This window comes from Scyliorhinus canicula, chromosome 4 (assembly GCF_902713615.1).
Source record: "Scyliorhinus canicula chromosome 4, sScyCan1.1, whole genome shotgun sequence".
Taxonomy (NCBI): Eukaryota; Metazoa; Chordata; class Chondrichthyes; order Carcharhiniformes; family Scyliorhinidae; genus Scyliorhinus; species Scyliorhinus canicula.
The window spans coordinates 171247282-171391460 of NC_052149.1; the positions used below are offsets into that span (position 1 = coordinate 171247282).

Consider the following 144179-nt stretch of genomic DNA (forward strand, 5'->3'; position numbering starts at 1 on the left):
AGTTGAAGTAAACTGTGGCTTTAATCGGCTTACAACTGAGCCTGCCTGCGACTATATATACTGAACTGAGGGTGGACTCGTAGGACCGCAGCACTTATACTTCCTGCTGGGAGCGGAGCCAAGGGCGGAGCCCTGTACATGCTCCTCATCTCTCCCTGTGGGCAGAGCCATGCAACGGCTCACAGGTGGAGCCCACAGGGACACAGTAATGTACAGTGTGAATTTATAGTGGTTACACATTCACCACATTCAACCCCTGTTAAAAAATCAAGCCCGGCGGGGGTGACAGATGAATAGGTTCAGTCGGTCCGGCGCTCGAATCGTGCGTTGAGACCAACGGAGCACTGGAGTTGCAGCCGCTTCGGATGGCTGTGGACAGATGTTCGGTGCGAATCCGAGGGTGGACTCAGGGGGTGGTTCTTCCAGAGCTTCATTCCTACGGACCAGTGTGACGGGTGGAAGGGGGCGCGGGAAGCAAGTAGGTGCAGGGGCGCAGGGCGTGGGAGGTCGGGAGGGGTGTAGTGTGGGGGGTACTGTAGTGGTAGTGGTAGTAATAATAGTAGATCCAGCAGGTGCCAGGTCCCGGAGGGAAACGGTGTCCTGTCGGCCATCGGGGTGTTCGACAAACACGTAGTGGGGGTTTGAGTGCAGGAGCAGGACCCTCTCTACCAGGGGGTCAGTTTTATGTGTCCAGACGTGCTTCCGAAGGAGGACATGGCCGGTGTCCTCAACCAGGATGGGAGCGAGGCCCCCGTGGTAGTGCCCCTAGGGAAGACAAATAATTGATCATGAGGAGTCTGGTTTGTGGCCGTACAAAGGAGGGACCTAATTGCATGGAGCACATCGGGGAGGACCTCCTGCCAGTGGGAGGTCGGGAGATTCCTGGACCGTAGGGTCAGTAGGACGGTCTTCCAGACCGTCGTGTTCTCCCTCTCCACCTGCCCATTCCCCCTGGGGTTATAGCTGGTAGTCCTGCTCGAGGCAATGCCCTTGCCGAGCAGGTACTGACGCAGTTCATCGTTCATGAAGGACGAACCCCTGTCACTGTGGACGTAGCTGGGGAAACCGAACAGAGTGAAGACACTGTGCAGGGCTCTGGTGACTGTATGGGAGGTCATATCGGGGCATGGGATGGCAAACGGGAGAATTCATCTATAATATTGAGAAGGTAGATGTTACGGTTGGTCGAGGGAAGGGGCCCTTTGAAATCAATACTCAGTCGTTCAAAGAGCCAGGATGCCTTTACTAGGTGGGCCTTGTCTGGTCTATAGAAGTGCGATTTACACTCCGCGCAGATCGGGCAATTCCTGGTGACAGCTTTAACCTCCTCGGTGGAGAAAGGCAGATTGCGGGCCTTGATGTAGTGGGCGAGACGGGTGACCCCCAGGTGGCAGAGGTCATTGTGGATAGCCTGTAGTCAGTCGTCTTGCATGCTGATGCGTGTGCCATGGGACAGGGCATCTGGGGACTCGTTGAGCTTCCCAGGACGGTATACAATATCATAATTATAGGTGGAGAGTTCGATCCTCCACCGCAAGATTTTGTCATTCTTGATTTTGCCCCGCTGCGAATTATCAAACATAAAGGCAACCGATCTCTGGTCGGTGATGAGGGTAAACCTCCTACCAGCGAGGTAGTGCCTCCAGTGCCGTACGGCTTCCACAATGGCTTGGGCTTCCTTTTCGACTGAGTGTCGAAGTTACGAAGCGGAGAGGGTTCGGGAAAAGAACGTTACTGGCCTACCTGCCTGGTTTAGAGTGGCAGCGAGAGCAACCTCTGAGGTGTCGCTCTCCACCTGAAATGGGACGGATTCATCTACAGCCCGCATGGCGGCTTTGGCGATGTCCGCCTTGATGCAGTTGAAGGCCTGGCGAGTCTCGGCTGACAGTGTTGCCTTAAATAATGGGCGGGCTTTGTCCGCACACTGGGGGACCCACTGGCGTAGTATGAGAGAAATCAAGGCACCTCTTGAGGGCCCTGGAACAGTGAGGGAGAGTAAGTTATAAGAGGGGGCACATATGGTCAGGGTCGGGTCCTATGACCCCGTTTTCCATGATGTAGCCGAGGATGGCTAGTCTGGTTGTGCGGAAAACGCATTTCTCCTTATAATATGTGAGGTTGAGTTTTTGGGCGGTTTGGAGAAATCGGTGGAGGTTGGCGTCGTGGTCCTGCTGATCATGGCCGCAGATGGTGACGTTATCCAAGTACGGAAACGTGGCCCGCAGCCCGTACTGGTCCACCATTCGGTCCATTGCTCGTTGGAACACCGAAATCCCGTTTGTGACGCCAAAGGGAACCCAGAGGAAATGGAAAAGGCGGCCATCTGCCTCGAACGCCATGTAGTGGCGGTCCTCCGGGCGGATTGGGAGCTGGTGGTATGCAGACTTCAGATCCACCGTGGAGAATATGCGGTACTGGGCGATCTGATTTACCATGACTGCAATCCGGGGGAGGGGGTACGCATCAAGGTGTGTGAACCGGTTAATGGTCTGGCTGTAATCAACCACCATCCGTAACTTTTCCCCGGTCTTGACGACCACCACCTGAGCTCTCCAGGGGCTATTACTGGCCTCAATGACTCCCTCACGTAAGAGACGCCGGACTTCTGATCTAATAAACACCCTGTCCTGCAGGCTATACCTCCTGCCGCGAGTGGCCACTGATTTGCAGTTGGCGGTGAGATTAGCGAAGAGTGGAGGGGGGTCAATTTTCAGAGTTGCTAAACTGCATATAGTGAGTGGGGGAAGGGGTCCGCCGAAGCTGAGTGTTAGGCTCCTGAGGTTGCACTAGAAATCCATGTCCTAGGAGGAGGGGGGCGCAGAGGTCTGGGAGTACATACAGTTGGAAGTTGGTGTAGTTGGCGCCCTGTATGGTTAACGTCACAATAGTGCGCCCCTGTATCTGAACGGAGTGTGACCCCGAGGTGAGAGAGATTGTTTGCTGTGTCTCAAATAGCGGAAGCGAGCAGTGCCTTATCAGATCTGGGTGAACGAAGCTCTCGGTGCTCCCGGAGTCGAAGAGGCATGGTGTCTCGTATCCGTTGATCTGGACGGACATCATGGAGCTCTTGAGGTGCTTTGGCCGCGACTGGTCCAAAATGACTGCACGGAGCTGCGGGTAGTCGGTGGTGTGGTCGGCGGTGCTGGTGCGGCCCCGTGATGACTGTCCGCGGAGGTCGTAATTGTCGAGTGGCATAGCGGGTGATGGCCAAGAAGGCGGCCCCGTTGATCGCACGTGGTGAGCGGCGAGGAAGATGGCGTCCAAGAGGGCCCCCCCCCATGGATCGCACGTGGCGGGCGGCGAGGAAGATGGCACCCAAGATGGCGGCCCCCATGAATCGCACATGGCCAGCCGCGTGGGGGAGGATTGCCAAGATGGCGGCCCCATGAGTCGCACATGTTGTGCGGAGGCGGAGTCGGCAGACACGCTGCCACATTGTGGGGTCTGCGGGCCTGTGAGTTGGAGGAGCGAGTGTTCGGGTTAGGGTTCGAGTTAGAGTTTTTAGCTTTGGCCAGGTAGACCTTAGCAAAGTGCCCTTTCCGCCCGCAGCTGCTGCAGGTTACGTTGCGGGCCGGGCAGTGCTGCCAGGAATGTTGGGGCCGGCCGCAAAAGTGGCACGATAGTCCTCCGTGGTGGCGGGTGGCTGCGCGGCGCAGGCCTGGGGCAGTCTCCGGTCGGGGGTCCACGATGGGGTCGAGTGATCGGCTGGGAACGCATTTAAACTTTGGAAACTAGTTTTACCGTGTCCTCCAGGTCCTGGGCCCCTTTTTCGAGAAGACGCTGTCGCACATAATTGGATCGGACCCCAGCAACATAAACATCTCAGACGGCGAGTTCCATGTGCTGGGAGGCTGTCACGGCCTGGAAGTTACATTCTCGTGCTCGAGCTTTAAGGTCGCACAGATAATCTTCTAGCAACTCTGCAGGGCGCTGGTGGCGAGTTGTGAAGATGTGCCGCGCGTAGACTTTATTCACGGGCCGCACGTACAGGCGGTCGAGTATCGCGAGGGCCTCGGTATAAGAGTCAGTTACATCAAGTTGAGTTGAAATACGATGGCTCACCCGTGCGTGGAGAAGACTGAGTTTCTGTTCATCTGTAACAGAGGAGGTAGTCGACGCAGCCAGGTAGGCCTTGAAGCACCGAAGCCAATGCAAAAAAAATTATTTTGCTTCTGCGGCCTGTGGATCGAGTTCCAGTCGGTCAGGTTTGAGGGCTGATTCCATAGTAGTTTTTAAGTCGATTAAATTGATGCGACCATCAATTCATTCAGAAACACGAGTTGAAGTAAACTGTGGCTTTAATCGGCTTACAACTGAGTCTGCCTGCGACTATACTGAACTGAGGGCGGGCTCGTAGGACCGCAGCACTTATACTTCCTGCTGGGGGCAGAGCCAAGGGCGGAGCCCTGTACATGCTCCTCATCTCCCCCTGTGGGCAGAGCCGCGCAACGGCTCACAGATGGAGCCCACAGGGACACAGTAATGTACAGTCTGAATTTATAGTGGTTACACATTAACCACACATAATAACCTTAATAATGAAGCAGGAGGGATCACAAAGACACCCTCCAACTGCCCTGATGGAAATGTCCAGCTCCAAGAACATTGTTGGGAAACCAACTTATCAACCAATGGATGCTGGTATTTTTGATCCCCACTCATTGCCACTCCTCGCCGCAAGAACCCAAAAATTCAGTCCTTCATCTCTTCATTTTTTCATCTTTTATTCTCTTCAGTGTTTCTCCTTTCATTGCTTAAAGTATGAAAATGAGGCTGCATTGATTTACTTTTTGTGCATGCTTTATGTCTTCACCAAAAGCTTTTTTCTGGTTTTCTTTGATTTTTTTGAATACTAATGCAGAGCTGTCGACGTCTGCAAATGTTAAGAGTGACATTTTTTATCAAAAAGAGTGAGAGATCACAAAATTGTTTGAACAGATGGAGCTCAGTCTATTTTAAAGATTGAGATGCACAAAAATGAGTTGCATTTTTATGAAGAAAATGAATGCATCTCACACCAAATGGGTAAAACCTGACAGGCCTGTCAATCAGTTTGAGACTTTATATTTGCCGAGTGTGTGAAAATGGCCATTTAGAACAAATTATCTTCTTCATTTTTTAAATTCGCAACATGTCCTTCTAATAGTGAGGAATTATCACAGATGCTTTTAGAAAAATCCAAAAGGTTTACTGTGAAAATGTCTAAATGCCATACTGTGATCCAGATTTGGACTAAGAAATTCCTACATCCAGCCTTCAGCATGTGGTAGATGCCGCTGGCCACTTTAGTACTGACACCAAGCTGCTTTCACTGTTTCCACCTGCAGGATTCTTGTATGATCCAGCGAACATTGTATAGTCTCATTAGGCTTCCATCAGGTTTATAAAAAAGCTGAATCACAGAATAGTTGCAGCACAGAAGGCCATTTAGTCTATTGTGCCGGTACAACATTAGACATTTGCCTAGTTTCATTCCCCCGTCTTCTCCCCATAACCCTGCACATTCTTCCTTTTCATACATTTTTTTACTTGCTGATCAATTTTCTGTTAATTATTATTTTTTAATACTTTAATCCATCTGCAATTAATTGAAATAAAGCAGGGAAATCCTTGATTAATAAACACTGTTAAATAGGACCAGAAAGTGTAAAAGCAGAAGTTGACCATCCGGCCCATAATGTCTGCTCCACCATTCAAAGAGATCATGGCTGAACTGATATAATCCTCAACTCCACTTTCCCACCTTATACCCTGCACCTTTGACTCCTTTACTGATTAAAAATCTGTCTATCTCAGCCTTGAACATACTTATCAACCCAGTCTCTACAGCTCGCTGCAGTAAACAATTCCACAGATTCACTACCTTCTGAGAGAAGAAATTCCTCCAGCTCCACTAGTTACAGGTTGCCATCTGGAAAATGCCCCTCTTATCCCAACGCTCTGTCTTTTGTCAATTAGTCAATCCTCTGTCCATGCTAATATACCACCCCCAATAACATGAGCTCTTATCTTATTAAGTAACCTTTTGTGTGGTACCTTGACAAACTCTTTTTGGAAATCCAAGTATATTACATCTTCTCATTCCCCTTCATCTATCCTTCTTGTTACCACCTCAAAAAATCCTTAATTACTAAATGCTGTTATTTACATCCTTTATAATGGACTCTTATATTTTCTCAATGACAGAAGTTAAGCTAATGACCTATAGTTACTTGCTTTTTGTCTCCTTCCGTTTTTAATAAAACAATGAGGGTAGAGTTGGCTGGAGTGGACTGGGAAAGTAGTTCAGCAGGAGTTTAGATAAGGGTGTTGCATTGGCAGATTTCCAATCCTCTGGGACTTTTCCAGAATTTAAGGTTTCTTGGAAGATTACATGTGTCTACTATCTCTGTGGCTACTTTCTTTAATATCCTGGGATGCAAACATCAGGTCCAGGGGATTTATCGGCCTTTACCCCTATTAGTTTCCTGAGTACTTTTTCCCAAGTGAATGTTATTGTATTTAGTTCCTTCTCTTTTGCCCTTTCATTATTTAATATTTTTGTAATGCAATGAGTATCTTCCACCATGATGACAAGTATTTGTTTAAGACCTGTACTATTTCCTGGTTCCCCACTATTGTTTGCCAGTCTCATTCTCTAAGAGACCTATGTTCACTTTGGCTTCTGTCTTCCTTTTTATATATTTAAAAAAGCTCTTGCTGCCCATTTTATATTACCTGTTAGTTTATCCTCATAGTTTATCTTCCTCTTTTTTTTGCTCATCTTTTGTTGGTTTTTAAAATTTTTCCAATCCTCTGGCTTACCACTAACCTTTGCTACATTATGGGAGGGATACTTCGACACCCTGCCGGTCAGAGAATCCGGGGGGGGCGGCGCGAATCCCGCCCCGCCGCTCCGACGCCGGCTGCTGTATTCTCCTGCGCCAGTTTTCGGGCGCGGGCGGGGATCACGCCACGCCAGTTGGGGCCGTTGGCAGTGGCCCCCCCCCCCCCCCCCCCCCAGCAATTCTCCAGGCCCTAAAGGGCCGAGCAACCGTCGGTTTCTGGCCAGTCCCGCCGGCGTGGATTGGAATGATCCCACACGGCGGGACCTAGCTGGTAGGCCAGCTGGTGCAGTCCTCGGGGGGGGGGGGGGGGGGGGTGCGGGGCATCCGGTCCCGGGGAGGCCCGCACGGTGGCCTGGCCCGCGATCAGGACCCACTGATCTGCGGGCGGGCCTGTGCCGTTGGGGCACTCCTTCTTTTCGTGCCGGCCCCTGTAGGGCTCCGCCATGGCCGGTGCAGAGAAGACCCCTCCCCTGCGCATGCGCCAGAATACGGCAGCCGGTCTGCGCATGCACTAACCGCGCAGTCCCTTTGGCGCCGGCTGGCGCGGCGCTGGCCTAGCTCCCGGAAGTGCGGAGAATTCCACAACTTCCGGTTGGCCCGACGCCGGAGTGGTTCGCGACGTTCTTGTCGGCAGCATCGGGCCAATTCGCCAATTGCGGTGAATCCCGCCCATATATTTTTTTCTTTTAGTTTAATACTATCCTTCACTTCCTTGATTAACCAGAGTTGATACATCCCATCCCTAGAATCCTTCTTCCTCACTGGGATATATCTTTGTTGGGAGTCATGGACTATTTTCAGAAATATCTACAATTGCTGATTAACTGCCTTTCCTGCTAAACTCCTTTCCCTGTCCACTCCAAGCCAACTCTGCCCTCATTGCTTTATAATTACCCTATTTTAAGTGTAGCACAGATGATTCTGACCCAAGTTTCTCACACTCAAATTGAATGCTAAATTTTACCATGTTATGGTCACTGCTTCCTGAGCGATATTTTACTCTGAGATTGTTTACTAAACCTGCTTCATTACACATTAGCAAATCTAAAGTAGCCTGATCATTGGTTGGATCCACAACATATTGCTCTGATTCCCATTAACTCCAGTTTTGCTAGGGCTCTTGGATGCCACATTCGGTCAAATGCTGCCTTGATGTCAAGGACAGTCACTCTCATCTTACCTCTGGCATTCAGCTCTTTTGTCCATGCTTGATCCAGATTGAAAAGGGAAACGGAAAAGGGAAAAGTGAGAAACAAAACTGACCCTTACAGTTTCTAAGGAACTAAGACAGAAACTGAGATTGGATACCAAAACTTTTGGGGTGTGTGGAGTTGGTTGAAGCCATATAAATGGAGACAAAGCCATCAGATAATTCAGTGGTGCTGCACAGGCAGACTGAAGATATACTGGATTCAGAATCTGAGATTAGACAAATATGCAATTTCTACAGTTGCTTCTGTTACTGAAGACAATAGTGGTAAATCTATGCCACCCAGGCTATCAAAAGCAGTGTTGAGGAGGTACTGCAGAAATGCACCATTTTCATTGAAGATCCAGCCCGTGGAACTCAGATTGGTGCAATGTTGCTGGCTGGAGATCAGGTTAAATCCTGGACAAAATGGAGCTGAAATCTTTCCTGAGGAAGACAGAACTTGAGGACTTTGTGACTGAGAATCATGACTTATATGTTGAGTAAACTTGCCGAGCCCATTCGCAAGATCAGTCTTAGTTTTTTTTGTGATTGATTTACAGGATGCGGGATGCGGGATTCAGTGGCTGGGCTAGCATTTGTTCTCCATCCCAAATTGCCTTGAAAAAGTGGCGATGGGCTGCCTTCGTCAATCACTGCAGTCAGCGTGGCCAACTGTCCTGGATTTCTTAGTTTATCCTGTCCCACATCCCGTGTGGGGCTTACCAGTACACTGTCATCCCGATTCCTCTGAACAGTGCAAGGAGACTGCTCAACCTTCTGTTTCTGCTGCAAAAGCATCTTTAGTGTTTGCACATTCAACAAGATGAGGCAAGAAAAGAAATGAAACAAAAGATGTGCAGAGTCTGACAGTATTTAACTTAATACAATGTCTCAAGGTGCACACAGAAGCATTGGTAAGCAAAATTTGTCATCGAATCACTTAAGGGGAAAGGAGGACAGGATTCAAACAGCATCTCAAGCAGGCCAGAGATGTTTAATATAGGAAGCTAGAGTGCAGGATCAAACTAAAGGCATGTCCACAAATAGTGGATCAAATAAAATTGGGACTGTACAAGAGGCCAGAAATGGAGAAGTACCCAGATCACAGAGACTTGTTACATTGCAGGAGATTGCAGCGATAGTGTGGGATGAATCCTCGCAAGGATTTGAACAGGAAAATAGAATTTTAAAATAGAGGCACTGCCACATTGGGAGATGTAGCTCAGTGAACACAGGACATGTGAATGGGACATGATGAGAGTTAAGACTAAGGTGCCAACGTGATTGACCCTGGAGGTTTCAACACATGACTTACCCCATTAATCAGTCAACATATCCATCCTTATAACATACTGCCTTCCAATTGGAAACCAAACTCATTACCCAATTGAATGGTGCTTGACTGCCAGCCAAATATCCTTTACCACCATTTTCAACAAATGCCCGTTAAAAGAGAAATGTTCGAAAACATTTTTTTAAATGTTATTTAAAGTTCTTATGATTCTTCTCCAGGGTTGCAGAATCCTTAGAGACTTCAGGTTAATCCTCGAGGGTTAGCAACCCGATTAGGACATGCGCACTGGAGATAGAAGTGGACAAGGTGGGGATAAAAACTCCTTTAAAGATCACAGATACATAAAAAACGTGATCCCAAAACACAACAGTAAAATAATTGCCAAATAATGCCGGAAACAAACCCAGCACAAACAGCTCTTCAGGGCGAGCGCCGAATGGAGCTGCACGTGACGTCGCGCTCATAGAGAGCGGGGAGGGGGGCGTGTCCAGTCCGGGGGCGGGGCTTGCGAATGCAGGAGCCGGGATCGCGCGCGAGCGGGCGGACGGCGGGAAAGGGGCGTGGCCGCACACAAGAAGGAGGCGGGTCTAAGTGGGAGGGCCGGGCCGGGCCTTGGTGGGCTGTGACGCTCAGGGGCGGGCGGGAGCGCGCGGAACAGCTGGGCCATTGAGTGAGTGCCGGCCGGATGCGCGCCTCCTCGGGCAGGGCACGCGCGATTGCGCGAGTCAGTGGCGCGCGGCCCGCTAGCGGGGACGCGCGGCTGAGCCAGTCAGGCAGTGCGTGCCGGCCCTCCGGGGGGGGGGCGGAGAGGGAGCTGCGAGGCGCGCGCCCGGTGGCGGGGACGCGCCGCTCAGCCAGCCAGCCAGTCTGAGTGAGTGCCGGCCGGGGCTGCGGGCCGGGTCAGTTGGGTTTGTTGTAAAAGTGACAGGAGCTCACCCATGGGAGGGTGTGTGGGCACTCAGCATGATTCTTCAGGCAGTTTAAACGAGAATTCCGACGGCACAGGGGGTAAGAGAAGCCGCTGTCGTTTACTCAAGATCTCTATCTTTCTCGCTCCTTTTATTCCTGACGGTTTTCAAGTTTTTTTGGTCAAATTTCTGTCATTGGAGTTGGCTCGGTGTTTTTGGGTGTCTGGCGGCGAGTGATAAAGTCTGAGTGTGGGCCTCACATACACTCCCTCCTTCCCTTCCTCGCCCCGGGGTCGGGTGGCCGCTGAGCCCGGGGAGAATGCTGCCTCGCACCGTGGTGGCATTGTTGGGGGATGTCTCCCTCCCCCCCCCCCCCCCCCGCCTTGCCATGTCTCCCTCCCCCCCCCCCCCCCCCCGCCTTGCCATGTCTCCAGCTCGGTGCAGGAGCTGCAGCTGATGCTGGCAGTCAAGAGGAATGCTTCCCCCGTCGAGGAAGGGGATGGGATCGGGTTCTGTCTCTCCAAGTCCAGGAACCGCTCTCTTTGTCTCTCACCGGCCCACATCTTAGCACCACTTTTCCTTACCTCAATTGACCCAAAATCGACACGCTCTAATAGCCGATCGAGACGTTGTCGCAGTCTTTTAGACATTGAGTTGAAGGTTTCATGATTTCTTGCACAGTTAGCATTTTTTAAAAATACCGTATTTCCCTTTGTTCTCCTTTGTTCGTTTCTTTTTTTTGCGTCTTTGCAATGTTAACAGTTTGGTTCAATGTTTTATTGGGGGGGGGGGGCAACTCTTTTATATTTTCAAGTATGCGTCTTTTTTTATTAAATGCAATGTAAGCCGTAAAGTTGGGTCGCAGGACCCCTGAACAATATAAACATTGCTGCTCTTACAGCCCAAGCCTGACTTGATGATTTGGGCATCTTGTGCACTGTATAATTCAACAATTACTGCACGTGTCCTGAAGTTTGGAAATAAAAATAGGACTACTCCTAAATGGAGTAACGTTTAAAAATCATTAAATAATGTAGAGGTGCCTGTATTGCAAATGATTTAACTACCTTTTCATTCCATTGATGGTCTGACTTCGTCAAGTTGTCAGTTACCTAAAAAATGAGTAAAACTCCAGTTTATGTTGGGGAGGGGAGTTGAAATGTCATTAGGGCGACATGACATGTTATCTAAAAAAGAAAGAATGGCAAACTTTTTCATGGCTGGCAAAACTACTCCGTAAATATATCCAGAGAAGGGCTATCTTGGTATGCTGCATATCTAACTGGAGTTTTCAAATTGCAGACTTTGCATTCAAGAAAGGCAAAATTTGCTGAACCATTTTATTGTTTTCTAGAAATTAATATGTACATTGTAACATTTTTCTATCACCTTTCACCACCAAACTGTCCTCCCCCCCCCCCCCCCCCCCCCCCACACACACACACACACAAAAAGCAGTCCAGCAGAGTGTGTGACGGCCTATATTCTGAGGCTTGTTGATGCTCTTCAGTGATGCACAAAATTGATCCTTACCTTCATGATTAAAAGTTCCACAGCTATACAAGGCATTATCTTGCAGCCTTGGTAAAAACTGGTAACATTTATCTCTCAAAAGTAGCAGATCTTATATGAACAACATTGGGATGTGAACCCAACAGGGCCTTGAATGAAAGGTCAGGCTGATGTATTTGAATTTAATACAGAACCGTTCATAATGCACATTTTTCATTAGTGGTAACTATGTAGTGCTGTCATGTCAGTTGAAAATGTTATTTCTGAAAAAGATATTTCTGCGCTCCCAACTCTGGTGAGGATTCTTGTTTAGGTGGATGAGAACTTTGAGAACTGCATAATTTCATAATTTATGCTGTAGGCAGGTCTTACTTCAGTGCAACATTGTCACATATTCTGTAACATGCCAAGTTCACGATGGAGCAGATGATGAAGAAAATTAATTGTTCTAACTGCTTGTGTGAAGGGCCATAATTTCCAAAAAACTACCTTCATATTGGGTAATGGACAAAAATATACATTCACCTTTCTTTGGTGGTTAATTATTTGTTTTCTTGCTTATTCTTCCTCTTGGCCATTGATTTCTTAAATAGATAGCAATAAAGTATTCCCATTGTGTACATCCAAAAATATATAAAATATCCTTGGGGCGAGGAGGGGAAGGAGGGAGTGTATGTGAGGCCCACACGCAGACTTTATCACTCGCTGCCAGACACCCAAAAACACCGAGCCAACTCCAATATAATATGTACAATAGATGCTTTTGATGAAATTCAAATGTCTTTTTTTTCAAAAAAAGGATGTTATGGTAAGTGCTGTTAACATAGCTGGAGAAATTATTGCTATTGTGTTTGAACATAGTTGTAGAGCAGTATGAGAATGCAAAATAGGAGAGAAAGGACTTTATGATTGACTGGAAGACTGACATAAAATCGAATGCTGATGGCTCGATGAGATGTGGTAGTCCCTTTTTGTCATATTCAAACCATTTCCATGTATAATTATTATCTGGTTTTGTTTTTGGAGACTTGGACATGTTTATTTTCAACAGAAATGTCTTAGTTCATGTAATTGCAATTTGAGGAAACATTTCGCTCATCTAAGGTATAATAAATTGAGGGGGGTTGCTGTCTTTCCCCTTCAATGCAACAATTTATGGAGCAAGCAATTTACGTCAACATTATTGCTCATAATCCCGAGAGATTTTGTTTTAGCTCATTGATTGTGAATTACTTTAGGGTGTTATGACTTATAACATATGTTATGGACTAGCTGTATAAATGGCGTTTTCTTCTCTTGTCACTTTTGGTTTCATCATGTTTATTGTTTGGTTATGTTGCCTGTAGTCCTACAGACTTAAACATTGATGTATTCCATGCAGGATTCTAGTGACTTATTGGAGGTGGCTGTGCCCATGGATATTTTATTAAAGATTCAAGAAGAATTTGGATTAGCACAGCCTAGCATATGGAATGTAGGTGTAGTGGTAGACAAGTCACTATCAATGTTGCAGACAATATAATAAAGTGATTGTAAAACAAAAAATAATAAAGTACAGTAATGTAGTGCTGAAATAGTAAATATAAGCATACATTAATTATGCTAACACTTCACAGCACATTTGTGGCAAGTACAGCACAAAAAAATGAGCTAATCTTTCTAATGCTCCATGGATAGGAAGCTGGCCCCAAAACTGAAAATGTTGAAGATAGTTGCTCTGATAGGTCAAAGGTGGGGAATGGTGTTCCACAGGAATCGGTGTTGGTTCCACTGCTGTTTGCCATTCATATAAACAACTTGAACTTGGAAGTATAATTTCAAAATTTGTGGATGACACCAAATTCGGGGTTATACCTTAATAATGTGGAGGACTGACACTTCATCCACCTCATTCCCACCCCATCTCATTTCCCAGAACTGGTTTTCCAGTAATGCCTCATTTCTCAGTGTACTGGAAACAAAAATGTAGAAAATTCTCCTGTACGCAGGTCATAAACTTTTCCTCCTCCCTGTCTTTTTACCCTATTATCTTAATCTATGTTAGGATAATTGAAGTCCTCAATTATAACTGCTTTTGCACTTCTATATAGTTTCCGTGTAAATGTGCTCCTCTCTATCTTTCCCACTGGTTGGCCGATAGAATATCCCAATTGTAATGATGCCTATTGCTTCCTACCTCTAATCAAATATATTCTGTCCTTGACCCCCTCTAAGACATCCTCTCCAATATTTAATAGTCTCCTTAACCAATACTTCAATTCTTCTTCCTTTCTTTCCTTCCCTATGTTTCCTGAACACCCTGTATCCAGGAATATTTAGTACCCAGGCCTTCTCTTTTATGAGCTAGGTTTACATTATCACCACCACAATATCATATATCCACTTAGCTATCTGTATTTGCAGCTCACCAACTTAATGTTCCTCAAACATGCACTGTAACCTAATTTAGACTTTATTGAATTGCTTCTTGCTCTGACCCCAAGACCTTATTATTTCTTACTCTAGTGTTTTCTATTCCTATTCTTTGTCCACCTTGTTTTTCTTTTCTCCTGTTTCATTTAGTTTCTCACTACCCCCCTCTGACCAACTTAGTTAATTGTGTATATCAATATGTATGATTAAATCATGCACTGCGTGTATTTTAATCATATGGATACATGATATTTTGAATGTCTGCCCTGCTTAAATATGGAAGTACATAACAGTAGTTGGAGGACTGACATTTTCAGTACAGAAACATACATTAAGAACAAGATTAGGCCATTTCATCCCTCGAACTGGTTACACACCGTTAAATGAGATTATGATTGACCTGTGACCTACCTCCATATACTCTTCTTTGGCCATCTCCCTTATTACACATGTCTAACAAAAATACATCAATCTCAGTTTTTAAATTAACAATTGATCTAGCACCAAACTTTTAATACCCTTGTGTATGTAGAAGTATTTCCAAATTTATCTCCTGAAAGGTCTAGAATTTTTTGAATATGCTTCGCAGTCCCAGGTTCATCTTGAAGATTTTTAATCTCTCTTCATAATTTAAACTCATAGGATTTATTAACACCTGATATTATACAGTTTCAATTCTGAAACCACAAGACATAGGAGCAAAAGTAGGCCATTTGACCCATCGAGTCTGTTCCCCCATTTGATGAGATCATGACTGATCTTAAATGATAATCCTCAACTCCACTTTCCCGCTTTATCCAGCGCCGGCCCTAGGGTTGCTGGCGCCCCGGGCAAGCTGAGCTTCGGCGCCCTTGGGGGGGGGGCAGGGGTGGGGGGGGGTGGGGGGGGGGGCAGGGGTGGGGGGGGCAGGGGTGGGGGGGGGGGCGGCAGGGGTGGGGGGGGGGCGGCAGGGGGGGGGGGGGCGGGGCCGGGGGGGGGGGGAGCGGGGCCGGGGGGGGGGGAGCGGGGCCGGGGGGGGGGGAGCGGGGGGGGGGGGGGGCGTGGCCGGGGGGGGGCCGAGAGGGCCTCCGACCTTTTCCGCATTCTCAACGTCGAACCCGCTTTCAGTTGTCCAGGACTTGAAGCTCCGGAATGCTCTCCTCAAATCTCCGGAATGCTCACCTCCAATCTCCTTTACGACACTCCGTTAGTCTACTTTTTTGATGAATGACCAAGATTCCTGTCACCTGATCCAACCGCGCCTCATGTGACTTGATGTCAAATTTTGTTTGATAACCATTCTGTGCAGCACCCTCGACTTTAAAGATGCAGTGAAATGAAAGCGGTTGTTGACAACATCATGACTGTTGGTGACTTCCTGTCTATGACATAAAAACATCTGCCAGTTTACAATAATAACCCTTCACTTTCCCATTTAGTAAAAATAGGAAAAGAAAAACCCTACGTCCAAAAATAGTATTTTCCCAGCACCGCGGCGGAGTCTGTTTATTTACTTTTGTTAATAAATCCACAGATGAAGAGCACTTATACAAACATGTAATGGCTTACTTCTATCTTTATTCTCGCACACATGGCGGGGGGGGGGGGGTGTGCGGGTGTGTGGGGAACTGGTGAGCGAATGTCTTCAGTAAATGTGGCAAGACTTTACATCAGGGCGTCAGACGTTTGTGTCTCGGGCTTCTGACGATATTGTTAAACCCATAAGCTTTGCCCAAGGCCTTAACGAACTACCACTGCTCAATGGGCACTCCACTGCTTCATAAAATGGCTGTATTCCAACACAGATCTTAAGGTCTCAGAACAGCAGCCACGCAGTGAGCTCTGTAGCATCTGCCCGCATCACATACTAAACAGGGGAGAGAAAAAATATTACAGATTAAAATCTGTACCCGGGGGGGGAGCGGACCCGAGGAGGGGGGGGGGCGGACCCGAGGGGGGGGCGGGGCGGGCGGACCCGAGGGGGGGGGCGGGGCGGGCGGACCCGAGGGGGGGGGGGGGGGGCGGGCGGACCCGAGGGGGGGGGCGGGGCGGGCGGACCCGAGGCGGGGGGGGCGGGAGCGGACCGAGGGGACGGACCGCGGGGAATGCGGCCACCGCGCATGCGCTGGTTGGCGCCGGCCCAACTGCGCATGCGCGGGACCCGAGTCTGGGGCCCCCGAGCACATGGCGCCCCGGGCAACAGCCCGAGTTGCCGGTGCCTTGAGCCGGCCCTGGCTTTATCCCCATAACCCCATAATCAAGGCCATCATTTCATTTGCTTTCCCTTATATCTGCTGAACTTGCATGCTAGCTTTTTGTGATTTATGCAGGAGGACCCCCCCAATCCCTCTGAGCTGTAGCTTTCTGTAGACTTTCTCCATTCAATTAATATTCAGCTCCTTAATTTTTCCTGCCATTCACATTCACTTTCCATCTGCCAAGTGTTTACCCACTCACTTAACCAGTTTCATAGCATTTTACCTGAATGAGAAATCAAATTTAACATGAATCAACTTGTAAGATTTTGTTGTTTGTTCAATTGTTTGCAGGTAAATGTGCATGGTAGAATTACAAACTGGAAGTCAAACGTTTCTTGTCACCTTGAAATATTTTGGTTACAATATGTTGAGTATATGATGGCGTTCCAGTAATTCCGTTTACAAAGGCTGTTACATTGGTATTGTTGCCTCGTCGTGTTTTTAAATTTCATTCTTAATGAAACTGCAGTCAGGATATATTTCTCTTAGAACTTGTACATGCATTGACTTAATTTGCCATTTGATGCCACATGGCTTTCTATGGGGCTTTCTATACCAAGAAATAATTATGTAATCTCGTTCAAATGTAATGATTTGTTTTCAGTGGGCCTTCTACGATCTGAATTGAACTACTGATATATTTTTTGCAGTGTCAACAATCTAGTTACTAAGCTACACCTGATCAAAATTATGAGCTTTTTGTTTACTGTGCTGTTGGAACTCACAAGATGCAGACATGTGGAGAGCCTTTTGGATACTTTCCTTTTAGTTCGACAAAGGTTAATGGATTTCTACCGTGATATGTTTGGAGATTAGATTCCATGTCATGCGTTGGCTTTATTTTCTTGTACTTGTGGTGCTCTGCCGCTGTTGATACTTTGAAGAGAATGTAGCAATAATGCTCATTGTTTCATTCAGGTTAAACTGCTTTTTACATTGCATTGTTAGCTATGGAGAATACTACAGCTGCCATTTTCTTATTTTACTGAGCAGTCTTATTGCAAATTAATTGCATGTAGGACTTATTATTTTTGGCATTTTAAGATATAAGAAAATTAGCAAGAAAAGGCTAGGAAGTCCATATACACATAGTTCAAGTTATGCACACCGTAACCCTTTCACCCACTCCAACAAACCAACTAGCCACACAATCCCTTAAGCCAAATCCCCTGTAACCCCTCAAGGTTCCTAGAATCTACTGTAACTGAGAGACATATCTACAATACTCTATCTACCTTTTATATCTCGTGGGACAGCCATGGTCAGAAATCCTTCCAGCTCTCTTTTGATGTTTGCATTCACTGTAAGATAACAACTTCTTCTCTAAATCAAGGACTCTCTGTGAAAAGAAACACCTCCTCGCATCTAATCTAGTATTTTGCTTATGTAAATCACACTTGGTCTATCACCCGATGCGTGCTGGCCTCCATTGGCTTCCACTCCACCAAAAACAACAACTACTATAGGGAGAAGGGAGCTAAAGTTTTACAAGTCTGGATGACTCTTTGTCAAGACTCTTTGTCATCCAGACTCGAAACATTAGTTCCCTTCTCTCTCTCTCCACAGATGCTGTCAAACCTGCTGAGATCGTCCAGCAGTTTCTGTTTTTGTTTCAAATTCAAGCATCCGGAGCAAATTGCTTTTAACTACTATATGGCTTTTAAGATAGTAAAACGAACCAAGCCACATCACAGGAGCACTGTCAAACATTTTGACTCTGAATCACAAAGACACGTCAGGGCAAATTAACAATAGCTTTATCAAAAAGCTAGTAAGGAGCATAGTCAAGGAAATAGAGAGAAACCTAGAGGTTTGGGAGGCTGAAGGTACAACCACTAATGATGAGTAACAAAAATCAGGGATGCACAAGAGACCAGAGTTGGTCTCTGGTCACGATGATTTTTTTAATAAATGTTTTTTATTGGATTTTTCGAACATAGTATATTTACAGGTGCACACAAAGAAGAGAGATTGGGGGGGGTGGGGGGAGAAAGAAGGTAATACGAAGAAGATAAAAACAACAACGCTATATAATTAGCAAGATCACATAAATATAAAGTAAAAAACCAGGGTGTGGGGAGGTAAAAACTGGGAAAGTGTATATACATCGAGTTACTGGAAAGACAATTAATTGAGATACTGGAAAGGATCATACTTGTATACATGTCCGGGGCGGGGGGGAACCTCCCGTTTCTTTTCTTCTGTTTTTTTTTTAAAGAGTACATACAACACCAGTAATACAAAATAGATTGAGTGTGGGTAACACCCCCAATGTTGCTTGTTTCTCCCGATCGGTTTTCGCTGTTGTGCGTTTGCCTCTGCTTCGGCCGTTCGTCGTTTCTTCCTCTTGTACTTTCTTGCTCTCTGTCGCTGTGTTCGTCATGGTCTTTGTCCTTTCCTGTGCTCTCCTTCCAGTTTGTGTTCCCTCGTCTTTCCCCCCTCTCTGGTTCCCCTCTGTTGTTCTTTTCCCCGTCTTTCCTTCTTTCTCCATCCTTGCAGCTCTCCTTTCTTTTCTCTCTTGCTCTGTTCTCTCTCTCCCCCCCCCCCCCCCCCCCCCCCGTCTTTCCCTCCTCTTTTCTCATGCTTTGGCTACTTGCTCTTGGCGACTTGATTATTCACCAGTTTGTTCGTTCGTTGGCCACAAACAGATCCCGGAACAGTTGGATGAATGGCTCCAAAGTTCTGAGGAAGCTATCACCCGACCCTCAGATGGCGAATTTGACTTTCTCCATTTGGAGAGATTCTGATCAGTCGGACAGCCAGTCTGCAGCTTTGGGTGGTGCTGCTGACCGCCAGCTGAGCAGGATTCTACGGCGGGCGATCAAGGAGGCAAAAGCAAGGGCAACCACCCTCCTCCCCATGAAGAGGATCTGGCTGGTCTGATACCTCAAAGATGGAACTTTCGGGCGCGGCTCCACCCTCACCCCAACCACTTTGGCCATTGCCTCGAAAAAGGCTGCCCAATAGCCACTAAGTCTTGGGCAAGACCAAAATATTTGGGCGTGGTTGGCTGGGCCTCCTTGGCACCGTTCACATTTGTCCTCCACCTCCGGGAAGAACCTACTCATTCGGGTTCTGGTTAAGTGGGCTCTATGTACCACCTTTAGTTGCATTAGGTTGAGTCTCGTGCACGTGGAGGTGGAATTGACCCTATGTAGTGTTTCACACCCCATCCTGTTTCGAGCCTCAGGTCTTCTTCCCATTTCTTCCTTGTTGCGTTCAGTAGGGTGTCGGCCCTTTCCACCAGTCATTTGTACATGCCATTACAATTTCCTTTACCTGGAATGTTTGCGTCAACTAACACCTCTAGTAGTGTCCGTTGTGGTGGCCGTGGGTACATCCTTGTCTCCTTCTGTTGGAGGTTTTTGAGCTGCAGGAACCTTAGTTCGTTGCCCCTAGCTAGTTGAAATCTCTCCGTCTGTTCGGCCAGTGTCGTGACCCTGGCGTCGGTGTATAGGTCCCTAACTATCTATCAGTCCCCACCCCCACCCCCACCCCCGTCCTGCCTCCACCTTGTGAAGATGGCGTCAGTGAGTGCTGGTGTGAACCTGTGGCTATTGCAGATGGGGGCTTTGTCGGACATTTCGGTCTGGTCGAATTGCTGCCGTAGTTAGTTCCGGGTCTGGAGGGTGGCTACCACCACTGTGCTGCTGTAGTGTGGTTTTTGGGTGGGGATGGGAATGCCGCCATGGCGAGGGCCCAGAGTGACATCCCCCTGCAGGTGGCCTCCTCCGTGCGCACCCACTCGGCTTCTGGCTCCTTAATCCATCCCCTTACTCGTTCGGCTGTCGGCGCCCAGTGGTGGTATTGTAGGTTTGGGAGGGCTAGCTCTCCCCTGGACTTTGTTTTCTGCAGGACCTTCTTTGAGATCCTAGCATTCTTTCATTCTTTCTCTCTCTTCCCCCCCCCCCAACCCCGTTTTATGTCCTCCCCCACAACTGGCATGTCCAGTCCATTGAGGAATTGTTTTATCCCCGATTCCCCTGCTGGGGGTTCCGAGGAGTACAGCTCTCGGTAAAAGGCCTCTAAAGGTTTTGTTGACCTTTTCTGGGTCTGTTTGTAATATGCGTCCGCTGTCTCTGATTTGTGCGATCTCTCTAGTGGCTGCCTGCTTTCTCAGCTGGTATGCCAGCAGGCGGCTGGCTTTGTCTCAATGTTCGTACAGGGTCCTCCGTGCCTGGCGAAGTTGGTGCACTGCCTTCCTTGTGGAGAGCAAGTCAAAGTCCACTTGTAACTTTTTCCAATCCTCCAGGAGCTCTATAGTCGGGGCCTCAGAATATTTATGGTCTACCTCCAGTATGGAGTCGACCAGCTGCTGCCTAGCTGTCCTTTCCTCCCTGTCTCTTCACGCTTTGAAGGCGATAATTTCCACTCTAATTATGGCCTTTAGCGCCTCCCAGAATGTGGAGGACAAGACCTCCCCGTTTTGGTTGTTCTGTATATGCTCCTCTATGGCCTGTGATACCCTTTCGCTAAAAACCTTGTTGGCTAGTAGGGCAGTGTCCAACCTCCATGTGGGGCGTTGGGCCCTGCCCATCTCCAAGCTCACATCCATAATAATGTGGAGCATGGTCAGAGATTACAATTGCGAAGTATTCCATTTTGACCAGCCCTGGAAGCACCCACCACAAAGAACCTCCAATGATCCACCGCCCCCATCTGCTCCATAAAACGACCAAGTTGTCCATAACCGTCTTCGTCACTTTAAACATCGTCCTCTTGTTGATCAGTACTGCCAACCCCTGGCCCTCGTCCCGTAGCAGGAATGGTAGGTCTGTCCCACCCAGCCCTTACCCACGGTCGGTCCTGCTCTCTCAGGTGTGTCTCTTAGCGGGAGACTATGTCGGCTTTCATGTTTCTTAGGTGGGTGAACTCTGGATCTTTTCACTGCCGTTGAGTCCCCTTACGTTGGACTCGAAACGTTTGCTCTTTTCTCTCTCTACAGATGCTGCCAGACCTGCTGAGATTTTCCAGCATTTTCTCTTTGGTTCCAGTTGACTATCCTGGTAGGCAGCTTCTGTGCCCCCTGCTCCTGTGGGATTAACCATACATACTTACCTGGTGGACGTGCCCCTGCACTCTGGGGTTTCCCAATTTTAAGGGGCCGTCCAAGATGGCCGCTATCGCTGCTCTCCCCATGCAGTCGGATGCCTGCGCTCCGGGGTTTCCCTTTGTCCAGAGGGCACCAATATGGCCGCCAACGGGTGTCCGCCATGTGGATCTGCCCCTGCACTCCGGGGTCCCCCTTTGTCCAGGACCACCCAACATGGCCACCCACTGTACGTCCGCCACGTGGGTAGGCCTCAGCACTCCGAGGTCTCCCTTCGTCCAGAGACCGTACTGGGTGGTTGCTTGCAGTGTTTCTTTGCTCTGGGCCCCTGGTTGTGGCTCTTTGTAGCCTCATTGCTGCTCTTGTTCTAGTCCTATTTCCCCCCCCACCCCGTGTTCCCCACTTTTGTCCCCCTTCCCCCAGCTCCGATCCCTGTTTGCTTCCCCCCCCCCCCCCCCCCCCCCCTGCCTGATGCTGCCCCCCCCCCCCCCCCTTTTGGGGGTGCGCCCTGGCCCTGCTTTGCTGCATACCCCTGGCGCTAGCTTTCCTGTTAGTGCGGTGACCCCCCCCCCCCCTTCCGGGAGTTACTGTCTCGCTTTCCTTCGCCCACACTCTGTAGTTACTGCCCATTCTTTCCCCATCTTACCCTGCACTCCTCTCGCTTGCCACTTCGCTCTCCCTTTTCCGCTATGTTCGTTCTTTTGTACCTTCTTTTGTGCAAGATCACGAGTTCCCACGTGAAGTGGTCCCTCGGGTAGTGGTTTGCCTTTTGTCGTTCAGAGTGTGATTTGTGGCGGAGATGGGGGAGAGGTGCTTCTTCACCCACCCCACCGCATCGGCTCATTGGTGTGCTGTTGCTTCTTGCCAGGGGCCTGTTATTGCTTCCCCTGCTGTCGCTGTTCCAGCCCGCATTCCTCAACAAACTTGTTTGCCTCGGCGGGGGCTGTGAAGAAATGTTCTTTGCCCAGAGCTTCTCTGGGTACAGCATACCAAAGCGTACGTCGTTCTTGTACAGGGCTGCTTTTGCCCTATTGAACTTAGCCCATTTCCTGGCCAAATCTGCCCCAATGTCCTGGTATATCCTAATATTGTGTCCTTCCCAGCGGCAGGTCTTGGGACCTGTCTGGCCCAGCGCAGAATTCTCTCTCGGTCGTCGTATGGTGCAGCTTGGCTATTACTGCCCTCAGTTGCTCCCCTGCTTTGGGTTTTGGGCGCAGCGATCGATGTGCCCTGCCCATTTCTGACGGGTTGCGAAAATGTTTCTCTCCCCACTAATTTGCCCAGCATCTCGGTTACGTATACCACGGGGTCCTTGCCTACAATCCCCTCAGGTAGTCCCACAGTCTGCAAGTTTTGCCTTCTCAAGCGGTTCTCTTGATCTTCCACTTTGCCCTTCAGACTCATCACCTCCTTCTCCAGTGCCACGATCCGATCACTCTGGTCGGTTGTGGCCTTTTCCAATGCTTTGATGGTCACCTCTTGGTCTTCCAGTCTCTTCTCTGCTCCACTCAGGGCGAGCTGTATTTGAGCCAGCATCTCGACCACTGTTTCCTTCACCGCGGCCTCAATGTCTGCTTTCACCTCCAATTTTACCTCCCGCTCCCTCAGCGCCTCGGTGAAGGATGCCTTCCAGTTCCCCCCCTGATTCAGGAGGGATTTGTTCTTGTCTGTCCTTTGTCTTGCCTGTTCTTTTTGTTTCGGTAAACTTGCGCTCCGCCTCCTCGTGCGCCAATTGGCTCGTCTAGTGTGGTCGTCCCTTGCCCCTTCTACTCCTGGTGTCTGTTCTGCCTCCAGCTTGGTTTTCTGCGGGGATTTTTGTTTGCAATCCCTCACTTTCTTCCTTCCTGTGTCCTATTAAGGTTGGGGAATGGATTGCTGCGTCTTTTTGGCAAATTATGTTGAAAAGTGGCTGGTTTTCGGGTCCACGGGAGGAGTCCACCTAACGAGCGACTGCTCAGCACATCGTCATCACCAGAAGTCGAGGTGAACACAATGATAGGGAGGGCCATGGTCATTGAAAACAAGGATGATTTTAAAATAAAAGCATTCCTTAACAAGAGTGCCAATTTGTCACTGAACACAGTTGTAATTGGCAAAGAAGGTCTCCGTGTGAGGTAGGCCACTAGTCGAAGAGTTTTGGTTCACCACGTTTATGGAGTCAAGAAGCGAGGTTAGCTGTAGTCAGGTCAAGAGGTAACAAGGGCATTGATGAGATTTTCTGCAGCATATGAGCTGAGTCAAGGATTTTAAAATTCTCATTATCAATCTCCCATATTGATCATCACTAATTGCAGTTACTCCAATGCTACAGCCAGCATCTCTTTTTTGTTGTCTGGAACCTATTAAATTAGTGCACGTGGCCGTTAACTGTTTTATGCGGCCATGCACATGTGGCAACTTGAAGGGGTCACATTGTGCCCTGCCTGCACAGGAATTTCAGGATGACCAGACAGTTTATACAGAACATTGGTGGCAAATCCTCCAAGAACTCTTCATTTCTCTCATTCTCACCTCGTATGTCTCCCCAGCTTCCTTTGGGCCGCCATTGTCTTCAACTACTCTAAGCTCGGGAATCCCCACTTGTTGCAAGCACAGGAAAAAAGACAAATAAACTTAGCTTTAAAAACTGAGATCAGGCCTCGGAGACTGGGAACGACAAGTTCCAGTGGCCTCAGCTGTCTGTGCCTGCGCCAGTTCTGAGTAGGCAGCACATCCTTTTTAGATCTTTGGTGGTTCTGCACATGTGCTGGTCGGCGAATGGCCACATGTGAGCAGTTAGGTTTAAAGTCTTAAGACCGATAAATGGTTCTGCGCATCTGCACAGTTCGTTCTTTTCACCTTTTTGTTTTAAAGAGAACTCTACACCTGCGCAGAAGAAGAAACAAAAATAAAGTGAAATAACACAAAAAAGTGACAAGTGACTCTGAAGAAAGCAATATTACTCAGAGGCACAGAAGAAGCAGGATCAGAGCTGCAGAAGTGAAGATGTCCCAGAAGAAAGGAAGAAAATTTTAGAAACCAAGGATTGGGACGCAAGAAGGTCCCAGGAAGACAATGACGTCGAGGGAAAAGAATAGTAATCTGAACAAGATCCTGTTCAGTGAAGTTAAAAGTGTGGGGCTAACGAGAAGACTCCAAATTGAGGAGACAAAGCTACAGGAAACAGATGTAAAGACAAATAAGACTTGTGAGAAGCCAGAAGATCTGACAAGACAGCCAAAGGTCGATGACTCCTTATTATGGGCTGTAAGGCAGTGGTGTTCTGTGGGTTTGGCTGAGTAAAGTATGAGGAAGGCGAAGCTTGAATGCACGTAGCGATCCGGGGAGAGGAACATTGGAAGGAGAGATTGAAACCTTGGAGGTGGATCCTTGTTGATGATGTCTGAGAGAAAGTGTTTGGGAGAAGATTCCAAAATGAGTGCTTCGGGAATGGAGATTGTAAACCCTCGTGTGAAAGATAAGAATTTCTGAGACCATTTGGCTCACGGTGTGAGCGCCCATTGTTGATGAGAGATCCATAGCATCTGTTTGGGTGGATTCGGTCACTTGGTTTCAAAGTTTGGTGTGTCCGACCACAGGATGCCTATTGCTTTACATGGGATGTAGACGAACTGTGAACATTGAGTAGAAGATAGATTTTGTAACTTCGTGGTAGCCTTACTAATCTGGATTTATCAGTAAAGATATGGGTGGGCTGATGGAATAAATTTTGTTGAATAAATGTTTTATTATTTTAATAAAAGTTCATCAGGCTACTGTGACTCTGCAGTAGCCTCCCTCCATGTTTCTAAAAACAATAAAAGTTAGGATCTATCAAGCCAGCTTCCACCCAGGGATCTGACTTGTCCAGTGGTAATATCAGCTTGGATCATAACACACCATAAATCACTTTGCTTCTCCACCTCCCTTTAAGATGGTTCTTAAAACCTACCTTTTTGACCAAGCTTTTAGTCGCCTCTTCTAATGTTTTACTTGGCTAAATGTCAAATATTTTTAGCTGATTAAACTAAGTGCCTTGGAATGCCTTACTTCATTAAAGATACCAAAGGAAATAGGAACAGGAGTAAGCCATTCAGCCCTTCAAGCCTGGTCCACCATTTAATAAGATCATAGAATTTACAGTGCAGAAGGAGGCCATTCGGCCCATCGAGTCTGTGCCAGCCCATGGAAAGATCACCGTACTACCTAAGTCTGCACCTCCACCCGATCCCAGTAACCCCATCTAACCTTTTTTTAGACACTAAGGGCAATTTAGCATGGTCAATCCACTAACCTGCACATCTTTGGACTGTGGGAGGAAACCGGAGCACTTGGAGGAAACCCACACAGACACAGGGAGAACATGCAGACTCCACACAGACAGTGATCCAAGCCGGGAATCGAACCTGGGACCCTGGAGCTGTGGAGTGACAGTGCTAACCAGTGTGTTACCATGTCGCCCACATGGCTGATCGAACACTCACTAAGTCCACTTTCCTGCCTCATCGCCGTGATCCTTAATTCCCCGACTGATTGATTAAGAAATCTAGCAATCTCAGCTTTGAAATTGTTCAAGCACTCTGCCTCCACAGCTTCCTGGGTTAAAGAATTCCAAAAATTCACCACTCTTTTAAAAATATTTTTAAGATACAGGAAGTGCCATAAATAAATACCCCCCCCCCCCCCCCTTCAAGGTGAACTTTATTTTTTCCAGCTTAAGGAATTCCTTGAGGTCGCTCAGCCACACCCCTGGCTTCGGCGACCCCGAGTCTCCCCCTCCCCACCCACTCCAGCAAAATCCGTCTCCAGGCTACCAGGGAGGTAAAGGCTAAGATATCGGCCTTTTTCACCTCCTGTACCCGGGTCTTCCGACACTCCTGAAATCGGCACTTCTGGACTCGGGGCAACCTTCACGTTCAGTACCTTGGACATAATGTCAGCGAACCCCCGCCAAAATCCCTCCAGCTTCAGACAAGCCCAAAGCATGTCATGGTTCGTGGCTTCCCCCCCCCCCCCCCCCCCCCCCACCCACCCACGCACCACCCACAACTGTCCTCCACAGTCTCTAAGAACCTCATTCTGGCCCCTATCATCTGAACCGTATGAACCACTTTGAATTGAATACGGCTAAGTCTATCACACAAAGATGATGCGTTCATTCTCCTCAGAACTTCCTCCCATCATCCAGCCTCCAACGCCCTCCCAGCTCTTTCTCCCACTTCCCTTTAACTTCTCCTATCGGGGCTCCCTCCCAATCCATTAATTCATTGTAAACCTCCCGATACCATACTCTCGCCTACTCCTGTTTTCGACAACACCTTGTCCTGCAGCCCCGGGGAGATTCACCACTCTTTGAGAGAATAAATTCTTCCTCAAATCCATCTTAAATGAGCACCCCCTTATTCTGCGACAATGCCCTCTGGTCCTACACTCCCATAAGTGGAAATAGTCTCCTAACATTAACATCTTGCTCCTTAAAAATCTTATGTTTCAATCATATCACCTCTTATTCTTCTGAACTCCAAGGAATACAGACTCAACCAATTTAATCTTTTCTCACATGGCAGTCCCTCCGTATTCGGGTTCATCCTAGTAATTCTCTTCCATACTACCTTCAGTGATAATATATCATTAATATAATATCATTCCTTAAATAAGGGGACCAAAATTGTACACTGTATTCTAAATGCGGCCTTATTATTTGTACAGTTGCAGCAACACCCCTTTACTTTTATACTCCAGCCCCCTTGAAATAAAAAACATTTCATTTGCCTTCCCTATTATCTTTTGCATCCATAACAAGGATGTAAACGGCAACTGTTGCTGAAGTCTGTGCTTTTGTATAATAAATGCTTTAGCTCTTGAAGCCTGTTAGGCTCTCTCAACCTATTGCATGTGTCAGCCATGGACCAGTTGGCAGCACTCTTGTCTCTTGAGTTAAAACATTCGGAATTCAAGTCCCACTTCAAGGCTTGAGCACAAAAAACAAGGCTAAAATCCCAATGTAGTAATGAGAAAGTGCTGCCATCATTCTGATGAGACATCAAACCAAGATCCCACCTGACCAAAGTAAGCAAAATACTGCAGATGCTGGAGACTGAAACAAACAATACTGGAAAGACTCAGCAGGTCTGGCAGCATCTGTACGGAGAGAAGCTGTCAAACCTGCTCAGTTTTTCCAACATTCACTTTTGTCCCACCTGACTTCTTGGGTGAATGTAAAAGATCCTGTGGAACTTTTTAAAACAGCAAGGGACTTATTTTAGCCAATATTTACCCCTCAATCAGAATCACAGAAATAGATTATCTGGTCATTGTTACACTGCTATTTGTTGCAGTGTTTGCTGAACAAATTGACGACCTATACTTCAAAAGTAATTAATGGGCTGTAAAACACTTTTGAGGCATCTGGTGGTCATGAAAAGTGTTATATGAATACAAGTCTTTATCCATTTTTTTATTGTTACAACAAAGTTCCTTTAATGTTCCTCCTTTGAAAAATTATCCACAATCACAGGATCAAAACAAGACGCAGTGGCCCAGCATTTTCCATTCTGGGTGCGAATTGTGGTTAAAAAGTATGCTAGTTTTCTGAAGTGAAAGTTCTGGTTCGAGATTCTGCTCAAATCCATTGCATAATCATACACGTAAAAATTTCCATGGACCGGCACACTAGACAACATTTTAGAATGTAATTTGTTTCTCATAATCTGTGATATTTGGTAACTTGTTGCAGTTTTATTAATACAGTCAAATGGGTTTGTCACAAAAAGCACATTTAGTATGCCCAGTCACCATCTGTGGGTGACCTGATATTAGATAACAAAATATACTACTATTTACCACTTCCTTCAGTGTACACTAATCAGGTTTTAAAAAATTTACTGTAATATTTTTTAAAGGTGCCTATTGTCCTTCATTCCCGAAGAAAGCTTTTATTTAAAATGAACATAATTGGTGGAAACTTGCCATGGTAATTAATTTTTTATCTGTGTGGGACCTAGTTCCAGTACAACTTTTTAAACCATTGTTAAAGATTACAGAAACCTGATTGCATTGCACGTCCTAGTCTGCACTTAAAGTTCTTCTACCTTTTGCTGATTTGTCAATTTCCGAAACACTACCCAGGTTATGAATGAGGTCTGCAAAGGCAGGGTCGTATTTGCTCTTTTGTACTTAATTGCCTTGTGATGACTACTAGCATCTGTTTGTTTTAGCAGGAGCCTTGCAGCTGATGCTCAGTCATTTCAAGTTCAATAATAACCTGGGTCCTTCTACCACTCTACGACCATAAGATTTCAACCCTTACTGGTCATGACAATTTGGCCAGTGCAAATGCTCAAACTGCTGAACTCATGACATTGCATCACGATGGCAGCTGTTGAGAACATCCATTTAATAAACAAATGATGGCTTCTTGAGGACAGCACGGTAGCACAAGTGGATAGCACTGTGGCTTCACAGTGCCAGGGTCCCAGGTTCGATTCCCCGCTGGGTCACTGTCTGTGCGGAGTCCGCACGTTCTCCCCGTGTCTGCATGGGTTTCCTCCGTGTGCTCTGGTTTCCTCCCACAGTCCAAAGACGTGTAGGTTGGGTGGATTGACCATGATAAATTGCCCTTAGTGACCAAAAAGGTTAGGAAGGGTTATTGGGTTACGGAGATAGTGAGGGCTTAAGTAGGTAGGTGCAGACTTGATGGGCAGAATGGCCTCCTTCTGCACTGTATGTTCTATAGAACATAGAACAGTACAGCACAGAACAGGCCCTTCGGCCCTCGATGTTGTGCCGAGCCATGATCACCCTACTCAAACCCACATATCCACCCTATACCCGTAACCCAACAATCCCCCCCCCCCCCCCGGATTGCCAGTAAAAACAGAATCTATGTTCTGGATTGCCAGTAAAAACGGGAATTGGGCATATTTGTTGCCACTAGTTACAAGAAATATATACTGCTGACTCAATGACTGCAGAGTAATATAAAAGTTGCTATTATATAGAGATCTTGCAGTTACGTAACAGAATAATGTGCATCTCCAACTTAATGCCTACTTTATATGTCTGTGCCTCTTTTAGGTGTTGCTTTTCTGAGAAGGTTGCTGACTGCCTGTGTATGAGATCAGTTATATACAATTAGAAGTCATGGTATTAAACCAATTGTTCACTTACCAAGACTTCCGTATTTTAAAGCGCGTATAGGAGCTGAAAATCTCTTGAGTGCATATTAATGCAGATAATCTGCATTTATGTGCACAAGGCCGTTCGCTTTATAGCCATAGTTCAGTCCTTTTTTTCCCCCACAAGGATTGCAGTGTTTGTAAACTGGCCAATGTCTTTATTCACCCATGTGTATGGGTTCAGGTTTAATAAATCCTAATTGCAATAAATCTCACATTGAGAATATATAAAAGCAAATTACTGTCGATGCTAGAATCTGAAACCAAAAAGAAAATGCTGGAAAATTTCACCAGGTCTGGCAGCATCTTTCGGGAGAGAAAAGAGAGCAGTACTCCTTCAGGGTAGAAAGGGTCATCTGGACTCAACGTTAGCTCTTTTCTCTCTCTATAGATGTTGCCAGACCTGCTGAGATTTTCCAGCATTTTCTTTTTGGGTTGATAATATATAAAATGTGTGCTACATTGTTTTATTCTGTATGCAATTGGACTGTGTTCATTTACAGGTGATCTACAGAAGCAAAATACACTGCATTGTACTAAAAGGTGCCAAGACTAACATTGTACAGTTTTGATAATCGGGCGAGATTACCACTCTGCTTATTTGTACTTCATATTAAGATGGCAGAGAAGAGTAATATAATTTGAGAAAATCTGTGCACAGTAAGAAGTATTTCAATTTTGAAGTTCAAATGATTTCATATCAGTTAATCAAAAGTATTTTAAACACTTTGGTGGGGAAACTGGTAACTAGGGCTTCTAGGCATAGTAATAACCAGACAGCATTAGAAAACACAACCCTCTATGAAACTGAAATAAATGCTATCAAATTTTGCTTTATACTGCTCCTGTGAAGCGCCTTGGGAGGTTTTATTGCGTTGAGTGCGATACAAATAAAAGTTATTGTAAATACAGCTCTAATATTTTTAAATTTCCTCATTGTAACTGTGTCATCTCACTATTTCTATATTTAATTTTATGTTTCTAACAAGTACAAACTTTCACACTACAGGTTCTGTAAATTTTCAAACCTTAAGCTGGGCTGCATGTGTAGGGAAAGATGTATGCTGTTCTTTTTTTCTTCTCCCAGTCAGCCTGTCTGCCAACTAACCCTGTGTTGCGCTGTTTATCTGGTTCTAAATATGGTTGCTTTAATCCTAATTATGTTTGTTCTAGAGTCGCCAAGTATCTTTCGATACCGCCACAAGGTTCAAACCCGAATACTGACCAAAGAACCAATGCACCAGTTAGTTAGTTCAAAGTCAATACTATTTATTTACACACACAGTAATATCTACTCATGCACAGATACCATAAACTAAACTATTTCTACAGCTAACGCCTATATTTAACTTCGGGTGTCCACTCAGTCAGAGGAACAATAGCCAAGGTGTCTGCCTTAATATCGGTTACTTGAATGTTATTCCTTTGTTCCCGGAGATGGGTCATCAATATGCTAATTGACCTACAGTTTCAGTCTCGTCTGCGAGTTGCCTTCTCAATACGCATCCAGGCTCTGTGCCTGCCTGCTTTCTTAGCACTGTTCATGTTTCCCTATAGTCTTTGCAAACATCCATTTTGTATTCTGGAAGTGGCCATCCCAGATGGCTACACCTGGATGTTTTCCCCTACTATCACCATGCAATATCTTTAGTTGGCACAATAAAAGCTTTCAAACTCTTTCCTAAATATCTGTTGGAAATTGAGTAATTGTATGAATCTCCTGGATTATTTTTCACTTAAGTGGAGATTTTTATCATTACTTCAAGCTGTGGTTGTCTTTTCTTGTTAGAAACCAATTATCTAATTAAGACTGTTGAGCAACTGATGAAGCTGGCAGTTTTTACACAATTCTCTTAATTCCTATTTAGCTGTTGCAGATTTCTTTTAATTCTGATCCCAGAGTTTAGAGCTTGTTACCAGTGTTTTTCCTGTTGGAATCTTTTCTATATTGGTGGGAAACCTGTTTGTCCAGTTATATCTAGTCAACAAGCTGGCACCATGGAAAACTAACTTAACAGCATGAATTTAAGAACAGTATAAAAGCAACTTTAGATATTTGTGGATCTAGTGTAGGATTGTAGGATTCCTGCGCTAGAGCATGTAGGGCCAACCTTAACATTAATATTTATCAAGAACCGTGACATACCATCTGCTTGGCCACTTTCATGATGTCAGTTAACTAGTGACGGGGAACCATACAGGAACTTGTCACTAAATGTGTTATGTGCCAGTCTATGCTCCAGGAACCTTTGTGCCTGAAAATAAATGTAATCATACATATGACCACATAAATTGATAGAAGTGAGTTATAAAGTTTGGCAAATTCAAGCACAAATTTTGGGGAAAATGAACTAGCTCTTCACCAGGTTCATTGCTTACAGCATAAAAAAGGAACAATGACATGGGTTATATCCGATGCTTACAGTAATTCTTGTACAGAAGCTGTTTCATTCATGCAAATCTCCCTCCCTGTCCGAGAGGAAGAGAGAGAGCGAAAGCTGCAAACATCTTGGCCAGCCCTTGTAAACTTTTTCAAGTGTTCACAGATTTATTTATGGTTGGTTTTGTTTACTGGTTGGGACAAGACTATTACTGGCATTGCAATTGATTTTGATTCTCTATGCTGTCTCTTGGATTACCCAAGGGATATGACTTTGATCATATGATCCATATGTGGTTTATAAATGAGTCCTGCTGCACGAACACTAAATAGGTTTGCCAGTACAATCTTAACCGAAGTTCAAATCCATGCAAGAATCAAGTTTTGAGTGATCTTGAACAATTCTTTAATAACCATGCCACTTTTTTGAATACTCTAAGGATTGTGCACAAGGCTACTGATCCACCTTTTGGAGTAACATTTGCCTATCTCTAGCCTCTTGAATATTTCCTCAGAGATCGAACAGTGAAAATGGTGAATATTGAATTTGAGATTTCCTTTTATATTTATTTGCACTCTTCCCCCCAAACTCGCTGTTGGACTAGGATCCCATGTTGCCTGTGCAGCCATAGTGGCTGTTACTTCAACCTCCATGATAATTGTTTTGATAAACTATTTGACCAAGAAGTGACTTCAGAAGCTTGATCCTGATCTTATAAAGGAAAGACATGCACACACTTGCAGCTCTATATGAGCCACCTGATTGCAGTTGACAACAGTGCTGTCTTTCATTTTTCTCCCCAGGCAACACACATGCACAACTAACTCATGCCAAAATCTGGCCATGATCAGCTGACTCACCACTGGGGGTTGGTCATTTTCTTTGGGCACGAAGCTGGCAGACTGTAACCTGCTTAATTACCATTTCCATTGATATCAAGATGAAGGGCAAATTTATCCCATTGAATCTCGGACCTTCTTGGTGCATATTGCTTCACTGAAACTATTTGTTCCTTAATGTTCAGTTGCTTCACACCGTTTTTTATAGGTAACTTCAATAAAGCAATTTTAGTTTGGAACGGTTTGGCTTTATAGTATTGCGTCTCTGATAAATGGATTTGTAAAATTGCCACAGTATTCATCAGGATGAAAAAATCAATACGAGTACAAAATGATCATTTAAAAATGAACATGTTTCTATAATTCAGTCCTTTTTGTTCTCTCGCCCCTTTTGCTCTCTCCTCTCAGACAGGGAGGGAAATTTGCATGAATGGAACAGCCTCCTTCCAAGTCTTACTGACAGCATCTGATATAGCCCATGTAATTGTTCTGTTTTTATGATCTAAGCCACAAACCCTGTCTCTAAAGAGTTAGTTCATTTATCCCAAAATTTGAGCTTGAATTTGCCAACCTCTATAACTAACATCTATCAATTTATGTGATCTTAATATGATTACATTTGTTTTCCTGTCAAATACCTCCGATATATTTTGAAACTTTGTTTCACTCATTCTTTGTTGCTTTTATTAAGAATATCTTGACACTATTCCAGGGTTTTGAGTAGATGTATACTGGTTGTGTCATTGTGATGCAGAGGAACGAAACATATAAACAGGAAGTCATGGTGTTCTCTGAACAGTAAGTCTTGTTATTCAGTCCTTTAGGAAAAAATGTTTTGCTTACCTCAAAAGAAAGTGGGTATTCAAGAAAGCACCAGCAGAAGGTCGTATTTGCAGTAAGACTCATTCTTGGAGCACGCTAAGATTTATTTGTTTATAATTCCCACTACCATGTCAGCTGGAGTAAGTAGAAATTGTTTTTTTTTAAATTTACAATACCCAATTTTTTTTTTTCCCCACTTAAGGGGCAATTTAGCGTGGCCAATCCACCTAACCTGCACATCTTTGGGAGATGGGGCAAACACAGGGAGAAACCCATGCAAACATAGGGAGAATGTGCAAACTCCACACGGACAGTGACCGTGTGGACTGGGATTCGAACCTGGGTCCTCAACCCCTCAGTCCCAGCGCTAACCACTGCGCCACCTTAGAAGAAGTTGTTACCTTGAGATGTATACACAAGTTGTAGTCCACTACCTGGTTGAGCTTGTTCATTCAGGGAGTATTTAAGTACCATAATACACTCTGGGAAGTAAAAGGTTCCATCCTTCATTGAGAGAAACTACCCTGTGCAGGGAATACTTGTGGTTGTTGTACAATGGCTAAGTTGAGTTTTGTGTTTCAAAAGAGAAGTCTTTGTCATTATGTGATGTTAAATTTCCCATGGTGTGCAGTGAAGGGGAAAGATGAAAATAACTAAAATGATTGCTAAAACAAACATATAAAATGTAATGGTTAATTGGTGACTTTGTGGTCACTGCTTGTTCATTTGGCTTCTTTTAACTTTTAAAAGGTCTTTCAAAAGCTTGTTGATACTAGCATTATCTATTCAATCAGTATCAATTCAAAACAATATGGTGGGTCTGTTGAGATTAATTAGAGCAGGGGTGGGCAAACTACGGCCCGCGGGCCGCATGCGGCCCGCCAAAGGTATTTCTGCGGCCCACCAAGTCATTTTTTAATAAAAATTAAAAAAAAAAAATTTTTTTTCATTTTTATTTTTTTTTAAGGTTAATGGGGGGGGGGGGGCTGTTGGGTTACTTACTGGTATAGGGTGGATACGTTGACTTGAGTAAGGTGATCATTGCTCGGCACAATGTCGAGGGCCGAAGGGCCTGTTCTGTGCTGTACTGTTCTATGGATTAAGGGTTATGGTGTTCGGGCCGGAAAGTGGAGCTGAGTCCACAAAAGATAATTGAATGGCGGAGCAGGCTCGAGGGGCCAGATGGCCTACTCCTGCTCCTAGTTCTTATGTTCTTATGTTCTTATGTTCTATATGAGGCGCCCAGAATCATAACCGGGTGAAGTAATTATTTTACTTAATATACTATGCGGCCCTTTGTGAATTGTGAATTTCTGAATGTGGCCCTTGCACGGAAAAGTTTGCCCACCCCTATATATACTGGATATGACCATGACAAGTAACAAGTACTGATCTAGATCGAGGCAGGATGGCTGGCACACACTAAGCTCTTTCTTTTTCCTTTTTTTCCTCTTTATGCCTCGCATATTCATAGCTTCTAAAACTACACGAGCATGTTAGCTGGGGTCTACCCTTGAATTTCTCCACTGTTAACTACACTGAGGTCTCCCAAAGTCTCCTAATTTATACCCCTTCAGTGGTGGACCTGGATGTATTATTGACAAGGGCTTTTTACCTTTTATAAAAATGTATTTTATTTCAAAATACCCTGTAAAACAGGCTTGTCCAACCTGTGGCCCACAGGCCACTTATCTGGCTCGTCAAGCACCTCTATATGGCCTGCAGACTCGTGTTCAAACTACGGGTAAGTTCAATGAACGATTCTGCAAGGAGCTGCTCCTCTGATCACAAGCCGTTTCTCTTCCCTGTTTGCTATTCAGCCTATCGACAGAAAATTCGGGAGAACAGCATTCTCTGATCGGAGGAGCAGATGGTAGTGTTAAGGCGAGTGGCTTCTCTTTTTTTTGTTTTCACCGCACACAATCTTTCTGCCTTTGACCACGCTCTCTCTTTGGCACCCTCCTGCATAGACACCAGCCCCCTTAAGGAGGACAGGGCACATGAGAATCAACCGGGTTGCAGGAATAGCATCCCCTGCCCATCCTGGCTGTTTGAGTCTCTGATAGGATGAAGTAAGGAAGTGCATGCCTTCATAGCATCCTGAATATCTCTTCAGTAAGATGTCCAAACCTCCAGGACCCGGTTGGGGTGAGAACCTTGAGACTGGGAGTGAACCAAACAGAAACAGACTGTGCTCCCCCCCCCCCCAAAAAAAAAAGCCTATCCATAAAGCAGGCCTGAAGAGAATGAAAATCCTGTCTGAAAGGCAATTTGCACAGATCCCTACTTTTGTATGAATCTCATTGAGGCCAGTTGGGACTGTGTGCCACTGGAGGCAAACCAAAGTCAGTGTTAGTTAAATCAAACTCCTTAGCTCGGCCATGGTCCCCATCCCTTCCCTGGTGACCAGGACCTGAGGCCCAGTCAGTCTCCAGCTCTGCTTCTTAAGCAAAGAAAAAAGACAAAAAGTTTTATTTGTTAACTCTGTTGTTTGGCCCTTTTTAATTATTATTTTTATTATTTTCTTTAAATTATCAATTTATTGCTTTGGCATTAGTTTTTTTATGCCAAAAATTAATTTGCTGAAATTTGCCCTTGATGAAAAAATATTGAGCTGTGGCCTCCCAAATGAAAAGGTTGCACAAGCCTGCTGTAAAATATCATGTTCTTTGGCAAAACCTTGATTGAAAAGCCTACCCTTAATCTTATTCTTTAACCTTTGCATGTACCTTTCTGACCTTGATCAATCCAATCTAGGCCTTGTATTATCCTTCCCTTATCCCACTTCTAGATGTTCTATCCGACCAGTTTAATCATTCCAAGAAATATTCTACCTCTGGCATCAAGCAAATTCCCAAAAGTTTCATTATCCATGTCAATTCCACTGTCCGTTTATGTCTAAACCATTTGTACGGCTTGTTGACAGGTTGTTTATAATAGCCATTCAGTGCAGGTGTTCTTATTCTTTATTTAATAATAAAACTATTAAAGCATGGGGTTGTTCACCAAAGTAATGTCTACTTCCTCACTCATGAACTTAAATATTTCAGCAAGAGTCTTCATTTGAAAAGTTAACTAAAATCTTGACACAAATTTGTAGTATGGTTGTTAAAATAAAGTATCTACCAGTTGCTCTCCCACTAGGCCATGTCTGATCCTGGGCCCCTTTTGGAGCTGTGTTCAGTTGCCATTGTCTGAGCATAATCATTCCAGTAGTTTATTTCTAGAGAAACAAAACTTCAGGCAGTGTCCAGAACAGAATTTACAGTACTACCCTATTCAAAGTTTTATTTGTTCATGGGATGTGGGTATTGTTGCTAAAGCCAGCATTTATTGACCATCCCTAATTGCCATTGAGAAGATGTTGGTGTGCTGCCACCTTGAACCACTACAGTCCAGGTAGTGCAACTATACCCACAGTGCAGTTAGGGAGGGAATTCCAGGATTTTGACTCCTTTCTAGCTCATGGTATTGCTGACATACACATATAAAGCTTATTTCTAATTCTGATTAATTGGTTCAAATGTTCCATTCGCTAAATATTTAATGCATAGGCCAAGATTTTACCAAAATGGATTGGACAGGCCCAGGCTGCAGGTTTGATTGTGATGGCTTTCAGGAAGATTTTACCAAAATGGATTGGACAGGCCCATGCTGCAGGTTTGATTGTGATGGCTTTCAGGGTGCGATGAACAGTATCAGATTTTCTGACAGGCATCACTTTTACTTGAACAGGCTAATGGCACATGAAAAGCTTGCCCAAAGATCTCTTGTCTTGTGCGCTCAAGATCTGCTAAGGCTGTGATTATCATTAACAGGTAAGCAATGGAAGTGGGAGAAAAGTGGACAAATTATTCAGTGGTTCAGCTGAGGCACTAAAGAATTGGAGGTGCTGCTGACCATATTTGGAACTTTAGTGGAGCTGAGTCCACAAAAGATCAGCCATGATCTAATTGAATGGCGGAGCCTACTCCTGCTCCTTATGTTACTCCTTACTCTACTCCTTACTCCAGGAGTAAGCCTACTCCTGCTCCTTATGTTCTTATGTTCTAAAGCCTGCCCCTTCCAATCAAGGACGGTGGGAGCTTAACAGAGGTAGGTTGCTACCATGGCATTTTAGCCAGCAGGGTTCATCGCATCTGGCTGTGAAGGAGGCAGAAATTTACTGGTATCAGCAGGGAGACGAAATCCATTACACAGATTTCTTTTGAGATCTCTCAGAGGTGTCATCGATATGATTTGTGAACTCTCAGTTCTGTTAGTTGCAAGTGCTACTACTATACACTATTCATTGTAGACACCTTTTTGCGCGCGCGCACACACTATCAAAGCAGATTGATATACTGGTTTAGCAAACAGATGGTCAGCTATCCAGCGGAGAGTGCTATTTTTGCGGGGGTGACGGAGTTCCTCGATGGTGTAAACAGCCATAGATGCAGAGATTAACCATCCCCCAAAAAATTTACAGGAATAGAAGTTTTGTGGACTGCCACATTGCGGCTGCTTCAGGATAATGCCCGTTGCGGAACGTAATGCTGTTTTTTATGGAAATATCTGTGGACTAATCGAGCTACAGTATTGCTGTTGTAGATTGATAATAAGAAGCATTAATAGTCCCATGCAACGCTCAGGGAGAACTCTGCCGTGTAATAAAAGCTCAGCATCCAGTACAATTCACGTTTTTTTCCGGTAGGAATGAATTTAATTGGGGCTGGATTTGTTGCATGCGGTGGCTCCACGTCCCTTGTGGGCCCGGTGTGTGGTCCAGGAGCATTTTAACCGCGAGTCGGATTAGCGTATTGCAACAAGGACTGTCACCTGTGACTGGAATCTAGCGTCAGGAGGTGGATGCCTCTCAAGACCCGAGCCGGGCGAGCGGTGCTCCAGAGGCAATTATGACGAGGAACGAGGAGGAGGGTTACCTGTGGGTCTCGGAGGAATAGCCCTGTCCCCCTGGCCCAGAAGCAAACCGTGAAATAAAAATTTAATAATTTCTTCTGGCCTGCCCGCCCCAGGTTTCGGTAATAAATCTGACACTGTACGTCATGTTGCAATAGGCAGCAAAATTATGCTGCGGTTTGAATGATGTCATCAAATGCTGACTTTTAAGTATTTGTGAGGCGTCCATTTACGAGGGCGATGCTGCCGGAGAAAATAGCAACTAAACTGTCAGTCGATGGAAATTCGAGTGGAATTAGCACCCGACCACCCTGTTCTCACTGTACAGACCAGGTCAAACCATACCTTTCTAATTTATCTTTGTCAATAAATATGCGCACTGTCATGTGTCCCATGGGTAGCTTGAAAGCTTTGTGCTTGGGTAACTTTCACTTCCACAGGAATAACCATCTTCCAAGACATTCGCTGCTGATTGGTGCAGACAAAAACACTCGGGTGTCATTCGACCTGTATTTGTTGGCACCTCATGAACTGCGGTTCCTCGCATAAATCATGCAGCACATTCAGAAGTCCTAAAGGAATTCCCAGCTTCATCTAGCAGCAGATTTGTTTAAAATTAGTTAAGCGTTTTAAAGTCTGTCATTAAATTAATCTGTTTCATTTAGGTTTGCTTTGTGTTTGTGCTTTACATTGGTTGCTTTCATGACTCTAGTTCCTGACGGGATATTTTCCAATTTAATCTATATTTCAAAAATCTGATTTGATTTTACCAAGGTGCTTTTTTATTTTGCACAATGTGGCTTAATTGTAAAATTAGAACTGTTTTCAAATCCCTCCATGCCCTCATCCCTCCCTAACCCACTGCTCTGCTCCAGTCAGCCCTACATCCTTCTGAGTTTTGTGCAATTATCCAAATCTTCTAGCCTCTTAAGCATCCCCAATTTAATTACATCTCCATAGGCGGCTGTGCCTTCAGCTGCCAAAGCATTCTGGAATTCTGGCCCTTAACCTTTCTATGTCTTTACTTCTCTTTTCTCTCTCATTCTTTACAACCTACCACTTTGACCAAGCTTTTGGTCACCTGCGCTAATATCAGAGCAAGTCAAAGGCTAGAAATCCTACGGCGAGTAACTCACCTCCTGACCCCACCCCAAAGCCTATCCGTCTACTTCTGAAGGGCAACCAGGAATGGGCAATTAATTCTTGCCTAACCAGCAATGCCCACATCCCGTTAATGATTTTTAAAAAAAATCTACCAGTGTCAAATGTTGTTTCACAGCGTTCTTGAGATGCAGCTGAGAAAAAAGTTATTGTTAATATGGAATTGCAGCAATAACTGTTTTAAAACGATAGGCCTGATTTTATGAAGGGGAAGTACATGTTGGTGGTGAACTGTCCGTGTTCATTGTCATTGTCCTTCTAAGTTTCGATGCCATCATTACCTCTCTAAACTGACCACAACTTAAGGACAATTGGCACAGGCATAGAAATGCTCAAGCGCTCTGTTTTAACTTCTGTCTTCTCCCATGGTTACATGTGAGTCTTTAATTTAGCCTATGAAAGAAAATATTTTTTTTGTTTCTAGGGGGTCTGTAAAAGTCCTTTGATATAATTGGCTGTTTGGTCAGCCTGATGACATCACTCCAGCTCCATGTTGTCAATGCCAAGTGAGGAATGATGCACTCAGTTACACTGCCCAGTCCTAGAGCTGAAATTCTGCTGAGAGAGATCACTGCATCTTTCAGCAAGTTACTTAATGGACAGCAGCAAGTGCCGCCCCTTTGACACGAACTGAAAATCTGGCCTGATGTTTGAAATAAAGTATTCCTCACTTTATCACTGGTTTTTATGACAGTTAGTATAGATTGTTCACAAATAGTAAGTGGTTATTCTTCCTGCTCATGGTAATTGTCATCAGAACACTTCCATTGCATTAAAATGTGCTCTGAAGTTACTGCAAGATGCCTACAAAATGCAGTATGACTGATTGACTGCTTTAAAGTCTGATATATAGTGCTAAGTCATATTGTAAGTACGAGGCTGCTTGCAGCAAAATTTGCCCCTTGATGGCTGTATAACTGTCATCTTTTCAAATACCTCAGGTCATGGAAAATTGGGATTAGTTAGCAAGATACAGAAAAGTCCTGTTGTTCCAGGTGACAGAGAGGCACAGAAACAACAGATCAAGGAAACTGCAGTGCGGCTTTATTGAGGAAAAGTAAGCTCCAATTACGACAGAGTTATGTTCTACCAAGGCACCGTGATCTTTGTATCATAAAATAATCTGAAAGACTTGTACAGTCTGTGAATTTAAATTTTAAACAGTTATTGCTCCTGAAACACAGTGCTGTCAAGATTGTCGTCTGCGGAAGCTTCAGCAGTACATCCGGCAAAAGATCAGAGAATCACTGACAGCAACTTTTGAATTTCTGCTTTTAACTGCATTTTGTGGAGCCAGAAGTTGTTGTCAGTTTCACAGAGTAATGCTGCCAATGCTGTAATTACAACTGTAAAATGCAGGCTAATATGTTTTCCACTTTATCTATTCCACTTGTCAGTTAATGAACAAAAGATAGAAAATTGTCACTGCCTTCAAACATTAATATTTTGGATTTAACAAATATCGAAGTGCATCACTTAATTTAGCTAAAATTAACAATTCATACTGAACTCGGTTCCTTTTTTAAGAAAGCAGGGTAGATGCTGAAAGTATTAAGCATGATTAAGATATTTATTCATACAAGTAAAAATGTCATATGATTTATTTACTGATTAACATTTACTGATCAGTGTGAAAAAGGTGCACAAGATTCTTGACTTTGGTGTGAAGCAATATTCTAACAATCAGGAGATTAATATTTTTTAAAGGGTAAGGCTATGTGGCTGTTCGTTATGTAAGTTGGAAAAGGCAGTTACGTAGGTGTTGTTAGAATAAATGATTTATTATTTCCTGGGGACAACTACATTTGATTTCTGCACAAAAATGTGAGATAACACTTCTATAATTTCAAAAGACATTGAGGAAACAACATACGAAGCATTAATTTAAATGTTGCTTTATTGCACCATGGTTAAACTTGTGTAAATTTTGTGGGAAATCCTGAGCTTATTCAGCATGATTTCATTTGATATCTCACAGAGTACAAGCCCAGTACACTGGAGAACTGGATATTAGAAATACTCAGTATTTCTGGGTACTTTTTGAACCTGTCCACAATTAAATGTTTAGACAATGCAAGTGTTGTACATTCTGCCTAAGCATTTAGCATTTAACTGCTTGGAGAGAGACTCGTCTGGCCAGGAGGATTAAAGTTTGTCAACCAGTATGCATAGGTTTTACCTGTCTGAAATCCAAACTCTACCTGTTGATTTTGAGTGGTACCTACTAGCTAAAATGCACCTTGAAGTACTATCAATCCTTGATCTTTTTAGTTGCAAAATAATTATAAATCTATGTCAGATGAGAGATACGTTTTCCGGCACAGCGCATCCCCGCCGGCAGCGGGATCCTCTGAATAATCTGAAAGACTTGTACACCCAATGCTGTCGGGAAACCAGCGGGTGTGGGTGTACTGCCGGCAAAGCGGAGGATCCTGCCGACGGAGAATCCTGCAGAAAATGTCTTATTTTCTGCTTTGTTCACAGAGGTGTTCAAGGTCAGAGATGAAGCTGGTTCTAATATTTTTATGCTGACTGCCGCTCCCAGGCTTGAACAGGTTGAGCTGCCGTAGTTCATATCTATCCTACTTTATGCAGCGGATTCGTTTAGAAACAAAAATGAATTATTTGTTGACATTGTGCTTATTTCCTGCAGCACACTGGCATTGTTTTCATTATGTCATTAAAAAAATCTACACAGCCAAATAGTTTGAATGAAGCAGAAATAAGTTAGCCATTTGAATTAAATGAACTTTTCTGCAAATTTTATTTGGAAGGAAAGAAATCAGATTTCTTATTATGCAAAGAGCTAAGTATGAGTTTGCTTTGTGCGTTTCTGTATGATATGTGATCATTCTGTTAGAATTATTTTTCCTTCCCCAAAGAAGATTTTGGTTCAACTCTTTTTATAGAGCAGTTTTTCATGTTCTGTTAATGCGTTGCTAAAAATGACGGGTTTTTTTGTTCTCAACCCTTTCATGTTATATTTATAGCAAAATGACCCACAATTCGCATCAACTGAAACTAGCAAACATCCTGAGTTGTTAATGAAACAGCATCTTATGGTGAAATCAACCTTTTTGATATTCCACAACAGAGACTGCTCAGATTTGATTTAGGTGAGAGGTTAAAATTTTAGAAAGCTGAAACAGGAATCCATCCTGGAACCTATTCTTTTCTGGTTTTACATTGACAGATTGAGCGACAGGCAATCAATATTTTCAGGAGGCGATTTAGTCATTGAAACTTTAAATTTATGCCGCCACTTTTAAAGTGTTCTATTTTTAACCGCTGTCAGCCAGTTCTCCAGAACCTCGGGAAGTCGAACAGGTAAAAGCAGGCAAAAAGGCATCAGGGTAAATGCTTTAATAGTACTGCTTGTGTACCCACCAACAAACCTATCCAGATTGAAATTTAAAAAACTTCTGCTAGTCTAAGCATCCAGTGCAGTCTATTGAGCCTTTCAGATTGCTTTGGTTTTGAAATGAGCTTGCAGAAATGAAAAGACAAGTATCCCAATGTAGAGCACTGATGATCCTAAACAATAGGAAAACTAATTATTTTTACTTGCTAGTGTTGTGAAAAATTCAAATTTGCATAATAAAAATTGCATTATATAATTTTATCAAAAGAAACTGATCGGAAAAAGCATCTGAACTATGAGGGAGAACCTAGAATTCTTTCCTCTGGAGAAGCGAAAGCTTAGGGGTCAAAGTATTTCCACTTTGCCAAGGAATAGATGAATTAAATCCTAATTATATGTTTGAGGTTGTGTCACACTCTGAAACCAGAGGAACACGACTTCCAGTTATGGAAGAGAGTTGATGCTATGGTATTAGAGTTAATTACTATATCTTTCCTATGGCAGGCGTAAAGCAACTTTACATTCAGGTTGTTGATCCAGATAATTGTGTCATGAATCATGGTATGTATAGATGTAGATTGTGAATTGGGCATTGAATTATGTTTTTCCTGGTCTGTTCTAGGTTATCGCAGTCTCTCACTGGAGGGCTTTTAATTTTCCATTTATTCATCAAGTATTTGCACCTGCCTTGGTTTATGAGAGTCTAGTTTAACATTACCCGTTAGCTTTGCAGAACACCAAAGCAAGGGATCTTCTCCATCAGGTTTTTCATGAGATGTTTGTGACTTGTTGTGAACAGTTTCATCAGCTTTGAAATTGCATTTTCTGCAGCTAAGTGCATGGGTCCAAAAAGGCTTATGCGACTTGAAGTGGCATTGAGGGACATTGTTAAAGTTCTTCAAGATGGAGAGTTTGTTTTCCTTGGCTTGTACTTTCACGGACTGGAAAGGTGAGTGATCTGCAACATGGTAGATGGGGAACAGTATAGTCGGGAGTTAGGCATGGTTCTCTGTGGCTGTGGGATAGTCCAGGAGGCTAAGTTGCCTGTTCGATGCCAAGGTTTGGAACTTGTGCTCTGGGGTGGGAGGATCCTGTGGTCGTGATCCACATAGGTAGCAACGATATAGGTAGGACTCGGAAAAGGTTCAGCTGAGCGAGTGTGAGTAACTAGGAGCTAAATTGAAAAGCTGAAGAACGTGACTACAGGGTAGGGTTTTCAGCCAAGTGTAGTGATGGTGTATTGGAAGAGTAGGCACTATGGCAGTTACTTATGCCTCAGTGAGTCACTAGTTGGCACCAGCACCTTGATTGTATTGGTGTCTAACTGATAACTCTTCCAACATGTATATCTGCCACTTAATTATATTTGACCAGTTCTGTTATATTATCTACAATGGTAGTAGAAATAAGCTCTTTAGAAAATGTATGACTTGAACATCAGATTGAGCTATTTTATTTTTGTTATGTGTGAGCCAGCAGTTATGTGTGAGCCTTAGATTTTATAAATTACATAAGTAGTGGAAAAAGTGAATGATATGCGGATCTAGTTAAATTTTAGCTATGTGAATAGTGAGTTGATAGTATTTTCAAAATATAGGCAGATAGTTCAATGATATGGGTTGGGAGGAGAATGAGGGAGTGCGATAAGATCAAGATGTGGGTACATTATCACAGTACAAAGTAGTTGAGAATTAAAACTACTCATTTGCAATTTGTTCTTGGGATCTAAGGTTTGGGATTATGAATTACATGTCACTTCACTGACTGATTTATTGTATTAATCATTGGAAAAATGTTAAGGCATTGGGATGAGTGCAGAAAAGATTCATGCAAAGGGCCCAGGGATGACGAATTTCAGTTATGAAGATAGATTGGAGAAGTTGAAACTGTTTTCCTTAGAGAAGAGAAGGCTGAGGGGAGATCTGATAGAGGTATTCAAAATCATGAGGAGTCAGGACAAAAGTTGATGGGGAGCAACTATTCCCACTTGTGAAAAGATCTATAACGAAAGGACGCAGATATAATGTAATTAGCAAAAGAAGCAAAAGCGACATGAGGAAAACCTTTTCATGCAGTAAGTGGTTAAGGCCTAGAATTCACTGCCTGAGAATGTGGTTCCATCAGGACATTCAAAGAGGAATTAGATTGTTATCTGTAAATGAAAAATGCAGAGTTGCAAGGAGAAAGTGAGGGAATGACAGTAGGCATTTGGAGGGCTGAATGCTGCCTTCCACACTAACAATTCTGGGAAGAATGACTTAAATTGGGACCTGGATATTCAATGGTACATGACACTTGGGGAGACAGGAAGTTGGGAAAATATGGATGGGTAGCTCCCTTCATTGAGGATGACATTGATGCAGTAGAGAGTTCTGGAGGTCGAATTAGTTTTGGGTAGAGATAAGAAATAGTGATGACAGGAAGTCACTTGCCAGAATGGTTTTTTAGGTCCCCTGATAGAAAGCACACTGTAAGACACGGTATAGAGGGTGTAATAAAGGGGGCTTGTGAGAAAAGTACAGCGATAATCCAGAGTGAGTTTAATCTATTTATAGATTGGATTAATCAGATTGGCAAAGATGACAAGTTCATAGTGTTTTCATGACAGTTTCTTAAAACAGCATGTTCTATACCCAACCAGAGGGCCAGCTTTGTTAGATTTGGTCATGTGTAATAAGATGGGACTAAATAATCACTTTGTAGTGTAGTTGCCCCAAGGTAGTGTGATCAAAATATGATTGAATTTTGCATTCAGTTTGAAGGAGAGAAGCATGGATCTAAGACTAGGGTTTTAAACCTAAATAACATTAATAACAAATAATTATGAGGGCATGGAGACCAATCTGGTTAAAATGAACTGGGAAACTAGGTTACGGGAAAGGTCAGTAGACATGCAGTAGCAGACATTTAAGGACGTATTTCAGAATGCTCAGAAACGATACTTACCAGTGTGAAAAATAGACTCGCAGGGAAGGACACACCATCCATGGCTAACTAAGGAAATTAAAGATGGTATCAAATTGAAAGAAATAACATATAATTCAACAAAGATCAGTGTCAGGCCAGAAGATTGGACAGAATATAAAGAAGAGCAAAGAACAACTAAAATTTTAATAAGTAGAGGAAAATACTGGCTAGAAATGTAGAAATGGGAGTTTCTACAGATATTTGAATAAATGAAGTGAGCTTTGGTCTTCCACAGAGTGCGTCTGGAGAATTTCCAATTAGAAAATAAGGAAATGGCAAATGAATTAAATAGAAATTTTGCATTGGTCTTCACTGAGAGGATACAAACAACATTCCAGAAATATTTATGAATCGGGATGTGGTAGGGAGGGAGGAACTTAATACAATTAAAATCACTAGGGAAAGAGTACTGAGAAAAATCTTAGAACTAAAAGCTGACAGTCCCCAGATCCTGATGGATTTCACCTAAGGGTCTTTTTTTTAAAAAAGAGGCTGCTGAGTTAGTGGGTGCATTGATTTTCATTTTCCAAAATTCCCTCAACTCTGAAAAGTTACATTGGATAAATAGTAAATATGATTCCATTTATTTAAGAAAGGAGGGAGACCGAAAGCAGGAAACTGCAAGCCAAGTTAACTTAGCGTCTGCCACAGGGAAAATGCTCAAATCTATTATTAACAAGATCATAACAGGGCACTTAGAAAACCTCACCGCAGTAAGACAGAGTCATCATGCTTTTGTGAAGGGGAAATCATGTTTCACTAATTTATTGGAACCCTTTGAAGAAGTAACAAGCAACATGGATAAAGGGGAATCTGTGGACATGCAGTAAGGTGGCACTTTTCACTGTGACATATAGGTCACTATAGGTGTCATTCTATGCAAAATAAGAGCTCATGGGCCTGAATTGTGCATTTGAGGCATATCCAAAGTTAGTGAGTGGAGCGGAACCTATTTCTGCCAGAGATGGCGTTAATACGATATTCCACTGGATAGCCAATTCATGGCCATTCAAAGTGAAACGTGCTCTGTGAAATGTTGAGTGCTGCCAGGGAAGGTGGGAGCCAAGAAAAGGAAGGGTGCGGGCTGGCACTTCCAATGTGTTCCCTCAGGCACAACTGTGGAACCTGTCTTGAGAGCTGCAAACATGTTTTTTTTTTAAAAATCAACAGAAAAGCTATGCCACACGTGTCTAGGCAGTACAATCATATGCAGACCTCAAGTCTCCAGATACATTTGTTACTTTAATTTGAGCCCTGCATTTCACCCTGACCAGGATCGAATCGTAAAGGTTGCCTAGCCAATTGACTCGCCCGTAAACTATAAAAGCAAACAGGCAATCTGAAATCCCAGTCAGTTGTTTGATTTAAATTGACATCCTGATTGTCAGCGGGCATGCCTAAACCTTGTATGTAAAATTCTGGCCATGGTGTGGAAGGTAGCACATTAACAGGGATGACAAAGGATTGGTTAGCTAACCGGAAGCAGAGAGTGGGCATAAATGTTTCATTTTTGAATTAGCAAGATATGGAGTGGAATGTCATAGGCGTCGGTTCTGGGGTCTCAACCATTTACAGTTTATGTCAATAACTTCCATGAAGGGACCAAATGCACTGTTGCTAAATTTGCTGGTACAGAGATAGGTAGGAAAGTAAGTTGCGAAGAGGACATAGAGCCTGTAAAGAGATGTTGAGAGGTTAAGTGAGTGGGCAAAAGTTTTGAATGTAATAAAATGTGAACTTTGGCAGGAAGAATAGAAAAGCAACATGTCATCTAAATGGAGAGAAATTGTAGAACTGAGGTGAAAAGGGATCTAGGTACCTTAGGAATTGAATGAGGAAAAGTTAGTATGCAGGCAGGTACAGCAAGTGATTAGGAAGGCAAATGTTGTTTATTGCAAGGGAAATGGATTATGAAAATGGGGATGTTTTGCTAAAGTTGTACAGAGACCACATCTGGAGTATTGTGTACCGTTTTGCTCATTTAAGAAAGGATGTACGTACCTGGGTTGGGGGTGAGTGGTGAGGTGGGTGGATTATCTTGTGAGGAAAGGTTGGACAGGCTGGGCCTGTACCAATTGAAGCTTAGAAGAATGAGACCCCCTTGTTACTCCATCAAATAATTTCATCAAGTTAGATACAATCATCTCTTCGCAATTTCATGCTCACTGTCCTTGAATAATATGTGTCCCCCAATTGATGCATTAGATTTTGTCTCAATATTTTCCAGTAATTTGCCCCTTCGAAGGTTAGATTGATTTGACTTTAGGGCTATCCCTATCCTTTTAAACAACAGTACAATGTTAAATGTCCTCCGCCACCATGCCTGTAACCAAAGAAGATTGGAAAATGATGTCAGAGCTTCATCATTGCTTTAAAAGAATGCACATTTTGACATAAAATAGCTTGTGCTTCAAAAAGACTTGTCCCCCCCCCCTTCCAGACCTTTTTTTTTCTGTGTAATAGTGACCTTTTACCTTGCCTGCCATCCTGAGATTTCATTCAAGTATGGGAGCGCCCAAACTGCCAAACAACACATCTACCCAACTCTTTGAGCACCACCTGCCCCGCATGCGGCAGTCTGCACATCGCGCATTGAACTTCCATCGGCCATTTTGGAACCCATTGAATCAGAGTGGAAGCAAGTCATCTTCCATCCCGAATCACTGCCTACGCAGTTGAAGAACATCTAGTGCTAAATGTTTTGTGTTTTGAATGCCTGCTCACAAAATGACAGGTTTAAATTGTCTTTCAGATTGATTTCAGCCAAGATCTTATGACTGAAATGTGCTCACATCGACTGCATAATTAGTCACTTGTGACAAACCTGATCAGTCATTAGGGCATTTAATATAGAACATTCCAATGTGCATCAGAGACAAAAAATACTGCATAAGAGTTAGAAGAGGTTAAAGAAGAGAGTGTTAGCAAGTTTTTAGGAAGTGTTGTTCAACCAAAGGACAAGGTAGCGAAAGGTTTTGCAATGGACGATGGAGAGATGAAAGCAAAGAAGACTAGAATTGGTAGTGCCAAAAACACCCAGGCATGAAGGGCTTAGGCTTAGTGATGGAAGGAAGGCGAATTGAGAGTGTGTCCAAGACATTTGCTAATGAGAATGAAAGTACTGAATTCAACAGATTGAAGACAGCAAACCAATCAAGGTGCACAAGGGTGCTGTGCAAGATACAATGCTAAGTAATTTGTGATTTTATACAATGGAATCCAGGAGGGTGGCAAGGACAATGTTGGGGAAATCAAGGGTGGTGATGAAGAACCTATGGAGGAGAATTTCTGTCACGAGGAGGATGATGTGGACATGGAAATAATTAAATTTGGTGATGGATAATATGCGGTTTAGAGCTGAGCTCAATGTCACAAATTATACTAATGTGTGTGTCCTTGTGTTAAATTTGAAAGACCATCAAGGCCTGGAGGGATTCCAAATAGGGTGGCCTCAGTCAGACTGACATTGAACTGGAGGACGGTTTCACGAATGTAGAGCTTGCTTTACAGCAAACAGTTGGAAACTCTGCTGGTGGGTAGTGACAATGAAGGAAAGTTGAACATCATCCGCACACGTGAAGATAAAACTTATAGGTACAGATTATGTTGTAAAGAAACAAAACACCAATGACGGAATTTGGGACATTCATAAATTGGCCTCACTAGGGATGGAGTAGGAGGAGAAGCATGAGATGTGCTGACTGGATTGGGACAGGTAGCAGTGGAATTGAGCAACGGTGGCACCACAGGTGCAGTAAATGGAAGATAATTGATTGGTTGCCCATGTTGAAAACAACAGAGAGCTGGAGGACGTAGGGTAAGCAGATCTTGATCACAGTCACAAAGGGCATCATTGATTTTGTCCTGAGTGGTCTAGGTGCTGCTGCAGGCAGGGAAACTAAATAGCGAATTCAAACAAGGTAGTGTAAGAGCATGGAATTAGTAGGAATGGCACACCCAAGGACTCCATCGGCTTGGCACATCCTAGATTATATTGCCATATCTTAACTTGTTCTCTGTCCTGTTCACAATTGCCACTGCATTTGCTGACTTAGACTGGTCCCTAATCTGGCTTCACCTCCATTTTAAAATTCTCACCCTTCTGTTCAAATCTCTCCCACGACATCCATTTCCTATCTCTGTAACATCCTTAAGCCCAAAGCCTCTTCACTTCTGACCTCTTGCATATCTCCAATTTTATTTGTTCCACCATTGACAGCTATGCCTTGAGCTGCCGAGACCCAAAACTTCTTCACCTTTCTACCTCTCCTCCTCTCTTAAGTCAATCCTGTTTGACCATGCTTTTGGTCACCTAGCCTAATATCTCAATGTGACTTTGTATCAAATTTTTGTCTGATAATTGACCCATTAAATGCCTTGGACCATTTAGTACATTAAAGGCTATATATGATTGCAAGTTGTTAAGAAATAAATTTGAGATTGGGATCATAGTTGGGGAAATCAAAGGCCACGAGTAGGTTTAGAAGGAGAATGGTGGTCAGGGTTGAAAGGTTGAGGAGGCAGAGCCTGAAGAAAGTGAAATGTTAACTGCTGTAGCTTGTTTCCACGATGGTACCTTTTTGATATAATTTTGATGCTATAAGCCATGTGTGGAAAACACCATCCGATAATTCTAGTTCCTTTGTAACTCCCCAAAAAGCACCATGTATAGTCCTGAACATCAAGTATTTTTTTTAAATCAACCCCTATGTAGTTTGCTGTGATCTAATGATGCATGTGGTTTCAATATTATACATTACAAATTGCGAAATTATGGATTTTTCTCTTTTTAAAAAAAAAAATGACACTATGGTTTGAAATTCCCAGTTCACTTTCAGTTTTCATTATTGTATCCTGCAAAGTATTAACAGAGCACTGTCTAATTTGTGGGAATCAGAAGACGGCCAGTTTCGCTGGTTTTCTCACCAGCGAGTATGACAGCCAGGCTCCGACAAGCTGGTTTGGACTGCTTTATGAAGATGCTAATCTAAACTGCTTACACTGTCCTTTGCCAACATAATTAAATTAGAACAGGAAAGCAGCCCAATTCCAAAAAACAACATAAATGGAGCTTAAATGTTCCAGCCCACCTGAATTTTCATTTAAATTGGTGTGTCTATTGGGTGGGAATTGCTTTCTTCCTTTTGACACGGGAAATTTAAATCCTTTGTGCAACGGTTGGATATGTAACCTGAAAATTTATAAATTTTGTAATTTTGTCTCTTACCTACCAGATAATTAAGCTGTGTCTTGTTCTCTGGCACTAAGCAGTGCCGATCATGGAGCTCCTAATATGGTACGTGGGCCATAGTTTGCCGTAGGTGTGTTTTAAATGGTGCCTGTTGTTTGATAGGCTTGTTCTTTCAAGTTTAAATTTTTATTTTTTTGGTGTGGTAAGACAGTGAAAGTATGAGCTGATAATGCCGCAACAGGGAAAAATAATGCCTGGGACTGAGAAAGCAAATGCTGCTTTCTTGACCAATAAGGTTGAAACACTGTAAAATTAGCAAGGAAGACTGCCACAGAAGTATAAATTACTATGGGTAATTCAATGTTAAATCAGATTCAGAAAGAGAAAAAATGAGAGGCATTTATTTTTAATTCTACATTTTAAAAATCTCCCAACAGTTAAAACCTGAAGCAACAAGTTCTAAACTTGAAATATTGAATTTCTGGTGCTCGAGACATTCCCTGGTAGTAATTGGTACTTATCACATTGTTACAAGGTACTTAGACTGAAATAGACAAGACAAGCCTGTGGCAAATTTATTTCAGATCTAAGTGCAACAAGCAATGGGGCGGCACGGTGCTTAGCACTGCTGCTTCACAGATCCAGGGACTCAGGTTTCAATTCTAGCCTTGGGTCACTGTCTGTGTGGAGTTTGCACGTTCTCCCCGTGTCACATGGATTTTTCCGGTTTCCTCCCACAGTCCAAAAATGTGCAGGTTCGGTGAATTGGTCATGCTAAATTGCCCCTTACTATACAAAAGGGTCGGTGGGGTTACTGGGATACGGGGATAGGGTGGAGGCGTGGGCTTAAGTAGGGTGCTCTTTCCAAGAACCAGTACAGACTCGATGGGCCGACTGGCCTCCTGCACTGTAGAATCTATGATGATGCATTTTAATGATGAGCCAACTAATGAAATACCAAATTTGTAAAGCTAACACTGGATTCAACACTAATCAGGTAGTAACTGCAGTGTTTCGCAACCCTCTCCTCTGCCCTGAGGTGCTGTGCAAATAATGGCAAGGGCCATTAGCCTCACAATTATTCTGACATTGAGTTATGGACTGTTATCTCTGCTGTTCTTGCAAAGTCTGAGGTAGGTCACTTAAGATATTGTTTGACCTCTGGCTACCTGTGGAACTGTACTGAACCTAAACCCATGCAGGAAAGGAAAAGTTAAGTGGAAACTCGGTTATTTTATCCATTTGCTGACCAACTTGCAGAAATGAAACCAATGATAGGCACAGGCTTGTAATTTTAATGGTAGATATTGGATCATAATGCAAAAATACTAATGATTGTAATATATCTTTGCCATTTAGGTTGTCAGTGTTTTATTTTTATGTCTGACAGCTTTTTTATCAGTAATTCTGATTTTTGTTTATTTTGTTTCAATTAAAACTCAGAATGTTTCAACCACTCACTTTTCTGAGCCTATTGTCCACAGTCCACCTTTGATTCTAGTGATTACAACATTGGAATCAAAAGCAAGTAACCGTTGTCCTGTTATAAATTTAGTCCTCTTGTAATAGAGGATATAAATGGGAGAGAAGAAAAACATTTAATATCCAAGTTTACCAAAACAAATTGGAGAAGAAGCTTGCTTGCAAACCCCTACTTCTAATTAGGAGAAATTTACCTTTGTTTAAAACTTCTAAGTCTTAAGCTGATATAAAATTCTGACATAGAAAACTGATATGCTGTATCAACAGCCTTTCTTTGGTATTGCACATACGTTGTCTCTTCTGGCATAAGGACAGTTAGTGTTCAAACTGTATCCAACTTCCTTATGGAATGGTGCCTGTATGCCATCTGGTTCATATCTCTGCACAGTTCCACATGAATACACAATGTGCAAGAATCCATTCTTTTGCTGTGGTGATTTCATTAGATCATAAAACACCTACTTAGTTTGTGTCTCAAGGAAGAAAGATTTTGGATAAAGAAGTGTAATTTTTTTTGATGAAATGATAAACTAGTTGGAAATAATTGTATTTTGCGTGTTTTGGTTAGTGAACCACACTTTAAATTGCCATTGTTCAATGAACCAAATACTCCAAACCACAATAAATCATCATGCTTGTTGTTATTTCACCGAGTATTTTGATAATGACTGCCATAGTTACATATTCTCACTAAATGCAATATGATACTCAAAAGTAAGTTTACTAAATGCAGAATCGTTTTGATCAATTGGAAAGAGCTATCACCTGTAATTAACTTAGAGTACCTACTAATTCAATCAATCTTGCTTTTCCTGTTTGGTTTTGTGGGTACAATTTTCAACCACCCCCCCCCCCCCCCCCCCCCCCCCCCACCCATTTGATCCTTGGCCGAGCCTAAGATTTAGAACAGAACAGGCCCTTCGGCCCTCGATGTTGTGCCGAGCAATGATCACCCTACTCAAACTCACGTATCCACCCTATACCCGTAACCCAACAACTCCCCCTTAACCTTACTTTTTAGGACACTACGGGCAATTTAGCATAGCCAATCCACCTAACCTGCACATCTTTGGACTGTGGGAGGAAACCGGAGCACCCGGAGGAAACCCACGCACACACGGGGAGGACGTGCAGACTCCGCACAGACAGTGACCCAGCCGGGAACCGAACCTGGGACCCTGGAGCTGTGAAGCATTGATGCTAACCACTATGCTACCGTGCTGCCCCAAGTTCGCCAACTCCATGGTATCGCCCTTTCCCTTGCACTCTGCTGCCCATGAATACTGGCCAGATATTAAGCTTAGGATTCTCGGTGTTGTAAAGGGTTACGCCATCTATATGAATTAGCCCGGTAGTGATTCCTTGCCTCTTCTGTTTTTTTCCCTCCATTACCAAAGCCGCCCTTTCACCATTTTTTGTGTGACCTTCTGATATAGCAAACTAAGTAGGTTAAGTACAGAGCTCGGCAATAACTAAAACATGGGAGAATATCTTAATCCATGGGTGTACGTTGACATTCAGCCTCAAACTCCAAAAGTCTTCCCACCATGTGGTGTCATCAATAGGTTCAGTATGGGTTCAGTATCATTCATCATTGTTATAACCTGTTGTTGTAACATGTAGTATATGCTATGCACTTGTTGCGCCCCTCACGGATAACCATAAGGTGTTCTGGCAGTTGTGGGATCACATAGGAAAACCGGCTTGTTTAGCTGTTTCTTTTTTTGTAAATTTCCAGAAGTTCTACCGTACCTACTCTGGCTGGTGCTTGTGGGAGTAGACAGTGTGATTTGTTATGGGGCAAGATCGATCACTCTCATTATGATGCTCTTGTCGCAACCTGGTTGTACAATAAGACCCTTTACTACAATATCTCCCTTTACCCAGGTATGCAACATTAGTTGACTCCATTGTGACTCATATAACCATAGTGCAGTTGGCTATTGCTTAAACCCTCACCTTGCCTCTTCTACATTATACATCGGGTGTGGAGACACAAGTGCAGATGCTTCTATATTACAACTATCTAAAGTAGTCCCTCCCATTGTCCCCTCTCTTGCTACTGCATATGGTCATATCTTATGCCTCACATGATAGTCCCCCCTAATTACTCCAATATTTTCTACTCTATATAATGCTTTAGCAGGTGTTAATTTTGGAATTGCTGGGATGACGTGAACAATGCCAATTAACATATTATTAACAAGGGGTTGGTTTAGCTCACTTGGCTAAATCGCTGGCTTTTAAAGCAGACCAAGCAGGCCAGCAGCACGGTTCGATTCCCGTACCAGCCTCCCCGGACAGGCGCCGGAATGTGGCGACTAGGGGCTTTTCACAGTAACTTCATTGAAACCTACTCGTGACAATAAGCGATTTTCATTTCATTTCATTTCAGCAACACACTTAGCATCAGTTTTATACACATGCCTCAGACCCCTGAGCTGGCAGCCAGTCAAAGAATGATTCTTGTTTTGTGATAGGTTAAACAAGCGTGTGTTTGTTATCCACAGGCACACCTCTCCCTCATGAATTTATCTCACGTTTTCCCGCAGCTGCTGAAGCATGCAAGATCCATAGGTTCTGCAGCCATCATTCTGGGCTGCCCTCCATGAGACATTATGCCCTTCATTCATTAGTGGTCCATGTGTGACTTTCGAACACTGTTGCCAAAGGTCTGACCTGTCCCCGTCAGGTCTTGGTAAGCACCGAGTTGCCTGCCTGGACTTTCTGATCCTTATGCAGTATTTTTCAAAGTTGGGCGTTTAATTTACGGACTTTGTAGGTCACATAGGCCAAATCAATCAAGTCCTTTTCCAAACTGCGCTGAACAGCAAAGTGGTGAACCTATTCTGGTATAGGTCTCTATGGAGAGAGAAGGGAGCTAATGTTTTGAGTCTGGATGACTCTTTGTCAAAGCTGTAAGACCAAGCAGTAAGACAAATCATGTAAGACTTGGTTTTTCTTACTAACATTAAGTCGGCCACTGGACCTGGTTCTAGTTTGAGGCAGGGTAGCACATTTCGTCTGTCAGGTCCCATAGTGGTATGTCTTTGTTCCTTCCCAAACCATCTGATGTACATGCATACCAATATCGTCAATACTCCAATGCATTAATTATACAGTTAGCTTCCGAAGTTCTCCCTGGTCCTCCTGTGAAGTCAACAAATCGGGGTATTAAACAGTTCTAATTGTGTTCGATTTTGATCATCATCCTATCTCCTGTACTGGATATTTGCCTGTTGTCAATTACCCCAGCTGCTTGATTCCAATCCTCTATGCTCTGTTGCTTTCTCATTTCTTGTTTCAAGGATTCTCAACTGCTGACATCACCCTCGGGTATTTCCTGACCCAGTCTTTAACAGATCCTATATTGTCAGTACCCGTCAGTCGCATTGCTCTTCCGGTCATGCGTTGCACAGAAACATAACAAATAGGAGTATGCCATTCGGCCCTGTGAGCTTTCTCCACCATTCATTGTGACCGAATAGAGCTTTATTGTCCACGCAAAAATGGAAATTTGTCTTTGGCTTCACCTCGAATATAACGTTTAATCAATCATACAGTAAATATTTCATGTATACCTACATTCATACATTTGTGCATATATGACATACATCCATATCATACAAACATAAAATATTCCACTCTTCTAAAAAGCACTTACTGCAGTTAAACTAAATAAAAACAGCAAGTTCACTTTACATTGTTATTTAATAAGCTTATGGCACTGGGAACAAAATACCTAATAGCTGATTTGCTATATCAACACGATACTCCCACACTCTTCCCATACCCCTTGACTCCTTTAGAATTTAGGGATCTATCTATTTCCTTTTTAAATATATAGAATGACTTGGTCTCCACAGGCTTCTGTGGTAGAGAATTCCACAGATTCACCACTCTCTTGACTGAATAAGTTTTTCCTCATCTCAATCCTAAATGGCTTACCCTGTATCCTGAGACTGTGACTCCTTGTTCTTGACAACACCCCCCACCCCTCCTCCGGCAGCTAGCGGAAACAACATCCCTGCATCTAGTCTGTTCAACCATGTCAGAATTTTGTACATTTCAATTAGATCTAATTCTTCTGAATTCCAATGAATACAGGCCCAGTCAACCCATTCTCTCTTAATACAACAATCCTGCCTTCCCAAGAATCAGCCTGGTGAATCTTCGCTGCAGCACCCCTCTGGCAAGTAACTCTGCAGTAAGACATACGTGCTCCTATATTCAAATCCTCTTGCAATGAAGGCCAACATACTATTTGACTTCTTAATTGCTTGCTGCACCTGCATATTTGTTTTCAATAACAGATCCTTTTGTACATCAATATTTTGTACATCATGACATTTAAATAATACTCTGCCATTCTGTTTCTCCGTCCGAGTTGGATAACTTCACACTTGTCCACGTTATACTGCATCTGCTATTTATTTGCCACTCATTCAACTTGTCTTAATAACCTTCAAGTCTATTAACATCCTTCACGTCATTCACATTTCCACCAAGTTTTGCGTCATCAACATTATTATTAATGACTTGGACGAAGGAAGCGAATGTACTGCAGTCAAATTTGCAGATCACATAAAATAGGTGGAAAGGCAAGTTGTGAGAGAGATGCAAACAGTTTTCAAAGAGATATTGATAGGTTCAGTATGTGGGCAAAAAGTTGGCAAATAAAGTATAATGTGGGAAAATGTGAAGTTGTTCATTTTGAAAGGGAAAACAAAAGAACTAAGTATTATTAAAATGGAGAAAAACTGCAGAAGGATACGACACAAAGGGACTCGTGGGTTGTGCATGAAACACGAAGCTAGCACACAGGTGCAGCAGATAATCAGAAAGGCTATTGGAATATTGACCTTTATTTCAAAGGTGTTGGAGTATAAGAGTAGGGTAGTCTTGCTGCAGCTTTACAAGGTATGGTGAGACCACATCTGGAGTACTGAGAAGATTTGGCCCCTTATTTAAGGAAATATATAATTTCATTCGGAGGTTGAGAGGGGACCTGATTGAGGGCTACAAAATTGAGAGGTATGGACAGGTTAGATAGCAACAAGCTTTTTTCCAGGAGTGGGGGTGTCAATTACAAGGGGTCCAAATTTCAAGGTGAGAGGGGGAAAGTTTAAGGGAGATGTGCGTGGAAAGTTTTTTTACGTAGAGGGTGGTAGGTGCCCGGAACGCTTTGCCAGCGGAGGTGGTAGAGGCGAGCACGATAGCATCATTTAAGATGCATCTGGACAGATATATGAACGGGCGGGGAGCAGAGGGAAGTAGATCCTTGGAAAATAAGCAACAGGTTTAGATAAAGGATCTGGATCGGCGCAGGCTGGGAGGGCCGAAGGGCCTGTTCCTGTGCTGTAATTTCTTTGTTCTTTCTTTGTAGTTCAGAGAAGATTCACTAAGAAAATCCCTGGTGTGGATACATTGTTTTATGAGCAAAGGTTAAACAGGTTGGGCCTCATTGGAATTTAGAAGAATGAGAGGCGATCTCATTGAAACATATAGGGTCCTTAAGGGGCTTGACTAGGTAAATGCTGAGAGGATGTTTCCCCTCATGGGAAGAGTCTAGGTCCAGAAGGCATAGTCTCAAAGTAAAGGAAATGAGGAGGAATTTCTTCTCTCGGTAGGTTGTGAGTCTTTGGACCTCTTTGCCAAAGAGCTGTGGGGGCAGAGTCATTGTGTATATTTATAAGATAGATAGATTCTTCATTAGTAAGCGATCAAAGGTTACGACGAAAGGGCAGGAAAGTGAACATGAGAAATGTCAGATCTGCCTTGATCCTACTGAATGGTGGAGAAAATTCTGAACGAGAGAAACTATCTCCACTTGGAGAGGCAAGGTTTGATCAGAGATAATCAGCATGGCTTTGCTTTGTCAGAGGGAGGTCATGCCTAACAAATTTGATTTAATTTTTTGAGCATGTGACCAGGTGTGTAGAAGATAGTGCAGTTGATGTAGCTTACATGAATTTCAGCAAAGCTTTTGAAAAGGTTCCACATGGAAGGCTGATAAAGAAAGTAAATGCACATGGGATACAGGGTAATTTGATAAGATGGATTCAAAATTCACTTAGCTGAAGGAGACAGACGATGATAACAGATGGCTGCTTTAGTGATTGGAAGCCAGTAGCCAGTGGGGTACCACAGGGATCTGTGCTGGGTCCCCTCGTATTCGTAATTTATATAAACGACAGATGACTATGTGGAGGCTATAATCAGTAAGTTTGCGGATGGCACAAAGATTGGTCGTGTGGTTAACTCTTGAGGCTGAGTGCCTTGGTGACAGGAAGATATAGATGGGATGGTCAAATGGGCAAAAAAGTGGCAGATGGAAAGAGTGACGTGATACGCTTTGAAAGGAATAATTTGACACGGAAGTATTCAATGAATGGCCTGACACTGGGAAGTTCCCAGGAACAAAGGGACCTTGGCGTGTTTGTCCAGGATCTCTGAAGGCATGAGGGCAGCTTAATAGGGTAGTGAGAAAGGCACATGGGACACTTGCTTTTGTCAAGCGAGACATAGATTACAAAAGCAGGGAGGCCATGTTGGAGTTGTAAAGAACTTTGGTGAGGCCACAACAGGAGTACTATGTGCAATTATGGTCACCATATAGGAAGGATATATTGCACAGGAGAGGGTGCAATGGCGATTCACCAGAATGTTGCCTGGGATGGTACATTTAAGTTATGAAGAGAGGTTGGATAGACTTGGATTATTTTCTTTGGAGCAGAGAAGACTGAGGGGTTACCTGATCGAGGTGTACAAGATTGAGGGACATGAACAGGGTTTTTACAGACCAGCTGTTCCCTTTACATGAAGGGTCAGTCTCGAGGGGATGCATGTTGAATGTGAGGGGCAGGAGGTTTGGGGGAGATTTGAAGAAAAACCTTTTACCCAGAGGGTGGTGACAGTCTGGAATGCACTGCCTGGGAGGTGGTAGAGGTGAGTTGCCTCACATCCTTTAAAACTTACCTGAATGAGCACTTGGCACAGCATAACATTCAAGGCGATGGGCCAAATGCTGGCAAATGGGAATAAGTAGGTAGGCCAGATGTTTTTCATGTATTGGTGCAGACTCGGGGCCTCTTCTGCACTGTTGAGATTCTGTGAAAATTACCTTTGGTTCCTTCATCCAAATCATTGATGTATACTGTGAATAGCTGGGGCCCAAGCATTCTCTGTTCTCTGCAGGACCCCCACGAGTCACTGCCTGCCACTTTGAAAAAGATCCATTTATTCCTACTTTGATTCTTGTCTGCTAACCAATTCTCAATCCATGCCAATATATTATCTCCAACTACTTATGTGGAACTTTGTCAAAAAAGTTCTGAAAATGCAAATGCACCACATCTACTGGTTCATCCTTATCTATCTATGTTGACTTGTTGAATCCCATTGATGTTTTCTAAGTGTTCTTTTGTTGCATCCTTAGACTTTAGCATTTTCCATACCTCTGATGTTAGGCCAACAAGTCTAATTCACTGTTTCACCCCTCTTTAAAAAAGCGAGGTTACATTTGAAACCCTCCAATCTCTTGGGACCGTTCCAGAATTTACAGAATTTTGGAAGATGACAGCCAACGCCTCTACAATTTCCATGGAAACAGCTTTTAGTACCCTGGAGTTAGATGATCAGACCCTGGGGATTTATTGGCTTTCAGCCCTATTAATTTCTCCAGCATTGTTACTTGCAAGTTTACCCTCACTTCATTTTCTTTCTTAATCAATCTCTTTGTCCTCGTTTGCTGAATTCTGAATTGCTCCCAATCCTCAGGCTTGCTACTTCTTCTAACAACTTTATATGACTCCTATTTGGATCTAATACCATCCTTAATTTCTTTTGTAAGCCTTTCTTTTTCTTGAGTTTTTGCTCCAAAAAGGAACGTATACCTGTCACATTGCATACATTTGTTCCTTAAATATTAGCCATTGCCTATCCACCGCCTTGCCTTTTAATAAAATTCCCCAATCTATTTTAGCCAACTTTTAAAAAATAAATTGAGAGTACCCAATTCTTTATGCCCATTTAAGGAGCAATTTAGCGTGTCAAATTTGCCTAACCTGCACATCCTTTTGGATCGTGGGGGTGAGACACACGCAGACACAGGGAGAATACACAAACTCCATTCAGACAATGACCAGGGGCCGGGATCAAACCTGGTTCCTCGGTGCCGTGAGGCAGAGGTGCTGACCACTGTCGCTGTGCTATCTTAACCAACTCCCGTCTCATACTTTCATGTGGAGTAATACCTGCCATCTTGTCAGATGTTGTTCAGAATTTCATGAACATGGCTGGTAGCACATCCACTCATTCTTTAACACATTCGGCTATTGCTTTACTTAAACATTATTTTCAATGTCCTGTTCATTCTCTCTACCGTTCCGGACCTCTGGGAAGGTAGAATATATGAAGCCTTTATCTAACTCCTACCAGCCTGCATGCCACTTTCATTGCCTTGCCAGCAAAGTGTGTTCCCTGATCACTGTCTATTTGTAAGGATACTCCCCATCTCAGTAGCATTTCTGTGAGGTGGCCATGTGGTCTAAATCCATTATTGAGACCAATGCCCTAATATCTAGTAACATCTGATACTTGTGGCCTCCTGGTGTCAGGGCTGTCATGACCTATTTGAGTCAGCTCCAGGAATAACTTGGAATTAACATTGTCAGTCCTCACTACCTTTATAACCCTGTCATGGGCTTTGGTCCTCCTTACCTCCCCTCTTTAGCCAAAAATCAGCTCTCCAATGCCCCAGTTTTCTACAGTTACTGCATTCCTGCACTCTTTGGAAAATGCCCTTTTTAGTTAAAGTATCCATTGTGGCCGCTGGCCTCTTGCTGATGAGGTGATCATGATTCTTTCAAAAAATTAAAGTTAAGTTTCTCTTGAAAGTCATTTTTATTTAGTTACAATGTCTCAGATAAATTTGGTCCCCTTTAAAAAGTTAATATGGGACTTCCGGTGGTGGCCATGGTGTGAGTGGTCGCACATTTGGCAACTCCCGCTTGTGGTGGTGCTTTTGAATCTTTTTCCTGATTAACGGGTGGATGTTTTGATGGAAAAAGCTTCAGGAGTGGCGAAGGAAGAAACCTTTCCTGCGATACAGGAAAAGATGGAAGAGAGCAAGGGGTCAGCCCTACCTTCTCAGTGATCGATGGACTTCTTGAATGAGAATTTCATCCAGCAGAGAAAGGAATCTCTGGAGGACCTGGTGAGGACTGTGGATCTGCTTAAGGTGGGGATCAACTGCATGGAGCTGAGGTTGGAGACTCAAAGCCAGGCGATCCAGAAGGTGGAGGAGAAGGTGGGGAAACATGGGGGAGCATGAGGATCAGCTTGCTTCATTGGTGGCCAAGATGGGGGTGTTGTGAGATACCCAGAAGCGGCTTCAGGAGAAGGTGAAAGATCTGGAGAACCACTCCCGGAGTCAGAACCTGAGAATCGTGGGATTGCTGGAGAACATTGAGGGAGCCAGCGGAAGCTGGTTCGTATGTAGCCAAAATGCTGGAGACGTTGCTGGGGGAGAGAGTCTTCAAACGGACCCTGGAGGTGGATCGGCTGCAGAGTGCTGATGAGGAAGCCACAGGGTAACGAGCCGCCGAGGACAGTGGTGGGGCGGTTGCACCGGTTGCTTGATAAAGAACGGATCTTAAGGTGGGCCAGGCAGACGTTGCAATGTACCTGGGAGGGCAACAAAGTTCGGGTGTACCAGGACCTGGGTGTGGAGCTAACCAGGAGGAGAGTGGCCTTTAATCGAGTGAAGCCTGATCTCTTCAGGGGGTGAAGTTTGGGATGCTGTACTGGGCCCGCCTCTGGGTGACCTACAATGGTCGGGAATATTATTTTGTGACACCGGAGGAAGCGATGAAGTTTGCGAGAAACAATGGACTGGCCAGAGAGGGAGGATATTTTACTTTGGAAGAAGTGTTTGGGGAGGTTGGTTCTCCTTGTCCCCCTGGTCGGGGAGGTTGGGGTTCGGGGGATCCCCCACTTTTTGTCCCCTTGGGAGGGGTGGTAGGGGTTGTTTGTTTCTTATTATGTGAATGTTACAGATGTAACATTCCTGTTTCGGAGGGGGGTGGGGGGGGGTTTGTTTGTTGACAGCACTCGGGACTGTTTTGAGGGGATGGGGAGGGTCGTGGGTGAGCGCATTGGGTTCTTTTATTTCTCTGGGGGCTATTGTCCTTTGTTCTTCTGGTTTTCTTTTCTCTTCTCTGTCTTTTATTGTTGATGTTGGTGTTTGCACCAAGGTGGTGCTTGAGCTGGGGGGGAAGGTGGAAATCAGTGGAGTGTAGGATGCTAGGCCCCATAGGCGGGGGCTGCCAGGCTGGCTGGGTGGGCTAGTTCATGGAAGCGCAGTGGGGGTGAGTCGGTGGTTAGTGTGTTGATGGGGTTTGGGATTGTTGCTCGGAGGGGGGGGGGTGGAACTGCTGACAGGGGAGGGACTTAAGCGGGATTGATGATGGTGGACATCCGAGGGCGGGCCTTGTGGGGTGCAGGACATGGCCGGAGGCTGACCCAGGAGGGGCTATGGTAATCGGCCGGTAGGGGTGGGTGAAAAAGGGGAAGGAAATTCCCCTGACCAGGCTGATTACATGGAATGTGAGAGGGTTGAATGGGCCGGTCAAGAGGTCCCGCGTATTCACGCATTTGAGAAGCTTACGGGCGGATGTGGCATTTTTGCAGGAAACGCACCTGAAATCAGGGATCCAACCAGGCTAAGGAGCGGGTGGGTAGGTCAGGTCTTCCATTCAGGGTTAGATTTGAAGATGAGGGGGGTGGGTGGTCTTGATTAATAAGCGGGTAGCGTTTGAACTGGGAACGTAGTGGCAGATTCCGGGGGAAGGTCCATTATGGCAAGTGGGAAATTGGAGGGGATGCCAGTGATGTTAGTGAATGTTTATGCTCCAAACTGAGGCTATTTAGAATTTCTGAGGTGGGTTCTGGGGACGATCCCGGATCTGGACTTTCATTGGCTGATAATGGGGGGGATTTTATCACCGTTCTTGACCCGAAATTAAATCTGTTGAGTCCAAGGTCAGGGCGGGTATCTGCAGTGGCAAGGGAATTGAAAGGGTTTATGGAGCGTATGGGAGGAGTGGACCCGTGGAGATTTGGTAGGCCGAAGGTGAAGGAATTTTCGTTTTTCTCACATGTACATCCGGTGTACTCCCAGATCAACTATTTCGTGATGGACAAAACGTTGTTGGTGGGGGTGGTCGGTTCGGAATACTTGCCGATTTTGGTTTCCGACCATGCGCCGCATGAGGTGGATTTGCAGGTGAATTGGGGGGAGGGGGGGGGGGCAGCGCCCTCAGTGGAGGTTGGATGTGGGACTGTTGGCAGATAAGGAGGTTTGTGAACAGGTGAGGACTGCTATTCGGATATGTACAGCTGAATGACAGGGGTGAGGTTTCGGCCGCCACGCTATGGGAGACACTGAAGGCAGTGATGAGGTGGGAGTTTGTTTCAAGACGGAGCAGGCGGAGATAGTGAGGTTCGTGGATGAGATTTTGCAGGTGGATAGAAGGCGTTTGGAGGCCCCGGAGACGGGGTTGTTGAGGGAGCAGCAGAAACCCCAGATGGATGGTGATGGCTAGCATGAGAGGACATGGCTTTAAATTGAGGGGAGATAGATACGGAACAGATGTCAGAGGTAGGTTCTTTACTCAGAGAGTAGTAAGGACATGGAATGCCCTGCCTGCAACAGTAGTGGACTCGCCAACATTAAGGGCATTTAAATGGTCATTGGATAAACATATGGATGATAATGGAATAGTGTAGAAGGGCTTTAGATTGGTTTCACAGGTCGCAGCGGAGAATCGCGCCCATTGAATATGGGGAAGAGTGAGGTTTTCCCGATCCAAGCGAGGGGGCCGGAGAGGAGGTTGGGGGAGTTGTCGTTTAGGATAGTTGGTGTGAGCTTTAGGTTTTTGGGCATTCAGGTGGCACGGGGTAGCGGGGGGGGGGGGGTTCGGGGATCACCTGCACAAGCTGAATCTAGCTCGGTTGGTGGAGCAAATGAAGGGGACTTTAGGAGGTGGGATGTGCTCCCGCTGTTGCTGGTGGGACAGGTGCAATCGGTGAATATGACGGTTCTCCCAAGGTTTTTATTTGTGGTCCAGAATCTCCCAATCTTCATTCATTCCACAGTGGGTAGCACTTCTGCTTCACAGCTCTAGGGTTCCAGGTTGTTTGGGCAGGTAAAGTCCCACGAGTTAAGAAGATGCTGCTGGAATGGGGTCAGGAGGGGGCACTGACCAGGATAGTAGGTTTTTTGAAGGGGTGGAGGGTAGGTGTAGACTGTGTGCAATGGGCCCGCGAATCATGTCCACATGTTTTGGGCCTATCTAAAGCTTGGGGGATTCTGGCGGGGTTCCTGAGCGTGAAGGTTGTCCCAAGTCCAGAAGTGGCGATCTTTGGGATGTCAGTAGACCCGGGAGTCCAGGGGTCGAGAGAGGTCGATGCCTTGGCTTTTGCCTTCCTGGTGTCCTGGAGACGAATCTTATTGGAATGGGTGCTGTGGGGGAGGGGGTGTTAAAAAAGTTTGGGGAGTGGGATGGTGGGGTGTTAGATATTTATTTGTTTTGATTATTTGCATTCCTGTTTGCTTGCTTTTTTTATGGTTATGTTTGATGTGTAATATATATATAAATGCCTCAAAAATAAAAGGTTAAGATCCTGTGTCCTTTTATCCTTACGTTATTTCCTATTTCCTCATACTTTTTCACATCCGCATTAGTTATCATATCTTAATTCAGTTTGTCTGGAGACACTTCACAGACCATAAAGTATTCTTGTAATATTTTTAAAACAGAAATCAAACATTTCTATTTGATGCCAGGCATTAACATTTTGTTCCTTTGTAGTCTTCCCCTTAAATAATGTTTTATTTTTGCAAAAATATCCCACTAAATTGTGCTTGACTTTCCATTTAAGATTATAGTAATTCAGAAGTCTGACATCCCAAATGCCATCAGAAAGAGTTAACTTTTCTGCAGAACCGTAAGGGAGGAGCAAAACATCCTTGGAGCCATGCGGTAGCGTAACTTTCCTCCCCTTACATGAACCTTCCAGCATCCACCCTGCTGCCATCTGCCTTAATCATTAGTCCGCGTGTTTGCCAATGCAATGTCTTCTATACATTTTCATTTCAGTTCATTTGTTGTGATTGCTCTTTTTCTAAATTCTTTTCTGTCTTGGATAGTCGTATTTTTCTTGCTAACTGTTTTACAGCCCCTCATGGAAGCATGATCAACTGCAGGAAAGGAAAACTTCAGACCGAAGCATGAGAAACAGTCCAACCCAAAAGTGTTATTCTTGGTTGCAGGAACTAGAATCTAATTATAGTACCAACTAGAATCCTCCCCCACTCCCAGAAATGCAGGATTGTGTGATGATATAGCTTTTCACAACTAATTTTAACAATTCTGAAGTAGCATTTGAACAGAGCCGTGAAATTGAGAAAACGTCACTTTTGCACAATTAAATCTAGCCGAAGTGTACTATTTGGGTTTCAAGTGGCAAGTTCTAAATTCGGAGGAACTGTCAGAGCTAGTAATAGGTATTTGCACGCAGCTGCTACTGCCAGCTTAAAACTGTACACAAATGCAGTCATCAAGTTGTAGGAGCATATCAAATCTCATTCACGGTAAATAAGCTTGGGGGTGGGGAGGTGGTCTTGAGTGGCTATTGGATTTAAGTCTTTGTTGCAGCCTCCAAATCTGTATTAGAATGCTGACTTGTTTCACAAAATAGGTTGCATAGTTAAACATTTGATCATGTTGGAAATGAGGGACAGCATGGTGAATGAAAAGGAAAACCTGCATGTGATGGGAGACAAACACCCATAAAAAATATTTGCTATTTAAATTTGTTTCACAATCTTGAAATAGCAACTGAAATAGTTGATTTACAGACCACTGAGAAAGGCATCATTTTGGTTCATATTTGTTTCAAGGCATTTGAATTTTATTTGATTAAAGTATTTCTTTAACTAACATATAGCAATAGGTACCCACTGGTAAGAAGTCAAGGTATCAGTCAATCTTATATTGTCAAATCGGCTAGTGCACAACCCTGAGATTGGTACAGTAGTAACATAATTGTTCCAAATGGCCTCTAATTGTCTAAAGGTTTTTTTCCTTTCAGGGATGAGAGAGTCACTGTTAAAGCGAGCATTTGTTCAGGGAGTATTACAAGAAGCTGTCCAGGGCAGCATGGTAACACAGTGGTCAGCACAGTTGCTTCAAAGTTCCAGGGTCCCAGGTTCGATTCCCAGCTTGGGTCACTGTCTGTGCAGAGTCTACAGGTTCTCCCCGAGTCTCCGTGGGTTTCCTCCGGGTGCTCCGGTTTCCTCCCACAGTCCAAAGATGTGCCAGGTTAGGTGGATTGGCCATGTTAAATTGCCCTTAGTGTCCAAAAAGGTCAGGTGGGGTTACTGGGTTACCAGGATAGGGTAGAGGTGTGGGCTTGAGTAGGGTGCTCTTTCCAAGAGCCGGTGCAGACTCGATGGGCCGAAGGGCCTCCTTCTGCACTTTAAATTCTGTGAATAATTCCATGAGCCGGGTGGAGAAGAGGATATGGGACATTCTGGCCGGGTTGGAGTTTCCAAGGTTGGAGGAAGAGAGGAGGCAGGCGTTGGAAAAGCAGCTAGGCTGAGGGAGGTGATTGACAGCACTAGGGGATGATGTTGGAGAAGACACGAGGGTTGGCCGGCTTTCCGACGGAGTTTTATAAGGCGTTTGCGGCAGAGTTGACACCGTATTTGTTGGGGATGTTTAGTGAGGCTTTGGAGAAGGGGGAGCTGCCAGAGACACTGATGCAGGCGTCGATCACACTAATCCTGAAGAAGGGAAAGCATCCGTTGGAGTATGGGTCATATAGGCCCATTTTTTTGTTGAACACAGGCATGAAAGTGCTGGCTAAGTTGATGGTGGGGAGAATGGAGGGATGTGTGCCAGGGTGGTCGCTGAGGAACAAACTAGTTTTGTAAAGGACAGGCAGCTCTCTTGTAACATCAGGAGGCTGCTAAATGTGGTTATGACTCCATCAGTGGGGCGGGTGGCGGACGTTATTGTCTCTCTGGATGCAGAGAAGGCTTTTGATTGGATGGAGTTGAACTATTTATTTGAGATGTTGGTTAGGTTTGGGTTTGGCGTGGGTACATCTGCTGTTTGTAGACCAGGTGGCAAGTGCACATACAAATGAGATAAGTTCAGAGTTTTGGACTGCACAGGGGAATGAGACAGGGGCGTCCACTGTCCCAGTTATTATTCACAAGGGGTCTGTGGAATGGCAGGGGATTGTGAGGGGGAGCAGGGAGCACTGGGTGCCACTGTATTTGGGAACCTGTTGCATGTGTAGGTTCAGGAGAGTATTAAGCTAGGGAAAGCTTCAGGTATTTGGAGCCGAGGGAATGGGCTATGATGCGCAGGTGGAATTTGACAACCTTAATGGAGAAGATCTGGGGGGATTTTACGAGATGGGATACAATATGCCTGACACTGGCAGGGAGGGTGCAGGTGGTAAAGATGAATGTGATGCCACAGTTCAGTTTGTTTCCAGACCCTCCCGATCTCTCTCCCGAAGGCCTTGCGGAAATTGGAGACAGTGATTTTGGAGTTTATATGGGCTGGGAAGGTGCCGAGGGTAAAGAGGGCCCCCGTTACCGAGGCAGAAAGGGTGTTTGCTCTCCCGAACCCCTGCTGGACTATTATTGGGCGGCGAATGTGGAGAAGGTGAGGCGACGGTAGCTTGGGGGGGGGGGGGGGGGGTGGTAGAGGCCGGAGTGGGTCAAGATGGAGGAGTCCTGTAGGGGTTTCAGTCTGAGGGTTATGGTGACAGCTGAGCTCCACGGGGAAGTATACGGGGAGCCAGGTGGTATTGAGGATGGTCATGTTCAATATTTGAGGAACTGTTCGTCAAGGGAGAGGGGGTAAAAGGGGAAGAATTAGGGGCGGAAACACTTTAAGTTGAAGGGGATGTCGGTATTGTCACCACTGTGGGTTAGGTGGGGTGGAGGTGATGGGGTGGAGGTGTGGGGATAGGGTGGAGGTTTGGGTCGGGTGCTCTTTCCAAGGGCCGGTGCAGACTCGATGGGCCGAATGGCCTCCTTCTGCACCGTAAATACTATGATTCTATGTGGGAACCACAGGTTTAAGCCGGGGGAGATGGATGAAATGTTTGGGAAGTAGAGGGAGACAGAGCTGGTGAGGGACTTGTATTTGGAAGGGAAGTTTGCAGATTTGGATGAGTTGTCGGAGAGGTTTGAGTTGCCGAGGGGGAGTGATTTGAGATGTATACAAGTGAGGGATTTTATGCAAAGAAGTGGAGGGTGTTTCCCAGGTTGCCAGACTAAACCTTGTTGGAGCAACTGCTGATCCCAGATGATTTGGAGAGGGTAGGATTGGGGATATATGCGGGTGGTTGGGGGAGCATGGGGGGGGCATTGCCAGTGGTGAGCATCAAGAGCAAATGGGAAGAGGGGATGGAGGGAAATAGGCTGGAGACTGTGGCGAGATGCAACGCGTAGGGTTGTGTGGGATGATGAGCTTGATTCAGTTCAAGGTGGTAGTGCACAGGGTACTTATGGCCCGGGCAAGGATGAATGGCCTCTTCCGAGGGGTGGCCAATGGGTGCGAGAAGTGTGGACTAGGGCCGGCAAATCATGCGCATATGTTTTGCTATTGCGAGACGTTGGAGAGATACTGGGAAGCAGTGTTTGGGATGCTATCTAAAATTGTGGGAGTGCAAGTCAGGGTGGAGCCAATGGTGGCGATCTTTGTGATATCACAAGTGCCGGAGCTGCTGGAAGGGAAGGGGGCCGATGTTGTGGCCTTCGCCTCTTTAATTGGCCACCGAAGAATCTTGTTAAATTAGAAGTCAGATACGCTGCCGGGGGTGGCGGGCTGGCTGGGGGACTTGTACATTTTTCTCCGGTTTGACCAGATTAAATTTGAGTTGAGGGGGTCAGCAGAGGGCTTCGAGACATGGTGGGAATTGTTCATGACAATGTTCGTTGAGGGGAGGGGGTAAAAGAGGAAAAAGTGTAAAAATGTGGCTGTTTGTTTTTTTACACCTATTTGGAATAAAATGCATTTTAACAAAGGCCACCATTTGTTACCCATCTCCCAGTTGCCCTGAACTGATTGTCTTGCAAGGCCATTGCAGGGGCAGTTCAGAGTCCACCACATTGCTGTAGGTCTGGAATCTCATCTCGGCCAGACCAGGTTAAGGGTGGTAAATTTGCTTCCCTAAAGGGCATTAGTGAATCAGATGTTTTTATAGCAATCAATCATTGTCATGGTCACCATTCATTTTGTAAAATATATATTTAATTCCAAACTCAAACAAGGTTAAGTTACGAAACACAACTGCAAACAACATTTATAAGTAGTTTGTAACATTTTTCCTCTATACCTCCCTACCTCTGGCGACACACAAGTCCTTGAATATGGATAGGAACGGTCGCCACTGCACATAAAACTCTTCCTCTGACCCGCTTCGGGCAAACTTGATCTTTTCCAGGTTCAAATTGGTGTAGGTTCCCCACTCATGCCACCACCCCTGGCGGCGTTGCTGAACACCAGTTCAGCAAAATAGTTTGCCGAACAATGAGGGAGGCAAAGGCCACCACGTCGGCCCCTTTCACCTCCTAAAGCCCCACCAGCTCCGAAAGCCAAATATCGCCACCATGGGGCATGGCGTTGCCTTGAACCCCAATATCTCCCAAAGAGCCTTGAACACCTTTTCCCAAAAGCCCTCCAGTTTCACCCCCCCCCCCCCAAAAGATCTTCTCCCTGAGAGGAAACTGCCCCCCCCCCCCCCCCCCCACCCCGTGTCTCATCAGGGCCCCGTGTACTACCTTGAATCGAATCAAATCCTTGCACAGGAAGTCAGATTGATTTGACACAACACCTCACTCCATATCGTCCACCCTAGCCTCTGATTCCTGCACAACACAGCCAGTACTAACTCCTGCCCCAACTTAACGCTTCCGCAGCTGATTCCAGATCTTTATCGCTGACACCACCACCGGGCTAGTAGTGTATTTTCCTGGGGCAAACAGGAGCTGGGCCATTACCATAGCCCTTCAACTCATTGTCACCATTCCTGAGATAATCTTTATATTCCAGACTTAGTAATTGAATTTAAATTTCATCAGCTGCCGTGGCAGGATATGAATCCATGTACCCAGAGCATTAGACTGGGCTTCTGGATTACTAGTCCAATGACATTAACACTACAGCATTGCCTCCCTCAAAGTGTGGCGTGTGGTAGCTTGATGGGGATGGGTTTTTCCCTGCATTATTTTACAAATGTTGGCAAAGCACTATAGTTTGATGCTATGTACTTTGCCCCAAAATAATTAAAAGATAATTAATCACACTTTATACCAGTAACTGTCCTGGAAAAGGCAAAATAAATTTATATAAAATAAAATATCACCAGTTTACAGTTAAACATTGAGTTTTTTCTTGTAAATTTGTATAAGATGGTATTTTATGATTAAGGCTGTGGTTTTCCAAAGTGTGCACTAGATGTTTATTATTGAGATTTCAGTAGCTTTTTATTTGGCAATCAGCAGAAATGATCACTGTCACTTCTTTTTTCATTTTTTAAAGCTAGATAGGTGTATTTAAGAATATTACATTGCGACATCAAAGTCAAAATATTTTTCTCTATACTGAACTTGAACTTGCTCGCTTTCTGCTAAATGTGTATGTCATGCTTCCTATCAAATACTGACCGGATAACTAAAGATGAGCTTTGTGTAGTATTAAGCATCTTGCGATTGATTGAAGCATAATCCTGCAGTGAGGAATGTAGGTAGAATCTGTTGGCTAGAGTTCAAGGTAAGCTCATTGTCTGTTCAAACAAAACATCGGGCTGGATTTATACTTCCCGCCAGCGGGATTAAAGATGGGGAGGCTTATTCAATTTCACTGGGTGGTCTGCCCACCTGTGAGCCAATTTAGGCCTTTAAGTGAGCAATTAATGCCACCTCCTGCTGCCACCAGGATTTAACCAGTGGCAGCAGACGACCATGCAAGACGCCTAGCCCAGAACGTTGCCCTGCGCAAGCCAGTAGTGGGCAAGAAGGTCCCTTCTTAACTAGGCCTCTGGGCCTATTGGAGGTCCCATCCACAAGAATTTATAACCACCTCAACCTTCACCAAGGTTGATCCCCATTGCCTCTCACATCCTAGTCCTCCAACCCCCTTGTTGGGCCAGCCAGCTTGACCTCCATACATACACCAAAATCCTGATCCAATACCACACGTCTCTGTTACGAAGTACTGGAGAGCTGCTTGCCTTAATTAACCTGCAGTTCTCTGAGGCAGGACTAGCTCATCCAGAAGGATGGAATTTTTTTTGTTTAATTTTATTCCTTAATCCATCTCTTTGCTTGCTCCGCAAATCAATTCAAATTCTAATTGGATCACATTCATTGTCTCCACAAAAGGGATATACTAGATCCAAACTGACAACAAAAGACAGTGCACCTGAATCGGGGCTTGAACTGATGCTTGATCTTAGCCAAAAGGCCAAGAAGCAATGGAAATCCCGCCTCAGACCTATTAATGGCCATTTGGCTATTAACTGGCTGCATGGCAGATGGTGTTCCCTTTGGAAGGCTCCCAGCTTTTAGCTGGAGTATGGTGGGGAATCCCTCATCTAATTCAGTTCCTCATGTGCATGTTGTGGCCTTGCCTATGGTTAGCTGGAGGAAATGGTATCTGTTTTAGCTGATTTTGTTGCACCAGGACAATGTTGGGAGAGGTTAGTCAAAAGATGGACTCTGTGGTTTAGATTTAGATTTATTGTTATGTGTACTGAGGTGCAGAAAGTATTGTTCTGTGTACAGTCCAGGCAGATTGCTCCATACATGAAAACGTAGAACATACGAACAAACAAGCTGGTTTAGCTCAGTGGGCCAGATAGCTGGTTTGTGATGCAGAACCAGGCCAGTATCGCGGGTTCAATTCTCGTACCAGCTTACCCAAACAGGCACTGTAATGTGGCAAATAGGGGCTTTTCACAGTAACTTCATACTTGTGACAATAAAAGGTTATTATTAGGGACTGGTTTAGCACAGTGGGCTAAATAGCTGGCTTGTAAAGCAGACCAAGGCCAGCAGTTCAATTCCCATCCCAGCCTCCCCGAACAGGTGCCGGGGCTTTCACAGTAACTTCATTTGAAGCCTACTTGTGACAATAAGTGATTTTCATTTCATTTCAAATCCATGAGGATACATAATCAAAATGCATAAACGTAGCTGGTGAAGTATACGGTATATAGTGCTGCGACTAGAAACGATGTGTAGAAAATCAGTTCAGTGCATAAGAGGGCCATTCGGGAGTCTGGTGACAGCAGAGAAAAAGCTGTTTTTGAATCTATCAGTGTGTGTTCTCAAACTTTTGTGTCTTCTGCCTGATGGAAGAGGGACTAACCTGGGTGGGAAGGAGTCTCTGATTATGCTGTCTGCTTTCCCAAAGCAGCGGGAAGTGCAGACAGAGTTAATTGATGGGAGGTGGGCCCGCGTGATGGACTGGGCTGTGTTCATGATTCTTTGTGGTTTCTTGCAGTCTTGGGTCGAGCAGTTGCCATACCAGGCTGTGATACAGCCAGATAGGATGTTTTCTAGAAATTGGTAAGAGTCGTTGTCGACATGCTGAATTTCCTTCATTTCCTGAGGAACTATAGGTGCTGTTGTGCTTTCTTGGTGCAGAGCCGACATGGATGGACCAGCACAGATTGTTGATGATGTTTACACCTAGGATTTTGAAGCTGTCCACTATCTCCACCTCGGCATCATTCATACAGACGGGTATGGACGACACTCTATTCCTGAAGTCGATGACCAGCTACTTAGTTTTGCTGACATTTAGGGAGATATTGTTGTCATTGCACCATGCCACTAAGATCTCTATCTCCCTTCCTGCACTCTGACATGTCGTTGTTTGAGATCCGACCCGCTACGGTCGTGCCATCAATAAATGTGTAGATGCAGTTGGAGCCAAATTTTCCCATATAGTCATCTGTGTGTAGGGAGTATATTAGGGAGCTAAGTACGCAGCCTTGCAGGGCCCCAGTATTGGGGAGTATCATGGAGGAAATGAAATGAAAAATGAAAAGAAAATTGCTTATTGTCACAAGTAGGCTTCAAATGAAGTTACTGTGAAAAGCCACTAGTCGCCACATTCCGGCGCCTGTTCGGGGAGGCTGTCACGGGAATTGAACCATGCTGCTGGCCTGCCTTGGTCTGCTTTCAAAGCCAGCCCTGTGCTATCCTTACAGATTGGGGTCTGTAGGTCAGGGCTTCAGGACCTCAGCGATCCAGTTGCAGAGGGAGGAACTGAGTCCTAGGTTTTGGAGTTTGGATATGAGCTTGGCTGAGATTATGGTGTTGAAGGCGGAGCTGTAGTCAACGAACAGGAATCTGACGTAGGTGTCCTTGTTATCGAGATGCTCCAGGGATGAATGTAAGGCCAGGGAGACAGCATCTGCTGTGGACCAGTTGTGGCAGTAGATGAATTGCAGTGGATTAAGGCAATCTGGAAGGCTGGAGTGGACGTGTCTCATGACTAACCTCTCGAAGCACTTCATAATGATTGATGTCAAGGCCACTGGACGGTAGTCATTGAGGCACGTTGCCTGGTTCTTTGGCACCGGCGGTGTATGATAGTGGGCTTCGAGGAGGTGGAAACCTCGGAATGGAGTAGAGGGAGTTTAAGATGTCTGCGAACAGACCCACCAGTTGGTCGGCGCAGGTTCAGAGTGCACAACCAGGGACTCCCATCAGGTCCCATTGCTTTCCGTGGGTTCACCTTCGAGAAGGCTGATCTAACTTCTGAGACTGACGGTAGGTAGCAGTGTGTCCGAGGCAATTGGGTGATTTGTAGCTTCGCGCCACCGTCTGCAGGAAGGCTGAATAAATAGCAGACAATAGCAATACCTCTAGGTTTCTGTGTGTTTGTAGCTATCTGTATCATTTACTTAAAAATGTCACCCTTTGTCAGAGAAATAAAATCATTTAAAAATGCACGAGCTGAAGGCCAAAACTCACCAAATTTTAGTCCACAGCGTTTTTGACTTCGAAACAATTTAAACTTTGATCTGGGTTGGTATCTCTTTGGATTTCCAATTACACGTATTATCTCTTCATTATGTGACTCTTTTTGTTCAACAATAACGGTGGAAAAAATCACAATCTTTAAGGAGCAAATTCCGATACTATTTCGCAATTAAGTTGCTTAGATTTCACTTTCAGGCCCACAGGTTTCAGCCAATGTTATTGTCATCCAGTTCAGCACAAACTGCCAGAACTTTCTTCCCAGTGTCAACTCACCTGAACAATAATTTCTCTCTGGGTCTCTCTCACTCTCTTTCACACTCAACCCTCACTCCTCCCTCCCTTTTGTTCCATCCCGTTCAACTGTGTTGTATTTATAACTGACGACGCCATGTCCCTTGCATGGGCTCACAAGACTTTCTATTTGGTTTGCATTGCAAATTCCTGTGAATCAATTCAGCATAGCACCCTCTAAAGGACGTATGAGACCTCTGTGAAACATGGAAGCAACTGTGCATCTTCTAGACCAGTCAAATTGAAGAATTCATAAATATGTGCCCAAAATCTGAACACAGAAATGTATGTTGGCAAATAGTCATTGCAGTACAGATGAAAGCTATTTGGCCCAGCAAGTCTATGGTGGCTTTTTGCAAAAAAATCGAGTCAGTCCCACTTACCCGTTCTATGACCCCTAATCATGCAAGCTTGTTTTCCTCAAGTGCCCAACCAATTTATTTTTGAAATCATTCACCATTCACCATTTCAATGTCCATTAGCCTTGCAGGCATAGAGTTCCAGGTCATTAACAGTCGGTACATATAAAAAGTACCCATCCTTTCCCCAGCTTTCCACCTCCAATACCCCATATCTCTTGCTGAACCTTAAATATGTGTCCCCTATTCCTTGCGCCATCAGCTAATGGGAACAGGTTTCATTGTCTGCCTGACCTTAACCTGTCACAACCTTGCACACCTCTATAAATTCTCCCCACAATCTCCTTTCCTCCAAAGGAGAATATCCCCAACTTCTCCAGCCTAAGTTTCCTCATCCATCGAACCATTCTGCATCTGAAGGGCCTTCAAGTCCTTCCTAAAGTGTGATGACCAGAACTGGGCAAAGTACTCTAATTGAAGGGCAGCACGGTGGCCTAGTGGTTAGCACAACCGCCTCACGGCGCTGAGGTCCCAGGTTCGATCCCGGCTCTGTCCATGTGGAGTTTGCACATTCTCCCCGTGTCTGCGTGGGTTTCGCCCCCACAACCCAAAAATGTGCAGAGTAGGTGTATTGGCCACGCTAAATTGCCCCTTAATTGGAAAAAATAATTGGGTAATCTAAATTTTTTTTTAAAAAGTACTCGAATTGTAGCTTGACCAGACCTTCTTATAAAGATTCAGTATAACATCCTTGCATTTGTACGGAATGCCTCTAATTATGGACTGCAAGATCCCATATGTTCTATTACCTACTTTTTCAATATGTCTTGCCACCTTCTAAGATCTGTGCACATGAGTCACCAAGTCTCTCTATCCCTACACAGTCTTTAATGCCTCTTGTAAATCTAATACTTAATTAACTCCAACCTCTCCAAGTGTCTTAGTTTTTTTCCCTGATTGTTGTTTTTGAAACCTTACCTACACTGTTGTTAAACTGTCTAGCCTGTAGTTACTGGGAATGTCCTTCCACCCTTTCTTTAAAATGGGTGCCAAGTTTGGAACTTTTCAATCTTTGGCTCCTCCCCTGTAATTTAGGATGGTGGAAGTTTATGACAAGCCTTCCTCTATTTCCAACTCAACTTCTCTGAGCAACCTGGAATGCAAGATATCGAAGTTCTACCCAAATGGTCTCATTTGACGAACCTCAATATTGTGACACCACATCCTCTTTTGCAACCTCCCCACACGTCTCTTGCCCGAAGAGGTGGCACAGTGGTTAGTACTGCTGTCTCACAGTGCCAGGGACCTGGGTTCTGGCCTTGGGGAACTGTCTCTGTAGAACTTGCACATTCTCCCTGTATCGGCGAGGGTTTCTTCCAGGTGCTCCAGTTTCCTCTCCCATAGTCCAAAGATTATGTGAATTGACATGCTAAATTGCCCCATGGTATCCGAGGATGTGCAGATTAGGTGGGGTTCTGTGGATAAGGCGGGGAAGTGGGCCTAGCTTGGTGCTCCTTCGGAGGGTCAGTGCAAACTCTATGGAGACTTCTTCACGGTAGGGTTCTATGGATTCTATGCCCTGAAATATTGAGCTACCAGTTCTGCCCCTTCCTCGACCATATCTGTGATATTTACAAATTTAAAATGTACTAATTTTCTTAAAGTATGATCAATTAATGAGAAATTTAATTATACACAAAAGCAACAAAATTGAGAGTTTGAAGACTTGATTGACAAAGTTAGAAATCCCGTAGCATAATGAGTTAATAGAATAGATTTGCTAATGAATGAGGTAGATAATGGTAGAAGAATGACATCAGATAGTCATGTGATTGACTCTGAAGTGTGTGGGGAAGGAACACACTGTACTCAGGAGCATCATACTTACCCGAAGCTGTTTATATACTGTGTTAATAAAACAGTTTAAAGCAAGTAGCCAGGGTAAGACTACAGTAGTAAGCAAGAACTGCGGCAAGAGTACAGAGATTGTGGAAGCTGTACAAAACACGGTAGCAGCTGCGGTAACATCAATCCAGCCAGAGATTTGTCCATTAACATAACTTCAGCAAGAGAGTGAAGAAAAACTTGTGAGCAGCTCGTACTTACAACTCTACAGAAGGAGGAGACACAATGGGAAGATTTAACGATGTGTGTACTCGGTGTGCAGTCTTAGCCCCTCCCTGCCCGTTTATGTCTTGGACGCACGGGTAGACCAGTTATGGGTGGAACGGGCTCCAATATCAAGCAGTATCGGGCCTTCACGCAAAGGAGCAGAAGCACCAAGTTAGTACCATTTATTTATGCTGTGGGTTCAGTCATTCACGTGAGGCAGGGGATGGAGGAGTCCATTGCGGACAATCATTACCAATGTAGATTGTGATTCATTGCCAGCAACACTACTTTTTATTGATTGATTGATTTATTGTCACATGTACTGAAGTACTGTGAAAAGTATTTTTCTGCGGCCAAGGGAACGTATACAGTCCGTGTAGTGATATGCATCACTATATACACAAGGCGTTAAGGTAAATACACTACAACTAAGTAACCACTAGAGGGAGCACCAGAGATGTGTGTATATATGCATAAACAAACAGGAAGTCAGTCTCTCTCTCTTCACAGCAACAGCAGCTGGTGAGCAGGACACAGACAGGCAGCTCAGATGTAACATAGCATAAGCGCTGGAGCGAGAACAAACTCATAGAAATAAAGCATCTACTTTAACTGTAAGACTACGAGCTATATTCAGACACAAGGAAAAATACATGGTTTCTGGACCGGGTGACTTCAGAACACATACTAAGAAAGTTACACAAGATGCAGACAAAGCACGATCGAAAACAGAAGAAAACTTGGGTGTGGGGAGACTTCGCTGAGTCGATGCAACTCTTTTTAACCACCGCAGCTGAAAACAATTTAAGTCATAGATGGAAAACCTTGAAACAAATGTTCGAACTGTATATTGGAGCTAATGAGTTGAGCGCGGCCTCAGAAGAAATGAAAATAGCACTTTTCCTAGCAGGACATGAAGCTAGAGAAATCTATAACTGCTTTAATTACTTGAAAGCTGAAGACAACACCAATACTTAAGTAACAATGCTGCTTTAAGACATTCAATGCTCCGAGACCAAATTACCCACGGGATGAGTGATGCGAAACTCAAACAATCATCAGAACAGAAAGGTTTAATGCTGGAAATCGCGATTGGCAAGTGCAGATTGCAAGAAAAAAATAACTACTTTTTTAACATGAAAAAAACGGCAAAAAAGTTCTTTTCCACGGCTTTTCCAAAGTTCTGAAGAAGGTAAAATGGCGTCTGAACACATTTTAAACTCCATGGGGAACAAAAGTCGCAAATTTGGGTCTGCGCATGCGAAGGAAATGGCAACCGCGCATGCGCAATTGGAAAAAGATGTTTTGGGCATAAGCCGCGCATGCGCAGTTGAACAAAAAGAGCACACAGCTCGAAGAGGCTTGCGCATGCGCAGTTTACGAAAAAGCGCACAGTAAAGGAAAAGCGATTTGCTCATGCGCAATCGATTCCTGCGCTTTACGTCACGAGCGTCATGACGTCAGAGGCCCCGGACCACGCCCACTTAAAGGGGAAATGTCTGAAAATTGAAAAAAAGAGTTTTAAAGCTACAAAACACAATTTTTTTCACCTCAAAAGACAATACAATGCTTGAACTTCTACCGGCAGTTGAAAATAACCTCCGCAGCACCCTGGAACAAGCAGTTTGCACCACCCGAAGTGAAGAGCACAATGACCAATCCGAAACAAAAGAAGATGATTTGTTTGTCGAAGAATACTACTCAGAAGTGGCTGCGTTATTTATATATGGTGATCATAAAAGCATCAGCGCCACGGTTGAAAAGCTCAACACGACTCTACTCATGGTTGTTGAATTCAACATTATGATGCGCTGGCAAATCGTCGATACATTGGATGACAGCAACCTGTCAAATAGCCAAGAAAAAAAGGATGCCACACAGTGAGTACTGAATGACTCTGTTGAGAGAGCACAGATCGACTCCACGCAGAGAGCGATAAAAGACTCCACAGAGAGCTCGTTGACAGACTCCAAAATGGAAGCAACTCAAGACTCCATAGCGAAGTCCATGCATGAACAAGATCATGAAGGTCTATCAACCTTATTTGAGCAACCAGCAGCAGACTATGAAAGTCTACCAAGCTCACGTGAACAACAAAAAGACTATGAAAGTCTACCCAGCTTATTTGAGCCACCAGAAGAAGACTATGAAAGTCTACCCAGCTCATTTAACCAACAAGAAGACACTCAATGTCTACCCACTGTATGTGAGACAAGTGACGAACAAATCGCAATTCCCATACAAGATGTGCAAGATCACAGCGAGACTGACAGATCTCAGCTCGTGTATATACAGAAGCACTCAACAATCAAAGTGAAACTACTCTTCGCGTCCAGTGAGACCACGTCAATTAAAACCTCATCTACTCTAACCTATCCACAAGAAAATGACTCCAGAAGAGGAGCATCAAGAAACCAAAGATGATTCAAGTGAACCTGAAATGACTCCAAAAGAGGAACACCAAGAAATCAATGATGATTCAAGTGAACTAGAAATGACTCCAGTAGAGAAGCACCAAGGAATCAAAGAGGAATCACATCAACCACAAAGGAGTGATGTCACCAAGATCAATGCAACATCAGATCATTCTCAATCTTCAAGAAGAAACGCTCAATGAAACATCAGATACCACAAAGGACACTAGCACAAATAACTTTGAGAATGACTCGAATTATCCATAAGGAACAGTCATTGAAAACAACAAGAACAACAACAAAAACTACAAGCACAACAACAAAGTCTACAAGAACAACAAGAAAAACAACAATGAGAAACATAAAGACAACAACAGCAACAACAAACAACAAGCATGACAAAAACAAGTATGACAACAAAAACAACAAAGACAGAAATGACAAAAACAACAACAATGAAACAACAACTTGTACGACATGGTACAACTCTGCACATGAAAGACAATGTAATAACACAGCTCAAAACAATGGCAAGAGTACAAACATACCATGGCATGACAACGAATCTCACAAATTCACATTTTCTCCACTACAAACTAGCAAACCAGCTTTCAAGACGGATGACATACAGCATCATTACCGCAAACACGGAAATAAGTTCAGGTCAGACAACAAAGATGACATACAGAATCAATACCGCAAACTCACAAAAGTCCAGGTCAGACGACAAAGATGACATACAGAATTGCTAACACAAGCATAGAAAAAAAAGGCCAAATCAGACAACAAACTGGTTCGACCATTCAAACACCTCATGATCACTTCTTGGTTACTTAAACACAAGGACACTGACGACGTTCACAAAGGAATGACAACATCAACATCACCACTTCAAAGTACAGAAAATGTGTAAAAAGAAAAAAGGTGTGTAGTGATATGCATCACTGTATATACACAAGGGGTTAAGGTAAATACACTACAACTAAGTAACCACTAGAGGAGCACTAGGGATGTGTGCATATATACATAGACAAACAGGAAGTCAGTCTCTCTCTCTTCACGGGGATGGCAGCTGGTGAGCAGGACACAGACAGGCAGCTCAGATGTAAGCGCTGGAGAGAGAACAAACTCGTAGAAATATAGCATCTACTTCAACTGTAAGACTACGAGCTTTATTCAGACACAAGGGATAATACAGTCCGTACATAGACAAAAAGAATGCATTGACAAATAGTACATCGACAAATAGTGATTGGTTACAGTGTGGAACAAGGGCCAAAAAAAGCAAATATATGAGCAAGAGCAGCTTATGGTTTCGTGAATTGTGTTCTTACAGGGAACAGATCAGTCTGAGGGAGAGTCGTTGAATCTAGTAGCTGTGAGGAAGAAGCTGTTCCTATGTCTAGCCATTCTTCATTTAAACTGGGTCAGTGAATATTGGCAGACTACTCGACATGGTTTTGGTGGCACTGATGGCCCTGATCTCCAAAAGCCACTGGATAACGATTAAGAGTAGGAGCCCTTGCACTTTTTTCTGGCATTAAACACCATGGAATTACTGAAATAAAATGCAATACCCTGCCAGACACATCAGTTAAAACATCCTAACTCAGCAGTGATCATAAATTGACTTTTCTGATCTGTATGGTTCATATTGTGCCATATTGAACATTTTTTCCAGTGAGAAACAGCCCAACACATTTTTTCCCCTCACTATTCATCCAAATGCATTACTATACAGCTGGAACTTAATACAGAAAACTTGATTTTCACTTGGCACAGAAACCGGTACTGCAGATTACGTTGTCAAGGAAACATGTTTGCATTATCATACTGGGGAAAAGATCTTGGGGTTTAAATGAACAAGTTGGTACAGAGTTTGTAGGCAGAAGGAAATCAAACATAATTGATGTTATCTTCAGCTGAGGGAGTGCAAATTGTACAGCTGAATGTTTAAAACTTTTATTTGACAGAGCTCCTTATGTCAGAAATTCTACTGTTGTAGAGGGGTGCAGGTTATGGAGTCTAAGTACACCTCCACTGAAAGTATTTGGAAAGAATTTGGAGATATCTCCCTATCTAAAATGCATGTAATGTCTTGAGAATATTTCAAATTGGATTGCAGCCAACTAATTATTTAAGAAGTACAGCTAATTTACTCACAGCAAGATTCCACAAAAAATGAGATAAATAATGAGTTGATAATATTTGGAGTACTGTGTACAGTATTGGTCGTCTTAAAGAAGGATGTGAATGCATCAGAAGGGGTTCAGAGAAAGTTTACCAGACTAATACCTGGAATGGGCAGGTTGTTTTATGAGGAAATGTTGGACAGCTAAGCTCGTATACTGCAATTTCGAAGTGTAAGAGACGACTTGATTGAAACATACAAGATCCAGAGGGGATGTGGAGAGGATGTTTCCTCTTGTGAGCGAATCCAGAACTGGAGGCCGCAGTTTAAAAATATGGGGTTGTTCGTTTAAAACTGAGATTAGGTAGTGAGTGTTGTCGATCTTGGGAATGCTCTTCCTGAAAAGATGGTGGAAGAAGAATATTTGAATATTTTTAAGGCCAAGGTGGATAGATTCTTGGTGATCAAGGCGGTGATAGGTTATCAGGGACAGGTGGGTTGCAGATTTGAGGTTACTATCAGATCAGCCATGATCTTATTAAACAGTGGAGCAGGCTCGAGGGGCCAAATGGCCGCCTACTCATTGTCTGTATGTTCGTAAATATGTTAGAAGCCGTTAAAAGTAGGTTTACTACACGAACACTAGGAATGGGCGGGTTGTCTTGTGGCGAAAGGTTTGTAGAGGTTTGAATTTACTGGAGTTTAGAAGAATAAAAAGTGACTTGATTGAAACCTTTAAGATATTGAAATGTCTTGACATGACGGATGTAGGAGAAGATGTTTCCTCTTGTGGGAAAATCCGTCTAGGGATCACAAACGAGTTGCTCATTTAGATCGCGACGAGGAGAAATCTTTTCTGAGTGTCGAGTCTTTGGAACTCTCTTCCTGAAAAGGCAGTGGAAGTAAATATTTTTCAGACAGCGAGAGAACTTCTTAATTACCAAGGGCATGAAAGGTTATCCGTCCTGACAGGAGTGGGGTTGAGGTTACAGTCAGATCAGACATGATCATATTGAATGGCGGAGCAGGTTCAAAAGGGCGGAGTTGCCGACTCTGTCTCCTACTTTGTTTCTCTGTAAGTATATTTGTCACCCTTTGACCAGGGATGAAAAAGCTTGAATTTCTTAGTTTTAAATTTGCAGATATTTTAATTTGGAACAATGCCAGTTATTAACATAGAACATACAGTTCAGAAGGAGGCCATTCGGCCCATCAGGTATTCACCGACCCACTCAAGCCCTCACTTCCATCCTATCCCAGTAACCCCTCCGAACCTTTTTGGTCACTGAGGGCAATTTATCATGACCAATCCACCTAACCTGTGTGACTGTGGGAGGAATCTGGAGCACCCGGAGGAAACCCACGCAGACACGGGGAGAATGTGCAGACTCCGCACAGACAGTGACCCAGTGAAGAATCGAACCTGGGACCCTGGCGCTGTGAAGCCACAGTGCTATCCACCGACCATACGTATGGCTTCTGCCCTGGGACCCTCAAATCCCTCAAGCCTCCCCTGGCGTGTCCCTCCTTCTTTCAGTGCTACCCAATGAGCTGGTTGTGCTGGAGAAGCCCACCCTGCAAAATATTCTTAAATATTTTAGTATGAATCCAATTGGGCGCATTTTTAAGTGCTGCCATGCACCCGGTGCGGATCCATACAAGCCGGTTAGATCGCGGGAGAGGCTGAAATCGGGATCCACATCAAGCGCCGATCGATTTCTGATCTAACTGGCCCGCTCTCATTCGCAGGTTCTGGATCCCACCTGGACGAAGAGAGGTCACCAATTAACACCATTTGAGGGCAATCTCCATCTCATTAACGAGATCATAGAATCATAGAATTTACAGTGCAGAAGGAGGCCATTCGGCCCATCGGGTTTGCACCGGCTCTTGGAAAGAGCACCCTACCCAAGCCCACACCCCCGCCCTATCCCCATAACCCAGTCACCCTACCCAACACTAAGGGCAATTTTGGACACTTAAGGGCAATTTAGCATGGCCAATCCACCTAACCTGCACATCTTTGGACTGTGGGAGGAAACCGGAGCACCCGGAGGAAACCCACGCGCACACTGGGAGAACGTGCAGACTCCGCACAGACAGTGACCCAAGCCGAGAATCGAACCTGGGACCCTGGAGCTGTGAAGCAATTGTGCTATCCACAATGCTACCGTGCTGCCCAAAAAGTCTGATGCTCTATCGACTGAGCTATCCGGGCCCTAAAATTCCAATTTTTTACTGCGATGGCTGGGAATCGAACCCGGGTCAACTGCTTGGAAGGTAGCGATGCTCACCACTATACCACCATCGCTCACTAAAATCACCGAGTCGCCACATTCCGGCGCCTGTTCGGGAAGGCTGGTACGGAAATTGAACTCGCGCTGCTGGCCTTGTTCTGCATTACAAGCCAGCTGTTTAACCAACTGTGCAAAACCAGCCTATCCAACGGCCTCCCAGTGTCTAACTGACTCCCCAGTGGAAGGTCATGTGGATGCCTTTTAGCACACTAATTTAAAAGTGGGAAGCTAGCGCAAAGACTGCTGTGAGCACCAGAGGAGGCGAGTAGTCATTTTCAAAGGGGAAAATGTATCCCAGGGGCACTGGAGGGGGAGTGCTCGGAGGGAGGGGGACTGGGTGCCATCGGTCGGAGGTCGCTCCAGGCCATGGGGTGAGGGGTTCAGCGCCTGCGGGTCCTGCAGGCCATCCCCCAGATTGTGCCCATAAAAGGGGCAACTGTGACCTGAATCACACCAATTATCTTCACGACAGAGCCCTGTTGAAGGTAATATGGTGCAGGTCACTTTAACTCCCTCTCTGTGAGTAGCCTCTGGCTGCACAGCTGAAGGCTATTATTAATTCTGAATTGGCATTGTTAATATCAGACGAGTGTTATTGCCTAGCATCCCAATCAAACTGAGGCCTGGACGCTTTGCCTGAACCGTGGAGGTGTCAGCACCACAGAGGCAGCAGCCAACAAACAAACACTCCTAGAGCTTGGTTTCAGCACTGGGGATATCTCCACGACCGTGTTTGTGGGCCAGGGGAGGTTACCTAATGTTCCCAGAAGGGGTCCAGGATCTAGGGTTCCCTGCATTAGACGGGGGTGCATGTGCAGGGTGGGGTTCTCCAGCACAACCGGCTCATTGGATAGCACTATGATAGAAGGAGAGACAGGTCAGGTGAGGCTTGGGGGATTTGAGGGTCCAGGGCAGAAGCCATAACGGATTGTCGGTGTCACACCTTATCCAATTCCTTACAGCTAAAAAAATTGTCGAACCCGCAAAGGCTGGTCGCAGCAGCGTCAACGCAGGTTCGGGGTGGCACCCCATGTGCAGGGGGCCGTCGTACACCCTGCAGATCCGGCCAGCAAAGGCACAATGTGTACAGGCATCATTGGTCATTTGAGGAGATGTCAGACAGCATATGCCATAGGAGGCTCCATCTCAATGAGGAGAAGGTGTGCCACCTGTGCCACGTCCTCTCGGACTTGGCCCTCGTGGAGGAGGAGGATTCCCGCTCCTGGTGATCATGAAGGTCACCTCTGCCCTGAATGTTTATGCTACCAGTTCATTTCTGGTTTCTAGTCGGGACCTGTATGGCATGTCACAACCTATAGCCCACTAGTGCATCCGTGACGTCATGAATGCCCATTATGCCTGGGCAGCTGGCCATATAAAGCTGGACCAAGCCATCAAGATGCCCGAGCAACAGGATTCTTTGCCATTGCCGGGATGCCCAGGTCCAGAGGGTAAAAGATGGCACGCATGTCACCTTGGGTGCACTGAGGCATCAGGGAGCGTCTTTCATTAACAGAAATGGGTTTACCTCTGAATGTTCAACTCGTCCACCTCCAGATAAAGCCTGGGACACTCCTGAGATCTCTGGTTTCTTCGAGGACCGCCCTAGGATGACAGGTTGGCTCTTGGAGATAATGTGGACCCACTGAGGTCCTGGCTGATGATGCCACTACGGTGGCCGGAGACCAAGGCGGAGACCTTGTAACGAGGTCCATGCAGGTAGGGAATATACAGTGAATGTTAGAACCCTCCAGAGTATTGACAGTCAGAGAGATCTAGGTGTACAGCTCACAGAAAGGGGCAACATAGGTGGAGATGGTAGTTAAGGCATACGGCATTCATTGGCCGTGGCATTGAGTATAAGAATTGGCAAGTGATGTTGCAGCTGTATAGAACCTTATTTAGGCCACACTTGGAGTATAGCATTCAATTCTGGTCGCCACACTACCAGAAGGATGTGGAGGCTTTAGAGAGGGCGCAGAAGAGATTTATCAGGATATTGCCCAGTACGGAGGGCATTAGCTATGAGAAGTGGTTGAATAAACTCGGTTTATTCTCACTGGAACAACGGAGGTTGACGGGCGACCTGATAGAGGTCTACAAAATTATGAGGGGCATGGACAGAGTGAATAGTCAGAGGCTTTTTCCAGGGTAGAGGGGTCAATTACTAGGGGGGCATAGGTTTAAGGTGCGAGGGGCAAGGTTTAGAGGAGATATACGAGGCAAGTTTTTTTTATACAGAAGGTAGTGGGTGCCTGGAACTCGCTGCTGGAGGAGGTGGTGGAAGCAGGGACGATAGTGATATTTAAGGGGTATCTTGACAAATACATGAATAGGATGGGAATAGAGGGATACGGACCCAGGAAGTGTAGAAGATTTTAGTTTAGACGGGTAGCATGGTCGGCACAGGCTTGGAGGGCCGAAGGACCTGTTCCTGTGCTGTACTTTTCTTTGATGTGGAGATGCTGGCATTGGACTGGAATGAGCACAGGTTCCTTCCTCGGGTGAGGAAGGAGCAGTGCTCCGAAAGCTAGTGTTTGAAAAAAACATGTTGGACTTTAACCTGGTGTTTTAAGACTTCTTACTGTACTTTTCTTTGTTCTTACCAGCCATGCTGTCATTGAGTGGTGCATTGGACTGCTCAAAATGCCATTCCAATGCCAGGACCACTCTGGTGCTGCATTGCAGTGCACCCACCAGAGGGCCTTCCCCTTTGTGGTGGTCTGCTGTACCCTCCATAACCTGGCACAACAGTGGGCAACATACTGGAGGATCAAGGACATACGGCCTCGTCTCAGGAGGACGATGAGGAGGGGCCAGGCAAGGTGGGTTTAGAGGATTAGCCCAGGGAGCAGCCGGGGGAAAGAGGACAGGCAGTGGCAGCAGCAAGGGTCCGACATGCCCGGAGGACCAGGGATGAAAACGCACTGAGAGATAAGCTCTGGTGCTCCTCCGTCTGACTCGTCTTTCTGCTGATAGCATGCTCACACGCATCACCTGCACGTGGTTTGCATCAAATCTCCCGATCTAGGACCACTGTGCCCAGGGGGTATAGGGGGTGATGGGAGCAGAGGGCAATGGGGTGGGGGTACAGAATAACATGATAGAGGATTCAAAAGGATCAGCTGTAACACATTTTAATGGTGCACATTCAAAGCCCTAACTGTCCCAAGCTACCGATTGGCCCCTGCCCCGTGCCAAATCAGTGATCCTCAATCAGCTTGCACTTCCATGCTCTGCCTCTACATCTAGGTGTGTCCCTAGGATGCACGTCGGAGGTGGAGGCAGCCTGCTGCTTTTCGTGCCCAGTGGCCTTTGATACACCTGGCGGACATCCTCTGACGGGCCTGTGGCCGGAGGAACCCAGCCACCTTACCAGCGACACAGGTGTCACTTTGCCACTCTGTTTTGCCTGCTGACTGAGAGACGCGCGGAGGTAAGGAGGGGGTCACTCAGAATGACTGGAGACCGCTGTCGTCTCCCTGATGGGAGGCTCCAGCACAGCCTCCAGTGCTCTCTCCTTCTGGACGGTGCCAGTGGGGCACTGGGGTCTCCATGGGAAGGATTGGCAGCTGGAGTGAGTTCAAAAGGCCCCTGCGTCACCCGACCCTGCCAGTACTGGTGTCTCCCCATTGTCTGTACCATGGTGTCAACGTACTCAGCGATGCTCCTCGGTGATGGGGACATGCTCTACAGTGCCTCGACAAAGCCCACCTGCACCCGGAACATGTACCCCACTGGCTTGGACATGCTGTCAGTAATAGCGGTCACTGACTGAGCAACGCCTTGGGTACCACCACTCATGGCGCTGACGTCGTGCTCCAGTCTTTCCACTGCAGTTGCCACCCTAGCTATGATGGCCTCGGTACCACAAATTTCTGCTGGCGCCACCCCCTGTGCCCCTAGCCTTTGGGACTCCTTCAATGGCTGTCATAGCTGTGTCCGAGCATCTGCGTCAGCTTTTTTTAATAACCTTGTCCAGAAGATCAACATCTGACTAGCTGTGTCCTGGGATCCAACAGAGCTCCGATGACTAATTCCCTTAGATGTTCCTCTCTTCAATGGCCGGTGGAGGGATGAACGGCTCGACCCCCCCCCCCCCCCCCCCGATGGCCCGGTCTTATCCGATGGAGATCCTGGGAGAGAGGGAAATGTGATCAGTGAGAAAGCAGGATCATCTTGACTGACATGCACAACTTACTTGAAACAGGTCAAATGGGTGAAGGGGCAGTGGATCCTCACCTCTGTGGGGCAGGCCACCCTCTTTGTCAGTGACTGCTCTATCCTTGGTCAACCCCATAATCTCCATCGCTGATGTTGGGCACCCTGCTATATGACTGGGCTTTTCCGCCTATTATGTTAATTTGTGCTAAAGTCTCTGCGGGGACAAAGAGAGGACAGCGTGAGCAGCACACCTTGTGCATCAGAGGCGGGTCTGAGGCTGGCGACGTGTGGGCACCACTATTTGCAATGGGTGGGTTTTGTTCGTAGGTGCCAGGGTATGCTGGGGCAGAGGTGCGGTATTATGCTGGGAGGGTTGGTGTATGGTGCCAGCTGCCATCCTGTGGTGGTCGGGCGGGGGGGTGGATGGAGGTCGGGGAGGGAGGGTTGTCAACGTACCCGTGCAGCCTCGTGAAGTTTGTTGGTCTTCTCCCTGCACTGGACTGACTGGTCCTCCTAGTCATGCTGTCTAAACCGACAGCCACTGCTGCCCAGGTGGCATTGGCAGCCTGTGTCGAATCCTCCGACCCCCTTGGGGTCTGACCCTCAACGCCATCCAATCGTCTGGCCAAGTCAACATCCCCGAAGTGTGGAGCATGTCTTCGTAGTGGCATGGCCGTGTGCTCGGAGGAAAAGTTGATGTGCTGCTCCCCTTTGTTAGCAGGGAGTTGTCGGGCGTGGTCCAGGGGTATCAGCTGGTGGGACGGCCATTTCCGCCTTGAAACCCGTGGGGGTTATTTCCAGCTCTAATTGCCGTTAGATACCGATTGCGGTCTCGCCGGGTCAGCCGTTGGGAAGTCAAGCTCGCTATGATTCTTAGTGCTTCTCCCATTAGATTGCAGCCATTATCTTAACCCTTAATTATCTTAAGTGCTGCTGTCAAATAACCCCTTAGTGCTTTCAGGTGACACATTTCAGGATAGCTAACCTTTACTCCTGGATCTTGCCTCTTAGTTCTAGAATAAATCTAGTAATCTTTTATTTTCCTTCAGATAACTCTTTTCTCTAAAGCAGAATTAAAAATCCACCCGTGGGTACATTGGTCATGATAGTTAGGGTTAATGCTGGGGGGAGATGGGTTATATTATTGCGGGGTTTTTCTGTTGGACCTCTTTGTTTCAAATGTTACAATTATAAATGCCTTCATAAAATATTTTCTATTTAAAAAAAAACTCCACCCGCGGTGGTCCCATCAAGTACAGATACAATTTTAGCATCCTCCAACTACACATTGTATTCCTGCTGCTGTAAACACTTGTACCAACTTGTCCAGCTAAACCTAAACCCAAGATCATTTCCCCCAAGAATGTTTCCTTGACTACGTAATCTGCACTACATTCTCTGTGCCAAATTGTATTAAATTTCATCTGTCATTTTTCTGATCCAAAGTTCTACCGTGGCTAGATTTTATAGTTTGTTCACATGCTGGTGCTCACATTGTTGCGCCATTTGCAAATTCCACTGTTTTAATCATTGCAAAAATTTGAATTAGTGGTTGTGCAACTGCCGCTGTCTACCAAACAACTAATTTCTAATCCAATCCAGTATATTCCCAAGAACCAAACCCAGCGCATTATTATGCATTACTATTATGTCAAACAGCGTGAAGTTTCTTAATTTCTGGAAACAGTGGGCCTTTCACCACTAAATTTCACAATTTCCAGTCAAATCAGCATTACATTTTTCTGGCAGCTCCCCCAACATTTAAAAAACAGTGGTATGGTATTTCAGCATCTTTTCTGTCCTTGGATTTCATGTTTGCATTATAATTTTGAGTGGCCTGGTGCCTCATTTTATCCCCTTGGTTTGCTTGCAATTTGTTTGAAGAAGTCTTTATTATTTTGCAAGTATATTTTTCTCACATTCACTCTTATGGTCTCTTTGTTTCTCAGTTCGTTGTAATTGATTTTTCTACCTTTCCTTTTACCAAAATTTCAGATTCTGAATGCTTTCTTTTTCTTTCCAAAGTCTTACCTTTGGCTGCCTGTGTTAGTTTCATTATTTTTCCATGATGTATTTCAAGGATAAATTGTTGTCTGCTTCGTAAAATATCCCTTCCAAATTTTAGATTTTCTGGTCTTATTATTCTTGTACATTAGTTTTCTTGCTTATATGATTTCAGGAGCATTAACTTCAGAGTACATCTCAGAATCTATACATCTCACACTATGACCAAGAAAGCACAACAACGCCTATACTTCCTCAGGAAACTAAGAACAGTTGGCATGTGACACATTGACTCATACCAATTTTAACAGATGCACCATAGGAAGCATCCTCTACAGCTGCATCACAGCCTTGTATGGCAACTATTCGGCCCAATACCATAACAAAGTACAAAGAATCATCAACACAGCCCAGTCCATCACGAGAACCCTCCTCCCATCCATTGCCTCTGTCTACACCCCTCACTGCCTTGGGAAAGACTCTTTCCCCCCCCCTCCAAACCTGGGTTCTGTCTTCCAACTTCTTCCATCGGGCAGGAGGTACAAAATTCTGAGAATACCCACTAACAGATTCAAAAACAGCTTGCTGCTGTTACCAGACTCCTGAATAATCCTCTTATGGACTAAACTGATCTCTTCACACACCTTCTCCCACTGAGTAGTACTACATTCTGTATACTTCACCCGATGTCTGTGCCTATGTATTTACATTGTGTATTTATGTATGTCCTATGTTTTTCATGTATGGAACGATCTGTCTGGACTGCACACCGAACAATATTTTTCACTGTATCTCGGTACATATGACAAATCCAATGAGAATATGTGCATCTCAGAATATGTATGTCTCAGGATATGTGCATCTCAGAATATGTACATTACAGTAAAAAGGTAAAGTTGCCATAATCCCAGATGACCATAGACTACTTTCCCCTTTGAAGGGGGAGCTGACTGGTGGTGATTTAACCTGAGGAACGACACAACTCTGAAGGGACAAGGCTGAGAAGGCGGGGCCTTCATGAATAACCTAAATTAAAGTAATGTTAATATTGCTGTATGGGTAAATTATAATTTGCCTCAAAAATGTTTGTGAAGTATTGACTAATTTCCCATCTTTGCATTTTGTTGCAGTGGCTTTGGGTCGCAATCAACCCCTGAAAAAAGAAAAACCAAAATGGAAGAGTGATTACCCAATGACAGATGGACAGTTGCGCAGTAAGAGAGATGAATTCTGGGACACAGCACCTGCTTTTGAAGGTCGGAAGGAGATTTGGGATGCCCTCAAGGCTGCAGCACATGCTTTTGAAAGTAATGATCATGAACTTGCCCAGGCAATCATTGATGGTGCAAGTATTACATTACCACATGGTAGGTTGTCTCATATGGCATATGTTGCATTTATCTTACTTGATTCTGGCTTGTAGTTGGTTCCCATCTGATTTACTGCTCAGGTTAGATTGTGTTATCATTGTACAGTTCGACCGTAAAATTGTATACTATATCTTTAATTATCCTTATGAAAGTATTGTGTGTTATGGCCACATATGGCATTTTCTTTTTTTTTATTCTTTTAGAGTACCCAATTATTTTTTTTTCCAATTAAGGGGCAATTTAGCGTGGCAAATCCACCTAACCTGCTCATCTTTGGGTTGCGGGGGTCAAACCCACACAGACAAAAGAGAATGTGCAAACTCCACACGGATAGTGACCCGGGCTGGGATGGAACCAGGGTCCTCATTGGTAACCGCTGTGCCATCCCGCCACCCCACATATGGCATTTTCTTTGTGGTTTAAAAATATACTACTCTGAATGGTGTAGGCAACAGTTTTTTTATTTTAATGAAAATGTGTATCTATTGAGGATAAATGCACGAACACCATTATTAAAAAAACAGATAAAGTAATTTCACATTTCATTTGTTGCACAGTGAAATCTTAACAAAAGAGAGGCCCCATAAGGTATCTTTGAGTGCTAAAATGTACATTGTGTGTATTCTGTCAGGTTTGAATCTGTTATAATCCTGGCAAGTTTAGTGTTTCACACTTTGTAATGTGAATTCTCTGACAACTTGGGTATGTTCTGAGGGTATACTGTGTTATAACTCTTATTGTTTGCTGTAAGTATAAAATCTATTCTTACATTAACTAAAAAAAATTGGTGTGACTGGTATTCAGGTATAAATGTAATACTTCAAATTATTTTAATCAGAAGACTAAAATCTTAGAATTCTGACTCTTTGCTATTGCCTTTATTGAGATAATTGGAAGCTTAGAGATTTAATAGTTAGAGGAGCTCCCCAGAAAACTAAAACCCACATTACAACTGCAGCATTTAACAATTGTTAAACTTTCCCCATCCTCACCCTACTTCAACCACCCTCTACAATATTGCCAAATCCAAGACCCCTTCCCCCATTGTTGACAGACAGCCCAAATGCTGGTATTGGAGATGGGGGATAATGGGAGGTTCTTCAGGGGAGGGAATATTCTCTACTCACACTGTGCTATTGCCAGATCCCCTGGTTTTGTCTCCTGCTGGCAAACCCTGGAGACGCCTTCCAGTTCTACCAACTTCTCATCTACGTGCTTCCCCTCGGTAACACTTTCATTTTGCACATGCAAGCTGATGACGCATTCTACTTAACTACTCAACTGACCCTAAATTGTCAGACTCTTGTGCAAGCAATGGGGACCTACTCGCACCTCAGACTATTCCCCTACTTCTCTAGTATTTTCTCTGTCAAATACCTAATCTTATTCCACCCCTCTCCTTTAAAAATCCTCATTATCTCCTAACAGCCAAAGCTTATCAAAATATTCTTCTTCAGTCTCTGCATTGAACGACTCCTTATCCTCAATCATCAGCTTCCCACTCCCCTTTTCTGCTTTTCTTTTTCCCCCTGAATTGACTGACCTCTGCACATAATTCCTTCTACCGATATTCACATGCACCCCTCAAACTTGCCATCACTTTTCTACTTGCTTAGTCTCTATCAGACAACACCATATCTTCAACCATGTTCTTGTATCCATCACTAAACACAACCACCCTCCTCACCTCCCACCTTTACTTCCAACTCCCCATTATTTGTGCCATTATTTACGCTGGGGAAAGAAATTCCATTCCTCAAAATCATTTACAAATGCACATTATATATCCTAATTTTCCTGCTAGTGACCCTCCATTCACTAATATTTCCGCAGCTGGGGGCCAAGGCGCATCTATTTTTGCCATTGCTACTATTAAAACCTTAAATTTTCAATCTTGCTGAATGCTCTTGAATGGCCCGCATCTTCATAATCTGGAAAAATTAGTGGAGAGGCCGGCCTGCCGATCGGTGAGCCCCGACCGCGGGCCAGACCCCATCGGAGGCCCCCTCTCGGTGAAGGAGTGTTTTTCCCGCCCCACAAGCCTCGCCTGCCCCGACCCTTGGCGCAGCGTTCCCATCTGGCAGCGGTGAGGGGTGAACAGCGCCAGCGGGAATCTGCCATTTCCACTCGGCCCATCCGGGCCGGAGGATCGGCGACCAGCGCCATGCCAAACGCGCCAGCGCAAATGGCGCCGATTCTCCGCACCTCTGAGAATCCGCGCCGGCATGGCGCAGTTTTGGCGATTCCCCAGCCCGGCGTGGGGCTGGGAGAATCGTGCCCCCTATTTTATGGCAATACAGAGTTATTACACACTTAATTGTATGACTTCACATTGAACCACATTCCTGCAGAATAATGTCTACAAGTCCAAGCAACGTTTGAGATTCTACAGCTTTAAACTCCTGCTCTTTGTTGCACCAGACATTTATTTCTGTTTATCGCACCTACTTACTTGCTCCCTCAGTAGGGGGATGACTGACAAATGGAACTATTTTGTAACAAATTAGAAAATTATTTTGCTTGCTGCAGAGGTAGAAGGAGCTGCTGCTTTTTTTACTCCCAATATTTCTACCAGGAAGGAGGTACAAGGAAGACTGGAAGAGCCATTGTGATGGGTGATTCAATAGTTAGGTGAATTGATGAGAGTTTCTGCGGCCTCAGATGTGATACCAAACAATGTGTTGCCTCCCTAATGCTTGGGTCCAAGATGTCACTGAGCTGTTGCAGAGCACAATAAGGAGGGAGGACGAATAGTCAGCAATGGTACCATGCTGGTACAAACTACATAGGCAGAAAGAGGGATGTGATCCCGTAATCAAAATTTAGAGAGCTAGGCAGGAAAATAGCAAACAAAACTACAAAAGTAGTAATCGCTGGATTGCTTCAAGCACAGCATGCAAGTAAGCTTAGAAATCGGAGGACAAAACTGATTAATGCTGGCTAGAAAAAATGGTGCAGAGTGGGGAGGGCTCTAGATTCTTGGGACCAGCTCAGGGTAGATGATGGGACCTGTACAGGCTGGACTGATTGCACCTAAATAAAACCCGGACTAGGTTCCTTGCAGGGCAAGGGAATTTGGGGAGAGGAGGTAGAGATCTGAGGGTGGAGGGTGCCGATGGATTAGAGAATAGAAATAATAGTTCCAAAAATACAAGGCAAGAGAGAATAACAGTCATAAATTGTTCTTTGGGTATTACTGGTCAAAGGAAAACTTAAAAGATGTAAAGTAATTAAACCAGGAGAGAGAAACAAGGAAAATGTGAATTAAACATTAGAACAGAATGACAGATTGGAATGTGTGACTCCAATTAAGTAGTCTTTACACAAGCACACAAATTATAAGAAGCAAGTTGAATGAATTGTAGTTGCAAATTATTTGGGGGATATGACATGGTAGCTGCTACAGAGACATGGTTATAATATACTCCAAACTGGGGGCTAAATCTACCAAGTAGTATGATCGACAAGAAAGATGGTGCAGGGAAGGAATAACCTGAGTGATTAATGAGGGAAACATTTCAATGACAAAGGATATTACAAGTAGAAATTTTGTTTAGAACTCAGAAATACAAAAGGATTTAAGACTAGCTATGAAACTAAACTTTGCCCCATTGACGAACATGGAGGTCAGGAAGTTGAATTCTGAGCTTTGCTGCAGACAAGGAGTGGCCTGCACTTGTGCAAATTGGCATTTTTACTTTTGTTTTGGCTCTGTGCGCTTGCCGATAAGAAAATAGTGTGAAAACCCAGGTCAGGTGATTGGGTGCAGACCAACATTGCTAGCAGTTGTCCCAGGCAGGGTGAAGGGAGAGATCCAAAAAGTAGAGTCCAAAAGAGCAACCAGAGGAAGATAACAGTTTAGGTAAAAAGAGAGAAACAGATGAAAAGGCACCAAAAGAGGTCTGTAGATAGCAGGCTTTGATTGCAAAGAGCTCAAAAGAAGCCATGAAGATCCAAGAAGGCAGCCGAAGGTTGGTGACTCTGGCCTGTGTGGCATTTGGGGGGAAATGCCCCCTTGAGAGCAGTGTTCTGCTTGGCGGAGCCAAAGATCTGAAGTTATGCTTGAGTTTGTGTTTGAGTGTATACTCTGGGATCCAGGGGAATGGAATCTTGAGAGGAGTTTGAAACCCTGTGAGCTGGACCAATGTTGAAGTCATCAACATTTTGTGGAGTGATTTGTGGAGAGAATGCCAAAGCAAAATCTTCAAAGGTAAAGATTGAAATGCCTGGAGAGAAAGATCGTTTCAGTGATGTTACTGTTGTTGAGAACTCTGTGGACTCCGTCTTGGTCGCATCTTCCATTTATTGTTCACCAGAGGAAGGTATTTTGAATCTCGAACTTCGTCTACTTTCAACAAAATATTATTGGTTCCTGGAAGTCTGGTCAAGGATCGCAAACAGACAGTAGTGAGAGTTGTATAGACTCCCTGGTAGCAACTGTGAAGTTGTAAATTATATAAATGCATAGGTTAGACCAGTCATTATCAAACCCTGGGTCGCGGGCGGGTGTCGGCAGGGTCACGGAGCCACACGCCGGGACTATTTCGATCACAGCATCCCTGATTGTGGAAAGTGGCCAATGGCATGACCGGCTTTTATAAATGCTGGCCGTGACAGGCTTTCAGAAAGCCGGCTGTTCTGCGCTTGCGTGCTCCGTCAATAGTAGACCCACAGCCCAGCGGGGCAAAACGCCGCCTCCTGACGTTAGTACGCTGATCCAGGAGGAGATTTTTTTTCAGTCTCTGGAGTCTTCCTGTCTGGAGCGGTGGTAGAGACCAGGTAACGCTGACGTCATATGTTCTGGACGCAAGTGGTATTCCTCCATATTACAGCTGCCGGCATCACTGGTGTGAACTCCAACCCATGAAGATGGTGAAAACAGGTACAAAGCAGCATAAAGATGATGAGTTGAGGTGTAGGTTTATTAATTGTGCTACTGCAAATCAAGATTCAAATATCATGTGAGTTATATGCAGGGAAGCATTGGCAAATGAAAGATTAAAACTCTCAAAACTTCAAAAGCATTATAAGATTCATAAGCATGGCGAGTTCGAGGAGAAACCTCTTGATTTTTTTTTCAATGGATGCAGTGAGATCTTAACTCATCAGCTGAAGAAGTCCTTAGCAGAAATGTAGCATTGAATGATGAGCATGTGAGATTGTGAGGACCAAGCAGGCTCACCTGTCACATCAAAGGTAAGTGAAAATGGTGGGTTGCGAAGTTCGGGCCACATGGCCGTAAAAGTTGGTCAGTGTGGGTTGCGAAGGTTCGTCGGCATGAGTCGCGAAGGTCGGCCAGCACGGGTCGCAAAGGTCAGCCGGCGTGGGTCCCAAAGGAAGGCCGGTTGGTAAAAATGGGTCCTGGACAAAAAAGTTTGAAAACACTGGATTTGACAAGCATGTAGCAATGACCGATTGATTATAATGGGGGATATTAATTTACGTGTGGCTTGGGATAAACAAACCAACAATGACTTTCTTAAGTATGTTTAGGATAATTTTATGCAAACACCAAGTCCTAGAGCCAACAAGGGGCTCATGCCATATGGATTTAATGAGTAGCAAGCCAGATTTTATTACTAGCCGATCAGTGAATGAACGTTTTATATAATATCATAATATGTTTAATTTCAACATCGGCACAAATGTTTGACCTGTAATCAGATGCGCAGAGTCGGAAAATTTCCCAACTCCCCAAACTGACTCAGGAGAAACTACCCGGACCACTGGATTTTAGTCTGGTGTGGTGGCTATTGGGGTCAGGTTCACTGATGCCGGAAACCGTGTGGAGGCAGCTACATGGGCTGCTGAATGCACAGACGGGCTGATTAAAAGGCCCGCTATAGTACTCTAGAACTTTGCTTTTGTTACAACTGGGACAACAAAACAAAATTAGCCTTCACTTCCCACGCTCCCTCACTTCCCACCCACTTCTCATGCCCGATCCAGGGCAAATCCTGCCACCGCATACCTTCTTTCTACCCATCTACCTCATGCCCTTACCTGCATAGTCTTTATAGCCATTCTGCCAACTTGGTGCTACTCACCACCCTTTGCCCTTGCACACTCCATGCCAACTCATCCAGTATCCACCATGGGCAGACCTCAGGAGCCATGCTGGGATTAAATAAGATAAGGTTCTAAGTACCTTTTTTAAAACCCTGCTGCTTACGTCCATTCAATGCATTTAAATTCCCTCAAGGATTTCATCCCTTATAAAAACCAACATTTGTATTCATAGCCACACATCAAAAACAACTGGTGATTTGGAGTTGTCATTCAAACTGAATTTAAAGGGCCCCCACAGTGATAATGATAGGTTGTTGAAGCAGTCAAGTGGAAAAATATTATAATGATGGCCCTTTGGCATAAGTCAACAAACATCTATTGAGGACATTCGGTGGCGTAATGTAGGGGGAGGACACGCATTGTTGCTCGTTCTGGATGAGTGTGCTAAACACTCGATTTGGCTTTGTTTCGTTACTTCGCTCTGGAGTCGCCAGGTATCGTTAAGATACCGCCACAAGTTTCAAGGTCAAGTTCAAAACAATAAAACCATACACCAATTAGTAAGTTCAAACAAATGAGTTTATTATAATACAATTATAATCTACTCATGCACTACCTAAGATGATTAAACTATTCCTACCACTAAATAAACCAATACTTATCTTAAAGGGAACTGCCGGATCAGGGGACAAGGCCTCTTGCTCTGCTCTGGTTCGCAGACTTCAGGTTGGTACCGGTTAAAAAGGGGTCAGGAGTGTCTATCTCTGGTAGTGATCGTTGTGAGACACTTACTTGCTGGAGGCTGCTGTCCCAAACCTCTCCTCTCTCTCGGTCACGGTCTTCTTCGGTAAAAGCTGGTCGAGAGGGCTGGTCAAGAGAGGAGGGCTGGTCAAGAAGAACAAACTAAGTTTGGGACCTGTCTTTTATAGGTCCTAGGGCTTCGCGCCCTTTTGGGCGGATCCTGCTGGGAATCGATTGGGTCTCTTCCCAATCGATTTGTTTGAATCCCCCCCCAATACTGAGGCTGTCCCTCGGCTACTGGGCGGGCCTTCAGGTGCTTTGTTTTCTAACCCTGCTGGTGCCGGGGTGTCTGGAATCCCATACACTGTTGCAATCACTTCCCTATTTGTGTCCATTGTTCCTGGGATCGTTCCATTACTATGTTAACTATCCTGGAGATTGCCTCATTAGTATGCAGAATGTTTGTTTCGGTGCTGTCTGCTCTCTTAGCAGACAGAATACACATTGGCTTGGTGCAGCCTGCTTGTGCTGCAAACTTTGTCCATTTTAACCTGCAAGCTTTGCGTTCCTCCATTTTGTATTGAGGGAATGGCCAACTTCGGTGGCTACAGCATGACGTGGCTCCCTCAAGAGTACTGCAATCTTTGCCCTTTTCTCAGTATCAGAACATATTTTCTTTTGAAAAACCACATAAGTAATGGAATAAAGATCCTATCTGATTGAAATCAGAGAAGTCAGGGGAAAGAAGGTGTACAGCAGAAGTTCGTCGACGGGATCGGAGGCCTCCCAGAATTCATTGACAGATTTAATGGCAGAGGAAACCCCCCCCCCCCCGCCCCCTCCGCCGGATCGGAGAATCGCCTGGGGCAGGTGTCAATCCCGGCCCTGCCGCGTCCCGAATTCTCCGCCCCCCCCCGAGATTCGGCGGGGGCAGCAATCGCGCCACAGCGGTCAGTGGGCCCCCCGCAGCGATTCTCCGGCCCGTGATGGGCTGAAGTCCCGCCACGACTAGCCTCTCCCGCCAGTGTGGATTAAACCACATACCGGATTGGTGGCGTGCGCTGGGAGGGGGGGGGGGGGCGATCTGACCCCGGGGGGTGCCCTCACGGTGGCCTGGCCTGCAATCGTGTTCCACTGATCAGTGGGCGGGCCTGTGCTGTGGGGGCACTGTTTTTCTTCCACCTTCGCCATGGTCTTCACCATGGCGGAGGCGGAAGAGACCCCTCCCCTGCGCGTACGCTGGTATGACGTCAGCAGCCGCTGATGCTCCGGCGCATGCGCAGGCTAACGCCGGCCGGCGAAGTCCTTTCGGCCCCGGCTGGTGTGGCGCCAAAAGCTGTTCACGCCAGTCGGCGGAGCGGTAACCACTCCGGCGTGGGCCCAGCCCCTCAATGTGAGGGCTTGGCCTCACATGTGATGCCGGATTGGTTCACGCCAGTCCAACACGCCGGGACCCCCCGCCCTGCCGGGTAGGGGAGAATCCCGGCCCTGGTGTCCGGCCACTCCACTAACGGCCGAGATACTTTTGAGTACCTTGGCGGAAGAATTTGATAAGCACTGGCGGATTGATTCGTAAGGATCTCCGGAAATCAATGGAGGAGGCGTTGGCCCCCAGCCAAGCTGCTCTGGAAAAGACCAATGAAACCGTGAAAGCCCATAGAGCTACGATAAAAGATATGGAAGTGACCTTTTCATGAAACAGTGATCAGATTGCCTCATTGGGAGCAGAGATGTCTTTGGTGGCTGAAGCAAATCCGTTGTTGAAGGCTAAGTTGAATGTTCTAGAGAATCAGTCCAGGAGCCAAAAACACCTGAATTGTGGGGCTGCCAGAGGGGTTGTCAGGCCCAACGCCCACTGAGTACTCGCAGGGATATTCACTAAGAATGCGGGAGGGTGGATTCACATCTCCTCCTGAATTGGACCGAGCCCACCGTACACACCGGCCCTCGAACTGAGGATCCAATGTGCATGGTAATAGTGAAGTTTCATAGCTTCAATGAGAGAGTGGGTTTAGGAGATGGTGAAGAAGCATCGAGACTTCAAATGGGAGGGCCATGCCTGCAAGTCCTATCAAGGCCGTGGGAGCAGAGCTGGTGAAGAAGAGGGCTGCATTCAGTAAAGCCAAGGCCGTCCTGTATAAAAGTCTAGTTTTGTGTGGTGTGCTCGGCTTAGATTGACTTTCGGTGGAAAGGACTATGTATCTGATGTGCCATGGCGGTGTTGCATTGTTGGGTTCCATGTTAATTTTTGCATTTTCCTGCTCTTGTTGGGCTGAATTTTTACAGTTTGGGCTTGGGTTTGGGGTTTAGTTACATGTGAGGTTCTGATCTGTTTGTCATGAAAATATATAGCTCCCCTTTGTGCTCAATGGTTCATTGGTTTTTAGTATTTTGTGGCATGTAACCATTTTTCTTAATTCTACTTGGGAGCCTCCCTGCTAAACTAAGAGTTACCTAACGGGAGTAGTTTGAAGGTTTGGCTGCAGCACATTACCATAATTTTTTAGGTAATGAGCTTAGAGTTCTTGTTTTGTATAGGTTTGTTAGAAGTAGATTTTAGTTGTTTGTGTTTGCCTTGCCTATATTTGTAAGTTTATTCGGGTGTGGTAGCATTCAAGGACGATGGCAGTGAGGGGTGGGGGTAGTTTGCTGACGGTTCCTGCAGATCTATCTTTGTTCAGTCTTGTGATTTGGTTTGGTGGCCATCTTGGGTGGGCTGTACCTTTTACATATCATTTGGGTCATCTCTCTTGGTAGAAATGTCTGACTCCGGTTTGAGGGAGGGGGGGATGTGGGAGACCCCCAATTTGTTTGGTCACCTGGAACATTAGGCGGTTGAATGGCCCAGTAAAAAGATTGAGATATTCACTCACCTTAAGAGTTTAACCTTCAATATTCACTCACCTTAAGAGTTTAAACTTCAATGTGGTGTTTTTCCAAGATACTCATTTGAAGGTCAGGGGCCAGACAAGACTGCGGAAGGGGTGGGTCGGATAAGGCCAGGGGTGCGGAAATATTAGTTAATAAAAGGATTACGTTTTCTGCCAATAGGATCTTGGCCAACCCCAACAGCAGGCATGTGACTCTCTGGGGGGCACTCCGGTGGCTCTGGTTAATATCTACGCCCCAAACTAGAATGATAAAAATGTTACTAATAATTTGCTGGCCTCCACGATATAGATTTACATCAGCTTATTTTGGGTGGGTACTAAACTGTGTTCTGAACCCTAGTCTGGATTGGTCCAAGCCCAAATCTCTGACTTCATCAGGAGTGGTCAGAGCTTTGTTGTTTTTCATGGCGCAGATGGGGAGTGGGTGTAGATCCTTGGCACATTTTGCACCCAGATGACAAAGATTTTTTGTTTTTCCTCACATGTTCATCATGTTTACTCGCGGATTGACTTTTTAGTAATAGATAGATCTCTCCTTCCTTCTATGGTGGCACCCGAGTACTCGGCGGTTGGGATTTCGGACCACGCTCTGCATTTTATTAATTTGGCACTAGAGTCAGGTCCCTCCCAGCTTCCGCCATGGAGGTTTGACACATTATTAGTGGAAAGTAAATTTTATGAACGCATGACCACTGTCTTTGGGGATTATATAGAATTCAATAAGAATTCTATATAATCGCCTTCTACGCTGTGGGAAGCCCTTAAAGTGGTTCTCAGGGGGACATTATCTCCTGTAAAGCACACTTGGTGAAGAGAGCGTGGGTGGAGCAGCAGGGGCTAGTGGGCCCCATTCGTGAGGTGAACTCACCTTCCCCCACCCACGAGTTGTTCATGGAATCCCTACGGTGCAGAGGCAAGCCATTTGGCCCATCGAGTCTGCGCCGTTGTGCACAGAGGAAATTATAAAATCCTTTGGATTGATGCAGTATGCCAAACCCACTGGCCCGGATAGCTTTCCCATTGAATTTTATCAGATGTTCGCAGAGCAGTTGATGCCTTTAATTCAGGACATATTTAATGATTCCTTCTCCTGGGGTAAGTTGTCCTCTACCCTCACACAAGCCTCGACCTCCTTGATTCTCAAGAAAGACAAAGACCCAGCAGAGCGTGGTTTGTATCGACCTGTCTCACTCTTGAATACGGATGTTAAGTTACTTGTCAAGATGCTGGTGCTGTAGTTGGAGCCCTGACTTCCAGAGGTGGATCTTAGAGGATCAGACCGGCTTTTTAAGGGTTAGCAATTGTCTGCCAATATACGTCGCCTGCTAAACATTGTCTATTTCCCCCTCCTCAGTGCCCGTACCAGAGGCGATTGGTTCACTGGATGTTGAAAAGGCAGTTGATAGAGTGGAATGGGAGTTTCCTAGTTTATTTTCTAGATTTGACTACTGTACAGGACCCCCACGGCTAGTGTTCGTGCGAGTTGCTTTCAGTTGAATAGGGGCACGGGAGAACAGTGTTCATTGTCTTGTCTCTTCTGTTTGCTTTGGCAGTTGGAACGCTCACCGTGGCACTACGGTCCCCTATTAAATGGAGTGGGATAAATTGGGGAGGGATGGAGCATCGGATTTCCCTTTATGCTTCTCTATATTATGGATCCAGTGCCCTCCATGAACTAGATAGTGAAGCTGCTCAGTATTTTGGCTCCTTCTCTGGTTACAAGTTAAACTTGGACACGAGCGAATGTTTCTCGGTCAAGCCCCCAGGAAAGTGAGCACAACTGGAGGATTTGCATTTGCACCTTGCCAAGACTAGCTTTCGTTATCTGGGGTTCTGGGTGGCCCGCAATTGGGCCTTGCTTCATAAATTAAATTAAACTAATCTTGTTGATGGTGTCAAGTCGGACTTGCAGATGGGATAACCTCCCCCTATCTTTGGCGAGTAGAGTTCAGACTATTAAAATGAATATGCTCCTGAGGGGCAGCACGGTGGCACAGTGTGTATCACTGCTGCCTCACGACACCGAGGCCCCAGGTTCGATCCCGGCTCTGGGTCACTGTGTGGAGTTTGCACATTCTCCCTGTGTTTGCGTGGCTTTTGCCCCCACAACCCAAAAAGATGTGAAGGGTAGGTGGATTGGCCATGCTAAATTGCCCCATAATTGGAAAAAATGATTGGGCACTCAAGTTTTTTTTAAAAAGAACATGCCCCCGAGATCCCTGTTCTTCTTTCAATTACTCCCCACTCCCCCCCAAGTCTTTTTGTCAAAGTCAACAAATTAATGTTCTTCTTTATTTGGGTGTGACTCCAAGGATCGTGGGGCTTCGCTCCAAAGAGACAGAAAATCGGGGGTTTGGCGCTACCCAATTTATTGTTTTACTATTGGGCAGCCAATATTCAGAAGATATTGTTGTGGTTCAGCAATCCTGGTTCCATGTAGGGACAAATGGAAGGGAGCTCCTGCATTGTTTCTAACCTTTGTGCAATAGTTATTGCGTTCTTGCCTTTATCGCCAGTGAGATTTTCTCTGAATCCAGTGGTGGTGTCCACCCTGAGAATTTGGAAGCGGTTCAGGCAGCATTTTAAGCTCTATTCCCTGTCTTCGTTATCTGCAATAACCATCGTTTTCTGTCTGCGGGTTTGGACTTGATGTTTTAAGTCCTGGGCGGGAAAGGCCTGGAGAGGTTTGGAGACCTGTTCATGGAGGGGACGTTTGCTAGTTTTAAGGAGTAGGCAGAGAATTCAAACTGCCTGGGTCCAGCCTTTTCAGGTATTCTTAGATTCACGATTATTCGTACATTGTTTTGCCCTCCTTTTCCCTTGGCACCACCCTCTTCCCTGTTGAAGAGAATTTTTCTTCTGGCTGGGTCTGGTGGAGGAACTATTTTTGGAATATATGGCCATATCTTCTCAATGAAGTTGAGTGAGGTGAGGACGAAATGGGAGCGTGATTTGGGTCCCATTCTGGATGGTGAGATATGGAGTGAGGCAATTCATTGGGTCAACTCCACGTCTTGCATGTACTCTGCTAAGTCTGTTTCAATTCAAGGTAGTGCATAGGACACATCCGACTAAAGCGAGGGTGAGTGGATTTTCTCTGGAGTGGAGGATACGTGGGAGCGCTACTCTCAGGGGCCAGCTTACCGCACACCTGTTTTGGTCTTGTCCCAAGTTGGTAAGCTTCTGGGCCACTTTAACACCATGTCAGAGATGTTCAATGTAGATTTGGATCCATGTCTGCTGGTGGCCATATTTGGGGTGTCAGACTCGGCGGTGGTGAAGGCGGATGTCCTCGCCTCCACCTCGCTGATAGCCCTGGGACGAGTTCGACTTGGGTGGCGGTCTCATACTCCACCTAGTGCCTCGACTTGGTTGGGTGACCTCAGGGCAGCACAGTGGTTAGCACAGTTGCTTCACAGCTCCAGGGTCCGAGGTTCGATTCCCAGCTTGGGTCACTGTGCGGCGTCTGCACGTTCTCTCCGTGTCTGCTTGGGTTTCCACCGGGTGCTCCCACAGTCCAGAGATGTGCAGGTTAGGTGGATTGGCCATGCTAAATTGCCCTTAGTGTCCAAAAAGGATTAGGTGGGGTTATGGGGATAGGGTAGAGTCGTGGGCTTGGGTGGGGTGCTCTTTCCAAGGGCCGGTGCAGACGTGATGGGCTGAATGGCCTCCTTTTGCATTGTAAATTCTATGAATCTATGTATTTTATACATTTGGAGAAGATTAAGTACACCATTAGAGGGTTGTTAGAAGAGTTCTACCTTAGATAGCAGCCATTCATCTTTTTAAGGAGCTAGTCACTGTCATCTGTATGTGTTTTTGCTTGTTTGTCTCTCTTTTTTTCTATTGTCGAATTTTGGGTAATTGTTTTGGATGGCTTTGTTTAATCTGAAATTTTAATGAACATGTTTTTAAAAAAGCAAACACATTGAAATTGCAAGGACTCTTTTTTTTCTCTCAATGTGGTGAGTAGGGGATTTAAATGCCTTGATAGCTCCACAAACCTTGTCCACTTTTTGCACACTTGCATGCCTGCAGTTCACAATCCCAAAGGGGTGCTCCCCCCGTCCTCGCCAAATAACTCTGGTAGGCTTTGAACTTTGAATCAAATTCATAAAACTCATAACTCATGTTTCAGAAACTTGAGTGACCATAGTTTTTTGGCTGGGTGGGACCTGCTCGACAAACAACAGCCAGTCAACAGCTTTCATGGCAACCAGAATCTTACCAGAATTAGACTTGAACTCCAAGGGTTACGTTACGAGGAACGATTACACAAACAAGGATTGTATTCCCTGGAACTTAGAAGGTTAAGGGGTAATTTGATCAAAGTTTTTAAGATATTAAGGAAAACAGATTGAGTAGACAGAGTGAAGCAATTTCTACTGGTTGTCAAGTCTAGAACTAGGGGGCATAGTCTAAGACAATTAGAGCCGATCTTTTAGCAATTACATTATAAAACACTTTTCTAGACGTAAAGGGTGTCAGAATTTTGGAACTCTATTAAGGAATATGAAGGAATAATGTGTACATAGATTTCAGCCACAGATCAGTCATGATCTCATTAAATGGTGGAACAGGTTTGAGGGATTAAATGGCCCACTCCTGTTCCTGTGGAATTGGACACTAACCGTGGGGGCTGAGGCTTCTGACTGTCTCTTGCAACTAGCAGAAGGAGAATTTTTCACCCATTTAGTATGAGCTAGCTAACAACTCTATCCAGCCACAAACTAGCAAATGTTTTTAAAGATGTTCACAACTGCGTTTTCCTTTTGTCGATTCTTAATATTTCCACAAGTTCTCGGGTCCATGAAGTTTACATCCTAGTTTTAACAGATGTGCATTGGCCTCCTGCTTTGATAATACTCCTAACTAATTCATCTAATTTTCAAATATAGGAGAAAACATAGTACAAGTAAGAGCAAGATATATGTACTAGTAGTTAATTTACAGTGTGAGTCAATGCGTAAATTAAATGCTTGAATTTTATTTAGATGTACATCAAATATACAGTTACATATTATGCCTGTATCCATGTTTTGTAACACTCATTTGAAAACTGTCGCTGAGCTTTTGTATACAAATCTTTATTACAATTTGAAACTGCACATTTCAAGTTACAGTAAATATAATTCTGGAGTTATTGTACAAGTACATGAAATTTGAATGCTCTATAAGTTGCTCAAAATATTTTGAGCAGTTCCATGAATTAGATTGTTTAGAGCTGGCTGCATTGAGCAAGTCTGTCAAGCACCAAGGGAAATGTTTTATCATGGGAAATGTCTTAACTATTTCTTTTGAAATCAATCCTGTGAAATTATTAATGATATTGGTAAGTGCTGACCAAAGCCTGGGGACTCAGCCAACAAATTACATTGCTTTCCATGCTTTTTTTTTTGGGATGTTGCCTGATTGTCCTGTTACAGGAGGAGCTGGGATAGTTTGCTCTCTGAATTTTTGATGGTCTTTCTGCCTCCGTTTCCAATTATGTGGTCTTGTAGGCTGACCGTAACTATGGCTGATACCAGCAGCAACAGATAATTGAACATTGAGGAGGATGGGCTCTGGGTTAATACTCTGGTTCTGTAATGTTAACTCAAATTCTTTTGGAATTTTGTATTCCCTTAAATATTTTGTTGAATGTGAAGTGAAAATCTTTGTTTTCCTCTTTCTAACTCTTTTCTCTCCTCTCCCTCCCTCCTTCCTGCAATTGTTTATGATCTTGCCTTTTTCAGAAATGTCATGTCGTAATCTTTTTTTCTTTGCAATGTGAAACTTTCCCTTCTATTTACTTGAGCAAACATTTTTATTTGAATGTTTCTTTGGATTACAGACTAATGTTGTATTGATTATGAATTGAAGAAAATAAATCTATCCCAAGTTATTTTAATGGGGGATCAACGTGTGATTTTTAAATAATTAATTGTCAGATTCTTTAGGATAGCTTGAAATAATTCAACCTTATTTTGATAGTTTAGCACAGTGGGCTGAACAGCTGGCTTGCAATGCAGAACAAGGCCAGCAGCGTGGGTTCAATTCCCGTACCGGCCTTCCCGAACAGGCGCTGGAATGTAGCGACTAGGGGCTTTTCACAGTAACTTCATTGAAGCTTACTTGTGACAATAAGTGATTATTATTATTATTATTATTATTATTATTAAATGGAAGTGTCACATTCATGGTATTTTTAGATGACACATCGTAAACCTACTGACTTCTGAAACATCTTATCATTTGATATTAACAATGATGTGGAGATGCCGGCGTTGGACTGGGGTGAGCACTGATATTAACAATGCACTACCTGCTTAAATCACACTTCAATTTTCAGCCTTATAAATGAGTCTTTTTGAAGATAGGTAGATGATTTGCATTATGCCTGTATTGAAAGTGTGCAGCAACTAATAACAGCAATGCAAGTCACTTGGCTTTTAACCCTCATTATTTTCTAAATTGTGTTTTCTTCTTCCTTATTATTAAAGTTTACTTTTTTTGATGTGCATTTTAGAATGATGTGCCTGTTAGAATTATATTTTTCCTTTTTATTTTATACAGATGTCCACTTAAAAAATCACATTTCCAATCTGTGACGAGAAACAATCATAATGTGCAATTGATTTCTTTAAGAAAACTTATTTTCTTTCTGCTCCCACACACAGGAGTCCTTACAGAATGTTATGATGAGCTGGGAAACAGATATCAACTTCCAGTCTACTGCCTTGCACCTCCAATCAACATGATTGAAGAAAAAAGTGACTTAGAGACACTAGACATCCCCGAACCACCACCTAATTCTGGACAAGAATGTCAGCTCCGGCTGCGTCTCTCCACAGGCAAAGACCTGAAGCTTATTGTCCGCAGCACAGATACAGTGTATCATATGAAACGGCGTTTGCACACAACGGAGGGAGTAGAGCCCTTGAGCCAGAGATGGTTCTTTTCTGGCCGACCACTGACAGATAAAATGAAATTGGAAGAATTGAAAATCCCCAAGGACTATGTGGTGCAGGTCATCATCAGCCAACCTCTGCAGACCCCTACCCCTGTGGAAAACTGACTGGCCTTTTTTGAATCCCTTTATTAGGCTTTTACTCCTTTCTACACAAGAACGTTCATTTAATGTCACCTGTGTGGTCCCATCTGTGATGATGACTTCCAGAATGTGTTCCTATAGATCCATTTAAGTGTAGAACACAGCAGTTTCTACCAAGAAAGCAACTCAGGAGAGGCTCCAGTTCAATCAGATCCTTTAAGGATTTTTTTTTTTACTGGAAGACTTTGTTTCGTGCATATCTGGCCTAAATAGATTTCTTTCAATAAAGGGGCAGTGTTATGTTCTTTTAAAAAATACTCAGCCATGTAAGTGTGGCTACCATGTTATGCATTATTTAGTTGCAGTGCTGCAGTTTTCTGTTTTAAATCATACATGGCTATTTTTAAATGGTACATACTTATTGTCAATGCGCAAGATCATACACTATTGTGGTAATAGAAGGTTTTCCTTCAGGGATAATTTTCAATGAGACTGAATCAGTTGAAGTTATTCAGGTTTTCAATCACAGTTAGCAAATAAATGTTGTACTACGTTTTCAGCATGCATAAACTTAGGGAATCAATGTTTTGGCTCAATGGCGTATTAATTTATTGAAAAAATAGGAATATACTGTAATGCACAAGTTTCTACTCTGTTTCATAAGAAAACAGTCTGGTCTTTGTGCCGACTATCCAATCTTGGGGTGGGAATCACTTTAGGGTGTTAAAATTGGCATTGGTGCCTCCAGATAAAGAGGGGTAAAGCCACAATTCTCACTTTTGATTGTCCGCCATTGGCTCCTCCTAGAAAGTGCACCTATAGATATTGGTGAGACATAATTGGACATGACAGTGATATCCCATATGGTCAAATAGTTTGTCTATCTCATGAAGAATTGGGTATAAGATAGTTGCCTATGTCTGTCAAACTGCAGTCCAACATAAATTGATACGTTCAGCAAAAACTAGAAGAAAATTGGGTTTTAAAAAATCACCAATTAGCTACATGGAAAGTAATTCGTTGTTTCTATTTGATGAACTCATCAATAGCAATGCTTCATGTTAATTGGTCCTTTGTTTTTAAAGCTAGTTATTATTTATGAGCACAACTCTTTTAAGCAGTGCAGAGGCTTCAGTATATAACTATGTATAAAGGTAATGACAGCTGACACCCTAACTATGCATTCATTTGGTTCTACATAACCAGGGTTATCCTCTGAATGTTGCAAATCTTCACAATGACCATATTGTAAGAGGGAAGAATTAATTGAAAACAATGCTTTTTACTTTTTTGAATCTCAAGATAGAAAGGAAAGCTAGTCAAAGACTTCTGATATGTTAAATCGAATTTGCAAACCAGTTAAAAGCGATTTTTGTTCCTTCCTTGATTTAATGCTTTCCCTGCAGAGTATGATTAAGAGCATGAGATGACTAATATTGGCACATTTAAAATTACAGGGCTTATGCTCCACGATCTTTCTGCCATTGTTGAGATAAGTATTCCTGTTAAATTCAATTAATTGGAATGGCACAAATTTGATATTTTAAGAGAGGAACATTTGCTATGAGTGGACATTGTCATTTGCGAAATAGAGTAGATGGGTGCCTTTGCTTCATGGCTGTGCTGGGATATGTGGAAATGGTCCAGGAGCTAGGATAGAAAGAGTCAGTTTTTCCAGAATTGTTCTCCTGTTATCAAGCATCATCCACCGGGTACACATATCAGGAAAACATTTTGAATTTTGCAACCACAGATTTGTTCCTAAGCTGAGACTGCTAAGGAACTGCTTGTCTGTTTACAGCCCTCTTTTTAGGGCACTGAAAAACACTTGCTCTAATGTGTACAAGAGAGCCTAAAAGGAAATGGGTGTTCTATCCCTTTTGTATCCATTTATCACTTCTCTTAAATTCCATATTTTTGGTCATGAATTGTTCAAAGGAACTTTATGCAGTGTGATGTAAATGACTGCTTGAAAGACAAAAAAAGTACCAGAACAATATAAATTCCATGTAGAGTGTGTCGATTAATTCTCTATATGTACCATCTTAAATTATCTTGACCCATATTTAGCAGTTTTTGTGAGGCAGATGGTTGTTATTACTGGGTAAAACTGACAGCAACTTGTTGAATCCGCAGCTGTGTCATTAAATGCAAAAATCTAGAAGTTGCTCTTACTGGTACTCTGCTCCTCCACAGGATGCACTGTTGAAGATCTTTGCTGATGGAATTTGCACATCGATCACTAATGGTGTGAACTGAGGCTAATTACCTCCTCTTCTCAGAGTAAAGACAGTTGAAAAGTTAGGGGTTGTACAATCATGAGTAACTGAGTTTTAACTACATAATAAATGATAAAATATTGCTGCACAATCTTGTGGCCCTGAAAGGTTAATGTTACAAGAGGGGAGGAGTCTCATTCTCTCAGAAAAAAAATGTTGCAGCCTTTTTTAATTTGTTATTCCGTTTTTCTCTTTAATATCGCTCCCTTAATCCCCCTATGTATGTCTGAATATTTATTTTTCTTCTTGTACAATGATTAATGGTAATTTATATTTCGCGTATTTTACTTCCTGCTTTGTAGTCTGTGTGCTTCAGTGAGAAATTCTTCAGTTAGGATTTATCAGTCTGGTGGAAGATCCTTATTGCTGCTTCACCTGCTAATGGACAGCACTGATCTCCCATAGGGTCTCATATTGGATCTGAGGCACAAAAAACTAAATTCCCCTGACAAGTCAGCAAAATGTCTTTTAACAAATGCACGCGAAGTGTATGGTGAAAGCTTTTCCTTCACTGCTCACACCAAAATCTGAGCCCTCCACATTAAACTCAGTTGATAGACTTGATTAATTCTCTGGGTCACTTGACTAGTTATTAGTTTGTAACATTCTGATTAGGTTACTCAGTATGAGCAAATAAACTGTTAGTGGTTTTGACATGTAGTCTGGTTAACCTCAACAAAAATCAGTTGTCACTCAGTCTATTTGGATAAATGATTTTTCAGCATCAAATATTGATTTCTAAAACTCTAAAAATGAAATTTTATTGAAAACCATTAGCATAATTAGGTTAAATATATTTGAATTCGAAGAATACCCTTCATTTTGAATAATTAACATGGTTGATTTGAAAACTAACCTGTACGTGCATTCACCAGACCTGTGTCTGCACACTGAAAACAGAAAGTGGAAACTTTGTTTTTCACCAAAGTTTATTTTATTCTAAAAGTGAAATGACTGAAGTGCTTTAAGAAAATCTCAATAATGGCATCGCGAAAAAGCAATGTTTTACTCCTATTAGAATGTAAATTTCATATTAATTTTACAATTTGATCTATTTCATGTCTATTTCCTAAGTTTGAAAATCAAGCAGCCACTGAATTCCTTACATGGGAGCCTTAAGTACAATATTGTCAGGATGTGAATTCCGTAACTCCACTGAAGCATAAAAAGAATGATCATTTGGAACCAAATTCGAACCATGAACATACATATGTGAATATAGGCCTATATTGTGCCAGTGGCATGAGTTACTGTTTTGTACTGTAATGAGATCTATTAATCTTTTAGCCCTCATGTTAAACTTGGAACTTTTTAAAAAATTACTTTGTACTGGATCTATCCTTTATATCACATTGAAAAGGAATGCTATCAGACAAAAGATTGATCAACATGAGTTGACCTGCATTATCGTTTAGCTATTAGAAGCATTAAATATTCTGGATAAACTATTATCGATATGGAGAGTGCATTGAACAAATGTAAACGGTATAATACTGGAGGATTGACTGGCATGCTATTTTCAACAGGTCAGATTGTTTTTGAAACCAATTATCTAAAAGATTCAGTCTCCCAAAAACAATTCCTAAAAACATTTGTGACATAAGTTTTTTTTTTTGCAGTATTTATTCCGTTAATGTTTCTATTTATCATCAATTATTTGATGAACCAGAGAGAACACAACTATTACCCCTTAATAATAAAGCACAACATTTTGCTGTTGTACATTGTGATGTTTTTAAATATTGAAATGTTTTAAATATGTCATAATGGTACTGGGGCTTTTGAATTGGTTTTTACTGTAAATGCAAATTTGCAAAAGAAAAGTCTTAATAAAATAAGTTTTCAATCATGCTTTTAAACTGCCATACTGCAGGCTAGCACTGTTCCCTCTTTTAAGGAACAGTAGTTTTTTATGTTTTGTAACTGTACATTTAAATTTTCACAGATGAAGTTGGGACAGTGTCCACTGATACTTTATACACTTTCCAATACAGTTTGTGCTCTTAATGTGCAGTGCACTGTTGTAAGATCTATACATTGTAATAAATGATTATTTGTCATAAAAGACCAATGAATGTTTGGTAATGAATGCTTTATAATGAATGAGTAAATAAACCAAATTGTTGTAATTGCACCCCATCAATCAGTTTTCTGAATTGCAGTTAAACTCCTGTCCCTTTTAATTATTTGATTATCCTAAGGAATGCTGTTACTATACATTTTCTCCTTTTGGGGAAAGGTGAAGAGAAAGGTTAACCCATGATAATAAACTATAACTTACCCTTCCACTAGTTTGTGTGTGTGTATGTGTGTTTTCAAGGAACGTCTAAGTTTTCTTCACTTTCTGAACATTAATTTACATTGCTTGCTCACCGTATTTAAATGCAGTTACAACAGGGGGCCCTTCAGCCCATCGAGTCAGCAGCGACACAGGAAAAACACCCGATCTATTTTCCTGATCCCATTTACCAGCACTTGGCCCATAGTAATATTATAATGGGCCAAGTGCTCATCCAGGTACTTTTTAAAGGATACGAGGCAACCCGCCTCTCGCACCCTCCCAGGCAGTCCATTCCAGATAGTCACCACCCTTTGTTCAAAAGTCTTTTCCTCACATCCCCCCTTAAACCTCTTGCCCTTCACTTTGAACTTGCCTCTCAAAACTAACCCATCAACTAAGGGGAACAGTTACTCCCTATCCATCCTGTCCATGCCCTTCCTAATCTTGTACACCTTGATCAGGTCACCCCTCAGTCTTTTCTGCTCCAACGAAAACAATCCAAGCCTATCCAACCTCTTTCCATAACATAATTGTTCCATCCCAGGTAACATCCTGGTGCATCTCCCTGCACCACCTCCAGTACACTCCCTTCCTGTAATATGGCACCAGAATTGCATGCAGTACTCCTGCTGTGGCCTCACCAAAGTTCTATACCACACCCTGCATTTGTATAAAAGCAAATTATTGGGGATGCTGGAATCTGAAACCAAAGAGAAAATGCTGGAAAATCTCAGCAGGTCTGGCAGCATCTGTAGGGAGAGAAAAGAGCTAATGTTGAGTCCAGATGACGCTTTGTCAAAGCTCAGACCTGCTGAGATTTTCCCACATTTTCTCTTTGGTGAGCTTTGACAAAGGGTTATCTGGACTCTAAATGTTAGCTCATTTCTCTCCCTACAGATGCTGCCAGACCTGCTGAGATTTTCCAGCATTCTCTCTTTGGCTCCCTACTTTTGTAATCTATGCCTTGATTGATAAAGTCCAGTGTCCCATATGCCTTTTTCACCATCCGATTAACCTGCCCACCTGCCTTCAGAGATCTATGGAATGATTTATGGATTACTGGAGTGCTGAACTTGGGTGCATTTGAGTGCTACAGTGAGAGTTTGGTGACTGAGGGAGTATAAGGGTTCATTTTTATCTAAAGTCTAGGATTTCTTTTACTTAGTTAATTAACTTAAAAGTTGCTGTTTGGTTTAGAAGAAGGTGAATTTTGAATCAGCTTTAAACAAGGTTCTACTTGTAGGTACTTGCAGCTGGAGCTTGTTAATTAGTTAATTGGATTAGGCCAGTTTTCAGAGGCTAGATTCACAGTATAAAAAGGATCCAGCTACAGTGCAGACTTTGTTTGCACTGGAGTGCTGAACGGTGCATTTGAGTGCTACAGTGAGAGTTTGGTGACTAAGGGAGTGTTGAACTTGGTGCATTTGAGTGCTACAGTGAGAATTTGGTGACTGAGGGAGTGCTGAACTTGGTGCATTTGAGTGCTACAGTGAGAGTTTGGTGACTGAGGGAGTTAGGTGAGGAGGGAGCAAGGTGCTCCTTTCATTTCATTTCCGCAAAGAGCGAGAAGGGAGCCAGGAGTTTACAGAGAGTGCAGCTGACTGGAAGCAGAGTCGGAGGGCGGAGGTCCAGTTGGTCTACAGGGCAGCTGTATTCTATAAAGTAAGATGGGATAGAGGCTAGGGCAGTTGCATGCTCCTCCTGCAGGATGTGGTGAGGGATACCACCGGTGTCCCCGCTGACTATACCTACGGGAAGGGCACCCAACTCCAGCTCCTCAGAGACCGTGTGAGGGAACTGGAGCTGGATGAACTTCGGATCATCCGGGAGGCAGAGGGGGTTATCGAGAAGAGTTACAGGGAGGTAGCCACACCCAAGGTACAGGACAAGAGTAGCTGGGTTACAGTCAGGGGAAAGAAAGCGAACGGGCAGACAGTGCAGGGGTCACTCGTGGCTGTTCCTCTTCAAAATAAGTATACTGTTTTGGATGCTGTTGGGGGGAATGACCTACCGGCCCTAGTGGCCAGGTCTCTGGCACTGAGTCTGGCTCTGGGGCTCAGAAGGGAATGGGGGAGAATAGAAAAGCAATAGTAATAGGGGATTCAATGGTTAGGGGAATAGATAGGAGATTCTGTGGTCGCGAACGAGACTCCCGGAAGGTATGTTGCCTCCCGGGTGCCAGGGCCAGGGATGTCTCGATCGTGTCTTCAGGATCCTGAAGGGGGAGGGTGAGCAGCCAGAAGTCATGGTGCACATTGGTACCAACAACGTAGGTAGGAAAAGGGGTGTGGAGGTAATAAACAAGTTTAGGGAGTTAGGCTGGAAGTTAAAGGCCAGGACAGACAGAGTCATCATCTCTGGTTTGTTGCCGGTGCCACGTGATAGCGAGGCTAGAAATAGGGAGAGAGTGCAGTTGAACATGTGGCTGCAGGAATGGTGTAGGAGGGAGGGCTTCAGGTATTTGAATAATTTGAGCGCATTCTGGGGAAGGTGGAACCTGTACAAGCAGGACGGGTTGCATCTGAACCAGAGGGGCACCAATATCCTGGGAGGGAGGGTTTAAACTAATTTGGCTGAGGAATGGGAACCGGATTTGTAGTCCAGCAACTAAGGAAGCTGATATTCAGGACGCCAAAGCGTGTAGTGAGGCAGTGGGGAAGGTAACACTGACAAAGGAGAGTACTTGCAGGCAAGGAGATGGGTTGAAGTGTGTATACGCAAGAAGCATCAGGAATAAGGTGGGTGAACTTAAGGCATGGATCGGTACTTGGGACTACGATGTGGTGGCCATCAAGGGAACTTGGATAGAAGAGGGGCAGAAATGGTTGTTGGAGGTCCCTGGTTATAGATGTTTCAACAGGATTAGGGAGGATGGTAAAAGAGGTGGGCGGTGGCATTGTTAATTAGAGATAGTATAACAGCTGCAAAAAGGCAATTCGAGGAAGATCTGCCTACTGAGGTAGTATGGGTTGAAGTCAGAAATAGGAAAGGAGCAGTCACCTTGTTGGGAGTTTTCTATAGGCCCCCCAATAGCAGCAGAGATGTGGAGGAACAGATTTTGGAAAGGTGCAGAAGTCACAGGGTAGTAGTCATGGGTGACTTCAACTTCCCAAACATTGAGTGGAAACTCTTTAGATCAAATAGCTTGGATGGGGTGGTATTTGTGCAGTGTGTCCAGGAAGCTTTTCTAACACAGTATGTAGATTGTCCGACCAGAGGGGAGGCCATATTGGACTTGGTACTTGGTAATGAACCAGGGCAGGTGATAGATTTGTTAGTGGGGGAGCATTTTGGAGGTAGTGACCACAATTCTGTGACTTTCACCTTAGTAATGGAGAGGGATAGGTGCGTGCAACAGGGCAAGGTTTACAATTGGGGGAAGGGTAATTACAATGCTGTCAGACAAGAATTGAAGTGCATAAGTTGGGAACATAGGCTGTCAGGGAAGGACACAAGTGAAATGTGGAACTTGTTCAAGGAACAGGTATTGCGTGTCTTTGATATGTATGTCCCTGTCAGGCAGGGAAGAGATGGTCGAGTGAGGGAACCATGGTTGACAAGAGAGGTTGAATGTCTTGTTAAGAGGAAGAAGGAGACTTATGTAAGGCTGAGGAAACAAGGTTCAGACAGGGCGCTGGAGGGATACAAGATAGCCAGGAGGGAACTGAAGAAAGGGATTAGGAGGACTAAGAGAGGGCATGAAAAATCTTTGGCAGGTAGGATCAAGGAAAACGCCAAGGCCTTTTACACATGTGAGAAATATGAGAATGACTAGAGTGAGGGTAGGTCCGATCAAGGACAGTAGCGGGAGATTGTGTATTGAGTCCTTCCCCTACCCCTACCCCTAGGGGTAGCATGGTGGTTAGCATAAATGCTTCACAGCTCCAGGGTCCCAGGTTCGATTCCCGGCTGGGTCACTGTCTGTGTGGAGTCTGCACGTCCTCCCCCTGTGTGCGTGGGTTTCCTCCAGGTGCTCCGGTTTCCTCCCACAGTCCAAAGATGTGCGGGTTAGGTGGATTGGCCATGCTAAATTGCCCGTAGTGTCCTAATAAAAGTAAGGTTAAGGGGGGGGGGGGAGTTGTTGGGTTATGGGTATAGGGTGGATACGTGGGTTTGAGTAGGGTGATCATGGCTCGGCACAACATTGAGGGCCGAAGGGCCTGTTCTGTGCTGTACTGTTCTATGTTCTATGAGTCTGAAGAGATTGGAGAGGTCTTGAACGAGTACTTCAGTATTTACAAACGAGAGGGGCCATATTGTTGGAGAGGACAGTGTGAAACAGACTGGTAAGCTTGAGGAGATACGTGTTAGGAAGGAAGATTTGTTGGGCGTTTTGAAAAACTTGAGGATAGACAAGTCCCCCGGGCCTGACGGGATATATCCAAGGATTCTATGGGAAGCAAGAAATGAAATTGCAGCGCCGTTGGCAATGATCTTTTCGTCCTCACTGTCAACAGGGGTGGTACCAGGGGATTGGAGAGTGGTGAATGTGGTGCCCCTGTTCAAAAAAGGGAATAGGGATAACCCTGGGAATTACAGGCCAGTTAGTCTTAATTCGGTGATAGGCAACGTAATGGAAAGGGTACTGAGCGATAGGATTTCTGAGCATCTGGAAAGACACTGCTTGATTAGGGATAGTCAGCACGGATTTGTGAGGGGTAGGTCTTGCCTTACAAGTCTTATTGACTTCTTTGAGGAGGTGAACAAACATGTGGATGAAGGTAAAGCAGTGGATGTAGCGTACATGGATTTTAGTAAGGCTTATGCAGAAAGTAGGCTTATGCAGAAAGTAAGGAGGCATGGGATAGTGGGAAATTTGGCCAGTTGGATAACGAACTGGCTAACCGATAGAAAACAGAGAGTGGTGGTGGATGGCAAATATTCAGCCTGGAGCCCAGTTACCAGTGGCGTGCCGCAGGGATCAGTTCTGGGTCCTCTGCTGTTTGTGATTTTCATTAATGACTTAGATGAGGGAGTTGAAGGGTGGGTCAGTAAATTTGCAGATGATACGAAGATTGGTGGAGTTGTGGATAGTGAACAGGGCTGTTGTCGGCTGCAAAGAGACATAGATAGGATGCAGAGCTGGGCTGAGAAGTGGCAGATGGAGTTTAACCCTGACGAGTGTGAGGTTGTCCATTTTGGAAGGACAAATATGAATGCTGAAATATGAAACAGGGTTAACGGTAGGGTTCTTGGCAATGTAGAGGAGCAGAGAGATCTTGGGGTCTATGTTCACAGATCTTTGAAAGTTGTCACTCAAGTAGATAGAGCTGTGAAAAAGGCCTATGGTGTGCTAGCGTTCATTAGCAGAGGGATTGAATTTAAGAGCCGTGAGGTGATGATGCAGCTGTACAAAACCTTGGTACGGCCACATTTGGAGTACTGTGTGCAGTTCTGGTCACCTTATTTTAGGAAGGATGTGTAAGCTTTGGAAAAGATGCAAAGAAGATTTACCAGGATGTTGCCTGAATTGAGAGTAGGTCTTACGAGGAAAGGTTGAGGGTGCTAGGCCTTTTCTCATTAGAACGGAGAAGGATGAGGGGCCACATGATCAGAGGTTTATAAGATGATCAGGGGAATAGAGTAAACAGTCAGACTTTTTCCCCGAGTGGAACAAACCATTACAAGGGGACATAAATTTAAGGTAAATGGTGGAAGATATAGGGGGGGGATGTCAGAGGTAGGTTCTTTACCCAGAGAGTAGTGGGGGCATGGAATGCACTGCCTGTGGAAGTAGTTGAGTCGGAAACGTTAGGGACCTTCAAACGGCTTTTGGATAGGTACATGGATTATGGTAGAATAATGGAGTGTTGATTAATTTGTTCTTAAGGGCAGCACGGTAGCATTGTGGATAGCACAATTGCTTCAGAGCTCCAAACTTACTGAACCTAACCTTCTCTTCCCCCCCCCCCCCCTCTTCTAGTCATCTGCCGTTTCTATAAATAAGGGGTTTTCAAACTCAGGGTCGCGAGCAGGTTGAGAGGGTTGTACTGCTCTGTTGTGGTGTTCCCGATCACAGGAGGAACGCACAACTGCCGTGACCGGCCTTTAAACATGCCAGCCGGGATGGACTTTTGAGATTGCCGACCATCCGTGCATGCGTGCTGGATCGAGCAGGAGCCCATCGAGGTGGACCATCTCCTGTCAGCGCACTGTCCAGGGCTAGTTTTTTTCCAGAAACAGAGTCCTCCCGCCAAGAACGGTGGCAGAGAGCAGGTTACTCGCCCCATGCGCTGAGTCACGTGTTCTGAGCACGAGAGATTCCTCAATCAGCATTGCTGGTGAGAATTCCTGGGCCTTTGGTGAACAACCCATGAAGAAGAAGCTGAAAACAGGAAGAAAGCAGGATAAAGATGATTACTTGAGGTATGGGTTATTCATTGTTCCACTGCAAATCCGGATTCAAAGTTCATGTGTGTTATATGCAGGGAAGCACTGGCAAATGAAAGTTTAAAACCCTCAAAACTTAAAAGATATTTGAAGACAAAACATGGCGAGTTTGAGGACAAACCAATTTTTTAAAACGGTTGCAATGAGACTTAAATCATCAGCGGAAGACATCAGAAATGTAGTATTGAATAACAAAGCAAGTGGCATCATGAGTACCAAGAAGGCTCATCTGTCACAGGTGGGTCACAAGCCCCCCCCCCCCCCCAGTGTGGGTCATGAAGGATGGCTGTTTGGTAAAAATGGGTCCTGGGTAAAAAAAAGTTTGAAAAACAGATATAAATGACAAATATTAGGGGACCCAGCACAGATCCCTGTGGTATGCCACTGGACACTGGCTTCCAGTCACTAAAGCAGCCTTCTGTCATCACCCTCTCTCCGATAATGAAGCCCATTTTGAATCCACCATATCAAATTACCCTGTATCCCATGTGCATTTATTTTCTTTATAAATCTCCCATGTGGGACCTTGACAATGGCTTTGCTGAAATCCATACAAACGACATCAATTGTACTACCCTCATCTACACACCGGGTCACCTCAAAAAATTCAATCAAATAGTTAGGCATAGACCTCCCTCTGACAAAGCCATGCTAACCAACACTGATAACACCTTGCCTTTCCAAGTGGAAATAGATTCTCTCATTCAGAATTTTCTCCAATAGTTTCCCTACTACTGACGTGAGACTTGGCCCCCTGTGGATCCCTGACTTATCTCTGTAACTCTTCTTAAATAGTGGAACCACATTAGCTATTCTCCAGTGCTCTTGCACTTCCCCAAGACCCTGCAATCTCTTCCCTTGCCTCCCACAGCAGCCTGGGACCCAATTCATCCGAACCTGGAAATTTGTCCACTTTTAAGCTTGTCATCACCTCCAATACTTTGTCATTCTCAAGTCAATTTCTCAAGAACCTCACAGTCTCTCCCTGAGTTCCATACCTGTATCCTCATTCTCTTAGGTGAAGACTGATGTGAAGTATTGATTCAACACCCTGCCATAGATCTCTGGCTCAATCCACAAGATTGCCCCCTTGGTCCCTTCTCTCCCTTTGATATACTTAGAGAATATCTTGCGATTTTCATACTTTTACCAGCCAGAACTTTCTCATATCCCCTTTTTGCTCTCCTAATTGCTTTCTTAAGCTCCACCCTGCAGTTTCTGTACTCCACTCATTTTCCTGATTTTCTTCCCTTGTACCTGCTAAAAGCCTCTCTTTACCTTCTCATCGTATCCTGAATATCTCTGGTCATCCATGATCCTCGGCTTGTTACTGCTTCCTATCACCCTACAGGGAACATGTTGGCCCTGTACCCTCCCCATTTCCTTGATTTCCCAAAAGTAGTTGTTCCCAGTCTACCATGGCCATATTCTGCCTTATTTTACGAAAATTCGCTCTTTCCCCCCCAATCCAAAACATTCATTTGCAACTTGTCTATTTCTTTGTCCATTACAAGCTTAGATTGTACCATGTTGTGGTCGCTATCACTAAAATGCTCCCTCACCGCCACCTCAACCACCTGTCCGGTTCATTCCCCAGAATTAGGTCCAGCACTGTATTGTCCCTTGTTGGATCCTCCACATATTGACCTGAAAGGTTCTCCTGTATACATTTTAAGAAATCTATTCCAGAAAAGCCCTTAAACTATCACTATCCCAATTAATGTTGGATAAACTGAAATCACCTAATATAATTATCCCTAGTCAGTTTCCTGCTGACTATCTGGGGTCTATAATAAACATCTAGAAATGTGTCTGCCCCAGCCACAAAGCTTCATTCAATGCCCCCTCCAAGATACCATCTATCCTTAATGCAGTAACTAACTCCTTAACTAAGAATGCAATGCCTCCTCTTTTACCCTCTCCCTGTCTTGTCTGAAGATTCTGTATCTTTTTTTAAAATATGAATTTAGAGTACCCAATCTTTTTTTTCCAATTAAGGGGCAATTTAGCGTTACCAATCCACCTACCCTGCACATCTTTCGGTTGTGGGGGTGAAACCCATGCAAACACGGGAGAATGTGCAAACTCCACACAGACAGTGACCCGGGGCTGGGATCGAACCTGGGACCTCGGTGCCGTGAGACAGCAGTGCTAACCACTGCACCACCATGCTGCCCTGAAGATTCTATTACTAAGAATGTTGAGCAGCCTCAACCACATCTCTGTGCTGGCTACTAGATTACAATTCCATGCATCAACTCTCACCCTTAACTCATCCGTTTTAGCTTTTTAATACTTCTGGGATTAAAGCAGAGGACGTCCAGCCTAGCCTTAACACCCTTGAAACTTAATACAGTTGTATTCCTTCTTGCATCATTGCTTTACTGTATTATGCCATGCCCCCCCTCTCCCCCCCCCCCCCCCCCCAAGTTTGTTTAAACTCTTCCCAACAGCACTGGCAAACCTGCCGCAAGGATGTTAGGTTAAGATGCAGGGAGCTATGTTCCTCATCATCGTAGACGCACACTCCAAGAGCACCAGGGGCTGGTTTAGCTCACTCGGCTAAATCGCTGGCTTTTAAAGCAGACCAAGCAAGCCAGCAGCACGGTTTGATTCCCGTACCAGCCTCGGCACCGGAATGTGGCGACTAGGGGCTTTTCACAGTAACTTCATTGAAGCCTACTCATGACGATAAAGCGATTTTCATTTTCATTTTTCACTTCTTAAATAGCTGGGTTGCAATGCAGAACAATGCCAACAGGCCGGGTTCAATTCCTGTCGACTAGGGGCTTTTCACAGTAACTTCATTGAAGCCTATTTGTGACAGTAAGGGATTATTATTATTATTACTACAGGCCGCCCATACCCAGAAATGGTCCCATTAATCCAGAAATCTAAAACTCTCCCTCCTCCCCCAACTCTTAGTAAGAAGTCTTACAACACCAGGTTAAAGTCCAACAGGTTTGTTTCAAACACGAGCTTTCGGAGCACGGCTCCTTCTCCAGGCCCCAACTCTTAAGCCACGCATTAATCAGCACAATTCTCCTATTTCTATGCTGCTGGCAAGTAACACTGGGAGTAATCCAGAGATTGTAACCAGGGAGGTGCTGCTTCTTACTCTATTGCCTAGCTCCCTGAATTCTTGATGGGAGACCTCATCCCGCTTTCTACCTATATAATTGGTACCAATATGTACCATGACCTCTGCCTTATCACCCTCCCTCTTAAGGATACCCTGCAGCTGTACAGTGACATCCCGGAGCCTGTCGACGGCCACAGTAGCACCTATCTGTGCCCCCTTGTACCATCTGGCGGTCACCCATTTCCTTCCGTTGTCGAGCCCCTTCTACTGCAGTGTGATCACCTCTCTAAATGTCCTATCTGCAATGCTCTCAGAGTTGCGGATGCTCCACTCGCCCCAGCCACTGTTCCAGTTCTGAAACCTGAGCTTCCAGGAGCAGCAGCTTGACAAACGTCCGGCACATATGCTGGTCCTGGGCACTGGAAATGTGCACGGATCCCCACAGAGAGCAGGAAATGAATATCACAGATTTGAGGTCTCCTGCCATAACTCAACCCAGGACTTACTCACCAACCTCTGCTCCCGTTGGTCACTTTCTGAACTGTGATGTCACTTCAAGGTGTACTACCAACATTGACTGCAGCAGGGCACCATTCCCAGACTGCTTCACTGTGATACTGACTGTGACAGGACACCATTCCCAGACTGCTTCACTGTGATACTGACTGTGACGGTACACCATTCCCAGGCTGCTTCACTGTGATACTGACTGTGGCAGGACCCCATTCCCAGACTGCTTCACTGTGATACTGACTGTGACAGGACACCATTCCCAGACTGCTTCACTGTGATACTGTCTGCAGCAGGACACCATTCCCAGACTGCTTCACTGTGATACTGACTGTGACAGGACACCATTCCCAGGCTGCTTCACTGTGATACTGACTGCAGCAGGACACCATTCCCAGACTGCTTCACTGTGATACTGTCTGCAGCAGGACACCATTCCCAGACTGCTTCACTGTGATACTGACTGTGACAGGACACCATTCCCAGGCTGCTTCACTGTGATACTGACTGTGACAGGACACCATTCCCAGACTGCTTCACTGTGATACTGACTGTGACAGTACACCATTCCCAGGCTGCTTCACTGTGACACTGACTGTGACAGGACACCATTCCCAGGCTGCTTCACTGTGATACTGACTGTGACAGGACACCATTCCCAGACTGTTCACTGTGATACTGACTGTGGCGCTAACAATTATACTCAAAGCCGAGAGACTAGTATAATAGAGGCTTTATTGCTGTACGATGTTGTCCCTCCATCCGCAACTGTAGACTGAGGGTCTGAGCAGCTCTCATACATATTTATACACAAGCTCCCTGTGGGCGGAGCTAGCCGGCAGGGGCTGACCGGAGGAACCTGTATTACAGGTACAGGCATACATCCCCCTACTGCAGTACACATAACTACAGTGGTTATCTCACCACATTCACCCCCTGTAAAAAATGAGTCCGGCGGGGGGGACATGTAACTCTAATACAAAGGATGCTATTTACAAGAGGGTCCAACAAGGAAAATCAAGAGTCCGTCCGGTTAGCAGGTTACAGGTTGAGCCGAATCGGTGGTCGGACGTTCCGCTGTGATCGGCGTAGCTGTGGTGGTGACGTCGGCACAGGCGGTGATGGCCCCGATGGTGCAGGTGCTGGCGGTGTTGGTGCTGGCTGCTGGCGGGATGACTCCGAGAGCAAGCCAAAATCTTCCATGTCCTCCAGGGTGGGCAGGGGAATGAGGGATGGACCTGATGGGGATGAATAGGGGGGCGCTGGGGTTGGCGCAGGAAGGGGTGTGGGCATGGGATCGGCACCTGAGGGAGCCAGGTCCCGGAGCGAGACAGTGTCCTGGCGGCCGTCGGGGAACTCCACGTAGGCATACTGAGGGTTGGCGTGGAGAAGGCGTACTTTGTCCACCAGGGGTTCCGCCTTGTGGTGCCGTACATGCCTACGGAGAAGGACTGGGCCCGGAGTCGTGAGCCAAGTTGGGAGCGACACTCCGGATGTGGACTTCCTAGGGAAGGCAAAAACACGTTCATGGGGTGTACTGTTAGTTGCGGTGCACAGTAGCGACCGAATGGAATGGAGCGCGTCAGGGAGGACCTGCTGCCAGCGAGCGGCTGGGAGGTTCCTGGACCGTAGGGCCAGCTGGACGGCCCTCCATACCGTCCCGTTCTCCCTCTCTACCTGCCCGTTTCCCCGGGGGTTGTAGCTGGTCGTCCTGCTGGAGGCGATACCCCTGCTGAGCAGGAACTGACGCAGCTCATCGCTCATGAATGAGGATCCCCTGTCACTGTGGATATAGTCGGGGAAACCGAACAGGGCGAAAATGGAATCCAGGGCCTTGATGACGGTGGCAGACGTCATATCTGGGCATGGGATGGCAAAGGGGAACCTAGAAAATTCATCGACCACACTAAGGATGTAGGTGTTGCGGTCGGTAGAGGGAAGGGGCCCTTTGAAGTCCACGCTGAGGCGTTCAAAGGGGCGGGATGCTTTCACCAGGCGCGCGCGATCTGGCCGGTAGAAGTGCGGCTTGCACTCCGCACAGATCTGGCAGTCTCTGGTGACTGTCCGTACTTCCTCGACGGAGTAGGGCAGATTGCGGGCTTTGATCAGATGGTACAAGCGGGTGACCCCCGGATGGCAAAGGCTGTCGTGCAAGGCACGGAGCTGGTTCACTTGTGCACTGGCACATGTACCTCGGGAGAGGGCGTCTGGGGGCTCGTTGAGCTTGCCGGGGCGATACAAGATCTCGTAGTTAAAGGTGGAGAGCTCGATTCTCCACCGCAAGATTTTGTCATTCTTGATCTTGCCCCGCTGCGTGTTGTTGAACATGAAGGCTACCGACCGTTGGTCAGTGAGGAGAGTGAATCTCCTGCCGGCCAGGTAATGCCTCCAGTGCCGCACTGCTTCAACGATTGCCTGGGCTTCCTTTTCGACAGAGGAATGCCGAATTTCGGAGGCGTGGAGGGTGCGTGAAAAGAATGCCACGGGTCTGCCGGCCTGATTCAGCGTGGCGGCAAGGGCGACATCTGAAGCGTCTCTCTCTCTACTTGGAAAGGCAGAGTCTCGTCTACGGCGTGCATCCCGGCCTTGGCTATGTCAGATCGAATGCAGGCGAAGGCCTGTTGTGCCTCGGCCGAGAGGGGAAAATGTGTGGACTGGATAAGTGGCCGGGCCTTGTCTGCGTATTGCGGGACCCACTGTGCGTAATAAGAGAAAAACCCAAGGCAGCGTTGGAGGGCCTTGGGGCAGTGGGGAATTGGGAGCTCCATGAGGGGGCGCATGCGGTCGGGATCGGGCCCCAGTAGTCCGTTTTGGACTACGTAGCCAAGGATGGCTAAGCGGTCTGTGCGGAACACGCATTTCTCCTTGTTGTACGTGAGATTAAGGAGAGATGCGGTGTGGAGGAATTTATAAAGGTTGGCATCATGGTCCTGCTGGTCATGGCCGCAGATGGTGACATTGTCGAGGTACGGGAAGGTGGCCTGCAATCCGTACCGGTCAACCATTCGGTCCATTTCTCGCTGAAAGACCGAGACCCCATTCGTGACGCCGAAGGGAACCCTCAGAAATTGGTACAGACGACCGTCCGCCTCAAAGGCAGTGTAGGGACGGTCCGATTTACGGATGGGGAGCTGGTGGTAGGCGGATTTCAAGTCAATAGTAGAGAAGACCCGGTACTGTGCAATCTGATTGACCATATCAGAAATGCGGGGGAGGGGGTACGCGTCGAGCTGCGTGTACCGGTTGATGGTCTGGCTGTAGTCCACGACCATCCTGTGCTTCTCCCCGGTCTTAACCACTACCACCTGGGCTCTCCAAGGGCTGTTGCTGGCCTCGATGATACCCTCCCGAAGCAGCCGCTGGACTTCGGACCTGATGAAGGCCTTGTCCTGGGTGCTGTACCGTCTGCTCCTGGTGGCGACGGGCTTGCAATCCACAGTCAGATTGGCAAAGAGGGAGGGGGGCTCGACCTTGAGGGTCGCGAGGCCGCAAACGGTGAGGGGAGGTAGGGGTCCACCGAATTTGAGGGTGAGGCTCTGGAGATTGCACTGGAAATCCAGGCCTAGTAGGAGTGAAGTGCAGAGGTCGGGGAGAATGTACAGACGGAAACGGTCGAATTTCACACCCTGTACAGTGAGTCTAACCAGGCAGAAACCCCGGATCGGGACAGAGTGGGAACCGGAGGCAAGGGAGATCTGCCGGTCGGCGGGATGGATCGCAAGGGAATAGCGCCTTACCGTGTCCGGATGGACGAAGCTCTCGGTGCTCCCGGAGTCGATGAGGCAGGAGGTCACATGGTCGTTGACCAGCACCGATGTGAAAGAGGGTGCCAGGTTGCGAGGACGGGACTGGTCGAGCGTAAGGGAGGCGAGCAGTGGTTGGTGGGTGGTTGAGTCAGATGAGTCCGACGAGGAGCGGTAGCGACCCGTGTCCCGTGATGGCGGCCCCTGGAGACGAGATGGCGGCATCCGCAGTACCTGTGGGTAAAATGGCGGCGTCCATGGCGCGCACGTTATGGGGTCGGAACAAAATGGCGGCGCCCATGGAACGCACATGACTGTGGTGGATGAAGATGGCGGCGCCCATGGGGCGCACATGGCGGGAACGGCAAAAGATGGCGGCGCCCACTGATCGCACGTGGGGTCAGGGGAAGCGGACGGCGGGGCCCATTGAGGGAGCGGCTGAGGCGTGGGGACCGGCGGCGCGATAGCGGCGACCGTCCGGGACTGACACACCGCTGCAAAGTGGCCTTTCTTTCCACAAGCTTTGCAGGTCGCTGTGCGGGCCGGGCAGCGTTGGCGAGGGTGCTTCTGTTGGCCGCAGAAGTAACAGTGGGGACCCCCAGGGGGTGCGGTGCGGCGGGCAGTGCAGGCATAGTGCGCGGGGGCGGCTGCTGGGGGGGGCCGTTTGCGGGGTCCACGAGGGGTGGGACGGATGGGCCTGGGGAGCCGTTTGCGGGGTTCACGAGGGGTAGGACGGGTGGGCCGAGTGGCTAGCGGAGTAAGTGTGCGCACTACGGGAGGCGGCCGTCATGGAGAGCGCCAGGGCCTTTGCGACCGCGAGGTCGGGGGCGACCCCTTCCAGCAGTCGTTGCCGGATGGGGTCCGATGCAATGCCTGTAACGAAGGCATCGCGCATGAGTAAGTCCGAATGTTCCGCGGCTGTGAGGGCCCGGCAGTCGCAGTCTCGTACCAGAGGTATAAGGGCCCTCCAGAAGTCCTCAATCGACTCACCCGGCTGCTGGACGCGAGTAGAAAGTTGATGCCTCGCAAACAGGGTGTTCGTCGATGGTGCATAATTCTCCTTGAGCAGTTCCATAGCTGCGGTGTAGTCGGTCGCATCTCGAATGAGCGGAAAGACGCTGGAGCTAAGTCTGGAGTACAGGAGTTGCTTTTTCTGAGCCTCCGTCGGGGGAGGGTGTGCTGAAGAGATGTAGGCCTCGAAGACTGCGAGCCAGTGATCAAAGTCTTTTCTGGCGTGAGGCGAATGTGGATCCAGCTGCAGACGGTCAGGCTTGAATCTGATGTCCATGGTGACTGGGAAATCGTACAGCAATAAATTGTGGTGCTAACAATTATACTCAAAGCCGAGAGACTAGTACAATAGAGGCTTTATTGCTGTACGATGTTGTCCCTCCATCCGCAACTGTAGACTGAGGGTCTGAGCAGCTCTCATACATATTTATACACAAGCTCCCTGTGGGCGGAGCTAGCCGGCAGGGGCTGACCGGAGGAACCTGTATTACAGGTACAGGCATACATCCCCCTACTGCAGTACACATAACTACAGTGGTTATCTCACCACACTGACTGCAGCAGGGCACCATTCCCAGGCTGCTTCACTGTGATACTGACTGTGACAGGACACCATTCCCAGACTGCTTCACTGTGATACTGACTGTGACAGGACACCATTCCCAGACTGCTTCACTGTGATACTGACTGTGACAGGACACCATTCCCAGACTGCTTCACTGTGATACTGACTGCAGCAGGACACCATTCCCAGACTGCTTCACTGTGATACTGACTGCGGCAGGACACCATTCCCAGACTGTTCACTGTGATACTGACTGTGACAGGACACCATTCCCAGACAGCTTCACTGTGATACTGACTGCAGCAGGACACCATTCCCAGACAGCTTCACTGTGATACTGACTGCAGCAGGGCACCATTCCCAGACTGCTTCACTGTGATACTGACTGCAGCAGGGCACCATTCCCAGACTGCTTCACTGTGATACTGACTGTGACAGGACACCATTCCCAGACTGCTTCACTGTGATACTGACTGCAGCAGGGCACCATTCCCAGACTGCTTCACTGTGATACTGTCTGCAGCAGGACATCATTCCCAGACTGTTCACTGTGATACTGACTGCAGCAGGACACCATTCCCAGGCTGCTTCACTGTGATACTGACTGCAGCAGGACATCATTCCCAGACTGTTCACTGTGATACTGACTGCAGCAGGACACCATTCCCAGACTGCTTCACTGTGATACTGACTGTGACAGGACACCATTCCCAGACTGCTTCACTGTGATACTGACTGCAGCAGGACACCATTCCCAGACTGCTTCACTGTGATACTGACTGCAGCAGGACACCATTCCCAGACTGCTTCACTGTGATACTGTCTGTGACAGGACACCATTCCCAGACTGCTTCACTGTGATACTGACTGTGACAGGACACCATTCCCAGACTGCTTCACTGTGATACTGACTGCAGCAGGGCACCATTCCCAGTCTGCTTCACTGTGATACTGACTGTGACAGGACACCATTCCCAGACTGCTTCACTGTGATACTGTCTGCAGCAGGACACCATTCCCAGACTGCTTCACTGTGATACTGACTGTGACAGGACACCATTCCCAGACTGCTTCACTGTGATACTGACTGCAGCAGGACACCATTCCCAGACTGCTTCACTGTGATACTGACTGTGACAGGACACCATTCCCAGACTGCTTCACTGTGATACTGACTGCAGCAGGACACCATTCCCAGACTGCTTCACTGTGATACTGACTGTGACAGGACACCATTCCCAGACTGCTTCACTGTGATACTGACTGTGACAGGACACCATTCCCAGACTGCTTCACTGTGATACTGACTGTGACAGGACCCCATTCCCAGGCTGCTTCACTGTGATACTGACTGTGACAGGACACCATTCCCAGACTGCTTCACTGTGATACTGACTGTGACAGGACACCATTCCCAGACTGCTTCACTGTGATACTGACTGTGACAGGACACCATTCCCAGACTGCTTCACTGTGATACTGACTGCAGCAGGACACCATTCCCAGACTGCTTCAGTGTGATACTGACTGTGACAGGACACCATTCCCAGACTGCTTCACTGCGATACTGACTGTGACAGGACACCATTCCCAGACTGCTTCACTGTGATACTGACTGTGACAGGACATCATTCCCAGACTGTTCACTGTGATACTGACTGTGACAGGACATCATTCCCAGACTGCTTCACTGTGATACTGACTGCAGCAGGGCACCATTCCCAGACTGCTTCACTGTGATACTGACTGTGACAGGACACCATTCCCAGACTGCTTCACTGTGATACTGACTGTGACAGGACACCATTCCCAGACTGCTTCACTGTGATACTGACTGCGGCAGGACACCATTCCCAGGCTGCTTCACTGTGATACTGACTGCAGCAGGGCACCATTCCCAGACTGCTTCACTGTGATACTGACTGCAGCAGGGCACCATTCCCAGACTGCTTCACTGTGATACTGACTGTGACAGGACACCATTCCCAGACTGCTTCACTGTGATACTGACTGCGGCAGGACACCATTCCCAGACTGCTTCACTGTGATACTGACTGTGACAGGACATCATTCCCAGACTGTTCACTGTGATACTGACTGCAGCAGGACACCATTCCCAGATGGCATCACTGTGATACTGACTGTGACAGGACACCATTCCCAGACTGCTTCACTGTGATACTGACTGTGACAGGACACCATTCCCAGACTGCTTCACTGTGATACTGACTGCAGCAGGACACCATTCCCAGACTGCTTCACTGTGATACTGACTGCAGCAGGACACCATTCCCAGACTGCTTCACTGTGATACTGACTGTAACAGGACACCATTCCCAGACTGCTTCACTGTGATACTGACTGTGACAGGACACCATTCCCAGACTGTTCACTGTGATACTGACTGCAGCAGGGCACCATTCCCAGACTGCTTCACTGTGATACTGACTGCAGCAGGACACCATTCCCAGACTGCTTCACTGTGATACTGACTGTGACAGGACACCATTCCCAGACTGCTTCACTGTGATACTGACTGCAGCAGGACACCATTCCCAGGCTGCTTCACTGTGATACTGTCTGCAGCAGGACACCATTCCCAGACTGCTTCACTGTGATACTGACTGTGACAGGACACCGTTCCCAGACTGCTTCACTGTGATACTGACTGCAGCAGGACACCATTCCCAGACTGCTTCACTGTGATACTGACTGTGACAGGACACCGTTCCCAGACTGCTTCACTGTGATACTGACTGTGACAGGACACCATTCCCAGACTGCTTCACTGTGATACTGACTGTGACAGGACACCTTTCCCAGACTGCTTCACTGTGATACTGACTGTGACAGGACACCATTCCCAGACTGCTTCACTGTGATACTGACTGCAGCAGGACACCATTCCCAGACTGCTTCACTGTGATACTGACTGCAGCAGGACACCATTCCCAGACTGCTTCACTGTGATACTGACTGCAGCAGGACACCATTCCCAGACTGCTTCACTGGGATACTGACTGCGGCAGGACACCATTCCCAGACTGCTTCACTGTGATACTGACTGCAGCAGGACACCATTCCCAGACTGTTCACTGTGATACTGACTGCAGCAGGACACCATTCCCAGACTGCTTCACTGTGATACTGACTGTGACAGGACACCATTCCCAGACTGCTTCACTGCGATACTGACTGTGACAGGACACCATTCCCAGACTGCTTCACTGTGATACTGACTGTGACAGGACACCATTCCCAGACTGCTTCACTGTGATACTGTCTGCAGCATGACACCATTCCCAGGCTGCTTCACTGTGATACTGACTGTGACAGGACACCATTCCCAGACTGCTTCACTGTGATACTGACTGCAGCAGGACACCATTCCCAGACTGCTTCACTGTGATACTGACTGTGACAGGACACCATTCCCAGACTGCTTCACTGTGATACTGACTGTGACAGGACACCATTCCCAGACTGCTTCACTGTGATACTGTCTGCAGCAAGACACCATTCCCAGACTGCTTCACTGTGATACTGACTGTGACAGGACACCATTCCCAGACTGCTTCACTGTGATACTGACTGTGACAGGACCCCATTCCCAGGCTGCTTCACTGTGATACTGACTGCGGCAGGACACCATTCCCAGACTGCTTCACTGTGATACTGACTGTGACAGGACACCATTCCCAGACTGCTTCACTGTGATACTGACTGCAGCAGGGCACCATTCCCAGACTGCTTCACTGTGATACTGACTGTGACAGGACACCATTCCCAGACTGCTTCACTGTGATACTGACTGTGACAGGACACCATTCCCAGACTGCTTCACTGTGATACTGACTGTGACAGGACACCATTCCCAGACTGCTTCACTGTGATACTGACTGCGGCAGGACACCATTCCCAGACTGCTTCACTGTGATACTGACTGCAGCAGGACCCCATTCCCAGACTGCTTCACTGTGATACTGACTGCAGCAGGACCCCATTCCCAGGCTGCTTCACTCTGATACTGACTGTGACAGGACACCATTCCCAGACTGCTTCACTGTGATACTGACTGTGACAGGACACCATTCCCAGACTGCTTCACTGTGATACTGACTGTGACAGGACACCATTCCCAGACTGCTTCACTGTGATACTGACTGCAGCAGGGCACCATTCCCAGACTGCTTCACTGTGATACTGACTGCAGCAGGACACCATTCCCAGACTGCTTCACTGTGATACTGACTGTGACAGGACACCATTCCCAGACTGCTTCACTGTGATACTGTCTGCAGCAGGACACCATTCCCAGACTGCTTCACTGTGATACTGACTGCAGCAGGACACCATTCCCAGACTGCTTCACTGTGATACTGACTGCAGCAGGACACCATTCCCAGACTGCTTCACTGTGATACTGACTGCAGCAGGACACCATTCCCAGACTGCTTCACTGTGATACTGACTGTGACAGGACACCATTCCCAGACTGCTTCACTGTGTTACTGACTGTGACAGGACACCATTCCCAGACTGCTTCACTGTGATACTGACTGCGGCAGGACACCATTCCCAGACTGCTTCACTGTGATACTGACTGTGACAGGACACCATTCCCAGACTGCTTCACTGTGATACTGACTGCAGCAGGACACCATTCCCAGACTGCTTCACTGTGATACTGACTGTGACAGGACACCATTCCCAGACTGCTTCACTGTGATACTGACTGTGACAGGACACCATTCCCAGTCTGCTTCACTGTGATACTGACTGTGACAGGACACCGTTCCCAGACTGCTTCACTGTGATACTGACTGTGACAGGACACCATTCCCAGACTGCTTCACTGTGATACTGTCTGCAGCAGGACACCATTCCCAGACTGCTTCACTGTGATACTGACTGTGACAGGACCCCATTCCCAGACTGCTTCACTGTGATACTGACTGTGACAGGACACCATTCCCAGACTGCTTCACTGTGATACTGTCTGCAGCAGGGCACCATTCCCAGACTGCTTCACTGTGATACTGACTGTGACAGGACACCATTCCCAGACTGCTTCACTGTGATACTGACTGTGACAGGACACCATTCCCAGACTGCTTCACTGTGATACTGACTGCGGCAGGACACCATTCCCAGGCTGCTTCACTGTGATACTGACTGCAGCAGGGCACCATTCCCAGACTGCTTCACTGTGATACTGACTGCAGCAGGGCACCATTCCCAGACTGCTTCACTGTGATACTGACTGTGACAGGACACCATTCCCAGACTGCTTCACTGTGATACTGACTGCGGCAGGACACCATTCCCAGACTGCTACACTGTGATACTGACTGTGACAGGACACCATTCCCAGACTGTTCACTGTGATACTGACTGCAGCAGGACACCATTCCCAGATGGCATCACTGTGATACTGACTGTGACAGGACACCATTCCCAGACTGCTTCACTGTGATACTGACTGTGACAGGACACCATTCCCAGACTGCTTCACTGTGATACTGACTGCAGCAGGACACCATTCCCAGACTGCTTCACTGTGATACTGACTGCAGCAGGACACCATTCCCAGACTGCTTCACTGTGATACTGACTGTGACAGGACACCATTCCCAGACTGCTTCACTGTGATACTGACTGTGACAGGACACCATTCCCAGACTGCTTCACTGTGATACTGTCTGCAGCAAGACACCATTCCCAGACTGCTTCACTGTGATACTGACTGTGACAGGACACCATTCCCAGACTGCTTCACTGTGATACTGTCTGCAGCAAGACACCATTCCCAGACTGCTTCACTGTGATACTGACTGTGACAGGACACCATTCCCAGACTGTTCACTGTGATACTGACTGTGACAGGACACCATTCCCAGGCTGCTTCACTGTGATACTGACTGTGACAGGACACCATTCCCAGACTGCTTCACTGTGATACTGACTGTGACAGGACACCATTCCCAGACTGCTTCACTGTGATACTGTCTGCAGCAAGACACCATTCCCAGACTGCTTCACTGTGATACTGACTGCAGCAGGGCACCATTCCCAGGCTGTTCACTGTGATACTGACTGTGACAGGGCACCATTCCCAGGCTGCTTCACTGTGATACTGACTGTGACAGGACACCATTCCCAGACTGCTTCACTGTGATACTGACTGCAGCAGGACACCATTCCCAGACTGCTTCACTGCGATACTGACTGTGACAGGACACCATTCCCAGACTGCTTCACTGTGATACTGACTGTGACAGGACACCATTCCCAGACTGCTTCACTGTGATACTGACTGTAACAGGACACCATTCCCAGACTGCTTCACTGTGATATTGACTGTGACAGGACACCATTCCCAGACGGCTTCATTGTGACACTGACTGAGACAGGACACCATTCCCAGACTGCTTCACTGTGATACTGACTGCAGCAGGACACCATTCCCAGACTGCTTCACTGTGATACTGACTGCAGCAGGACACCATTCCCAGACGGCTTCACTGTGATACTGACTGCGGCAGGACACCATTCCCAGACTGCTTCACTGTGATACTGACTGTGACAGGACACCATTCCCAGACTGCTTCACTGTGATACTGACTGTGACAGGACACCATTCCCAGACTGCTTCACTGTGATACTGACTGTGACAGGACACCATTCCCAGACTGCTTCACTGTGATACTGACTGCAGCAGGACCCCATTCCCAGACTGCTTCACTGTGATACTGACTGTGACAGGACACCATTCCCAGACTGCTTCACTGTGATACTGACTGCAGCAGGACACCATTCCCAGACTGCTTCACTGTGATACTGACTGCAGCAGGACATCATTCCCAGACTGCTTCACTGTGATACTGACTGTGACAGGACACCATTCCCAGACTGCTTCACTGTGATACTGACTGCAGCAAGACACCATTCCCAGACTGCTTCACTGTGATACTGACTGTGACAGGACACCATTCCCAGACTGCTTCACTGTGATACTGACTGAGACAGGACACCATTCCCAGATTGCTTCACTGTGATACTGACTGCAGCAGGACACCATTCCCAGACTGCTTCACTGTGATACTGACTGCAGCAGGACACCATTCCCAGACTGCTTCACTGTGATACTGACTGTGACAGGACACCATTCCCAGACTGCTTCACTGTGATACTGACTGCGGCAGGACACCATTCCCAGGCTGTTCACTGTGATACTGACTGTGACAGGACACCATTCCCAGACTGCTTCACTGTGATACTGTCTATGACCGGGCACCATTCCCAGACTGCTTCACTGTGATACTGTCTGCAGCAGGACACCATTCCCAGACTGCTTCACTGTGATACTGACTGTGACAGGACACCATTCCCAGACAGCTTCACTGTGATACTGTCTGCAGCAGGGCACCATTCCCAGACTGCTTCACTGTGATACTGTCTGCAGCAGGACACCATTCCCAGACTGCTTCACTGTGATACTGACTGTGACAGGACACCATTCCCAGACTGCATCACTGTGATACTGACTGTGACAGGAGACCATTCCCAGACTGCTTCACTGTGATACTGTCTGCAGCAGGACACCATTCCCAGACTGCTTCACTGTGATACTGACTGCAGCAGGACACCATTCCCAGACTGCTTCACTGTGATACTGACTGTGACAGGACACCATTCCCAGACTGCTTCACTGTGATACTGACTGTGACAGGACACCATTCCCAGACTGCTTCACTGTGATACTGACTGCAGCAAGACACCATTCCCAGACTGCTTCACTGTGATACTGACTGCAGCAAGACACCATTCCCAGACTGCTTCACTGTGATACTGACTGTGACAGGACACCATTCCCAGACTGCTTCACTGTGATACTGACTGCAGCAAGACACCATTCCCAGACTGCTTCACTGTGATACTGACTGCAGCAGGGCACCATTCCCAGACTGCTTCACTGTGATACTGACTGTGACAGGACACCATTCCCAGACTGCTTCACTGTGATACTGACTGCAGCAAGACACCATTCCCAGACTGCTTCACTGTGATACTGACTGCAGCAGGACACCATTCCCAGACTGCTTCACTGTGATACTGACTGTGACAGGACACCATTCCCAGACTGCTTCACTGTGATACTGACTGCAGCAGGACACCATTCCCAGGCTGCTTCACTGTGATACTGACTGCAGCAGGACACCATTCCCAGACTGTTTCACTGTGATACTGACTGTGACAGGACACCATTCCCAGACTGCTTCACTGCGATACTGACTGTGACAGGACACCATTCCCAGACTGCTTCACTGTGATACTGACTGTGACAGGGCACCATTCCCAGACTGCTTCACTGTGATACTGACTGTGACAGGACACCATTCCCAGGCTGCTTCACTGTGATACTGACTGTGACAGGACACCATTCCCAGGCTGCTTCACTGTGATACTGACTGTGACAGGACACCATTCCCAGACTGCTTCACTGTGATACTGACTGTGACAGGACACCATTCCCAGACTGCTTCACTGTGATACTGTCTGCAGCAAGACACCATTCCCAGACTGCTTCACTGTGATACTGACTGCAGCAGGACACCATTCCCAGACTGCTTCACTGTGATACTGACTGTGACAGGACACCATTCCCAGGCTGCTTCACTGTGATACTGACTGTGACAGGACACCATTCCCAGACTGCTTCACTGTGATACTGACTGTGACAGGACACCATTCCCAGACTGCTTCACTGTGATACTGACTGTGACAGGGCACCATTCCCAGACTGCTTCACTGTGATACTGACTGTGACAGGACACCATTCCCAGGCTGCTTCACTGTGATACTGACTGTGACAGGACACCATTCCCAGACTGCTTCACTGTGATACTGACTGTGACAGGGCACCATTCCCAGACTGCTTCACTGTGATACTGACTGTGACAGGACACCATTCCCAGACTGCTTCACTGTGATACTGACTGTGACAGGACACCATTCCCAGACTGCTTCACTGTGATACTGACTGCAGCAGGGCACCATTCCCAGACTGCTTCACTGTGATACTGACTGCAGCAGGACCCCATTCCCAGGCTGCTTCACTGTGATAGTGACTGCAGCATGACACCATTCCCAGACTGCTTCACTGTGATACTGTCTGCAGCAGGACACCATTCCCAGACTGCTTCACTGTGATATTGACTGTGACAGGACACCATTCCCAGGCTGCTTCACTGTGATACTGACTGTGACAGGACACCATTCCCAGATGGCATCACTGTGATACTGACTGTGACAGGACACCATTCCCAGACTGCTTCACTGTGATACTGACTGCAGCAGGACACCATTCCCAGACTGCTTCACTGTGATACTGACTGAGACAGGGCACCATTCCCAGACTGCTTCACTGTGATACTGACTGCAGCAGGACACCGTTCCCAGACTGCTTCACTGTGATACTGACTGTGACAGGACACCATTCCCAGACTGCTTCACTGTGATACTGACTGTGACAGGACACCATTCCCAGACTGCTTCACTGTGATACTGACTGTGACAGGACACCATTCCCAGACTGCTTCACTGTGATACTGACTGTGACAGGACACCATTCCCAGACTGCTTCACTGTGATACTGTCTGCAGCAGGACACCATTCCCAGACTGCTTCACTGTGATACTGACTGCAGCAGGGCACCATTCCCAGACTGCTTCACTGTGATACTGACTGCAGCAGGACACCATTCCCAGACTGCTTCACTGTGATACTGACTGCAGCAGGACACCATTCCCAGACTGCTTCACTGTGATACTGACTGCAGCAGGACACCATTCCCAGACTGCTTCACTGTGATACTGACTGCAGCAGGACACCGTTCCCAGTCTGCTTCACTGTGATACTGACTGCAGCAGGACACCATTCCCAGGCTGCTTCACTGTGATACTGACTGTGACAGGACACCATTCCCAGACTGCTTCACTGCGATACTGTCTGTGACAGGACACCGTTCCCAGACTGCTTCACTGTGATACTGACTGCAGCAGGACACCATTCCCAGACTGCTTCACTGTGATACTGACTGAGACAGGACACCATTCCCAGACTGCTTCACTGTGATACTGACTGTGACAGGACACCATTCCCAGACTGCTTCACTGTGATACTGACTGCAGCATGACACCATTCCCAGACTGCTTCACTGTGATACTGACTGTGACAGGACACCATTCCCAGACTGCTTCACTGTGATACTGACTGTGACAGGACACCATTCCCAGACTGCTTCACTGCGATACTGTCTGTGACAGGACACCGTTCCCAGACTGCTTCACTGTGATACTGACTGCAGCAGGACACCATTCCCAGACTGCTTCACTGTGATACTGACTGCAGCAGGACACCATTCCCAGACTGCTTCACTGTGATACTGACTGCAGCATGACACCATTCCCAGACTGCTTCACTGTGATACTGACTGTGACAGGACACCATTCCCAGACTGCTTCACTGTGATACTGACTGCAGCATGACACCATTCCCAGACTGCTTCACTGTGATACTGACTGTGACAGGACACCATTCCCAGTCTGCTTCACTGTGATACTGACTGTGACAGGACACCATTCCCAGACTGCTTCACTGTGATACTGACTGCAGCATGACACCATTCCCAGACTGCTTCACTGTGATACTGACTGTGACAGGACACCATTCCCAGTCTGCTTCACTGTGATACTGACTGTAACAGGACACCATTCCCAGACTGCTTCACTGTGATACTGACTGTGACAGGACACCATTCCCAGGCTGTTCACTGTGATACTGACTGCAGCAGGACACCATTCCCAGACTGCTTCACTGTGATACTGACTGTGACAGGACACCATTCCCAGTCTGCTTCACTGCGATACTGTCTGCAGCAGGACATCATTCCCAGACTGCTTCACTGTAATACTGAGTGTGGCAGGACAACATTCCCAGACTGTTCACTGCATGTGGCGCTAACAATTGCACACAAAAGACTCGCTAAGGTACAAGAGAGGCTTTATTACAGTGAGATGCTATTCCTCTGGCTGCAGCTGTAGAATGGCATCTCAGTGAAACTCATGCATATTTATACAGCTTCCTGGGGGCGGAGCTAGCAGGCAGGGGCTTACCAGCAAAACTGTAATACAGGTATTGTCATACATTCCCGAATGCACGCACACTCATATATACAGTGGTAGAGAGCACCACATTCACCCCCTGTAAAAAAATGAGTCCGGCGGGGGTGACATGAAACTATAATACATAGAAGTGATATAATTACAGAGGGGGGGGGGGGGGAGAAAAAATCAAGAGTCCATCGGCAACCCAGTACCCGTCACAGGTTGAGTCAGACCGGCTCAACGTTCCGTTGTGAACGACGCAGTAGTGGTGGCAACGTCTGCACAGGTGGTGTCGGCGACGACGGCGTAGCTGCTGGCGGTGTTGATGCTGGCCAGTGGCGGGATGACTCCGGGAGCGGCCGTAATCCTCCATGTCCTCCAATGTGGGCAGGGGGACGAGGGCTGGACCTGATGGGGCTGCATTCGGGTGCGCCGGGGAAAGGGAGGGTGGCACATGGGTAAGGAGGTGCGTGGGCATGGGATCGGCATCCACGGGAGCCATGTCCCTGAACGAGACTGTATCCTGGCGGCCGTAGGGGAACTCCACGTAGGCAAATTGGGGGTTCGCGTGGAGCAGGCGTACTTTGTCCACCAGGGGGTCTGCCTTGTGGTGCCGGACATGCCTACAAAGAAGGACTGGCCCTGGAGCAGCGAGCCAAGTCAGGAGCGACACCCATAATGTAGACTTCCTAGGGAAGGCAAAAACACATTCATGGGGTGTATTGTTAGTTGCGGTGCACAGCAGTGACTGAATGGAATGGAGCACGTCAGGGAGGACCTCCTGCCAGCGAGCGGCTGGGAGGTTCCTGGACCATAGGGCCAGCTGGACGGCCCTCCATACCGTCCCGTTCTCCCTCTCTATCTGCCCGTTTCCCCGGGGGTTGTAGCTGGTCGTCCTGCTGGAGGCAATACCCCTGCTGAGCAGAAACTGACGCAGCTCTTCACTCATGAACGAGGATCCCCTGTCAATGTAGATTTAGTCGGGGAAACCGAACAGAGCGAATATGGAATCAAGGGCCTTGATGACGGTGGCAGACGTCCTATCCGGGCATGGGATGGTGAAGGGGAACCTGGAGAATTCATCGACCTCACTAAAGATGTAGGTGTTGCGGTCGGTGGAGGGGAGGGGCCCTTTGAACTCCACGCTGAGGCGTTCAAAGGGGCGGGACGCTTTCACCAGGCGCGTGCGGTCTGGCCGGTAGAAGTGCGGCTTGCACTCAGCACAGACCTGGCAGTCTCTGGTGACTGTCCGTACTTCCTCGACGGAGTTGGGCAGATTGCGGGCTTTGACCAGATGGTCACAGATGGTACAACCGAGTGACCCCCGGATGGCAAAGGCTCTCGTGCAAGGCACGGAGCTGGTTCACTTGTGCGTTGGCACATGTACCTCGGGAGAGGGCGTCTGGGGGCTCGTTGAGCTTACTGGGGCGATACAAGATCTCGTAATCATAGGTGGAGAGCTCGATTCTCCACCGCAAGATTTTATCATTTTTGACCTTGCCCCGCTGCGTGTTGTTGAACATGAAGGCTACCGACCATTGGTCAGTGAAGGAGGGGTTGGGAGGGGGCTCTGCCGCCATGGGGAGCAGGCTTGGGGGGTTCCCTGGGCACGTGGCGGGTTGAGGAAAAGCTATGGCTGATCGGCGTAGGGGGAGGGGGTGGGCCCCCTGGGTTCGGCTGGTCACATGGAACGTGAGGGGGCTGAATGGTCCAGTGAAGCGATCCCGGGTCTTGGCTCACTTGAGGGGGTTGGGAGCGGATGTGGCTATGCTCCAGGAGACGCACCTCAGGCTTATGGATCAGGTGAGGCTAAGAAAAAGTTGGGTGGGACAGGTGTTTCACTCGGGGCTTGATGCCAAGAACCGTCGGGTGGCAATTTTGGTGGGTAAGTGCCTGTCGTTCGTTGCGTCCAAAGTGGTGGCGGATAGTGCGGGTAGATATGTGATGGTGAGTGGGATTCTTCAGGCGGAGCGGGTGGTCTTTGTTAATGTTTATGCTCCCAACTGGGACGTGCGGGCTTCATGCGCCGTATGCTGGGCCTGATACCGGACCTGGAGACAGGGGGGATTGATCCTGGGTGGGGACTTTAACACGGTGCTGGATCCGGCTCTGGATCACTCGAAGTCTAGGACGGGCAGGAGGTCGGCAGCGGCCTCGGTTCTGAGGGGGTTCATGGATCAGATGGGGGGGGGGGGGGGTGGGTGGACCCGTGGAGGTTTTTGAAGCCGGGGGGGTAGAGAGTTCTCCTTTTCCTTCCATGCTCATAGGGCGTACTCCCGGATTGATTTTTTTGTGCTCAGCAGGGCGCTAATCCCGAGAGTAGTGGGGGCGGAGTATTCGGCGATAGCCATTTCTGATCATGCTCCACATTTAGTGGATCTGGAGCTGGGGGAGGGTAAGGATCAGCACCCGCTGTGGAGGCTGGATGTGGGGCTTTTGGCAGAGGAGGAAGTGTGCGGGCGGATCTGTAGGGGCATAGAGGGGTATCTAGAAACCAATGATAAAGGGGAGGTGCAAGTTGGGGTGGTTTGGGAAGCGCTAAAGGCAGTAGTCAGAGGGGAGCTGATATCTATTCGGGCGCACAGGGAGGGGGGGGGAGAGGGCCGAGAGGGAGAGGCTGGTGGAAGAAATGGTAAGGGTGGATAGGAGGTATGCTGACACCCCGGAGGAGGGGCTTTTGAGGAAGCGGCGCAATCTCCAAGCGGAGTTTGACATTTTAACCACCCGGAAGGCGGAGGCGCAGTGGAGGAGGGCGCAGGGGGCGGTAAATGAGTATGGGGAGAAGGCAAGTCGGATGTTGGCTCACCAGCTCCGGAAGCGGAAGGCAGCTAGAGAAATTGGGGGAGCCACGGATGCAGGAGGGAACTTGGTGCGGGGTGGAAAGGACATCAATGGGGTCTTCAGATCCTTTTATGAGGGGCTATATCGGGCGGTGCTCCCCAGGGAAGCAGGTGGGATGGACTGCTTTTTGGATAGGCTGGAATTCCCAAGAGTAGGGGACGAGCGGGTGGAGGGTTTGGGGGCCCCAATCGAGTTGGAGGAGCTGGTGGAGGCGTTGGGAAGTATGCAGACAGGGAAAGCGTCGGGTCCTGACGGGTTCCCGGTGGAATTTTACAAGAAATTTTCAGATTTGCTGGGCCCTCTGCTTGTGAGGACCCTGAATGAGGCTAGGGAGGGGGGGCTCTGCCCCCAACGATGTCCAGGACAATTATCTCTTTGCTCCTGAAGGGGGACAAGGACCCCCTTCAGTGTGGGTCTTACAGGCCGATCTCGCTCCTTAATGTAGATGTCAAGTTGTTGGCAAAGGTGCTGTCCAGGAGGGTGGAGGATGTGGTCCCGACAGTGATTCATGAGGATCAAATGGGGTTTGTAAAGGGGAAACAACTGAATGGCAACGTGCGGAGGCTCCTTAATGTCATGATGATGGCGCCGGCGGCTGGGGAGTCAGAAATAGTGGCATCCATGGATGCGGAGAAAGCTTTTGATAGGGTGGAGTGGAGCTACCTGTGGGAGGTGTTGCGGAGGTTTGGGTTTGGTGAGGGGTTCATCAGCTGGGTGAAGTTGCTGTACAGCTCCCCGGTGGCGAGTGTGGTGACGAATGGGAGGAGGCCGGCGGACTTTCGGCTTTCCAGGGGGACGAGGCAGAGGTGCCCCTTGTCTCCCCTGCTCTTCACGTTAGCGATTGAGCCCCTGGCCATGTCGCTGAGGGACTCGGAGTTGGAGATGGATTGGGGGGGGGGGGGGGGGGGGGGGGGGCGGTTGTCGCTGTACGCAGATGATCTGCTGTTGTATGTCGCGCATCCGGCTGAGGGGATGCCAGAGGTGCTGAAGATACTTGAGGAGTTTGGGGACTTTTCGGGCAATAAGCTCAATGTGGGGAAAAGTGAGCTGTTTGTCCTGCACCCGGGGATCAGGAGAGGGAGATAGGGGAACTCCCATTGAAGAGGGCTAAGAGGAGCTTTAGGTAACTTGGGGTCCAGGTGGCTAGGACCTGGGGGGCTATGCATAGGCTTAACTTTTCGAGGCTGGTGGGGCAGATGGAGGAGGAGTTTAGGAGGTGGGACGCGCTACCACTTTCGTTGGCGGGCAGGGTCCAGTCGATTAAGATGACGGTGCTCCCGAAGTTTTTGTTTCTTTTCCAGTGCCTCCCCATACTGATCCCAAAGGCTTTTTTCAGAAGGGTCAATAAGTCGATTCTGGGGTTCATGTGGGCACGGATGGCCCCCAAAGTAAGGAGGGTATTTTTGGAGCGAAGAAGGGAGGTAGGAGGCCTGGCGCTGCCCAACCTGTGTGGATATTATTGGGCGGCGAACGTGGCGATGATTCGCAGGTGGGTGACGGAAGGGGAGGGTGACGCATGGAAGAGATTGGAGGTGGCGTCCTGTGCGGGTACAAGTCTGGAGAGTGGTTGGTCTTAGCAGCAACTTGGGGGGACGGGGTGGGGGTGGTTTTGGGGATGGTTAGGGGTTTGTTTTTGCGGCGGTGGGTTTGCTATGTTGGTATTTTCTTCTTTCTTGCATTGCTGTTGGTTTTTTGTTATTATTTATTTTGGGGAG

The 144179-nt window shown here is 45.9% G+C and overlaps 1 protein-coding gene across 4 annotated transcripts; it reads left to right on the forward strand.

Annotated features, from left to right (window-relative positions):
- Positions 1–10189: 10189 nt before the first annotated feature.
- Positions 10190–113161, forward strand: ubtd2 (ubiquitin domain containing 2). Of its 4 annotated transcripts, none has more exons than XM_038795536.1 (4): positions 10191–10321; positions 40632–40747; positions 91681–91917; positions 108221–113161. In XM_038795536.1, coding segments are annotated over exons 2-4 (636 nt in total). In that variant the 5' UTR covers positions 10191–10321; positions 40632–40746; the 3' UTR covers positions 108619–113161. The 4 variants fall into 4 exon arrangements, with proteins under 4 accessions (XP_038651461.1, XP_038651464.1, XP_038651463.1 ...); XM_038795535.1 differs by lacking the exon at positions 10191–10321 and adding an exon at positions 38725–38862; XM_038795533.1 differs by lacking the exon at positions 40632–40747 and having other exon boundaries at positions 10190–10321.
- The last annotated feature ends 31018 nt before the right edge of the window (positions 113162–144179 follow it).

Bases quoted from the DNA above. Each gene is read 5' to 3' on its own strand.
- ubtd2 (XM_038795533.1), top strand. From the start codon at position 10,252: ATGGGAGGGTGTGTGGGCACTCAGCATGATTCTTCAGGCAGTTTAAAC. The intron at 10,322-91,680 runs GTAAGAGAAGCC...ATTTTGTTGCAG, and splicing joins GAATTCCGACGGCACAGGGG to TGGCTTTGGGTCGCAATCAA. The intron at 91,918-108,220 runs GTAGGTTGTCTC...TCCCACACACAG, and splicing joins AAGTATTACATTACCACATG to GAGTCCTTACAGAATGTTAT.